The sequence below is a fragment of the Abramis brama genome (genome assembly GCF_963993115.1).
Source record: "Abramis brama genome assembly, chromosome: 15".
Taxonomy (NCBI): domain Eukaryota; kingdom Metazoa; phylum Chordata; class Actinopteri; order Cypriniformes; family Leuciscidae; genus Abramis; species Abramis brama.
Window position 1 is genome coordinate 2,750,462 of NC_139977.1, and position 144,179 is coordinate 2,894,640.

The following is a 144,179-nucleotide window of genomic DNA, read 5'->3' on the forward strand; positions in this document are numbered from 1 at the left end:
TCAACTGCATCATATGATATAAATATAAAAGACACACAGAGCATTTGTTTTTTCCTTCGAGTTTTGGGGGTAATTCTAACTAGGCTTCGTCTCCGTTCACTCTCTTAGTGCCGTACTAAAGGCACTCGTTACTTAAGATTTTAAAACTCCATAGCAATCATCTGTGACTACCAACCACCTAGTAACACCATAGCAACCACCAAAAATACCTTAGCAACCGCCCTGTACACCCTAGCAACTGTCTAGAAACGCTCTAGTAACCACCCAAAATACCCTAGCAACCACCCAGAACACCTAAGTAACTGCTTAGCAACCACCCACAACACCCTAGCAACCACTTAGAACACCCTAGCAACCACCCAGAAAACCCTAGCAACGCCATAGCAACCACCCAGAAAACCCTAGCAACGCCATAGCAACCACCCAGAACACCTTAGCAACTGCCTAGCAACCACCCACAACACCTTAGTATAAATAAGTTACATGTGATTGGTTGCTACTACGTTGGACGATACTGATTGGCTGCCAGGAAATGGCAGGTCCCTCCTAATATGGCAGGGCTTCCGGCTGTCAACGGCAACTACTTCCTTTCTCATATGTATTAACTCGTTATTTCATCTGACTCCATAAATGAAAAAGGTTTTAAGGTTAGGTGTTTGGTTTGTGCAAAGCGAGTGACATACTCAATAATGTCAGCTCACATTGTTAAAAACAACAATTCCTAAATTATCGTAGACGACACATCGCACACCCCTTTTCTTTTGGCATGAGTGGTTCCTCTCATCCATGGAGTAAAGTTACAGGGAATCTACAACTGGCCTCGTAATAATCAGTTCCTCTGGTGGATTCCTCAATGCAAACAGTTGAATCTGGCTGAAGAAGAGTCATATTTCATCCACAGATATAAATTATATTTTGCATAAAGAAAAAGAAGCCATTTTTTAGGAATATTAAGGTTCTTTTTATTTTTATTATTATATTTTTTTTTTGTGTGGCATTTTCAAGCACCCAGAGGTCCTTCAGTGTTGTGGTTTACCCGTGACTAACCCTGCGTTTGCTGAGGGCCGGTTCACTGATGCTCTGAACTTCATTATGAAAGATCTCGTTTGTCCAACAGTAGCTTGTGCTGGCATATCAAAGTCTGAACTCTCTCTCCTGACTTGTTTACTGGTAATACAAATCTTAAATGAATGAAGCACAGGAGAGGTGAAGCACTAGCAGGCTTTAGTCTATTAAGGTTCACTTGTGTCCCGTACATCTATCGCTCGACACGGTTACGATACGATGAAATGAATGTTGCAGGAGTTTATCCTTCTATGTTCTTTGTTTCAAAGAATGTTGTGCCATTTGTTAATAGCAGAGAGAACTATTGAACATATACAAAAAAAAAAGAGCTATTTTAAATTATTTTACTTTTTTTGTTTTTTTGTTTGTTTTTTGCTATATTTATTTTCTTGTATTGGAAATCTTTATAGAAGGAGAAAAAAAAGACAAGTATTTTTCATCAGTGCAAAAACCTATTTTTCCGTTTTGTACATTTTCCATGTTAAGCAGTCTTTAGAGCAATATAATGTTCATGTGACTGTATGTGCATGCTGTGTGTGATGCCTTAATAACAGCCCCGTCCCATCATCGCCAGCGCTCGGCTGTGCTCGACCAGTGCACTCAATAAAGCTGTGCTTTCTGTCTACACGTCTCTGCTCTGTGTGTGTGCACGAGACACAACTACACACCAGCACAACTCAAGCTTTCAGTCAGCTCAGCTCTTTCTTCAGCTTAAATCATTTCACCAGACGGTGGTGATAAGTGACTGTCAGACACATGCACATATTTGCTCAAATCTGTGTAAAATATGTTTTCACTCAGAAATCATGATTCATCAAGTTCACATTCTATGATAAAATTTAGGACCAACTGAAAGCACACACACACTCCAGCATCAATCGGACAGCCAGTTTGCTATTCATTACTTACAGAGGTGGACAGTAACAAAGTACATTTACTTAAGTACACTTTTTGAGGATCTGTACTTGAGTATTATTTTTTCCGGAAACGTTTTACTTTAACTTCACTACATTTGAAAGACAAATATCATACTTTTTACTCCACTACATTTCTGTCACTGTCCTTGAGTAGAAAGTAGTAATGTCAGTCAGTGGGTGATTTTGGTTCAGGGACCTGCAGGGGTTGCACTTTGGCTGGAAATGAAAGTCGGATTGATGCCAGAACTCGACTGATGTTGGTTTCTGACGTCAACCCGATTTTCGTTTTCAACGTTGGGTTTGGTCTTCTACATGCGAATTTTGTCATTGTTGTGGAGCACACTAGCTTATAGATAACAGTAAGGCTAACATATTCATACTAAAAGCCCAAAAACTTTAAATAGGGCAGTATTTGAGTGAACAGCCATTTGGGTGTCCGAAACCGTTGTGGACGTTATTGAGTGACTTATTCAGTCTCACATTCAATCCCACTGGAACTGTGTTCTAGAAATATATGTGATATTAATATGAGGGCAGGCATAGATTCAGAGGCATAAGGTACTGTAAGTATTACACACAACAATGCAACAATAATAAAACAATGCATTGAAATTTACTTTTGATACTTAAGTACTTTTAAAAACAAGTCTGTACTTTTACTTAAGTAAAAATCAGTCTTTACAACTTTTACTTGTAACGGAGTAATATTTGACCAGTAGTATCTACTTTCACTCAAGTAAGGAAGTTGTGTACTCTGTCCACCTCTGATCACTTATTTGATGTAATTAGTGGTGCTTGCCAAAGGCAAGGCATCACTATTGTTATTGATCATTCATATTATTCTTATTTTTCCACACAAAAGTTTGGCGTGCAACTCCTCCTGCACCGTTTGTCATAGACCCATGAGTGAGGCGTCAAATCGACCGGCGATCTAAGCAATCGGATGTATGATGTTGTCTCCCTCAGAGGATTTATATTATCAAGCAGCCAATAAGTAGCCTTGCGATATCGCTGTATATCAGCATGGCTGTGATTTGACCATAGGCACGAGGCCCAGGCCAAGTGCCGTACTAAAGGCACTCGTTACTAAAGATTTTAAGAACTCTATAAAAACTCCATAGTAACCATCTGTGACAACTACCAACCACCTAGTAACACCATAGCAACCACCAAAAATACCTTAGCAACCGCCCTGAACACCCTAGCAACCATCTAGAAATGCTTGAGTAACCACCCAAAATACCCTAGCAACCACCCAGAACACCTAAGCAACTGCCTCGCAACCACCCACAACACCCTAGCAACCACTTAGAACACCCTAGCAACCACCCAGAAAACCCTAGCAACGCCATAGCAACTACCCAGAACACCTTAGCAACTGACTAGCAACCACCCACAACACCCTAATAAATAACTATAAATAACTTTATTTATAGAACACAATTTAACAACCATATTTGATCCAAAGTTATTTACAGTGAGAAATATGAGGAATTTAAAAGAAAAAATGTATAAGTAAAAAACACAATTGAAATAAAAAAAACAAACAATATATATATATATATGTGCGTACATACAAACACACTATTCAAGCATACACAGCAGCACATGAATGCTGGGGAGTAAAAATAAGCCTCTAAAAGCATCAAGTGATCACTTTTTGGTTTAGGGTTAGGGTGGGACAGATCAAAGAAATTGATTACATCTTAATGACCCAGAGGCTGTATATGGCTGAATAAAATCGCAAATATTGTCTGGGGTCATTTTGTGCAGTGCCTTGTACACAAAGAGAAGAATCTTAAAGTCAACTCTAAATTTTATCGGGAGCCAGTGCAATGAGGCAAGGACACGAGAAATATGTATGATCCCTTTTCTTGGGTCCAGTCTGGCTGCTGCATTTTGAAGCATCTGTAACCGAGACGGGGTGGATCGAGGTAGGCAAACACACAAAGAGTTACAGTAATCCAGTCGGTGAGAAATAAGTGCATGAATCATGATTTCAATGTCCTTACTAGAAAGTACTTATTAGGAAGTGTTTTGTTTTTGCTACAGATCAAAGTTGGAAAAAAACTACTCTTTATGGCTGCATTTACATGCTTATTACATTGGAGCAGAGGGAAGATTTTTTTGCATGATTGTGTGGGTTTGATTGTTACTTAAGGAGACTAACTATCTTTTAATGGAGTTGGTATTAATGGCATGACCTAGCAGAAGCACAGTTTTATTTTCATTCAGTTGTAGGAAATTATTTGTTGACTTCATCAACGCATTAAAAGAGATTATGAAATGCAAAATTACCAACACACTGCTAAATCTGCTCCTAATGTAGTTTAAAGAGATGATCAAATGAAAATTAATTCCTGGTTTAATTGGGAGATAAAGTTGGCGATCATCAGTGTAGCAAGGATAATTAATGTTCCCTTGCTGTCAGTCATGTTCAACGTTATGTCGACTGACAAATGGGGTCTCACTTGGGAGCCCCAATCACCTCTGAGTTTTAGAAAAACGGCCAATGAAATTCGCATGCTGTGGAATTTGCATGCTAAGCCACTCCGTGTTTTTAAAGAAGCCTTTCTGTCCGTGTGTTTCTGGATATGGTCGTTTCCTGGTCTCTCACTGTAAAAAGTGATCAGCTGACTTAACCCCCACCTCGCTTTTTTTCTTATTAGTGTAAAAGAGACTCAAATAACTCCGTCGATACATCCAAGTTATACACCATTCAAAACTGTTAAATGTCTTCTTTTATTTGTGTACACATAATAAAAACAAAATGTTGTGTTTTTCATAAAATAAAGAAAATAAACATGATGCACGTTCTGCCGTCTCTCTCAATGTGAAGTTCATTCTGAAACGCGACAGAAAATGAAGTGTAACTCAGTGAATACTTGAGACATATGTCTTTACAAAGCTTGAAGTCTCTATTTTTAAATGATGTAAATCATATATCAAAAACCAATATTCTCTGTTTAAGTAATCCATATGAAAGCAACGAGAGGTACAGTTTCTCAAGTACGTCCTCATTATCTCTAATGTGACCACACCCACGCACGCACGCGCAATTGACATGCAAATCGTGTCACGGTTAAATATAATACAAAAAGTGCGAGGACTCAAGTGCGGAAGAATGATAGTTTATTATTAAAAGAAAAACATATACAAAAACAAAACCCACGAGGGGGAAAACAACTAGTAAATACAAACCAAAAACAGAACATAAACTTACTAGGGAATCACAGGGTACGGGAAACATTAGACAACGAACCGACACAGACTGCAAACAAGAGGGGACTTATAAAGGGAACTAATCAAGAGGGAACAGGTGGAAGAACTCAAACAATAATCAGATAACAAGGGGGAGGGATCAGACAATGACATGAGCACATGGCCCAAAATAACAAAACACCCAAGTGCAGCACAAGACAGGACAGGCATGTGACATTACCCCCTCCCTACGGAGCGGCTACCAGACGCTCCATAAGACCAGGGCGGGACGGGAGGGGCAGACCAGGGCGGGAATGTCAGTCCATCTAACAGCCAGGGTGGAGACTTTCCTTCAGGCGGCCAGGGCGGAGCGGACAGTTCATCGGGCGGCCAGGGCGGAGCGGACTGTTCATCGGGCAGCCACGGCATAGACGACCCCTCGGGCGACCACGGCGGAGACGACCCCTCGGGCGGCCACGACGGAGACGACCCCTCGGGCGGCCATGGCACAGGAACAGGAACCGGCTCAGGAACAGACACCGCCGGCTCGGGAACAGGAACAGACACTGCCGGCTCGGGAACTGGAACAGACACCACCGGCTCGGGAACAGACACCACCGGCTCAGAGGCGGCCATCTTGTCTGAAGACACAGGTTCGGCGGCGATCATCCTCTCCAAAGACACAGGCTCGGCAGCCGTGACGTGAACACGCTCGGCGGCGGCCATCTTGTCCGAAGACCCAGGCTCGGCAGGCGTGACGTGAACAGGCTCGGCGGCGGCCATCTTGTCCGAAGACACAGGCTCGGCAGGCGTGACGTGAACAGGCTCGGCGGCAGGCGTGACGTGAACAGGCTCTGGATCGGCCGACCTGACCTGAACAGTCTCTGGATCGGCAGACGTGCCGAGCAGCTCGGGCGGGGCCGGCAGGGCGAGCAGCTCGGGCAACTCACAAACGAGCGCACATAGTCAGCGCTGAACTGCCTTAATACGTTCATATGTTAAAAAAAATGTCATAGGCTCCTGGGGTACATGGCATCCGCAGCCAGGGTAACACCGCTTGGATTGGTGCATATGAGACCATCACACCGATCTGTCCTCAAACTTTCAGTTCTTGGTCAGACCTTGCCTTTCTACGGGCAGGAGTCCCCTTAGAACAAGTGTCCAGGCATGTTGTTGGCTGGAAGACTCCCCGGAGATGCCCGGTCAGTACTGTGCTTTCCTTTCGGCAAGAAAGGCTGGAGCAGAGGCTGTCCCCCTTCACCTTGAAAGTGTATGTTGCCTTCGCGGCACATCACGTTGCAGTGATCGTGGGTTACTGGGAAAGCACGACCTGATCGTCAGGTTCCTGAGAGGCGCCAGGAGGCTAAATCCTCCCAGGCCATGCATTTCTTGCTGCATTAAAGATGAAATGGTTAACTTCTGTTTTTGCGCAGGCACAGTGAGGGAAAAACACTGAGTTTAGGGCAATCGGTTCGTAGCTCTGCTTCAACAGTGCGATAACCTCACGAGAGGCGACCAAAATTTCGGACATGTTCGAAATCCATCCGACCATCCAATTGCCTGTCGAGAGAGGTTAATCGCCTCTTGTTTCCCCCTGTACACTGCACGACAAACGACACACGATAAAGCTGAAAATCGCCCCAACCCGAAAAAAAACGCACTCTGCAGGAGACAATAATAACAGCAAAAACATTTTCTTTACCCACGACAAAGAAGAAATGAATGTTGAAGGCATTTATGTACTATACAAAATTTTAAAGGGGTGGTTGATTATGATTTGACTTTTCTAACTTTAGTTAGTGTGTAATGTTGCTGTTTGAGCATAAACAACATCTGCAAAGTTACAATGCTCAAAGTTCAAAGCAAAGGAACATATTTTCTTTTACAGAAATCACTTTTTAAGGACTACAACAAACGGCTGGTAGAGACTACACGACATTCCTCCCGGGTTAGTGACATCACCAACCATAAAATTTGCATAAACCCCGCCCCCGGAACACGATTTATAGATTGTCAAGACAGAATTTGCTAATCAATAACAAGAAGGTAACTACACATAAGCTACATAAATTCACCAAATAACCATTCAGAAACATCCTGTTGCTTCTACATGTTGTCACTTCTTCTTGAGTCTCTCCATCATTGTCTGAATCCGGTTTGAACATAAAAGGCTAAAAGTTTTTTAAATTTTCAGTGCATGTCTGTGTGAGTGCAAGCTGTTGTAGCTCCGCCCTCTGTGCCTTGAACAACAGCTCATTTGCATTTAAAGGAACAGACACAAAACGGTGTGTTTTTGCTCACCCACAAAAATTGACAATTTTAACATGCTATATAAAAATATCTGTGGGGTATTTTGAGCTAAACTTCACATACACACTCTGGGGACATCAAAGACTTATTTTACATCTTGTGAAAAGGGCATTATACCACCCCTTTAAGCGAGTTAAATGTACATTTGCTACTGGAGTTATCTTGAGCCAAAATGGCGACTTACATGTAAAACATGAGGTTAGTGTGAAGCCAAATGCTAGATTTATTTCTGTGGCAGTGTGAAAATGGAATTCATGTTTATGATGATGTGAAAACACTGTACCAGGTCAATGTATTGTGATTTGATTCTAATGAACTTCAGACAAAAAAATAACTTCTGAAAAGCCTTTATTGAAATGTAATAGTCTGTAATGGAATGTGTTGTTTTACTTAGAAACAAGTATTTGTTGTTCTGTAAAGTTAAACATGTAATTGTTGTTAATACATTGAAAGGAAAGAAAGAATGTATCAAACATAAAACAAAGGCATGACGAGGCATGGAACTGGAAACTCAGAACAAGAACAAGAAACAATCAATACTGAATTGTATTGAATACAGAAACATGACAATGACAATGACAAGAAACAAAACCCAAAACGTGACAGTGGGACAAAACACCGCTCTTCCGTCCCAATTACAACATCAAACAGGTTCTCCCCTCTCAGTGAAACACCCACTGAGAATCCTGTTGAATGTGCCCTAGTTATTGGCGATTCTATTACATGGAACGTGAAAATAGAGACACCAGCCACCATAGTCACATGTTTGCCAGGAGCCAGAGCGCCTGACATCAAAGAAAATTTAAAAGTGCTGGCTAATGCTAATCGTAAATTCTTTAAGAGTATCAGACGGAGATCACTAAAATTAACTTAAAATTAAAGAGGTGTGTGAATTCACACGTATGATGTCAGACATTGTAATTTGCTCTGGACCCCTTCCTGTTCGCCGGAGTGATGAGATAACATAAGATCTGACATTTATATATCTCTTCTCCATTGCTCATGTCCACAAGCGGCCAATCTTACTCTTCTTCATTCAAAATTGAGATCGAGGTCAATTTCTCTAGAAACTTCTTTTACTTTTGTTCTGTTAATTTCTGTTAAGAGTAGATATACCTCTGTTTCTGTAATATCTATGTATTCTGATTCTCTTTAGAGGGGATTGCTTTCGTTTCTATTAATGTCCCATTCAATGTAAAGGATTGCATTTCTTGCAGATCTGAATCTCAACAGGACAATTTGGAAGATGTCCAAATAATCTGCAATGTCAATTTGTAATTGGCGATTCTATTACACACCATGCCGTGGAGATGTTGTGTTTTTCGTCGCAAAAGCCAAACTACTTTGTTTGGCCTTCCAAAAGAGGACGCAATTAGAAAACAGTGCTTAAAGGAATAGTTCACTTTAAAATGAAAATTCTGTCATCATATACTCACCCTCATGTTGTTTCAAACCTGTATGAATTTCTTTCTTCTGCTGAACACAAAGGAAGATATTTAGAAGAATGTCAGTAACCAGACAGTTTCTGGGTCCCATTGACTTCCATAGTATATTTTTTTCCTACTATGGAAGTCAATGGGACCCAGAAACTGCCAGTACACAGGAATAAAATGCACGCATTCGGATATTTCGAAATCGGTTTCAGGCCTCATTCATATGTGGAAATAAATCAGATATAAATCAGTGCCAATGCGGCTGTAATGTAAACGGGCAGATCAGATTTTCTGAGGCATTAGGTTACGTATCCGCGGTTTAATGACGAGAGAAACCCCGACGCGCATCTGCAAAGGGACGGATGGCCTGAAGAAACGCTGTGTCGTCGTAAGAGAGGAATGTGGACAAACGTTGACACAACATATCAAAGGTTGGCTTGCTCATCCTAAAATTTCGGACCCACTGCTCTTCGTTAAAGCCCGCCACGATCTCATGAAAGTGTGTATCTATAGCACAAATTTTATTTCTCGTGCCATTTACACCAAAAATAGTTTTTGCGTGCATATGATATGCAGTTTTCACGTGCATATGATATGCACTTTATGGTGTGTAATACACACACACACACACTCCATAAATAAAAAACTTTTTTAACTCTTTAATTATGTTTTACCCGCTCAGATTAGGAAGCTATATTGCTGAGAGGTCCTCGCGTCTTCCGTGGGTCTCACAACGCAATCTCGTCAGTTTTGTTCATCAAACAGAGGTAATTGCTATATACCTGAGATCGATCACATTCACGTTTACACAATCAAAGATATTTTGGTATAGCCCCATGGAATTGCATACACTTGAATTTAATTTAAACGTTTTCTTCAGTAGAGGTAAGGCCACTATTACAGATATGAGTTGACCAACTTACTTCTCTCATAATAGCTTTGGATTGGCCAAGCCGTGGTTTCCCACGTACCCTTATCTAAGGTAACATTAAATTAAAACAGAGGTAATTAGACACACCCAGATTTAGGTTGATCAAACAGCATTCGGCCCTAAATGGAAATAACTTGTCTCTGCAAACCAAGTACACTTGAATTTATGTCAAATATTAGTCGTCACTAATCTGACGCAAACTTGCAGGAATATACGAATCCGATAATCTACTTGGGAAAACAATCTTAGAGTCAGTCAGAATAAAATCAAATGTTTACAATTGAACCTTCAACAAGGACCCACACAGGCCACAGGGTGAGCGCCCCCTACTGGCCTCACTAACACCTCTTCCAGCAACAACCTAGTTGTCTCAGGAGTCTCCCATCCAGGTACTAACCAGACTCAACCCTGCTCAGCTTCAGCGGGCAACCAGTCTTGGGCTACAGGGTGATATGGCTGCAAGAAGGAGTCTTCATCTACAAATCATTAAATAATCTTGCTGCTGCCTATTTGGAAAACTTACTCCAGCCCTACACTCCCGCAAGAGGTCTAAGATCGAAGGGTAAATTGCTCCTCCAGATCCCTCGAGCCCACCTAAAGACCAGAGGATTAGAGCTTTTGAAGTGGTTGGCTCCTCTTTTTTCCTTGGCTCTTAATGTGTATTCCTGTCCGGCTCTTATGGTGATTCTAATTGTATGTTTTTAATTTATTGTTTACCCTTATGCTTGAACTTGAACTTGAACAAGTCTCCTGCACAAACCCATATGGCCAGCTTCGTCTCCTCCCCACCATATGCCGGTGAGATGCATCCCAATCCTTAAGCAGAAGGAACCAGATGAATCATTCTGAATGATACCTATCCACAATCTGACTAAACTGAATGAACACTGAAGTGACCTTACCTGACCAATGACACCCTTTTCTTTTTAGAGCAGCTTTACAGCAGAATTTAATTCTGTTTGCATCATTGAATATTTGTTTCCTGTTTATGTGGCTTATATGGCTTGGCTTGACTTGACTATCAAAACCATAGCATTTATCTCTTCTTGAGTTATCTCTTCAGTGTCTGTCTCCCAGAGAGCACGAATCTACACAAAGATTTTTGTTTGCTTGTTATTTTTTCTCAAGGCACTTTCTTTCTTTTTTTCTTACAACATGAAAGGAAAAGAAGATTGCCTTGAGGATTGATTTTGATTTTGACTTTGATTGCAGCTATTCCAGAACATGTCTTCAGCTGCTTAGTGTTATCAAATCTTCCAGACATCAAATACCTTTGTTTGAATTGCTTTTGTGGAGGCTTCGACATCTGTGTCAGTTTGTGCCATTTCTAACAGAAATTACATTTTGTCTCCTTTTGTGTCTGTGTTTTTTATTTATTTATTTATTTTTTGGCACAGGCATGATAAAAGATCAAGATTCAAGCACTTTATTGTCATTGTGTAGCACAACAAAATGACTCTTGTGACAACCCCAAATGTGCATTTCAAATCCAGAGAGAAAAATGTTAAAATATAAATACAATTTAAGGCAAAGTACAAGTAGTTGACAATACATATACTAACATGCAATAGTTAAAGATAAAATAGTTAATATATACAAATAATTATCATAACAATACAATAAATAAATGCAATATAAAAGCTAAGGAAACAGAAATCATCATACAAAATGTTCAAAGTTGTTCAGAATATTGGCAAAATGTCAAATACAGTGTTAAATGCACGAGTGTGCAATAATAACACAATTATTATTGCACAAATGTACAGCAGCATTAATTATTATTGCACGTATTATTGAACAACGTGTCATACAATGCCAACATAGCTTATTACACCTGCAGTGTTGTCACCCCAGGAGAGATCCTCTGTGAACTCCAGGAACGTATAGCTCCATGACCTCTCCTTTAATCATTACTGGACTTTGGGTGATCTTTTTAGTGGTCCTAAATTTCACAATCATTTCTTTGGTCTTTTTAATGTTTAAAACCAGGTTGTTGATGTCACACCACGCTGTCAGGTTCTGAACCTCCTTCCTATATGCAGCTTCATTGTTGTTTAATATGAGCCCAATGACAGTCGTACCACTTGTTAAGTGGGCGGTCAATTTGAAGAGAACTGGAGATTGGTTATTGTCTTTATCAAACTGGCAAAGAAGCTGTTAAGTTCTTCTGCAAGATTAGCATTATTGTTGGTTAGCCATTCTTCTTTTTATAATCCGTTATTGATCGGATGTCTTGCCACATCGCCATGGATCGGAGTTATTGCCAAAATCCTCTTCAATTCGCTGTTTGTACTTTAGTTTCGCAGAACTAAAGCCTCTCTTGAGATTAGCTCTGCCAGTTCTGTAAGCAGAGATCTCCTGATTTAAAGGCTGTGTCCCTTCCCCTGAGCTGCTGTTATACTTCATTGTCAGCTGCAGTTGGTGTATATTTTTCACCCAAAATGACAAAGCACATCTGCAGAGAGATTGCTTTAGCTTGCTCAAGACTGCCACTACTTTGCAAAAGTGTAAAGCAGAACACAGCAAAGTTGTGCAATCCTTTGTCCTTTGCTGACTGCACAGATATGCACCACTGTGAACCTCATTAGGTCCTTCTGAAGTCTGTATTTTTCAGATTTTGTGTGCCCTTTGTAAGGGTCAACATTTTCTTTGTTGAATGATAGCAGAAAACTCTAGCCCAAGGCCCAATTAAAATCTGTCTCGATGTGATGTAATCTGAGGTCAACTTGCAGACATTGTGCTAATTGACAACAGCTCAGAAACTGGAAGCGGAGGTTAGTTTAAACAATCTCCTGGGAGAACAAGTAGTAGTACAGTACTCTCTTATTTTGATTGGGTATCTTGCTCACTATTCCTCCAGTTGCATCAAGATAGAGGGATGTGTTGTGGTTTTCCTGGAGGTGTGACACAAGGATTCCCATTCCCTGTCCGATGTACATTTAAACTGCAAAAGGATCAACTTGCAAATTCTGCATGTTGAAAAATCCCGTGTCACACTCTCTGAGTATTTGTTTGAGTAATCATCAGTTCCATAACAACATTGTCATGAAACCGGAGACTCCTTTTGAATAGTTTTGAGAACATTCCTTGTGAGGTATTTAGAAATGTTTCCAGCTATGAGCTCTGGAGTTTTCTGTAGTAGGAATTTGAAATTCCATCTTTTATTGCCTTTGCAATTTTGCCTTACGAGTGTAACTTGCCCTCTGAAATTTTAGTTCTGCTTTTGCATGTCTAACACGGCCAAATTGGGTGACGCCGGTTTTCTGTTGTGTTGTACTGGCTCATTACAGGTAAACACATATTTGGCCTGGCAATCAGAGAATGTGCACACTGCCTTTATCTTCATATATGGTCCGTGTTTTCGACTTTGAGGACATCTAACTCTAACTCTAGTTTTAGTTCTCCTTCTTTAGGCGCTATTTTCCTCCAGTCTAGACTATTTATGTGAATTTTGAATTTCTTTTTACCAGGTGTTGCTGATGTCCACTGGCTTTTTTTCCCTTTTGTCCTGTTTTCTCTGGTCCACCATTGCTGTCATCCTCAGGCTCTACAACCTCGTCAGGTGAATGAATTCCTTCAAAGCAGTAATTCAGTTCATTGCTTTCCTCAGCCATGTCATTGCATAGATAAACATGGTCTGATAATTAATCTGTATTGTCTTCCTCATTCTTATCCAGGTGGTCAGTAAGCTTAATTGTTTTTCGGAAATGTATGAAAACTATTGACTGCACATTTTTTACTTGAATGCAATTGTTAATGATGGTTTTTGCAACAAGTCCTCCAACCCATACGACCATTTAGGTCGTTTGTCAATACCTTCAAATACGACACATAAGAGCGTTCCCTACTGGCGCCCCTAGCGGCAGCTGCAGATATGGAGAACTGCAACATAAACTTTCGCCTCAATGCATTATGTTATTTATTTTATTTACCTGCTACTGTAGTTTACGTCAAACTCTCCCAGCTATTCGAAGTGGTTTATTGCTATAAAAAGATATGGATTTTTGATGACTTCATCACACGTACAGGTAGGGTTGCCATCCGTCTCGTATAGTCCCGTGTTTATGAATGAAATTATGTCATGTATGTTTCAAATCGGCATGTATTTCAAGCTGTGTGACGTTCAAATCATTCAAACGGACGCCAGCATTATAAAGTTAGTTTTCATTGTGATATTAAATTTGAAATTCGCCTGTAGTGGGAAAGGAATCATGCAAAAAGTCCACACATTTACTATGTTTTACCATAGTAACTGTCGATCCACCATGTCATAGTAAAAGCATAGTAACCGCATCCCATACCATGCTTCTTCCACTGTAACTGTAACCACAACACTTACCATGCTTTTACCACAGTAACTGTGTTTTTATTGTGTACTATTGTAGTTAAAGCACAGTAACACAACACTTACCATGCTTTTACATCAGTTACTGTAGTTGTAATGTGGTATTTGTAGTTAAAACACAGTAACAACATTTACCATGCTTTTATTTTTTTATTTTTTTAAAGATTTGTTTTTATTAACAAAAGCTCTTACAAGATGCTAATGGTGTGTAGGAAGGATCCACAGTTTGATACATTGAAAGTCGTATTTTACAAAAGGAATACACACAAATGTATAACCTTACAGACACACCTTACAAGGATGATGATTTCCAATTTTGAACATCAGAAGAGGAAAAAAAAGAAAGAAACATTTACCATGCTTTTACCACAGAAACTGTTTTATTGTGTTGTGTACTATTGTAGTTAAAACACAGTAGCAACATTTACCATGCTTTTGCCACAGTAACTGTGTTTTTGTCACATGTCTGTCCTGTCTTGTTCTGCACTTGGGTGTCTGTTATGTTGAGCCATGTGCTTGTGTTATTGTTAGCCCCGCCCTACTTGTTATCTGATTATTGTTTGAGTTCTCCCACCTGTTCCCCCTGATTAGTTTCCCTTTATTAGTTCCCTCTTGTTTGCAGTCTGTGTGGATCGTTGTCTCTGTTTCCCCCTGTGTTATGTTTTGAGTGTTTGCCTGCCTTGTTTTTCCCCCACGAGGGAGTTTTGGTTTTTAGTCTGTTTTGTTTGTTATTCATTAAAATTCCTTTTCTGCACTTGAATCCTCGCTTCACCTTTTGAATTCCCGTGACAGAACGATCCACCAGAATGAGGATTCAGCAGAAGGATTCCTGCCCTCACCTGGAGCGAATCATGAGACTCAGCAACTTGGTTTCTCTCCGACAGCAGGGGACCAGGGTGAAGGATTTCGCCCTGAGATTCAGCGCGGCAGCAGAGGGACTCGGGCTTGGGGATATAGTCCTTAAGGACTTATTTAATGTTTGTTTGGACGATCCCTTGCCTCGATGGGAGATGAAGGGGCTGGAGATTTTAGACTTTCCGAGGTTCACTAAGTTTCTCCACTATCGTGCTCGGTGGGATACATCGGACCCGCCTGCAGCCCCGCTGCCCAGCCCAGAGAATGCATCGCCGCTGCCCAGCCCAGAGAATGCATCGCCGCTGCCCAGCCCAGAGAATGCATCGCCGCTGCCCAGCCCAGAGAATGCATCGCTGCTGCCCAGCCCAGAGAATGCATCGCCGCTGCCCAGCCCAGAGAATGCATCGCCGCTGCCCAGCCCAGAGAATGCATCGCCGCTGCCCAGCCCAGAGAATGCATCGCCTCTGCCCAGTCCAGAGATCCATCCACCATTAATTCCGTCCAGACCAGAACCTGCACCTCACCATCGAAGACGGCGGAGGAGGAGGAAGACCTCCGGCCTCCCCAATGTCCCGGAGGATTCCGTTGCGGAGGAGCCAGAGACTGTTCACGTCACGTCTGCCCAGCCAGAGACTGTTCACGTCACGTCTGCCCAGCCAGAGACTGTTCACGTCACGTCTGCCCAGCCAGAGACTGTTCACGTCACGTCTGCCCAGCCAGAGACTGTTCACGTCACGTCTGCCCAGCCAGAGACTGTTCACGTCACGTCTGCCCAGCCAGAGACTGTTCACGTCACGTCTGCCCAGCCAGAGACTGTTCACGTCACGTCTGCCCAGCCAGAGACTGTTCACGTCACGTCTGCCCAGCCAGAGACTGTTCACGTCACGTCTGCCCAGCCAGAGACTGTTCACGTCACGTCTGCCCAGCCAGAGACTGTTCACGTCACGTCTGCCCAGCCAGAGACTGTTCACGTCACGTCTGCCCAGTCAGAGACTGTTCATGTCAAGTCTGCCGAGCCTGTGTCTTCGGACAGGATGGCCGCCGCCGAGGGTGTTCCCATCACATCTGCTGAGCCTGTGTCTTCGGACAAGATGGCCACCGCTGAACCTGTTCACGTTACGCCTGTCGAGCCTGTGTCTTCGGACAAGATGGCCGCCGCCGAGAATGTTCCCGTCACGTCTGCCAAGCCTGTGTCTTCGGACAAGATGGCCACCACTGAACCTGTTCACGTTACGCCTGTTGAGCCTGTGTCTTCGGACAAGATGGTCGCCGCCGAGAGTGTTCCCGTCACGTCTGCTGAGCCTGTGTCTTCGGACAAGATGGCCACCACTGAACCTGTTCACGTTACGCCTGTCAAGCCTGTGTCTTCGGACAAGAAGGTCACTACCAAGACTGGGTCTTCGGACAAGATGGCCGCCGTCGAGCCTGTGTCTGGGCCGGTGGTGTCTGTTCCTGAGCCTGAGCCCTCAGTGACCGCGACACTGGCCATTATAGCCACAGCCATGTGGTGTGTGTGGGCTACACACACGCTTGAGCCGGTGGCGTCTGTTCCTGAGCCGGTGGTGTCTGTTCCTGAGCCGGTGGTGTCTGTTCCTGAGCCGGTGATGTCTGTTCCTATTCCTGAGCCAGAGCCAGTGTATGTCCCTGAGCCGGAGCCCGTGTCTGTCCCTGAGTCGGAGCCTGTGTCTGTTCCTGAGTCTGAGCCCTCAGTGACCGCGACACTGGCCATTATGGCCACAGCCATGTGGTGTGTGTGGGCTACACACACACTTGAGCCGGTGGTGTCTGTTCCTGAGCCGGTGGTGTCTGTTCCTGAGCCGGTGATGTCTGTTCCTGTTCCTGAGCCGGAGCCAGTGTCTGTTCCTGAGCCGGAGCCCGTGTCTGTCCCTGAGCCGGAGCCCGTGTCTGTCCCTGAGCCGGAGCCCGTGTCTGTCCCTGAGCCGGAGCCCGTGTCTGTTCCTGAGCCGGAGCCCGTGTCTGTTCCTGAGCCGGAGCCCGTGTCTGTTCCTGAGCCGGAGCCCGTGTCTGTTCCTGAGCCGGAGCCCGTGTCTGTTCCTGAGCCGGAGCCAGTGTCTGTTCCTGAGCCGGAGCCAGTGTCTGTTCCTGAGCCGGAGCCAGTGTCTGTTCCTGAGCCGGAGCCAGTGTCTGTTCCTGAGCCGGAGCCAGTGTCTGTTCCAGTGTCTGTTCCGGTGTCTGTTCCGGTGTCTGTTCCGGTGTCTGTTCCGGTGTCTGTTCCGGTGTCTGTTCCAGTGTCTGTTCCAGTGTCTGTTCCAGTGCCTGTGCCTGTTCCTGTGCCTGTGTCTGTTCCTGTGCCTGTTCTTGTGTCTGTTCCTGTGCCTATGTCTGTTCCTGGGCCGGTGGTGTCTGAGTCTGAGCCGGTGGGACTAGTTCCAGTGCCTGAGCCGGTGGTGCCAGTTCCAGTGCCTGAGCCGGTGGTGCCAGTTCCAGGGCCTGAGCCGGTGGTGCCAGTCCCAGTGCCTGAGCCGGTGGTGTTTGTTCCAGTTCCTGCGCCGTGGCCGCCCGAGGGGTCTTCTCCGCCCTGGCCGCCCGAGGGGTCTTCTCCGCCCTGGCCGCCCGAGGGGTCTTCACCGCCCTGGCCGCCCGAGGGGTCTTCACCGCCGTGGCCGCCCGAGGGGTCTTCTCCGCCCTGGCCGCCCGAGGGGTCTTCACCACCGTGGCCGCCCGAGGGGTCTTCTCCGCCCTGGCCGCCCGAGGGAAAGTCTCCGCCCTGGCCGCCCGAGGGAAAGTCTCCGCCCTGGCCGCCCGAGGGAAGGTCTCCGCCCTGGCCGCCCGAGGGAAGGTCTCCGCCCTGGCCGCCCGAGGGAAGGTCTCCGCCCTGGCCGCCCGAGGGAAGGTCTCCGCCCTGGCCGCCCGAGGGAAGGTCTCCGCCCTGGCCGCCCGAGGGAAGGTCTCCGCCCTGGCCGCCCGAGGGAAGGTCTCCGCCCTGGCCGCCCGAGGGAAGGTCTCCGCCCTGGCCGCCCGAGGGAAGGTCTCCGCACTGGCCGCCCGATGGACAATCTGCTCCACCCTGGCCGCCCGACAGTTTGTTTCTCCCGTCCCGCCCTGGTTTGTCTCTTCCGTCCCGCCCTGTTCTGTTCCTCTCGTCCCGCCCTGGTCTGTTCCTCCAGTCCCGCCCTGGTCTGTTCCTCCAGTCCCGCCCTGGCCTGTCCCTCCCGTCCCGCCCTGGTCTGTCCCCCCCGTTCTAGTGGAGTGTCTGGAAGCCACTCCTTAAGGAGGGGGTTATGTCACATGTCTGTCCTGTCTTGTTCTGCACTTGGGTGTCTGTTATGTTGAGCCATGTGCTTGTGTTATTGTTAGCCCCGCCCTACTTGTTATCTGATTATTGTTTGAGTTCTCCCACCTGTTCCCCCTGATTAGTTTCCCTTTATTAGTTCCCTCTTGTTTGCAGTCTGTGTGGATCGTTGTCTCTGTTTCCCCCTGTGTTATGTTTTGAGTGTTTGCCTGCCTTGTTTTTCCCCCACGAGGGAGTTTTGGTTTTTAGTCTGTTTTGTTTGTTATTCATTAAAATTCCTTTTCTGCACTTGAATCCTCGCTTCACCTTTTGAATTCCCGTGACAGTTTTATTGTGTACTATTGTAGTTTTGTAGACTTTAATCTCGAAATATTTCAACTTTATTCTCAAAATATTTCGACTTTATTCTCGAAATATTTCGACTTTATTCTCGAAATATTTCGACTTTAATCTCGAAATATTTCGACTTTAATCTCGAAATGCTAGATCTTTTTTTTTTTCTTTTTTTTTTGCGGTTCAGGGCTTCCGTAGAAATATGCTTGCCAGAGGTGACATCAATCTCATGGGTGCACTCACATATTGCCCTACGTGCGGGCAAGGGCAACTGACATACTGCAATGCAAAGAGGTTGTTACATTTTTCCTCAATCGAGAAGGTATATGTATACTTGTCATACTAGTGATTCAAAACCAACATCTACAAAACAGACCACTCTACCATATGTCATTATCAGTGTTTTCTTACTAATAGCACGTTTCATAGTCAAAAGACAAACAAAAACAATTTCTTCAGTCAAAGAGTGATTCAAATTAAGAGTTTAAACTTTTTCCATTGACAAAGTCTATCAACAAAGAATATTTGTGGAATTACTCTTTACTAGTCAACAGAAATTGTTGAATGAACATACCCTGCTCACATTTTCTGGGCATTTTCACCAATCACCACAGCCTTTGTGGGGGGAATAGGCTCCAGGTAGCCATGGAATAGTGCCTCCCTGTCATGGAAGGGCATTAGAAAAGTTGTTGATATGGAGGAATAGGAAATGTAGTCATAGGGATAATACAGACATACTCACCAAGACTTGCAGTCAGCTCTTCTTCTATCTGAGGGACTTCCTCAGACACTGTGTTCAATCGAACTTCGGAAGCTGTAGAGGCCAATACATTTGGTTATCTATTCTATCAGGGTCTTAAAGCATCATATATTTTAGTCTAGAAAATTCCATCATACATCTGGCAAAGTGAGCTCAAACCATCTTTACACCCACCAACATTTAGAGAATTATTGTTATTAAACTATGACATAAATAACAAACCTAATGCATGGCGTTCTGCTTTTTGATGTTTCTCACGTCTGTGACTTGTGGCCACTGCGCTTGCGACTGCTTTCTTTCTCTTAGTCCTCTTTCTTTTTTGAGGGAACTTGGCTTTCCATTGCCATTGCAGCCTATACGAAAATAAAAATACTAATGTTTTCTGATAGAATATCAGACTAACTTATGGTTATGTTTACTTGATGGACGCTTTTTTCCAAAGTAACAAACAATAAAAAACACAAATCAAAAACTACAAAATATAAAATACTACACTACCATTGTGCAATAAAACATCATACCTCAACAGCAACTACAACAAACAAGCAAATAATATGTAGTACCAATAGTGATTTTCATAGACATGGGTGTAAGTTGATCAAAATTTGTCTCACCCTGGCCTCACGGAGAAGAGCCTTGCTTATTTCAGCAGCCATATGACCCCTGACCTCACTGGGATCTTCAAAGACACTTGAGCGGTTTTCCAACATGGTGCACAGATATAACAATACAATACAAAAATGCAGACTTTGCTGTGATAATGGGTATTGTAGTCTACGGAGCGATACGGGGATGGAAAGGGAGAGCAGGCAGTTCCCATACGAGAACGGTCACTTCGTATTGCGTAGCTATATGCAATGGGGAAACTCCTTTTCCTCGATTTACTGAAGCCTAAAATGTAAAACGCATTTGCAGCTGCACAGCTAGCACAGCGAGTGTCTGGCTCACTCATTGGCTGTGCTGCGACAACTGCATATCCAATAGCGCACTCTAACCATGTGATGCTTGATTCGACGGCGAAGGCTTGCAGAGGATTCAGAGATGTGAAGTTGTCGCTGAAGGAGTAAAATCTGCTAAAATGGCGTTTTCGGGGACTAATATAGGCTAAGGCCACGCCCCCTTGGCTGGAAAGAGCCCACTTCCTTCCAAGGGGGTAATCTTTCAGAAAAAACTGAAGCTTCCCCGGGGGCCGCCATTGATTAGCAGATCATCACCTGCTGTTAGCATTCCATTGACTCCCATTCATTTTGGCGTCACTTTGACAGCGAATAACTTTACATCTGAGGCGTTTAAAGACTCCATTTGTCCATTATTTATTTCTAAAGAAACACGAAAATGTATAAAAGTCTCCATTACCTTGTATCTTACATTATGAGAAAGATAAGAAGCAGTTTTTGTAAAAATAGGCTAACGATTGCGTCATAACCACGCGACTCTCTGTCGCACAGTAGAGAGATTACCGTATGGACAGGAGGAGAAGCTCGCGGGCAATCGGGGGACGTGGAGGCAAAATGACAAAATAATTAATCAGAATACTTAGCAAAAGTGGTCCTGATCCTAGCTCATGGACAGCTCCTACTCACACTCTCCGTCTCTGCAAGTTTCGGAAGGGAATGATTCAGATTTCTCTTGGCACAGCTACTAGAAGACAGACGGGTTGCTCACGTCCTACGTCATCAAGCTCAGTCTGAGTCTGCGCAGTACGCTCAGCCTTCAGGAAGTGAGAGCTTCTAATTGACTTCACTTTTCTCCGTTGAATCCAATGGGGTCACTGTGTCCATTTCTTTTACTGTCTATGCTTCCTTCCCTCATTGAGCAGCAACGGAAGAAGCGCGCGGTCAGATGTGCATGCGGCTATCTCTCTTTACGACATGAGAGCTACCGCTCCCTTACGTTCTGTTAATCACGCAGAACCTTCTCCGTGATTCAGACACAACAGCGCGGTTTTCATGCCTGGAATCAACCACGCTGAAACTGTTCTCTCTCACTGTGAGAACAAGCCGCCATTCTAAGTATTCTAAGAGCTCTTATCTGTCAACCCCCTCTGTGGCTCAGTGGTGGATTCTAAGACTTTCGCGCCAGAGACCCGAGTTTAAATCTCGGCTGCTCTGAATCTTTTCACCAAAGCGAACAAGCTCACGCCGGCCCCGCCACCGCATGACTCACCCTCTTTGGCAACGTCCGAAAAAGGGGTTGGTCGGGCTCAATGTTTGACCCCGCCCCCATCTAAACCCAGCATGAGTGCAATTGGACGAAGCATGGCCAGCTAGTCATGTTAAATAACGATTCTAACAGATCTATAGCTGCAGTCAAGGGGCCCGCTGTAAACCGCGCACCGCTGCAAACTATCGCTGTTCTCACAGCAGCTCAAACAGAGTGAGAAATAAATGTTCCCCCACAGCCCCCACTCACAGGTGGCTGGGAACGTTCTCAAATCAGTCATTAGGCCTGTTACAAGCGCACGCCACAACCGCACACTATCACTGCAGTCAGTGCGCAGTAAAGCACAAAAAGAGTATGTTTCACAAACACAACACACAGGTTCACGGTCCCCCTTCACTAGGTGGCCCCCTCCCAGTTGTTACACTGACTTTCCCCCAGGCAAAAGCCTGTACAGTCAGTCCAACACTCAGTATGTGCACAAATCACAATGTAAGGGTATCAGGTCCCCCTGTGTTAGGCGGCCCATCCCAAAATATGTGTAAAACCCTAGCCACATGGGCGTTGGCCTGGCAAGCCATCTCCGGTGTGTCGAGTTGGGTTATAAACACAATAAAGCGAGGCTACTCGCTCCAATTCGCTCGCAGACCCCCAAAGTTTCAGGCGGTTATCGAGACTTCGGTGAGAAGCAGCGTGGGTCACGTGCTTCGCTCCGAAATACAGAATCTGTTAGCAAAAGGGGCGATAGAATTAGTCCCCTCTGCGCTAAAACACTCAGGGTTTTACAGACGCTATTTTCTAGTCCCGAAAAAAGACGGCGGTCTCAGACCCATACTAGATTTGAGACATTTGAACAAGGCTCTCGTGTGACGGCCTTTCAAAATGTTGACTACCAAACATATCCTTCTGCAAGTTCGCCCGGGGGATTGTTTTTTTACGGTGGATCTGAAAGATGCATACTTTCACATTCAGATAACCCCTCGTCACAGGCCATTCTTGAGATTCGCCTTAGAGGGGCAGGCTTATCAGTACACCGTTCTGCCGTTCGGTCTGTCCCAAGCACCCCGTACATTTACAAAGTGCATGGATGCAGCGCTCTCTCCTCTGAGGCATCAGGGAGTGCGCGTGCTAAATTATCTCGACGACAGAAACCTGGCTAAAATAAAACGATTACATTACTTTAAATGAGTCCACCCCGCAAGATTACTGTTATAAACATGCACATCGTCTGAAACGCAAAGGGGGAGGTGTTGCTGTAATTTATAGTAATATTTTCAAAATCACTAAGAAATCTAGTTTTAAATATAATTCTTTTGAAGTGTTGGTGCTTAATGTAAAAATATATAGTGTAAATGACAAATCACGTTTGAGATTTGCGCTGGCTACTGTATACAGGCCACCAGGGCACCATACAGACTTTAATTCAATCAAGATGGCGCCGCGGATGGCTGCCTCGGTGTGGAGCTCTCCAGTTATTGTGTTGTTTTTGTTGGTTTGTTCTGCGTTTAGTCATTCTTTTCCTATCAGTTTCACCAAAGACGAACTACTGGACATTAGGAAACACACACCAGACAACTTTTTTATAGATTTTGATTACTCAGACGTTTTACTGGACATTCTCGTTGGAGGGGCAGCGGTGTTGTTCAAACGCGCGGTCAGACGCAAACGCGGGAAGCGCGGCGGCGCGCTGGTTAAACTCCGCGAGCGCGGCCTCCGCACTGCACTCCCCAGTATTCATCTTGCGAATCTCCGATCTCTTCCTAACAAAATGGACGAACTTCTTCTCCTCACCCGCACTAACAAGGATTTTTTAAACTCCGCTGCTCTGTGCTTCACTGAAACCTGACTGAGTGAAGCCATACCGGACAACGCACTACATCTGCCGGGCTTCCAGCTGTTCCGAGCGGATCGCATCGCGGAACTAACGGGGAAAACGAGAGGTGGTGGATTGTGTTTCTACATTAACGAAAGTTGGTGTTCAGATGTAACAACACTGAAGAAGATGTGCTCTCTGAATTTAGAGGCGCATTTCATAAACTGTAAACCTTTCTACTCGCCGCGGGAGTTTTCCTCATTCATTCTCGTGAATGTTTACATTCCTCCAGACGCGTGTGTGAGCGCGGCGCTACAACAGCTGGCTGAACATATAGCTGAAATACAAGACAACATGTTACATGTCCTACAGTAATATATTGGACCACTGTTACACCACGATAAAGAATGCGTATCACTCTGTCCCACGGGCAGCTTTGGGGCTCTCTGATCACTGTTTGGTTCATCTTATACCGACCTACCGACAGAAACTGAAATCAGCTAAACCTGTAATAAGGACTGTAAAAAGATGGACCAACGAAGCAGAGCAGGATCTACAGGCCTGCTTCGATTGCACTGATTGGACTGTTTTTGAAGCTGCAGCCACCGATCTGGATGAGCTCACAGATACTGTAACATCATATATCAGTTTCTGTGAGGATACATGCATTCCTACCAGGACATTCTTATCATTCACTAATGATAAACCATGGTTTACTGGGAAACTCAAAAAGCTTCGTCATGCCAAAGAGGATGCTTACAGAAGTGGGGATAAAATCTTGTATAACAAGGCCAGAAACAGACTGACAAAGGAGATCAGAGTTGCTAAAAGAAGCTACTCTGAAAAGCTGAAAAACCAGTTTTCAGCCAACGACCTGGCATCAGTCTGGAGAGGCCTGAGGAACATCACCAACTACAAATCACCATCCCCCCCATCTGTGGAGAATCAACAACTGGCTGACACTCTCAATGCATTCTATTGCAGGTTTGAGAAGCCCAGACTCACACCTCACACCCGCTCTGATGTGCACTTCACACATCCACCATCACCTCCTGCTACCCCTCTCCTCCCCCCTTCTGCCATCCAACCTGAGCTTAAGGTCTGTGTGGAGGACGTGAGCCGAGTCTTCAAAAAACAGAAGACTAGAAATGCTTCAGGCCCAGACGGCATCTCATCTGCTCGTCTAAAAGCCTGCGCTGACCAACTGGCCCCAGTCTTCACACAGATCTTCAACAGATCATTGGAGCAGTGTGAAGTTCCCTGCTGCTTCAAACGCTCTACTATCATTCCGGTTCCCAAAAAAACTAAAATCACTGGACTTAATGACTACAGACCTGTCGCTCTCACGTCTGTGGTCATGAAGTCGTTTGAAAGACTGGTGTTGGCCTATCTGAAGGACATCACTGGACCCCTGCTGGATCCCTTTCAGTTTGCTTACAGAGCAAACAGGTCTGTGGATGATGCTGTCAACATAGGACTGCACTAATTCCTGCAACATCTTGACAGACCTGGGACTTATGCACAGATCTTATTTGTGGACTTCAGTTCGGCCTTCAATACCATCATCCCTGATCTTCTCACAGCCAAACTGACTCAGCTCTCCATGCCATCCTCCATCTGTCAGTGGATCTCCAGCTTCCTGACGGACCGGCAGCAGCTAGTGAGACTGGGGAAACTCACATCCAGGACCCTCACCATCAGCACTGGCGCCCCCCAAGGGTGCGTTCTCTCCCCACTGCTCTTCTCCCTGTACACTAATGACTGCACTTCTAAAGTCCCCTCTGTCAAGCTCCTGAAATTTGCAGACGACACCACTGTCATCGGTCTCATCCAAAATGGTGACGAGTCTGCTTACAGACTGGGAGTTGAACAGCTGGCTGTCTGGTGCAGCTATAACAACCTTGAGCTGAACACGCTCAAAACAGTGGAGATGATCGTGGACTTCAGGAGAAAATCCCCAGCACTCCCCCCTCTCACCATCATGAACAGCACTGTGGCAGCAGTGGAGTCATTCAGGTTCCTGGGCTCTACCATCTCTCAGGACCTGAAGTGGGCAAATCACATTGACTCCATTGTGAAAAAGGCCCAGCAGAGACTGTACTTCCTTCACCAGCTGAAGAAGTTCAACCTGCCACAGGAGCTGCTGATCCAGTTCTACTCAGCCGTCATTGAGTCTGTTTTAAGCACTTCCATCACTGTCTGGTTTGGTTCAGCTACCAAATCGGACATCAGGAGACTACAACAGACAGTCCGGACTGCAGAGAGGATTATTGGTGCCCCCCTGCCAGCCCTCCAGGACCTGTACTCTTCCAGAGTGAGGAAGAGAGCAGGTAAAATCATCACAGACTCCACTCACCCTGGACACCCCCTGTTTGAACTGTTACCGTCAGGACGGCGACACAGATCACTGGCCACAAGAACATCCAGGCACAAGAACAGTTTCTTTCCACAGGCCATTTCCCTTCTGAACGCCTGTTCTGTTGTGCTGCCATCGAATTTAGCTTTGCTTAGAGCCCGCATAAACGGGGCATGAGCAGTAGCTGAATACGCCTGTTCTGTTGTGCTGCCATTCAGTTAGGTGGTCTGTGAGTGTGTTGTTAAAAAAAAATCATATGTATCAGTTCTTTAATATGTGGCCATTTTATGTGTGTATGTAATATAAATGTGTGTATATATTCTAAGTGTAATATAAATGTCATTTGATAAAATAAATAAATTAATAAAAAGGTGGGGTGGGGGGGCAGCTACATTCACTGTGGAATGGAGAGGAGGCCCCTGAGATGGAATGACCAGGGTGGATGAGGGGCTTTTCTTGTGGAAGGGGGAGTGGTGGGCAAATAAAAAAAAAAAAATCTAATTGGTGAATGAGGTTTATTTTTTATTTTTTTTAAATAGGGAATGGGGCAAACAAAAAGGGTAGAGGAAGAACAGTAATTATGTTAAACAGTGTTATGGTCAGCAATGCTATATGAATTTAAACTAGATAAAAGGTACACCACACCACATATAGTATTCAAAAGCCTGGCCATTTCAGCTGTAAAAGGCATGTCTAAAAGATTAATCCAGAACCACCCCTACTGGATTAAGTCTTCCAGACATTCAGCGATGCTATTTAAAAAATATTCATTGCCCCTAGTAGACAGATGAACCTGGTCTCTAAGAAACAACGCAGGGTTGTCAAACACTATGTGTGGATGGCGTACGATTCCCCCCTTGAGACCCAACACAAAGCTGGCCATCACACTGTTTACCCATACCCGGGACCGGTTGATCTTCTTTGGGTCTGTGGATCCCCATCGACGGTGATTGCAGATATGATGATGGTCATCTGTGGGTGCCGCCGATGGAGATCACACAGGTCCTGCTTCATCTCTGCGGCGAGATCCACACTCTTCATCTTCCCCAGATCGTTCCCGCCGCAGTGGATGAGCAGGACCTCCGGGACTGTTCTTCCTCACAGGGACTGGGCAAAAAAGGGGAGGACGCCACGCCACCTCAGTCCACCCCAGCCAAACCACTTCACCTGGGCATCTAGTCCCAGGTTAGAGCCCAGGGACCTCCTTGCCGCCTCCTCTCCACGGCGAACATAGCTGTCCCCCATGATCCACACAGTGGGAACTGCCAAAATAGAAAGGTAAACATTTCATTACAGTCATACCTGTGTAACCTACAATGTAATTCAATACAACACAATAGTGCCAACTAACAACACTTGTAATCACCAGTAGTCGCAATTGTGATTTTAACAGTAAAAGTACATATTGTGCAAACCATTACTCTAAAATGTTATTTAGTTTTACTCATTGCATAATCCATAACAAAACATCACTTGTATATATATATAATATACGTACCTCTTATGTTAACGGCGTCCATAACGAAAACTGCAGAATAACAAAATGAATATTAACATTAAACAATTGGAAATGGTGACCAAGTATATCAAGATACTGCCTGCCTCTGACCACTCGAGCAAAATAGCTAGCCATTGACAACAATCTGTTTAATGTGATGTGCGTAAGCTTCGTGTGAAGTTAAGATATGAACGAACGTTTTACCTTAAATGTGACAACCACAGACTGTATAAATTGACAACGAATTAAGTATTGCCACAGAGCTAACGTTATTCACAAAAAAAAAAAAGTTTATTGACGATAACTATGCTTCGTTGCCCTTAACGTTATACAGTGCTACGTTAACAGGACGCTAACTTATCTGAGGCGATTTAATGCTAACTGTTGCAGTGCACTAGGCTACGTGAAATAGCACATTTAAAAATACTACTGTTATTGTGTCACGAAATGTAGTTTTAAGAGTTTTTCAGTTGAGAATGTAGTTGTTTTAATCTCAAATATGTTTTTTTTTTATACAGATAGCGCCTATTTAAAATTTTGATCTGACGTTTGCGGAGTTGTGAGATCCAAGGGATCACCGGGCGCTCAGCGCTATGTATCCGCCTGGAACAGCCTTACCTCGGCTAGCGCATCTGACGTTTGCCGCTGGTTCATGTCTCTAGTCTAGTGGAGTGGTTAAACATGGGATATAATTCGTCTTGTGTAGGCTATATCTAACGGACGATCTTTAACGTTAACCATAACATTAACGTTAACAGTTAGCTGCTAACGTTAGATTATTTTACCTAGAAGTTGCAAACACAACTCCATTCATTCGTTGTAGTACTAACTTGTTAACTGTTCACATGAGTTTACCCGGATAGTACCTTGCAGGATACATAACTATAAGGTGTCTGAACATGTCTTTAAGAGACATACATGAACTTCACATTACAACTTACCAGCAAATTCAGATGGGTTGTCTATGGTTGTACTCAAAAAATAGGTTGTACTCTTCAGCTTCTGCCAGTCGATCTTTACAGATAGCTGAGGCTGCTTGGCTGAAGAGGCGGGTCCAACGGCCGGCTCAGCCGCACACAAAGCCCGCCCTTTTACCCATATATGGATTGGCCAGAAGGTGGGCGGGGTTAGGATTTCCTAAGAATTTCCAAGATGGCGCCGCCCATACCCCCCATAAACGGCTTCAAAACAGTTCTTCAGAAAGTCTATGGGTGACGTCACAGACGCTTTGTCGATGTTTTTTACAGTCTATGGTTTGATAAGAGTCCTGTCCTGAACACATGACCATGCTCATATTTGGTTATAGCAATAGCGCCACCTGCTGGTAGCAGGAAGTGTGGCAAATACAAAACGTGCTCGAAAAATCATGAAACTTTGCACATGCTTCAGAAGTGGTGAAAATTTCCGTGTGATGTGGTTTTCAAAATTGGGTGGGGCAAAATGGCTTAATTATTGCCCCTACATTTTGCCCCGGCTCTACGTTTCACGTACAGGCATGAAATTTGGTACATACATGTAATGACCCAATACCTAATAAAAAAATCTCTTGGAGCACAGCCCTAAACACAACAGGAAGTCAGCTATTTTGAACTTCCTCTCAGATTTTGTGCAGTTTTTGCCATTTCCTGATGTTGTACTTGAACGAACTCCTCCTACAGTTTTGATCTGATCCTCTTCAAATTGACCCTTCACTAAGCCCCGCCCTCCTTAGTTACTGTTGCTACGCCTGTCAAGCTTTTGCGCCTGGCACGTCTATTACAGTATGTATGCACGGGTTTCAGACATTCCTAAGGAGATAATTAGTCATTTTTGGCAAACAGGTGAAAATATGAGAGTGCAATACTGCAGTATGCATTCAAGGGCTATATCCACGACATAATATGCAAACGATTAGAGAATAATTTCATCAAAATTGAAGTTAAAGCATAACGTTAGGTCCCAGCGCAAGCAGCAACCGCCTCATATGCTGACCATTCAAATGGGAAACACACAAATTTGAGAACGAATTTACGAATTAACGTTTAATGAACGAAGGTCTTACGCGGTTGGAACAACATGAGGGTGAGTAATTACTGACAGAATTTTCATTTTTGGGTGAACTAACCCTTTAAGGCCTTTGCAACGTTAAATTGCGAAGATCTTGAGTTTTCGTCGAAGGGTGTGCCCTCGGCGGCCTGACAAATGTTCACCCAATTTCGGCCTTCTGGTGATATATGCATGATCAGATAAGTTCAATATTAAGCACACAGAATAATGTAAGTGAACTTTTTTTTGTAATTGCGCCTTTAAACGATTACATAATTGTGGCATCCGTAATTGTAAACATATATCGGCCGATACCAATACGGTGGCTGATATGTTAACATAAATGTTCCTCATCAGTGATTAAAGAGAATGAAGGAAAACACAGACCTGTTTGTTCCTCTGTTTCTTCATCTCTCGTTCTGCAGGGTTCCTCCTCAAACTCCATCTTTACAATAGTGTGTCAGTCGTTTCTCCTGCTTGCTGCTTCTTCTTCTGTGGGAAGATGGGAATATTCCCAGCATTTAAACTCTCGTGAACGGCTTCACTGACTGAACGAGTGAATTGTGGTCGTTGTTGCTCGTTTAGCAGATGATCATCACATTTACAATCACTCTCAATTATCCAGGTACAAATGTTTGCTCAAATAGTCATTCAGAAACTATTGCATAATTCTAATTCTAAGTCTTCTATCTGATTTATGTGTTGCCTTTACATGATGGTCTAACATTGATTCATTAAATTAAATGTTGTGAGATTTATGTTCGAACACTTTCTTCCAACAGAACGAACATCATCCAGACGGTAAATAATGACAAACATCAAATGAGTTTTGTGTTTGCCTACTATATTATATTACCGGTAGCCTACTTATTTCTTCATGGTATTTTAGTCTAAATCAGCGGTTCTCATCCAAGGGGATTACAAAAGTGGTGTTGTTATCAGGAATAAGCTCTATATTTACACACTGTTAAACTGTAAATTCTTCAGTTCAGAGAGAAGCTGCTAGAATATTGATGAGGGTTGATTGCTGTAATCAGACATCGATTAAACGTGTGAATGTGTGCAAAGTAAAGACGAGAAATAAGGCTCTTATGTCGCGAAACGATCTGTCATTTTCTAAAAAAAACAATATATACTTTTTAGCCACAAATGCCCGTCTTGTACCATCTCTGAGATGTGCCACGTATTGCGTCATCATGTTGGAAATTAAAACAAAGATGTCGGATGATTTTGAAGTTGGAGGACAAAATTAGATGAGATTTTTCACCCTTCCCTTCCTTTTTGAACTGGAGTACACAGACTCATAACTTAGATTGATGACGTGACGCGTGACCTTTCCAACGTGATGACGCAATGCGTGGCGCATCTCAGAGATGGTACACAACGAGCATATATATATATATATATATATATATAGAAAATGACCGATCGTTTGCTAGATAAGACTCTTATTTCTCGACTGGGATCGTGTCGAGACTTTGAAGCTGCATTGAGACGGACATTTGAACCTTCTTTGAACATTGGTATAGTTGGTTGCCACTGAAGTCCATTCTGTGTAGAAAAATCCTGGAATGTTTTCCTCAAAAACCCTTAATTTCTTTCTTTATATCTTGGTCAAGAGGAATATTGAAAAAAAAGAAAAATTGGAGGAAAAGAAAAATTGGGAGGGTTTAGTGGAGAAGGTCTGTGCGAGGTTGTCTAGTTGGAAATGGTTGCTACCCCAGTTATCATATATGATATATATATATGATATATATGATAACTGAGGGAGATGGGGGAGATAAACAGCTATTCACCATGGCCCTACAGAGAAGGGTGTACTTAACCATTTTTACCTCAATATTTTGGATTTATGGCACTTGTTTTCTGTTTCAAGAGAGTGGTCAAAACCAGGTCCGTGGCTGTTTATCGAATCTCTTTTTCTCAATCCTCTTTTTGCTGTTGAGATTCTGAACTCTGAGACAATACGGTCAAATTTGTTTTTTTACTGGAATATCCATGTTTCAGGATCTAAGAAAAGGAGATGGGTGGATTGGGAAGCTGAAGAACTTGCTCAAAAAGTAGGCTTCAGGTCTGTGCGTCTCGCCAATCGAGTGCTAGAAGACCTAGAAGCTGCACTTGCTTTTTCAGCTAGAGAATTTCTCAAAGAGACTTGTACAGGAGATGATACAGAGCCATATTCTTTTCCGGAATTTTTGATGAAAAAGGATTATCAGGAGGAAGATCCTGCAAAATTGCTGTCTTTGAATACTCCAGAAATGGGGTTGTTCAGTGATTTATCAAAAAGAACTTTATATACAGCATGTGTTAAAACTATGAATTATCAAGACCTTAAAGATCAAACAGAAAGCAAATGGACTTTTTATTTATTTATTTATTTATTATTATTTATTTTTATTACAGTGACTGTGCATATTAATAAACATTTCTGTCAATATGCCAGAATTAGCCAAAAGGCTATTTTTCATCTGCAGTCCCTAGACAAATGATAAAAAGTCACCCTAAAAGGGAGTAAAATTACATATTTACATAACAATATAAAGTGTTAAATAATATTTAACAGGCTCTTCCCCGAAAGGTAGCTGGCGGACTCTGTACAAAAAAACCCACTGAAAAGAGATTGTATAATCAAAATACATGACAATAGACTTTTATTACAAAGTTACACTATCATTGGGATACCAAATGTATGGTACATTAACAGAAATTCAGCATTATAGAAATAAGTATATCATGTAGTCCGACATAAACTGTGCCAAAATAAGAATATCTATGATAATGTCTATAATAGTAAATGTATGTATGAGAAAATAAGGGAAAATAGATAGCTCCAGACGTATGAGAAATGCACATACAATCATCATCATCATCTTCATCTTCATCATCCACTGAAACAGCTCGACTCAGGAACCAGAGAGCTCAGATCGTCCCTGAGAAACTTATTACACAAATAATACAGGAGAGATGCTGGAAATGCTCTTCATGAACGTTGTTGTTTATTTGTTGGCTGACTGTAGATCTTTGAACATTGTCAGATTGTTCAGCCAGAATTAAAGCACATCAACCTCATTTATACAGTACACTCAGATCTGCAGTAACTGCTCAATCTTTTCATATGTTTTTATCACGTCTTTATGTTTTGGGCCAAATTATGGAGAGTATCAGGGATTAAATCATTATTAAACTATACCAGTGAATCATGATGAGACTTACTTTTTCAAAAAGAAATTGAATCATTGATTACCCTCTTCATTCACTGATTATATTGTTTAATTTATGAATTGATGTGTTCAGTTTTCTGTACTCATGACTTGGAAATACTGTACATGGTTAAAGAATCTGTAATGTTCAAAATGTATTGGCTGTGTAACACTGAATAAATGCTGATTAATAAACGAATGCGGTGTGTTTTTGGACATTAAACAATACAATTCCCTATAACGCTAGCATTAGAGTGTTTGGTTTTTTTACAGCAGAGAATAAAAGCCTAAATTCAATCTGTTCATCATATAAAGCGATTGAGTCTCTTCAGGAGATTTGGACTAAACTGCTCGATTTAAATAGAGAGCCTAAGTCCCTCCCCTTCCGGTGGAACACCATGGGACCTTATTTCGGAAAAATATTGTATGGTAGTCAATGGCGAGAGACAACAAATATTTTGATCTCGTTTGAATTGTGCCCTGAATTACACATATGTGAAGTCAAGAAAGTCGCAGTTTGATGTAAAACTGTTGAGGTATAAGACTGTGAAAATACGTAATTACAAAGACTACAAACCCAAAAGGCGCACGTGTGACGTCATACCTTTTCTCTCAATGAATGAAGCTAACTTTACTGAAGCTAACGCCTGTCATTTTTTCTATATTCTTACGTTATAATCGTAACGTTACGCCGTCATGCCTGAGTGTTTTGTACCAGACTGCACACATACGAGCAACGGATCTTATGACATACATAGTGCGAGACGACAGATGTAGTTCATTGAGCGATTTTCACATAAAACTAAATGTTACTCTTCTGTTTTATGACAAACTGTGACTTTCTTGACTTTCATAATTATCTTTTAAATTGACAAACATCATATGTGTAATTCAGGGCACAGTTCAGATGGAATAAAAAGATAAGTTGTCTCTCGCCATTGACTACCATACATATTTTTTTTTTGAAATAAGGTCCCATGAGCCGGAAGCAGAGGGGAGGGACTTAGGCTCTCTATAGATTATAGTTTAACAATCTTTTTAACTCTGTTGCATGGAAATCTGTCAGATTTCATTAAAAATATCTTCATTTGTGTTCCGAAGACGATCGAAAGTCTCACGCGTTTGGACTGACATGAGTGATTAAATGATGACTTTTTTGTTTTTGGGTGAATGTCCCTTTAAATGTGTTCGCGGCGATCAATCTTTTTTTATTTTTTTTATTTTTTATTATGCTTGCAAACAATACAGAGATGACAAACATGGTATATAATTTTGTAACAGAATTACAAAAATGTCAATACAAAATATAATGTACAATGTCATCTGAACATACAAAATAGCAGTGCATAACTAAGACAAATAAAATTAAAGAGAAATGAAGGAAAAATAAAGGAATCATGAGGGCAAGACATTTTATACATCATTTAGTGATTAAATTAAAATTTAATTAAAGTCATTACAATTTGCTATATGTACAAATTGTTTTAATTGCTTTCTTATTTACTGAGGATAAAATAGTGTTAAGGTACATTTTAAATTCTTTTTAAAAAAAACAATAAAAATTGGTTTGTTATTGGTGAATTTACATTTATGGATATAAAATTTGCCAATAAAATAAAATAAATTAATAACAAAGCAGCCTTTTTTTATTGGGGTCAGAATCAAAGTATCCAAAAATAATGTCTTCAATATTTCAATATTTTTCCATAGTTGTTCAGTATAGAAACATGACCAAAATAACAGTTTCTGTGTGTCGCAGCGATCGATCGGCCGCGCCCAGAGCAGCCGCTGTGACGTCACAGGCAGCGCGAGCTCCATATGACGTCACAGGCCGAGTTGTTCAGGTCAGTGCAGCGATTACCAGAGTCAGAGTTATTAGTCAAACAGTGTAGAAACTCAGAGTTATTAGTCAAACCGTGTAGAAACTCAGACTCAGAGTTAGTCAAACAGTGATAAAGTACAGGATCTGCAGAGAGCACGATGTCTGAACACTTCCCCATGGATGAGGAGATCTGCAGTGCAGTGTTGGAGGAGCCGCTGAGTGGCGCTGCTGAGGAGAGAAACACAACAGAGGAGTGTGAAGCTCCTGCTCCCCCTAGAGTCGCGTGGGAGAACAACACCTCTATCACCTCAGGTGCTTTCACACACACACACACACACACCAGGGCTGGCAACTGACACGCAATTGACACTTTTCACACGCTCTCACGCCACACATCCAGACAAGACAGAGCTGGTTACTTTTGATATGAAACAAATATGAACCGCTCAAATTCTGTCAGTTTTATTGCGAAATTCAAACAATAAATACCGTTTTGGCTCTTGTAAATGTGAGGTGACAGATCGCTGGCGCACGTGAACCGATCATCTCTTACTCTTACTACTAGTTAATAGTATATAAACACGAATTGGTACGATTGAAAGATACAGTAGGCTACAACTTACCGAAATGTTTATGCCTCATACAGAATGTCGATTATTCAGTGTTTTTCACCCGTGGAAATGGTCAATAAAACAGCTGGAGAACATATGTCACATAGTGTTACGTTTACCCCAGGAAAGCCATTTAATGACCATAGCACGTTAAAACTGCTATAGAGAGGAGTATTTTCTGTGACTATATACATTTCTGAAATGCATAACTTAGACCATTTCCTCTGATAACAGATTAACTGTTACTCTCAATTGTAATATGGACTGCAAATATGCAAATTAGATACAGTGTATTGATACATTTTACTGAATGGAAATGACATTTATGGCTATTTTACCCTCATATTGCATTAAGTAAAATGGCATATCAATTCATTCCATTATATCTTCCATAACACAGTTGAGAATCATCTTTATACAAAGTTTGGTAAAAAATAAAAATAAATACTGAAACCTAAAAATTGATTGGTGAATGAAAAATAAATGAATCCTAAAAAAAAAATTCATTTTATTTTTAAACAACTGTTTATTTTAAAGTCCCGGGGTCCACTACAGAGGACATAGCATAACATATAAAACATCCTTTTTCACAAATGTTTTCCCCCATTTGTTTTGAACTAGCAACATAAAGCAGCTGTACATGAGGACAATCACTCAGCTGTAATCTGTGCTAATAAAACACATGTTTCTAATCAATATTGTTGTTTGCAGAAAAGCAATCAAGATGGATGAGTTTCCGTGCTGGCGTCTTGAGAGAGTGGAATGCTGGGAAACGTCTCTTCCAAACCAGCGAAACCCAAGTGTGTGCTTTTGACCCGCTCAGACCCGCTCGACAGACCGCTCAGACCCGCTCGACAGCCCGAAAGACCCGCTCGAGTCCAGGCCGACGGACCCGCCCCACTCGAGTCCAGGCCGACAGACCCACTCGAGTCCAGGCCGACAGACCCGCTCGACAGACCGCTCAGACCCGCTCGAGTCCAGGCCGACGGACCCGCCCCGCTCGAGTCCAGGCCGACAGACCCACTCGAGTCCAGGCCGACAGACCCACTCGAGTCCAGGCCGACAGACCCACTCGAGTCCAGGCCGACAGACCCGCCCCGCTCGACTTCATACGGACAGACAGTGCGTGTTTATTATTATCACTCTGATTCATCTCCATTTCAGCCTGATGCTTCTGGCTTTAGTTTAATCTCTACTCCTGTCGGATCCTCACCTGATCTCAGGTGTGTTTGCTGCTGGAGTTCAGTCTCATGCTGTATATTAACATTCTAACGTCTGTTTTTCAGTATATTTTAAAGCCATTTATGAAGTGGGACGGAAACTGAAATCCAGAGGCGATCGCAGTGATTATTTGGGATTTCGAATCTCGGATGACAAACGAGTATGTTGCTCAAACTTTTCCCCTCTTGTTTCCTTCTATCTTTAGTCTTTCAGTCCTGACATAAACATCAGTGTTTACAGTTTTGATCAGAAATGTAAAGATTGTAGATTACCATGCGCACAAACAAAAATGGATCAGATTACTTACGTTTGCAACAATTTTCTTCATTTTTTAGGTGATCATCCGTTGTATTAAGAAGAGCCGGCCTGAGAAACTGGTGAAATTGGTAAGTTGACAACTTTATTCTTCATGAAATTCTCCAAGAATCGTTTTATTAAAGTATAAGATATAGTTGAAAGCCTACACCTTCTGTCTATCTCTTTTCTTTAGCCTGAGTGTCCCTTTCCTATGAGTCGAGAGGCAGCTGCAATGTTGATGCTACAAAAGTCTCCAACTAACACACATATCAACCAGTTATATGACATGCATATCCTGAAAGATCAAGACGTCCTGGTTCTGGAAGATCCACCTTACAGAATGACCTTGTTGGAGTTCTACCAACAAAGCCGAGGTTCCCTGACAGAACACGCAGTGAAATACATCGTTCAGCAGCTCGTTGTGGCGCTGCAGCACTGCCTGGATCATGGTGTTTATCACAAAACACACATGATGAACGTTCTCATCAACCCATACACCCTGCAAGTCAAGCTGACGAACTTCAGAGGCACACTGTTCTTAGAAGAAAGACGTGAGTCGGCTTCTCGCACACCGTTCACTGTTGATGTGTTTGATGATGTTTTACTAAACACTGGAAATGTATTCTTACAGGTGATGATGAACCCATATTATACACAGCGATCAGAGAGTACGCTAAGTGGGTCCCGATTGATGACACACGCATACTTCTGAACCACCTGGTCACAAGAATAGGCCGTTGGTTTTGGCAAAGGCCACGTCTGTCCAAAGGTGAGACCAACAACAAGAACAAAATGGAAATAACATTGCTTAAAAAACATATAGAGCTCAGTAAAATTATTAGTGTCAATGATGAGCAAAGTGTAAAACACAGCGGATTGACAATGAATGTTTAGCAATGAATAAATGTTCATGGGCATCCAGAGAATATCATAGTAACAGCAAGAAATGCTGTGTATTTCATGTTAACATGACCTTACATGAACTACATTTCTCAAAATCTGTTTATGAGTGTCTATAAGGACAAACGTGACTAATCAACTGTCTTCTGAAAACTTTGACAGAATGCCTGGATCTTCATGAGAAACTTAATGAAAAAAAGTCACGGATCACCTTAGAGAACATTTTACATCATGACTGGTTTAAAAACCCTTCAAAGAGAACATAGATGTTGTCCTTCCACGTTTTCCAGCATCCCTGATGGATTGTTGCAATGGATTGTCTGTGGAGAATGTATGTCCGCCCAATGTTACTATTTCCGCATAAGTCGGTGCGCAGTGTTGGGTAACTATTGCGTTACTTTAAAAAAAAAAAAAAAAAGTTTAAATATAAGAAATTTATTGGATACCCCCAATATGAAATGTTAAATGAATTAAATGGACACTAAATAGAACATGTTATTATAAAACATTGTACACTAATCTACACTATTGTAATGTTGCTGTGGGACAATGTGAGAGACACCTATTAACTTAAATATTAAAATATTATCATTACTATATTGGAACAAAACACAATAGATGGTTTAGAACTTTTAATATTTATTGCACAGACCTAAACTGGGCAACAAATCTATCTATAAATTAAAGCTGCAAGCAGCGATGAAAAGGGCCCTCGCACCCCTGCCACCGCCACCCGGCGCCTTTAGTAAAGGCCTTAAGATTACACTCACCAAATTTGAAGAGGATCAGATCAAAACTGTAGGAGGAGTTTGTTAAAGTACAACATCAGGAAATGGCAAAAACTGCACAAAATCTGAGAGGAAGTTCAAAATAGCTGACTTCCTGTTGTGTTTAGGGCTGTGCTCCAAGAGACATTTTTGTAGGTATTGGGTCATTACATGTATTTACCAAATTTCATGCCTGTACGTGAAACTGTCTGATGAAACGAAATACCTATCCAGGTGAAATCTCTCCGCTTCCTCATTCAGTGAGCATCCCGGGTAAATTTAGCCCTTCGTAAACACCTGGACCAGTACGTAACTGCTTCTGACATATAGAGTAATGGGGGGAAAATAAGCAATGGGCTTTAAATACAAAGCTCTGGAGCATTAGACATGCATACGAGTGGGTGTTCAGCTGAGTTTATGTCAGAGCAAGGGAAGTGCATGGAGGTCAGTGTAACTGTTCACATGCCAGATTTAAATCCAGGACTCCAACAGCATCAAATCCTTTCATTATGGCATTATAGATGTTTTACCATTGCTGAAAATTTGTTCCAAACCTGAAGGACTATCTATTTTCTGTGGAACACAAAAGAAGACATTCTGAAAAAAAAGTTTGTCCATGCAATGAAGTTCAATGGTAAATAATTAAGCCATTTTGCCCCACCCAATTTTGAAAACCACATCACACGTAAATTTTCACCACTTCTGAAGCGTGTGCAAAGTTTCATGATTTTTCGAGCACGTTTTGTATTTGCCACACTTCATGCTACCAGCAGGTGGCGCTATTGCTATAACCAAATAAGAACATGGTCATGTGTTCAGGACAGGACTCTTATCAAACATGTGAAGTTTGGGGCAGATTGGAAATTGTATGCCTAAGTTACTGCAGGCTGTCTGTGGTTGCCTAGCAACATCGGAACTGCAAGCAACATTAAACATGAGTGGAATACCAACACCTAGTCAAAGAGTATAGAAGTACCAAGAGGCGAAACTCAATAGAACGTTCCATTGCAACAAACTCACCCATGCGCAGAGCTGCAGCTCCGCCATCTTGGACTGAACGCAACACAGCTGTCATAGAATTGAACGATACCGGTTCAAATTCAAAAGCGGTTAAATGAACTAAAAAGTAGTTTCTAGTTTTTAATATCTCTAGAGCAGACATCCCATGTCTCCCGGAAGATCCGGGAGTCTCCCGCATATTGATAGCGGCTCCCTGATGCCCACAAATTAGCTAAAATCACCCAGAATCTAGAGCGAGCGAGCAAGAGCGCGCAGCTCCAAACCGTGTAGAGCACACGGCAGAAAGGGTGAGGAAGCGAAATATCAACATATCAACCTAAAATGTGGAACACAACTTGTTCAGATTTTTTGCTTTCATTTTCTTGCAGTTCTAGAGTAAAATATATTTTATAATATATATACTTTATATAAAATATAAATAATTATACTTTAAATTTGTACATTTTAATAAACTCAAACTTATATAACTTTTTCTGTTTCACTTTAATAATTTATTGCACTTCAACAATAATCTGACAAATTAAAACAAGACCAACCATAGGTCTAAATTCCAAAGCATTCTTGAATTACAACCATTTAAGTTTGGATAGTGATTTTCATGTTTATGCGAAAAAAAGGTGACACTAGTTAAAGGGTTAATTTAGTGATAACAATGAATTAATAAAGCGGTCATTTGCCAGGTTAGGTTCATATATCTCTGAAAGTATGCGATTTAAAAAGCCCATTTCGAGTCTTGACAATTTCGACCAAATACATAACATTAGCAAACTGTTAGCAGCTACTGCGGTTATGGGATAGCTTACATTAACGTTACAGCACCTGTTATCGTTGACGTTAGCTCACTTTAAAGTTAATAAAAACCTTTTCTACTTTACCTCTCTGGATCTTTGGGGAATCTATGAAATGCTAGTTGATTGGTTGTACACTGGTAGCCTAGTTGTTGCAGCTGATGGCAGAACACTGTTTTCTTTGTTTCCAATTATTTCCAGACATAATGTTAATGCTGTACAGTAGTTGTGCCAACAGTAAAGCCGTTGGTTCAGTCCAAAATGGCGGCCGCGCTACCGAAGCGCCACCTAGTGGCTGTTGTCAAAACTGCAACGGAGTTTCGCCTCTTGTTACTTCTATACTCTTTGACCTAGTCTCAGCCTCAGACGTCGACGCCCACGGAACGTTGGCTGAACGTCTGATGCATATGGCACACTTTTCTGGAAACACTTCAGGAGTTTCGAAGTCGCGAACTGATTGGTTGAATTCTACAGGATGTCCGGGAGACGTGTGTGTCGCATTCTTTATCGGCCCGCCTAGAAACAAATTCTGTGATGCCAAAACCCCTCGTGGAAGAAGAAAGCCGTTGTGTTTACAACTGTGACAATGAGCGCTTGCCAGGATCAATTTAACGCTGGATTTTCAAAAAGTATATGAAGTTCGCGGCTCCATTGTTGCAGTAAACTTGCACAACGTTCTTGAATGAATAATTTATTAGGTGCACACCGGTCTGTTATTGTAGGGACGTCGACATTATATTGCCACGCCCCTAAACATGACGCGGAACAAAGCGAACTGTGATTGGTTGCGTTACATGTCAGTCAAACGTCCTCTTGGGCGGTCCTTGGCCAAGAAAAGCTGCGATAGAGTCCAGACCTTCAGCCGTCAGTCTGAAGGTCTGGCTACGCGAGACTAACCAACACCAAACCCAACCGACAGGAAACCAAAAGCTGAGGCAAATGGGTGGAGATCAAGAGGGGGAGAAGAACACGAACATATTCTCCTTAATGCATGTTTAACCAATAGTCTCTAGATTGTACATTAGGATACTTTAATATCTCTATTCACCACCATTCATTTCAGTTTGTAAGCTGTCAGATGAGACCAAACATGGCGTTATAATGGCATAATATATACATATTAGAACACACTAGTAAATAAACAGTGTGAAGTTAAAAATGTATGTCCTGTGAAGCAAATTGTACAGACTAGGGCTGCACAATTATGACAAAAATCATAATTGTCGATTATTCCCTTGAAATTGAAATTGCGATTATTAACTACAATTATCATAATTTACATTGAAGCGGATCCGCTTACATCAACGTTTCTACAGTGGCCCTAAACGGACAAACGCGTTTCGTCACTATGTTGTTCTTCATGCAAAGAAGCTTCAGCTAAAGTCAGCGAATAAAACACTGACACAATGAAGAACAAGTAACAATAATATTCGCAATAACATAGTTTTACTGAATAATTAAGTAAACCTAATTTCTTAATTTATCTTTGTTAAGAAACCTCATGGCTACTCTCTGCTGTCTCAGACAACGACATCACTTCCTGTCGGCCACCGTAACTTCTGTTGGTTGCAATTCGCAAACTCACCACTAGATGCCGCTAAAAATTACACACGGCACCTTTAAAATAAGCTATAGAAAGAAAAACAAAAACACATCTTAACCCTCTGGGGTCTAAGGTGTTTTTGGGGTCCTTGAGATGTTCTGACATGCCCTGACATTTGTGCTTTTTTCAGTTGCTTATAAACATATTAATGGCAAAAAAAAAATACACACTATTTAGCACAAACATGGCTACCATAATATGTGAGCAACAAGAATGTACATGTTTGCATTTTTGAGAGAATAATGTTTATGCATGGTTATTGAAAAAACTAAAAACTAAAGTTTCTGAAATAAGGCCACAAAACACATACTAAATATGTGTCAATAAGACTTTTGACTAATGGATGTTGTCGCCTAGGGCTTTTTCTTCAAAATGATGTGAAAATCACCCTGCCTAATCATTCACATAACACAATACATTGATTTAAATTTTGCAAAGCACTTTCTGTTTGGAAAGGCAATATTCGAGTGGGCGTCAACGAGCCAATGACACCATCATGCATATTTAGTGGTTCGCACCTGAGGAGACAATGGGGCCCGCATACTTAATGAGCCATTCATTCAGGTGTGTCACTGAGCCACAAGAAAGAATGCAAGAGCAACAGTTGGAAGCATCTCAATTTTATTTATTTTTTCACAAATTGTGCTTGCAAATTGGCCTATAATATCCAAGGAAAACATGTATAGTAATCGTGCAGTTAATTTTCATACTGTATTTTCAGTTTTGGAATATTTATCCTCTCCCCAAATTTGTCACTAATAAAACACAATAAAAATTATTTAAAGAAAAGGCTTATATTTACCTTTTAATAGTTTGTTTACATCTACCTTGTAAATATATATTTTTTTATTAAAAAGGTTACAATTACAACAACAAATCAAGTGTAATCTTTATTTGTAAAAACTAAAGTATACATTTTATCATACATATTTCAAAGTTAAGGATTTGATTGGTTATTTGATTACTTTATTTTTGACAAAACATACTATATTTAACATATGAGCAAAAATTGGCAAACAAAAGCTTATTTATTTTACAGTAAAAATGTATAATCTATCCAAAACTAATCAACGAAATGTTGTCTTTCATATGTCTGTAACATAGGTCTTTCGTTTTTATTATAAGAAATATAAATGTTAATTTGCAGTTTAATACGTTGCTTATACAAATGCATTTTATTTCAACATATTTCAGTCGATTTTTACTCCGTATAGCAATACAGTTTGCTAAAAGCGAAACATTCATTCACACACAGAAACGCCTGACTTTAAGTTGTTTTTATGAAATATTAGGGCATATAAATGTTAATTTCCAGAATAGCCTACATTTTATTTCAACATATTTCAGTCGATTTTTACTCATCTCAGTATAGCAATACAGTTTGCTAAAACATCATCATTCATTCACACACAAACGCGATTTTAATTTAAACTGTCTTTTTGCGAGCTGTGGTAAACAGCGCGCATCTCTGCCGTTCATTCATTCACAGAAACGCAATTCACTTGAGAAGGAAAAAAAACTTACTTCAGTATTCCTCAGCTCAGTCGGATCCTTGCTCCTCGAAATACCCGCACTTCTGAGGTACATTTTCCATTATTATTATTCCTCACAGCGCTGCGAGACGGTGTAAACAAGTAATGATCTGAATAAACTTGTGTTTTCTCGAGCTGATATGGGGGCGTTCACAGGTTTGCGTGGATTGCCTCAGTCATTTGCGTTTGAATAGCGCGCGCTCTCCGGGGCGTGGTCACATTACATTTGAATGAGCTCTAATGAGCTCGACTGGAATCGCTCTCTTTTAATACAGATTTCACAAGATGAGAATATTTGTTTTTTATATAAATTACTTCATTTAAAAGAAGAGAATTCAAGCTTCATGCCTGTGTGCCTGTACGCCTGTTTGACTGAGTATTCGCTGAGTTATTGTTCATTTTCGGACGCGTTTCAGAATGGACTACACTGGCAGAGAGAAGGCAGAACTAGCTTTGTGTTTATTTTTCTTTATTTGGCAAAAAGCACAACACTTTGTTTTTATTGTGAGTATACACAAAAATAATACACATTTAACAGAATCGATTGATGTATGAAACTTGTTTGTAATATCAAAGTCAACAGAGCAAAATTAATCTCTTTTGTACTGATAAAAAAAAGCGAGCTGGTATCACCGGCGATACCGCCGACCCCAGGGGGTTAACAATGCTTTGCTCAGGGTATAAGAAGGAAAGCTAACTGTTGATCTAGGAGAAAGGTTTTAACCCCGCCACTCCCGCACACCGATGCGTAACCTGAGAAAGGCTTTTAGGGCCTCATTTGCACAAAAGGGCATTATTTGTTACAACTAAGTTTTCTATACAGTCTGCTGTTCCATTCTACTGTATGTATATTTAAACATGTAACTTAATAAATAACTTTGACTGCTTTAAAGGCTTTGAGATAGAGGTCTACACAGAGCACCCGAGGACCCGGGATCCGACCCATACGGGTCTATATTTTAAATGGTCAGCTGGGTCCGGGTCGGGTCCTAATCTATTACTTCGGGTCCCAGGTCTGTTTAACATTGTGTGTAATATACCCGAGTCGATTGGACTCGGAGAACACTCTGCCGTGATCAGAGTCAGTCAGGAGGAAGAAACGGCGGGGCCAGAGGATGCCTGAGCGAATTGAAACGAGCGAGCCCACGCCGGCCACGTCCCCGCGTGCCTTGCTCTCTCCAGCGGAGACCCCTTCACATGTTTTGTCCGGGTCCAGGTGAGCGGCCCATTTTGTCCGCTCAGACAGACCAGCGCACCTCTCTGCAAGTGGCAGGCCTCGTCTCTTTCGAGGGATCAGAGGAGGAGGAAGATGGCACGCCCCCTACTCAGCCTGCACTAAGAACATCCACCTCCGCAACTCTCTCTACCGTTGATGGCGCTGAAGAGAAGGGATATGACAAGCTGCCCCCCTAGAGGAAGCAGTGGCCGCGCACCTCTGCCCACCCACTGCTATTGGATGGAGATCCTAAGCAGTTCACACATCTAAACCCTGCAGAGCCATTTCAGCTCTCGCTGGCTGAGCTTACACCGCCGCTGGCCAAGCTGCATCGGCCCTGCACACCATGGCGGTCCTCCAGGTGTTCCAAGCTAAACTCCTCCGCTCCATGGACGAGTCTGGACCTAATCCCGAGGCTTTTAGGGACCTGTGCAGCGCCACTGATCTAGCCCTGCGTGCCACTAAGATCACCGCCCAGGCTATTGGAAGGAGTATGGCTAGTTTGATTGTGCTAGAGCGCCACCTCTGGCTAAACCTGACGGAGATGAAGAACGCAGACAAGACTGCTTTTCTGGACACTCCAGTCTCTAGAGCACAAAAAGAGCATTGACATGGCGACCCGCCCCCAGACTTCATTCAACCCCTAGCCCAGTGGTTCTTAATTCCAGTCCTCGGGACCCCTTGCTCTGCACATTTTGTATCTCTCTCTTATCTGACACACTCAGTTCAGTTCATGGAGTCTCTCCTAATGAGCTGATGATCTGGTGTGTTAAATAAGGGAGACATACAAAATGTGCAGAGCAGCGGGTCCCGAGGACTGGAATTGAGAACCACTGCCCTAGCCAATCGGGCCGAGGTCTGGCCAGCCATCCCCGATGTGTCAGAATGGGTAATGAACACAATAAAACGAGGTTACTCGCTCCAATTCTAGACCTCAGACACCTGAACAAGGCCCTCATGAGACGGCCCTTCAGGATGTTGACAACCAAACAAATCCTCGCGCAAATTCGCCCAGGGGATTTTTCAGTGGTTTTTGTCAGTGGATCTGAAAGACGCTCACTTTCATATCCAGATAGCCCCCCATCAGAGGCCATTCTTGAGATTCGCCTTCGAGGGGCAGGCTTATCAATACACAGTCCTGCCATTCGGCCTGTCTCTGGCACCTTGTACATCTACGAAGTGCATGGACGCAGCTCTTTCCCCCCTGAGACAGCAGGGAAAGCGTGTTCTGAATTAACCTGACGATTCAGATCCTGGCTTCTCAGCCATTTGCAATGCCTTGGGGCCAAACTGTAACCTTCCTGGGAGCAGATATCGACTCGGTTCAGATGAGAGCATGGCTCACGCCAGACCGCTCTCTCGCCATTCGACAGCTAGCAGCTTCGTTCAGGGCGGGCTCTCACATGCCCCTCAGAACATTTAAGAGGATTCTGGGCCTTATGGCCTCAGCATCGTCAGTGCTCCAACTGGGCCTACTGCACATGCGTCCCCTGCAGCGCTGGCTAAAGCCCCGAGTACCGGCACATGCATGGCGTTCAGGCCTGGTCAAAGTGAACCACGGCTGTATCAGAGCCCTGGCTCCTTGGAAAGTAGCCGACTGGTACCAATCGGGCGTGAACATGGGAGTGGTCTCGAGGAGGAAGGTGATTTCAACAGACGCCTCCAACCTAGGTTGGGGAGCCCTGTTCGAGGGCAGGCCCATTTCCGGCCTCTGGTCGAGCCTGGAAAGGCGCTTACAATCAATTGCCACGTCTTGGTCCGGACAGACAATATGTCAGTGGTATCCTATATAAATCACCAGGGCGGTCTCAGGTCGAAGAACCTGCACACACACAATCTGGAGTGTTTTCGGCGAGGCAGAGGTCGACCTCTTCGCCTCAGAAGGCAACTCTCAATGCCCAATCTTCTTTTCCAAAGACAGGGACGCGCTGGCCCACAACTGGCCCAGCCGCCCTCTTTATGCATTCCCTCCGGTCTCAATGCTCCCTCAGGTCATTGAACGGATCAGGAAAAGCAAGAGTGCTGTCCTCCTAATAGCCCCTCTCTGGAAGACCCAGGTCTGGTTCCCCGAGTTGGCGCAGCTGCTAGAAACAGCTCCTTGGCCTATACCGCTGAGGAAGGACCACCTCATGCAGGCGAACGGGACGATCTGGCATTCCCGTCCCCACTTATGGGCCCTCCACATATGGCCCCTCAACGGGTACCCGGGAGCCTCCTGGAAAAGGTCTTAAACACCATCAGTGAGGCTAGAGCACCGTCAGCTAGATGTCTCTATGCCCTGAAATGGTCAGTGTTCACAGACTGGTGCGCAGCCCGGTACCTTGACCCTTATTCAAGTGAAGTACCACTGGTACTTTCTTTTCTTCAAGAGCTGCTGGATGCGGGTCGAACTCCCTCCACGCTCAAAGTATATGTGGCGGCCATAGCAGCCTTCCACGCTCCTGTGGCCGGCCAGTCACTCGGAAGGAACGACCTTGTCGTGCGTTTCCTCAAAGAGGCCAGGAGGCTGAACCCGCCTCTGTCACGGTTCATGAATTCACTGTCTCTTCCTTGTCTCGTGTGTGGATGTGTGTGGGTGTGTCCTGCCGTTACCGCTGTTCATCAACGCCCACTGATTATCAGCGCCAGCTGATCCCTATCTACGCCTCTTTATATGCTCAGTGAACGCTGTCTTGTGTTGTCAGATCGTTGTGGAGTTTCCCAGTGTTGTTTCCCGTTCCCGTTTCGGTCTGGCGTCTTCGTGGTCGGTGTTTCCTGTCTGGATGTTCTCCCCGTGTTCTTCGTTCCCATCTGGATTGTTTATTGTGTTCATCATTCACCATTTGGATTACGTCACTCACCCAGCACTTAAAGGACACCTCTCCAGCCTCACATCCATCACCACCGTGCTGTCCATTGAAGTCCCTGCGCCACTCTGCTGCCACTGTGTTGTGTGTTTGTTTAAATCTGACTTTTCTGTAACTTCCAATAAATCCATTTTACTTGCATTATTGCATCCTCATTTCTGAGCGTCACAGCCTCGACACCCTTTTATACCGGCCTGGGACCTTTCCACGGTCCTCAGGGCCATGAAGGGACCCCCTTTGGAGCCACTTCAGTCGGCTGATCTAAAGCCTCTTTCACTGAAGACCGCACTTCTGCTAGCCTTAGCATCAGTCAAGCGAGTGGGTGATTTACAAGCACTCTCTGTGAGCGCTGCCTGCCTTGAGCTCGGGCCCAACGACTCCAAAGTTGTCCTCAGGCCCCGGCATGGCTGTTCCCAAAGTGCTCTTGACTCTGTTCTGAGCTTAGGTCATGTCTCTATCAGCACTTCCCCGTTCGGAAGAAGATAGAGATGTGTCTCTACTCTGCCCTGTTAGGGCCCTTCGCGTCTATTTAGAGCGTTATGCCCCGTTCAGGCAGTCAGAACAGCTCATATTAGGGCTGCAAAATTAATCAAATTTCTAATCGCAATTACGATTATGGATGCCATGATTACCTAATCGTTCAAAGCCGCGATTACAAAAGAAAATCCACTCTGCGTGCATGTGTTTAGAGCGAGGCGAATCACGACTACTTCAGAGAACCCAGCACAATAGGAACGACCAGGCAGTGATGTAAGTGTATGCTGAAATAAAAAGTCTTTCACCTGAGAAAAACGGACTTTCCTGTCCTGTCAGCTGTTAAACTGCTATAGCGCACACTCTTCAATTGCACACACAAATGCGGTGGCAGCGCGCCGTTAAGTCACTAAATAAAATTAAAATACCAATAAATCACGTTACTGGTATGTCGTGTGTTAGCTGAGAAGGATTTGCATGCAGGGATGATTTTCATTCTATTCACCAGGAGCAGTTTCCATGTTTCATTAACAGTTCTTGTTAGTATTGTGTATTCACCGTGGTAACTGTCGTTTCCATAACCCCAAAATGCCACTTTATTTTCACTTGTTTTTGTTTTTTTTGTGATCAAATGTTTATTGAAGGAAAAAGAACAAGATATTAAGCATTTTAAAATCACAAGCAGCAGTCAACAGAAAATATGTATATATATCTATATATACACACATGCACAAAAACAAAATATACACATACATTGCAATATACATACAGTAAATATATAAAAAAAAAAAAAAACAACAACAAGGAGAATAACTCAATTTCAGGAACTTGAATTAATGAGTACACAGAGTAAACCAACTTGAATTAAATCAGATAAAGAAAAGAGATCATCTCACCCAGGCTTTTAGTGATTCAGAAACAGTATTCCAGTTACAGAGAGCCTTTTCATTCGCACCATTAACTCGAGCAGTAGACAATTCTAGAAGAGTCACGTCTAAAAATGTAAGAATCCAACATTTAACAGAAAGTGAATGAGGAGGCTTCCATCTCAATGCAATCATCTTTTTAGCAGCTGTGAGGCCAGCTAGTACAGTGCGTTTATGCTGATTATTAAGGTTCAACATTGTTAGGTTATTCAGTAACAGGACAGGCACCGTTACAGGTATTGTTGCTGAAACCAGATCAGATAATCCCAGACACTCCCACATCATATGTAAGAAAGTGCCTGGAACCTTCAGAACGCATTGGGTACAGGTTGGATCAGTTAATCTCTTCAATAAATGGAGTTTACGAGGTGTTAAATACGTTCTATGCACAAAGTTGAAATGTATCTGCTGGTGGTCAGGATTACGAGAGGCCTCCTTTATATTTACCCAAACATCCTCCCAATTAAATTCTGGATCCAAACTTGGGCAGTCACGTCTCCACAGCCTATCTAAAGGCAATTTGGCATAAGAGGCCTCCAATATAAAGTTATATAATATGGACACCAAGCCCCTATTATTCCCTTGAGCAATAATCAACTTATACAATGGGTGTACAAGCAAAGGTTGCTGCCAAGGAACACCATACGCTTTGAGGGCCGATCTAAGCTGTAGATAAAAGAAAAATGAGGATGCTGGCAAATTGAATGAGTTTGCAATGTCTTGAAAAGAGCACAAACCAGAATCATTATGAATGTCTTTCAAATGACGAATACCACTCCTACTCCAATGTGAAGGAGGAATGGGTCTGCCTCCAATTGTCAATCCTTTATTATTAAATATGGGAGATTGTGTATGCCACTTGCAGGAGACCTTGCATCTAGATTCAACTAACCTCCAGGTTTGAATAAGATGGGAAACTATGGGACCAAAGTGCAGCCGACATTGCTTATTTGATACATTAGAGAAAAGGATGTCTTCCAGATTCCATGGATGCACAATATGTTCTTCTATCTTGCGCCAAGAGACAGGAATATAAGGGTTAAACCATACAAGCAAAGGCCAGAGTGCAAAAGACCAAAAATAGAGCTTACAATCAGGCACTGCCAAACCCCCATCTACCCTCTTCCTTTGTAAAGTAGTCAGTTTTAAACGTGGTCTTTTTCTATTCCAGATGAATTGGGAGATATTACCATGGATTTTATTCCAGAAGTTGACAGCAGGGGAGAGGGGTATCATAGAACTAAAAAAATTCAATCGAGGCAAAATATTCATTTTTACAATAGAGATTCAGTCCTGCAGAGAGTTGGGCAGATTGATCCATCTGTCCAAATCTCTCTTGATGTCCTTGCCTACTTCTGAAAAATTGTGCGTCACAGTGTGGTTCAAAGAGGGAAAAATTTGTATCCCAAGATACTTAAAATGCTGAACAACAGCAATAATGGATGGGTACTGCAATATTTTAGCAGACTCATTTAAAGGTAAAAGGGCAGATTTAGACCAGTTAACCTTGAAACCAGATAAATGGCCAAACTCTTCGCAAACAGACAGCAGGCTAGAAATAGACTGTACTGGATTTTCCATGAAAACCAGAACATCATCTGCATATAATGCTACATGATGCAAAGTATTTTGAATGGAAATAGGTTTTATCTCAGTGGATTGTCGAATCATCTGGGCAAGAGGCTCAAGGGAGAGAGCAAAAAGAGCTGGACTTAAAGGACACCCTTGTCGTGAAGACCTAGTGATAGTAATTGGTGAGGAAAGTAATTGTCCTGTGAGTACTAATGCTGTGGGATTAGAGTAAAGAACCTTAATCATATGTATAAAACCCTTACCAAAACCCATATTTTCCATAACAGACCACAAGAATGACCACTCCATCCTATCAAAGGCCTTCATTGCATCAAGGGACAACACTGCTGAAGGAACCTTAGCACCCACTGCCGCATCTATTATATGTAAAAGACGCCTGACATTATCCACTGCCAGTCTAGATTTAATAAAACCTGTCTGATCACAATGGACTAGCAAGGGCATGTGATCCTGAATGCGCCGGGCAAGTACCTTTGCATAAATCTTTAAATCGGAATTTAACAGACTTAATGGCCTATAGTTTGCGCATTCTGAAGGATCCTTATCTTTCTTTAAAAGCAGAGATAATAGGGCAGTATTAACATCTCTAGAAAAGCTGCCTTTTTCAATTGAAGTCGTTATCATGTCTAGAAGCAAGGGACCTAATTTATTCCAGAATACAACATAAAACTCAGGCGGTATCCCATCTAAACCAGGTGATTTATTCCTTTGCATAGCAAGGGCAGCCTCGTTAAATTCTTTTAAAGAAATGTGGCTATCAAGTAGAGTGGAAGCATTTGTTGCTAGCCGTGGTAAATGTAACTTTTTAAGAAAATCATTGCATCTATTTTGTTCAGACTGAGACTCGGATTTGTACAAATTGGAATAGAAGACACGAAACGTCTCGTTAATTTGTTTGGGTTCAGTTGTGATAATGCCCGCTGAGGATTTGATGGAGGAAACAAAGATACCATTGCTATCTGTGAAGAGTAATTGCTCTGTAAAGTGGAATCCAGTCTAACAAAGTCTGCTTCAAGAGCTTGCAATTTGGCAGATCTGGCTTAGCGAATATTGGAGCAGAACAGTGTAGCATTGCTTCGTATAAAACCTTTTGCAGCCTCCCATAATATTCTGGGGTCATCAACGGAACCTACATTAAACTTCAAAAAATCCTCTAATTGAGATTGGAATTGTGTCTTATATTCATCATTCACCAATAAGGAAGTATTGAATCGCCACCTAGTGGCTCGCTTGGATAAACAGCCCAAAGTAGCGCAGCACCATATTCCTTTGTGGTCCGAGAGGGCTATAGGCAATAACACAGCATAATCAATTTTCTGGAAAAGTTTAGGAAATGAAAACAGAAAATCTATCCTTGAAAACGTTTTATTTAACTGCTTCAGTAAAAAAAAAAAAAAAAAAAAAAAAAAAAAAAAAAATCAAACTATCTACACCATCGTTTCTGCAATTGTGTAACAGTGGCCCAAGAAGTAAGTTAAACAACAATACAGATCCGGACCAGAATCCAGCTTGAACAATCACTGGTCGCCCGATTCAGCATTTGTGCCTTCAGTTTCCACCGGGACATCGTCTGCATTCGAGGAAAGGGGAAGCACTGCCGGTAATGTGTGGATAAAATCCTCAGCATCTGTCGGAGACTGGAACGACTCTACTCGACCACCAACCTTAATCGTCAAACCAGCAGGGTAGAGAAGGAAGAACTCCACGCCTTTGGCTCTGGCTTTATCCATTGCTTGAGAGAAGGCTAGGCGGCGTTTAAGGGTGTAGCTGCTGTAATCAGGTAAAAATCTCACCCTCCGACCATCAATAGTGAGAGGGTTTTTCCTGGCAGCCCGAAGAATTTCTTGACAGATGGTAAATCGAAGGACATTGATAATCATTGTGCGGTTGTTCGCTCGATTCTTGTTGTCATTATACACGCGATGTGCGCGCATTATTTCACCCCGGAGGCTACCGAGGGAGGGAAACCACTTAGATTGCGTCAGGTATTGCACTGCACTAGACCCTTCCAGACCCTCTGTCAGGCCCGTGATTCGAATGTTACACCGTCGACTCCTGTCCTCCATGTCCGCCAACTTAAGCTGCATCTGTTGTAACGTCGCTTCTTGAGTGGCTAGTAACTTTGAGTTGCCTTTGACATCCGATCGTATTTTCCCCATCTCCGCATTTATGGTTCCAATGCTGTCAGACAAAGTCACCAAGTGGGTCTGAATAGCACACAATTTCCCTTCCGTATCCTTTCCCATTTGTTGAAGTTGGTCAAAACGTGATTCAAGATAGTCGCGCTGTCTCTCCAACACTGATTCTGCAATGGCTTCCATATCAGTCCGATTTCCTTTGTTCTTCGAGGCATTAGACGCAGATTTTTTGTTCGATTCAGCCATCCTGCTCCAAGGGTAATTATTATTAAAAAACGTAATAAAAATAAAATGTTTCAATGGAGAATTACCGACCAAATGAACAATTCTGGGTGAGGAGAATCAAACTATGCCGCCATCTTATCCAGCTGATCACGTGACTCCATTTTCACTTATTTTTTATATTTTTAAATGATTGTGGTGGCTCATACCAACATTGTATTAACAAATACAAATACAAAACATAATACTAATTCTAATACAAACAGTTTGGGACTGCTATTTAATAGCTTTAGCATAGGCCTAATGTTTATTTAGTTTTCCCATAGCGTATAGCTACGCAATATATGTAGTAACAACAACAACTTAAATGGAGTCTGATAAATATTTGAATTTGTATTTCTGTATGTATTCATGTCTACACACACACCCACAGTAACACAAAAAATTACGTACATTTCGCTGCAACTTATTTTACACTTATATTTGTGAATTAGATTAAGAAGATCAGGGCCCGTATTCATAAAGATTCTAAGAATCCTCTCAGAAAACTCTTAATTTAGCTTAAAAACTTTTACGTAGGAGTCTTAGCTTAAAAGCGATTCGGGACTGATCTGAGAGCAACTCTGAGCAAGGAAAAGACAAAAACTTTTATCTTAGTGAGGAGGCGGGGTTGACCCCGTTGCTATGTATGACACTATCTTTTGACGACTGTGATTGGTTTGTTGTCCAAGAAGGAAAAAGTGATTTTAAGTATAGGGTCTATTCTAAGCCTTCACTTTGAAATTACATGTGTAATTTTTCCTATTTGATCGTTCTCTCACACACACACACACACACACATTATATATGTGTATATAAATCCTTTTTATTTTATTTACCATGCTGTGAATTTCCTATAAGGTATTTGATTGGCTTAGAATGATAAAAATTGTTCCACTCTTTCCAGTTACACTGATTGCTGGCGTGTCTATTTAAGTGGTGGTTTGAATGTTGGTTTTAATGTATCAAACATTGAATTTTCCCAGTTGCCAAATATCGTAATGTAGTGATTACTTTCATTTCAGGCGCTATGGCATTTCTGCGCTGTGTCGGAGATGTTAGCGTGTCTCTAATAAGATCAGTCACAAACATGATCCCTGCACGATCTAATATATAGCTTCTTATTAACTCACTGTCATCCATTGTCTGCAACACATTTCTTCTCCTTCTTCGTCTTTCTGTCATTTTCTCCTCTGCTAAAGAAACTCTTAAGCCTCTTAAAAGTCCTCGTCCGTGCTCCTAACAATTTTGAACTTAAGACCTCTTTTAAGGGTTAAGATGCTTTCTGAATTACTTTTTTCTTTACTAGGATTTTTTCTTCAATTTTAAGAGTAAACGCCCACATTTCTAAGAATTTTCTTAGAATTTTGTCACTAGGAGCTACTCTTTGCATTAAGATTCTTTATGATTCTTTAATCCTCTCAGAAAACTCTTAATTTAGCTTAAAAACTTTTACGTAGGAGTCTTAGCTTAAGAGCGATTCGGGACCGATCTGAGAGCAACTCTGAGCAAGGAAAAGACAAAAACTTTTATCTTAGTGAGGAGGCGGGGTTGACCCCGTTGCTATGTATGACACAATCTTTTGACGACTGTGATTGGTTTGTTGTCCAAGAAGGAAAAAAAAAAGTGATTTTAAGTATAGGGTCTATTCTAAGCCTTCACTTTGAACTTACATGTGTAATTTTTCCTATTTGATCGTTCTCTCACACACACACACACACACACACACACACACACACACACACACACACACATTATATATGTGTATATAAATCCTTTTTTTATTTACCATGCTGTTAATTTCCTATAAGGTATTTGATTGCTTAGAATGATAAAAATTGTTCCACTCTTTCCAGTTACACTGATTACTGGCGTGTCTATTTAAGTGGTGGTTTGAATGTTGGTTTGAATGTATCAAACATGGAATTTTCCCAGTGGCCAAATATCGTAATGTAGTGATTACTTTCATTTCTGGCGCTATGGCATTTCTGCGCTGTGTCGGAGATATTAGTGTGTCTCTAAAAAGATCTGTCACAAACATGATCCCTGCACGATCTAATCTATAGCGTCTTATTAACTCACTGTCATCCATCGTCTGCAACACATTTCTTCTCCTTCTTCGTCTTTCTGCCATTTTCTCCTCTGCTAAAGAAACTCTTAAGCCTCTTAAAAGTCCTCATCCGTGCTCCTAACAATGTTTACCTTAAGACCTCTTTTAAGGGTTAAGATGCTTTCTGAATTACTTTTTTCTTTACTAGGACTTTTTCTTTAATTTTAAGAGTAAACGCCCACATTTCTAAGAATTTTCTTAGAATTTTGTCACTAGGAGCTACTCTTTGCATTAAGATTCTTTATGAATACGGGCCCTGGGCCCGTATCCCTAAAGATTCTGAGAATCCTCTCAGAGAGCTCCTAACTTAACCTAAAAATTCCTTGCCAGGAGTTTTAGCTTAGAAGTGATTCCAGAACATTTTCAGTGAACTCTGAGCAAGGAATGGATGGAAAATCCTATCTTAGTGAGGAGGTGTGGTTGACCCCGTTGCTAGGTATGAGTCATCATTTCAAAAGCCGTGATTGGTTGATCCTACAAGTTTGATGAAAATTAACTTCTGGTGATAATGAGCAAAGGATGTACCCTCAGATCAATAAACATAATTATACACTCTAATCTTATGCAGACTGTAATTGTAAATAATATTTCACATTCAAGAAAATATCTGGAAAATGAATAGTAAGCTGTAGGGGTTATAGCCTAACATTAGAATCTAAAATATGTGAAAACTTAAGCTCATTACACCCTGTTCAAATAATGATTTGTGTCTTATTTGCTCATATTAATATCCTAGCTGGCATATTTTGTACTTTCACTCCCATATGGACCCCATTGAAAACAAGATGGCCTATCTCAAGGGGCTGTCCTTAATGAAGTAGAAATTGCAACGTTACAACTCAGTGTCGTCTTAACGAGGGAACATGATTCCTGCACAATCCAATCTGTAGCGTCTCAATAATTCCCTGTCATCCAGTGTTTGCAGGACATCTCTCCTGCCTCCTCTGTTGGCCATTTTGTGCAGCTGCTTAGGGGAACTCCTAAGCCACTAAAAGTCCTCTTCCCTGCTCTTAGCAGATCTCGCCTTAGAAGCCCTTTTAAGCGCTAGGAATCTTGAGGAATAGCTTTTATATTAACTGGGATTTTCGTGTCACTTTTAGGGGAAATTCTAAGAAAACGTCATGACTCTGAGAATTTTCTTAGAATTTGGCCGCTAGGAGCCACTTTTTGCACAAAAATTCTTTAGGGATACGGGCCCAGGGCCCGTATTCATAAAGATTCTAAGAATCCTCTCAAAAAACTCTTAATTTAGCTTAAAAACTTTTACGTAGGAGTCTTAGCTTAAGAGCAATTCGGGACCGATCTGAGAGCAACTCTGAGTAAGGAAAAGACAAAAACTTTTATCTTAGTGAGGAGGCGGGGTTGACCCCGTTGCTATGTATGACACAATCTTTTGACGACTGTGATTGGTTGGTTGACCAAGAAGGAAAAAAAGAGTGATTTTAAGTATAGGGTCTATTCTAAGCCTTCACTTTGAAATTACATGCGTAATTTTTCCTATTTGACCGTTCTCTCACACACACACACACACACACACACACACACACACACATACACACACACACACACACACATTATATATGTGTATATAAATCCTTTTTATTTTATTTACCATGCTGTTAATTTCCTATAAGGTATTTGATTGGCTTAGAATGATAAAAATTGTTCCACTCTTTCCAGTTACACTGATTGCTGGCGTGTCTATTTAAGTGGTGGTTTGAATGTTTGTTTTAATGTATCAAACATGGAATTTTCCCAGTTGCCAAATATCGTAATGTAGTGATTACTTTCATTTCTGGCGCTATGGCATTTCTGCGCTGTGTCGGAGATGTTAGCGTGTCTCTAATAAGATCAGTCACAAACATGATCCCTGCACGATCTAATATATAGCTTCTTATTAACTCACTGTCATCCATTGTCTGCAACACATTTCTTCTCCGTCTTCGTCTTTCTGTCATTTTCTCCTCTGCTAAAGAAACTCTTAAGCCTCTTAAAAGTCCTCGTCCGTGCTCCTAACAATTTTGAACTTAAGACCTCTTTTAAGGGTTAAGATGCTTTCTGAATTACTTTTTTCTTTACTAGGATTTTTTCTTCAATTTTAAGAGTAAACGCCCACATTTCTAAGAATTTTCTTAGAATTTTGTCACTAGGAGCTACTCTTTGCATTAAGATTCTTTATGAATACGGGCCCTGGAGTTTTGATTAAAGGTGCCATAGAATGGATTATTTTATTATTTTATAATGTTTCCTGGGGTGCCCTTATAATGTTAGTATGTTTTTTAGATCAAAATTTGTTATAATTTAGAAATAAAAGGCATATTTCCTAGCCTGATTTCATCCATTGATTTGAACACTCTGTTTGAAGGGGCGTGTCTGCTGTGAGACTTCAGTGTTGTTGCCCACTGCTGTGATTGGCTGACATGCTTGCATATGAAATATCTGGCATTACATGTAGAGCTATCTGGAAAACTTTTACTATTACAGCTTTTATATGTTTTTACTATTACAGCTATCGGGATTAACGAATCATGAGAAGTTTTTTTTTAAGTATTTAGATCTATTCCCATCACATAAAAGGTTTCAGTGATGAGCACTGAGCAGATGACAGCCTGTTGATCGCGTGAATGAAGATCTTATCACTGCAACGCGATATACTGATGCATAAACAGTGTTGAACGACTTTGAAAGAAAGATTATCTGTCTGAATTTGAACAATTACACATCAGAAATTCACATAACCCACTGGTTCTCCAGAGGCTCGGATGAAGGAGCAAAAAAATATTTTTGTGTTCATTTGTACAACCAAACACTGAGCAACTGCCATGCTTCGTTCGCTCGTTTGCAAGCCATGATGTCTCTCGAGGAAAAAACAATATCGCGCTGGATCTAGATAACACAATGTAAATTATCGTTAATAAAATCCCTACTTGCCGCTTGCGGGAATATAACGTTAGTTGAAATTGCCCCCTTCGTCCGTTTGAGACGCCGAGAGAAGCCTGGCTGCTTGATATTGTTGTAACAGTCCGTGGTGAAATGGGCAGAGCAACTAAACAACTTCGAATTAAACTGTAGCGGTATCCGATTATAGATAGATAGATTATAGATAGATCTGCCATTTTCCCTATGATCCTCCTCCTGCTTGTTTCTTCACCTGCAGAACTTCTGATGATTCGGCTTTGCAGTTTCGCCTGGCACTGAGCATGGGCTGGCATATGCAAATTTTTAGAGGCGTACATATTAATGATCCCATCGGTTTCGTCACAGTTGGTGTTATGTGGAGATTCGCCCGTTTTTCAGGGGTGTTTTTCAAAAACGAGATTTAAATAAGAAAGAGAAAACTATGGTGTTTGAGACTCACTGTATGTCATGTCCATGTACTGAACTCTTGTTATTTAACTATGCCAAGATAAATTCAATTTCACATTCTATGGCACCTTTAAAAGTAATTGAGAGATCATGAAATTGTTATTGAGGTGTTTTAGCTTTTTATTTTTTTTGACAGGTTGATGTTGTTCACATTCATTTAAATGTATTCATTTAAAATCTTAATTATGCTGTAACCATCCCCTAACACACAATGTGTGAACTTAAATGCATAATAATCATAATCAATAATCATGATTTTCTGATGTGGATGTGATGTATAATTCATATATCATAATGAAAGACACACTCAGTGACTGTCTGCATACAGAGGTGCTTTATTGTTGAATTGACAGTGGAAATCAATACGCGGTCTTCATGCACAGATGGTACATCAGAGCTGCTCTACTAACGCTCATATTAGAGTTATTATTAGTGTCCTGCACACATAAAACTGATATGATGACTTCGGCTGCTGCAACAGTCGTGTTTGATATTAGGCAACGCTCACATAAAGAAAGACACAAAAAACAAAAAACAAATTTGATTTAGGCAACGGTGGACCCTGCTCATCTAAACATCATGTGCAATATAAAACAACTTCACTGAAGTCATAACACAAAAACATAACGGGGATCATAGCAAACACACGTTTCATGACAATATTGCTGTTAGTTAGCATGGGTTCTCAGACGTGGTCAACAAGGTCACCACACACACATGATCTGTGCTGAACACACACACATATATGATCTGTGCTGAACACACACACATATATGATCTGTGCTGAACACACACACATATATGATCTGTGCTGAACACACACTAGAGCTGCACCGTTTTGTTTAAAATAGATCACGATTTAAAATAGACAACTAAACAAAAAGCAAACATGTAATTTAGTAGAGGTTTTGAAAAAATGTTAATTGGTGCAGTCTATTTAAACATATTGAATTAATTTGAATTATTGAAAAAAAAAAAAAAAAAACTGGTTGAGTGAATGATTCAATGATTCACTCATTAAGACTTCACTTGTTTCATTACCAGATTGATCAGTTTTTCAACAAATCTCACAGGTGTAACGATGCAATTAATAGAAAATGAATTTGAAGCATCAAGCTACTTCCAAAAGTTTCAGTTTCAAGTTTAATTTATTTATAAACCACATTTAAAACAACCTTGGTTGACCAAAGTGCTGTACAAAATTGCCTAGGTCCAACACAAAAATAAACATTCACAAGACGTTAAAAGCACACGAGTACAAATGGGTTTTCAAAAGACTTTTTAAACTCAGACACTGTGGTCGCTGTTCTGATCGCTACCGTAGACATCAGTGTTTATATCTGAACTATAACCTTTAATCCCAGCTCTTTTGTGATGAGTTGTATGTCTGTAACAGAAATAACGATACGGTGTGGTTGAAAAGACTGAAGCTGTTTCATATCTACACATGACAGCGGCTCTCTCTGGATCAGAACTCAGATCTGAATGTTCGCTGTGATTGTACTTGTCAAAGGTTTAATAGACACAGGTGAATCGTTGTCATACGATTGCAACAAGATTTCATGGGTCGTGATTAGGGCTGCACAATATATCGGAATATTGCAAATGTATATATCGTGATATGAATATCGCGACGGCTTGCAATAACTGGGGTCATGAACTAAAGACAGAGAAAATCACCCGCTGCTCTGGGCTGAATAACTTTTGTAGCTTTAATAAGAATAAGTGTATATTTAATTCATACAGTGAAAACTAAGCAGTGTTTTATTTTTACATTTGATTATTCAGTTTCTGCTGTTAAATAACCCTAATGTAGGCTTTCCTGAAACCTGATATTAAAATAACACTTCTTTAATTAACTATTAACTTCTTACGCTACAGTAAAACACGGCTGTTCACTTTCAGAAGCTGAAGGGATGATTTCTTGTCACTAAAATAATGTGAAACACATATATAATTTAAAATATTTTAAAGATAATTTAAGTTTATTTTACACACTTTAAGCATTATCGTATCGCACATCGAATATCGCAGTATTTAACGAGTTATCACATTTTTCTTCAATATCGTGCAGCCCTAGTCGCAATCTTTTACAGATTAATTGTGCACCTCACACACACACACACACACACACACAGCACAGAAGCCAATGTCAACAAACCACTGCAATGGATGCAAATGAATCGTCTGTATTTTGTGCTTGGCCTATATGTGACAGACAGCAGCTTTATAATCAGATATCTACATACCTTCATTTGTTTTTCTTCACGAATGATCCGGCAGACATGTAAAAATGCAGTTCTGCCGAGGAACAGAATCGTTTACACGCATCAGCCACATTCAAAACCTCTGCTTTCATAGACACCAAAAAGAAAACCAACAAGCAGAAAAGACACACAAAATAAACGCACATCTACTAAAGCACAATCTCTCACCCAGGTGAAAAAGACGTACTATTAAATGTATTAAAAATGAACTTGAGTATGTTTTTAGTACAATACAAATATACATTTTTAATACATTTAACAGTACGTCTTCTTCTTCCCCTTGATTAAATAAGACACCATGTGTAGCCGGTTAGCATGTGTTGCTCTGGTCAGAAGATGTAATCACTGGTCATCTTGAGCGAAGGCATGGCCTCGTTGACATTCTGGTCGAGCCGGTGATACTCGACTCCTCGGGAGCAGAAACCGTCCCGCCAGCGTCGACTCTGAGCCAGCAGCATCAGCTACACACACACACACACACACACACACACACACACACAGAGAGACACGGGGGAAAGAGTTCATCATCAGGACAGATCATGCAATGCTCAGTCTATTCATTACCTTCATTTTATACTTGATTTGACTCGCCCACTGACAATTCACCCAATAGTATTTCAACACCCGGGTTGCCAGTTGGCGGGAAACTCCACGTATTGCAACAGAGGAAGCAGCGAACGAACTGGGTCAGAGATCACAGATTCTACACGAACTAATAATACTCGAAATCCAATTAAAAAGCTCTACGATGATGGAATGTTAAAACGCAGATATAGTAGCTGATCAAATTACATTGTGAAGCTTATTGAGCTCATTCCGCGGTGTGTGATCTCAATCTGGCAACCCGTCGAGTCGAAGAGAAACAACTCTCTCCAATATTTTGACTTATTTTGACACGGTCAACCACTACGAATAACACAATTAGATCAAACAACTCATCCATTAATCGATAATCGTGAAATCATTCTGAAGAGAAGCCCATTTTCTTTTTGCGATGTCACATCAAGTTGCGACAGTATATACCTTTCTCTTGTTGTGGTAGGTGATGTACACGATGGCAACGAGAAAGGCGATGACAACCAGATGAAAGAAGAAGTGGGAATCTTCATCCTTGGTTGTATAGATGACTGTGTCCTTGATGTTTACATCTATGTTTTCAGAGGGGACATTGTCGTAAAGGTTTTTCCCCAAACCCTGGATGTCACCATCACTATCACCATCATCATCATCATCATCTTCATCTTTGGTTCCTCCAAAGCCCAGGTCTGGTTCTGGAGACGTGCTGTCAGCCATGTAATCTAAGGTGCTCTCTGGTTTATCTCCTGACGGGGTGGAGGCTGGCTTGTTTGCCGGTGTAACGGTGGGCTCTGGTGTGGTTTTCGGCTGGTCTGGTGTGGTTGTGTGTTGATCTGGTGTGGTTGTGTGTTGATCTGGTCTGGTTGTGTGTTGATCTGGTCTGGTTGTGTGTTGATCTGATGCAGATATGGTGATGGAAACGTCCTCTGCTTTGGTGGTGGTGCTGCTGTTGGAGTCGATAGCAGGATCTGCCATCACAGTGTCGTTCATGTTCTTATGAGATGCTTTTGAGATGTTTTGGTGTGCACTGCCATCAGACCCCGGTGCAATCCCAGCTGTAGAGGGAAACAAGCAAGATTAAGAGCGTTTACATCTGTCTAGGGTTGGGAAATCGAACATCTCTTCCAATTCTGTAATCAAATACTGGAGGTCAGGAATCAGATACTTATGATAAACTTAAAATATATTCCTATGTGAGCATTTCAATATGACTTTAAACCATTGAAGCGTGAGACGACCCGTGCAGCTCTTAAAGTGACAGTAGCCTAATATTCCTGCAGCCCCCGTCTCTATAATAACTCTAATATTCCTGCTCTATAATAACACTAATATTCCTGCTCTATAATAACACTAATATTCCTGCAGCCATCTCTATAATAACTCTAATATTCCCGCTCTATAATAACTCTAATATTCCTCTCTATAATAACTCTAATATTCCCGCTCTATAATAACACTAATATTCCCGCTCTATAATAACTCTAATATTCCCGCTCTATAATAACACTAATATTCCTGCTCTATAATAACACTAATATTCCCGCTCTATAATAACACTAATATTCCTGCTCTATAATAACACTAATATTCCCGCTCTATAATAACACTAATATTCCTGCAGCCGTCTCTATAATAACACTAATCAAACAACAAAAGACAGAGAAAATTCACTCGTTCTTGATTGAATAACTTTTGTAACTATTTGTAATGTACTATATTTTATTTATAAACTGCAGTGTTCATTTACATTTGATTAGTTTCTGTACCCCAATACCTGAAAATCTTAAAACTGTTTATTTCAATCGTATCTTTGTTCAGTTGTATCTATTCGTTGCGATTGCTAATTTTTATTTGTTCTTTTAAAATTACTGAGTGTTTGTCTTTTAAGGTTCTTAACTAAATTTTAAGTTAGTTACAAAGGTAAGTGTGTTGAATATCAATAAAGATAATTGAAAATCGATTCCAATTCACCCTTTGCAGGGAGTTTGATTGACAGGCCATCTGACCAAGGTCTGAGTATTTACCTGTGTTTAATAATGACTGAAATCTATATTAGTTAATTAGCAAGTTGTTTTTCGATGGCATTTTTAAACCACAGGCAAACGTTCCTTGTGTAAGTGTTCTTTTAGCCCGTTGATCTTTGTTCATGATATTCAGCTACAATTAAATGTTTTGCAATAAGACTAAATGTGTATGATATCCATGGATTGGAATGATTGGAATGGAAATTAGGAATTGATAAGAATCGGAATCGATAAGCAGAATCGGAATCGTTAAAATTGAAACGATACCCAACCAACCAAGTTTACCTCACCTGTAATCTAAAGGTGTGGCTTTTGTTTTTCACTTTTGCCCTTTTTTCACATAATATATGTGAAAATAACAGCATTCTGATGATACATGGGTTTTTCCTGTGAGATACGTATTCCAATTATTAAATTATTGAACTTTAACGATTAAACGATAACAATGTTTATGTGCCAATAGCAGACCATTTATCCAGCGCGAGCTTACTAGAGCAGATGTGTTCTCTGATCGGTCTCGGTCACGTGACCACTAAACATCGCTGTGGGATACACACACACACTAATTTAAATACACATTCATCTTTCCAGAGGTGAAGTATCCCTTTAAAGAGGAATATCTGAAGATCAACTTGTTTGAGTGTTTTTTTTTTGTTTTTTTTTTAAATCCTGCGTTGTTTACAAAGGCTTGACAGTTGCGAAACTGACCACGTCACAAAAAGCACGAGACTTCCGGTATCAGTATCAGAAAGAGTCTTGTGTGTGTTTCTATATTGACTCATATAATTATATTTATGTAAACGTGGCATTCATTGGTACCGAGACACAACCATTTGATGAGAAAGACATTCACGGCGCACAGGGGAATTCAGTCACAGGTTAACCTTCACACGAAACTTAGGCTCGATTGTATGAGCTAGCAGCTAGCGTTATAAGGTTAATAATTAAAGGACATCACTGGCCGCAGGAACAACCCGCTGAGGTTTGAAGGGAAATCTCTCCACTAACCTGGTGTGTTTAATGAAGCGCAGCTCACAGAAAGGATCTGCAGTGACACTAAAACTGCGATTATTCCCATCGTTGAGTTCCTGCATCGAGTCCTCCGTAACGTCGCCATCTTCAGTGATGTCGTCATCAGCGCGCATGCGCAGTGTCCGTCGCGGCGTTTGTGACGGGGTTGCAAGATCCTTGATTTTATTGCAAAAAGTGTGTGTGGGTTACATAAATCTGACAAGCTTTGGATTTGTAACTTTGTATGTGTTTCTTGTTGATCGTGAGATCAGTGACAAAAGATGAGTGTTTCTGGTCTTTTGAATGTAAACTTTGCCAAGATAATTAAAGGACGCATGTAATTTTGTACTTCAGGAAAACTATGGGGTTTGTTATAAGTAAAATCTCATGAGGTTACTTTTTTTTTTTTTTGGCATGTCTATCTGGAGATCAATCCAAAATGAAGGGAAATAAGAATAAGTGTTCAATATTACTGAATATATTGCAAAAAGTACATGCATCAAAAACACGATTAATATATTTACTGATGTGTGCATTTACTGGATAACTTCTATGATTTTGTAAATTATTTCATTTTGAAATATATTTATACGGTTATGTCCATATATAAGCCGAGGTTTAAGCCATGTTGATTTACATGAAGGACTGAATCAAAACATTAAAGGAGTTTCTTATAAAGTTGTTATTAAAACGTTTATCAGTAAACACCATTTACAAAAAGTTATGGATTTTGAAAGGTTGCATCATTGATGTTTATATCTGAGGATTTGGTTAAAATGATCATGCCGCTGGGGATAGCCCTAATTATTTTATTCTATTAATTTTCCAGTCACACTTTAGTTTAGGGTCCAGTTCTCACTATTAAATATTAACTACGACCTTTGCTTTAATAAACTTCTAATTACTGCTTAATACTTGGTATTCTTAATTCTTTGACAAACAGCAAAGGAGAATGTGAATTACAGTAGGCTATGTAGTTTTTTTTTTGCGTTCATCAATTTTCTATGAGAGACTTAAAAGGGGAACTTTTTTTCTGAAAGGAAAAATATACAATGCATCTTTTCCTCAAATCTTAAAAACATGTGAGTGTTTACATCTTACATTGAAAGAAATCAGACGATGTCTGGATCAGAATCTAATGCAATTTAATCGAGGCAATGTTTTACCCTAAATGATGCATGTGTGAACTGCAATAATAGGCTATATCTCAAACATATATACCAATAACTTTTATAACATCCCTCACATTGGTTGTAGTATTTAAAAATGTACTTCTTTTTTTATAAAAAGTTAAAACAAACTTGTTTTAAAACATACTTAAAGTCCCCCTGTGGTCAATCATTTTATCCCTTAAAATTCATCTTTGATTACATTACATATTTAAGTGTTTTTTCCTTGAAAAATGTCTCCATGCCTTAAAATATCTTGAATGTAACTCGACACCCTTGCCTCATTTAGTATATGTGGTTCTATGAATATGCAAATGAGCCCCGCCTCCACTCACTCACTCAGCTCAGAGATCCACTGGTTGACGATCACACGTTGATCTGATTGGTTACAAGGTAGTTTGTGACGTCAGAAACACCAGCGATTTCAAAGCGTGTTTTTGAGACTGTCTTTGGTTCACTGCAGTTTTAAGGAGGAAATACTCAGCAATGGTGTTGACTTATGAATTTACACATGGTTTGTCTTAAAGCAAATTAAAAACACCACATAGACACATAAACAACATTAAAGCAACACCAAAGATTCTTTTGTACCTTAAAATGATGTTTCCAAAATCGTTTCAGTGGTTCATCAAGTCGTATCAGGGTGAACGGCACTTCTGCATTCGCTTTGTGACCCTTCATCGGCTATAACCGCACTATTAAAGTTTGCCAGATCGGGTAGCGGATCTGTAGTTCGAATGAGACATAAGAAACTACAAATTTGACGATAGGTGGAGCCTATATAAAAAATAGCCGTTTCTGATGTTGCAAGACATCATACTTTCATAAAATCATGCAACATACTCTACCTTGTCTGTGGACATTGTTATTTCCAAAGCCGGTGCTGGATAAACAAATAGCGCGCGTGCGACTGTAGGCTAAATTATTTACGACAGCAGTAATGGACAATTCCGCTTCCAACCTGTAGGTGGACCGAAGAGGAAAAGTGCTTTGGTGTTGCTTTAAAAGCTGGATTTTCACCACAGGGGGATTTTGAGTAATAATAAAGCTTGCTCTAAAAGTCTTTTGCATATAATAACTACCAATATTCTGTTTTTAGTAAGAAACCAAACTGCACAATCCAGTGTGGTCCAGGTCCAAATGTTTTATTCAACTTAAAGTAACCAAACTGCTAAATCCACAGTATGCTAATCCAACATTTAAAAACGGAAGACTACGTCCACATATTCACATCTTTCATGCTCTTCCCCGGCACATCTAAAGGTTGTTTCCAATCTCCTTTAGTTCAGGGACAGCTGAAAGAGTTTTGCCATGAAAGGTACAGGCAAGTATGCAGTAATAAAACAATAATGGACAAGATACACATGTGGGTTCACTCGCACAGACGAGACAAACACGAAACGCACCCAAAAGTCTGGTGTCTACCACTAAAGACGTGAAGGGGCTCCTACAGCGGCCCTCGAGTGTATTCTTATGTACGGGTCCCTTCTTTCAAGGTTAGTTGGGGTGAAAACCGTGGATCAGGAATGTTGTCAGCTAGCATTAGTGTTTTCTGTTGTAAACATCTCTTTCTAGCCAACGGCCGAAAATATTGGTGAAATATTCTGTCACAATCAACACTGAAATAAATAATGTCAATGATGAATTGAAAATACATTTTAAAGCCATTTATGCTCTTCTTTCAATCTGTGTGACCTATAGCAGTGTCTTTCCTTTAGTAAATACACTCTCTGAAGAAGTGAGCCTCTACTAATGCATCATTTGACCGAGTGTGTGTCCTCGGCCAGGGAATCTAAGAGAAACAAGGTTTGTGAGGGAAGGTATTCAAAAAAAAAAAAAAAAAAATCAGTCAGGATTATTGCAATCCTCGGCTTCCTATGCCTCAAACTCCAGACCCAAACCCAGTTTGTGTCCACCAGCGTTAATGTTCTTCCCATCCAGAAGAGCAGAAAGGGTCAGCTTAATACCTGAGTCAAGAGATGGGAAAGAGTTAGATGAGGAACATTCACATCCATGAGAACTTACTGAAAGTAAAGGATCAGTTTAGTACAGCAGTAAATTCAGGGTTCGTACAGATACTGCAAAATGCAAGTATTCAAGCACTACTTTTTTGGTTTTCAAGTACTTCAATCAGAGATCTCACTTATCAAACAATATCTTTATTATCTTTCGAATTCTAAAAAAGGTAAATAGATAAAAATATAAACCAATAAAACAAAATGGTACAAATAACATGCAACAGATGCAATGACTGCGGTAACTTTAACCATTGAAAGGATACTATGACAAAGACATCGCTTTACTTATTCAAAATGGTTTTTCCCTCATTAATATATATGATTGACCTGAAGAATGAAAACTGTATCATATTCTTGGATATTTATATGAGCAATATCATGCTCACAGTCATGCGAAACAGCTCTATATCTATATCAGATGGGCTGCAGCATTCATTTCATCGATAAAACAATCTTTTCACAAAAAATTAAACACTAATTTCACATGTATTGTCTTTCAATAAATATGGCTGTTTTCAAGGGTTTCTCAGGACTTAAATTTCAAAAAGTCAAATTCAAGTACTTCAAGCACCTTGTACGAACCCTTACTAATGCTGCATTGGTACATAAACACCACAAGCCAAATATCTTTAAATAGTTTAAACCAGGGGTGTCCGATGCCCAGCTGAGTTCAGAGTTCATGCACATTAATTCAACAGCTATCAGCCTGTAGCCCAAGACTGGTTTCCCACTGAAGCGAAGGATGGGAGAGTCCTGGGAAAACTAGGTTGCTGCTGGAAGAGGTGTTATAGAGGCCAGCAGGGGGCGCTGCTCACCCTGTGTGAGTCCTAACATACAGTGGACGTAGTGTCCGTGACTTCACCCGTATGTTTCTGAAGAGCATTTCTGAAGCCCAAAGTGGGCGGAGCCAGCCGTTGCTATCTTGGAGCGTCACTCCCGGATAATGGGCAAAGAGGCGGGACGTGCGTGGAGCTGAGGTGCCTGGTTTTAGGTTTACAGGCCTATTTCCTACACATATTTTTGAGGACATGTCAACAATTTGTGATCCTATAATGCCCTTTTCACAAGGTGTAAAATAAGTCTCTGATGTCCCCAGAGTGTGTATGTGAAGTTTTAGCTCAAAATACCCCACAGATATTTTTTATAGCATGTCAAAATTGTCACTTTTTGAGGGTGAGCAAAAACACACCGTTTTTGTGTCTGTCCCTTTAAATGAAGAAGCTCCGATTACCTCACGCAGTGTTAACAGCTCCGATAGACCTCACACATACACACACTGAAACTTTCAAAAACTTTAGCCTTTTATGTTAGTATTAACTGTTAGTGAACATCCAACACCGCCCACACTGCTGAGAGCAATGTTAGATGAATAAATAAATATGTCCTGCACGCTTTCCTCTCAATAAAATAAACGCACAAAAAAAAATTAAAAACAGCAAGTTTATCCGATAGCACTTTATCCAATAGATTGCTTAAAATCAAGCAGCTTTACCGTATTAAACATGAAATACTGTGTCACAAAGGTGTTTAGCAGCCAGAGCTGAACTTTTACAGAAAAGCTGTTTCAAACTCCCAAAACGAACTCCAAACGAAACAATGTCACATCAGTTCGTTCTTCGATTTCGCTTAAATCGAAAATACATTTTTAAATTGACCAAAATTGTATTAGTCAGTTAGTCGACTTATATATTATCGACTAAATATTTCTTATCATTTGAAACGCATGTAGTAGAAACTTTACAAGTCCGTTCGATCTGACATTAACCTACATAAATGTGTGCTATTATTAGGCGGATATCCAAGTGTTTATGCGCAGTTGAAACTGAACTATAGTGCGCTTTTCCTGATAACTTTACTGCATGACATGGAGGTGCCAGCGTTTGCATTTTTTCCTGATAACAGCAGAAACAACATTCATTTTTGGTCATATAAGATAAGCATGGTTCGAATTACGTGGGAGCCAGTGGGAGCTGAGCTCCCATAGAGAGAGGATGAGCTCCCATGAAAGCAGTAAAATCATACACCTGTGGGGGTCTCTAAAAATCATCAGCACCATTATTTTAAATTATAAATAAAGCACTTTTTCCTTCAGACTACTGTAGCATGACTTAAAAGATAGGACAAGATGCCAAACACATGGATCTCGCGGGATCTCGGATCGTCATCACACTACGGTACATCCTTATGCTTAAATCAAGTGATAAAAGTGCCGCTGCGATCATTGGCGCGGATACTGTGTTTGTTTGTTTGTGTCTTCACTCGGGCGCGCTTCAATCCGTTGTGGAGACTCTCTATTCGTTCCAGTAAAATTACAAAACAAAATGCACACAAACGTGTCTCTGCCTGATATAGAACCACTTATAAACATAATCGAATTTGCTAAAAAAAACTGGACCACTTAATTACATGGTCAAATCTGTCGGATCTATTTCACTCACGTGAAAATTCTCAACAAATTAAACCAAATGTACTATTTAAATTGAATTGTGTTACCAACGCTTTTTTATTAAATTTGTATTATATTTACACATTTTTATATTTTTATATTACATTATTAAGCTACCGCGCCTGCTCATAGGCTACTTTTTCTTTTTTTTTTTTTAGACCCCCACAAAGATGAAATCATAATTCGAACCCTGAAGATAAGAGTAATGCATCATTAGAAACTGTAAAGGAAAACTTTTATTTGTGTATACTCACAATATCAGAAATATTTTTGTGCCTTTCTAAAATAAAGAAAAATCAGGATGCGCTTTCTGCCGTCTCAGTCTCTGTGAACTGGAGCGTGTCACAAAAATGAACCGGAACTCAGCGTCTAGGCCACTTGCCTCCCAGACGTGAGAAACAGATCTATAGAAAGCTTTAATGTCTACTTTTAAACGAACCAATTAAAATCTAAAACAGATGCTCTCTGATTATGTAATCCGCATGAAAGGTTATTTCTTTCTATAGATGCGTTCACTGGAGAGTCAGCATCATCATCATCATCATCATCTCTGTAGTCGACACTGACTCAGAAAACACTAGTTTATTGATAAATAATTAAAATGGCTCCTTGCTATTTTTTCCGAACGTTAACCCGAGTCCTGACTCTCTGAAATCATTGAAAATCCCAGGATCTCCTTTTTTGAAAAAAAGTAGGGGTGTAACCCTGGAATCCTGGCCAAATATGCCAATTTGTCTCAGTCTCAGTTTATAATGTGACCTTGTAAATGGTTTAAGGTAAAACTGAATATTAAATAAAATGCAATAAAATCAGAATATTGAGGTTATTAATGGATTTAAACATAGCATTACTTAGCAGCTCCTTTGAACTATTAAGCAATGTTTCAATTGTTTCTAGCAATCCTCCAGACGTTGATCAGCTGGGTTACTTTAGGACTGGAGGTCCTCTAGGAGCAGGACTGGACACGCCTGGTTTAAACGGTTGCATATGCATTTTGAACAGGTTTATTAAACTTGTTGCACATAATTTACATCTATATTTACTTACCGGGCTTCAAGGTTTGAGTATATCCCAGGCCGACGAGGCTAGAATTATTCACTTTGGCCTGTAAGACAGACAAAAAGTGTGTGAGTGGAAAAACAGTCATTATGTTCTGGGTAAGACACATAAGAAACAGCAAAATCTACTCCTTTCTTCTAACTCAGTCTTTACTCCTTTCTTCTACCTCAGTAAATGCGTTTAAATTCTTAATATTTTTCCATTTCGTAATATTCTGCAGAAGAGAGAAGTGTATCGTATGATTGAATTGGTTTCACATCACAGATTCATATCACAGATTCATATCGCGATACAGTATATCGTGACATCCCTAGAAAATATGCAATTACCATTTCTGTGGGGTGTAACGGAAAAGTAATATAACGAGTGGTGTAACAAATTACTGTAATAATATTACTTTTGAAAGGAGTAACAAGTAATGAATTAAATTTGATTAACGCACCTAACACACCCCTAATTCAACTAAATGTGTATTAACTGCTGCTGACTAAAAGTGTCAATGCTAACTTCACTCAGTTACTCAACACACACCGAGAAGGAAGCGTCGGCGTCGATCTGATACTTGGCCGCGATGCCGAAGCGGGTGTTGCTGTTCCCGGCGGTCCAGGCCAGGTTCACCGCCGTCTCCAGGTTATCATTCACTTTCTGGTAAATGGAGCCGCCGAATTCTGTTCCATCATTCCTGTGATTAGAAAACACATCATTCAGACACATCTTTTTCATCTTTTCAATTCAAAACTAAGCTTTTTAAAACAGTAAATGGCACTAAATTGACAGGTCAAATAGACTGCTCTAGAAGAAAAACACCACACACAAAACTGCCCTTTAAAGTCCATTCCTGTGGTGAAAATCCAGCTTTTAATGTTGTTTATGTGTCTATGTGGTGTTTTTAATATGCTTTAAGACTAACCATGTGTAAATTCATAAGTCGACACCATTGCTGAGTATTTTCTCCTTAAAACTGCAGTGAACCAAAGACAGTCTCAAAAACACGCTTTGAAATCGCTGGTGTTTCTGACGTCACAAACGACCTTGTAACCAATCAGATCAACGTGTGATCGTCAACCAGTGGATCTCTGAGCTGAGCGAGTGAGTGGAGGCGGGGCTCATTTGCATATTCATAGAACCGCGTATACTAAATGAGGCAAGGGTGTCGAGTTACATTCAAGATATTTTAAGGCATGAAGGCATTTTTTACAAGGAAAAAACATTTAAACATGTCATTTTGATGATCAAATGAATTTAAAAGATAAAAAGATTGGATCTTTAAAAGATATCATGTATATGTGTTATCTAGGGTGTTTTTACTGCAAAGCCCTAAACAACTGCACAGAATTAACTCACTCTTTTATTTGAGCCTCATGATATAAAGACGTAGGCAGTGACATTAGTGCGTTCCTTCCTGCAGCAAAGCCCTAGACAAATCCAATCGCCAGGGAATAAACAAATATATAAATAACCCACCTTTCTAACCTTGAGCCTGGAAAAACAACACGCATGGAGAACCCTATCCATCTCACTAATGCAGATCCAGCGTTCAGTACGACATCTCACTAATGCAGATACTGGGTTCAGTACGACATCTCACTAATGCAGAGACTGGGTTCAGTACGACATCTCACTAATGCAGAGACTGGGTTCAGTACGACATCTCACTATGGCTGTCAAAATTGTTCAAAAATGACATTCGAATATTCCCTCTAAAAAACACACGAATATTCGACCTATTCGAACATCTGGTTGCGAATTTTGTCAATGACGCACATTACGTCAATAACAGGACAAATTAATACAAAGAGACATAACTACTTGTATAGGTAGTTTATTTAAGTTTAAACATATTTGACAACGTATTACCTACACAAAAACAAACAAGTAAATCTCCTAATGGCCAAGACCGCAGACCTCACTCTCGCTCGCTCACTCGCAGGCACTCTTTCTCTCTCTCGCCCTCACCCGCTGCGTTCACACACCAAACGCGAATAGAGCGTCTGGCGCGAGTGATTTCAATGTTAAGTCAATGTAAATACGCGTTTACGCGCGTCTGGAGGTCTTGTGGCGCAAATGAGGCGTCACGCTCTCCGCGCATCAAACTTTTGCTTTTGACGCGCGAATTCAAAATGTTCAAGAGTCCAACTAGACGCGGTAGACGCGAATCCGACATTGAGCGCTCCGAGCGAGCTGTGCTGTGGTAAAAATTTAACTTTTCCTTGACATGAAACGGTAAATAATCAAACCAGTGGAAGCCTGCAGTGCATGAAACTGCTGTATCTAACCTACCTTATTCATGCTGCGCAATATCTATTCAGTCAGTACAGTAGCCTACTCTTTAGTAATGTTTCTGTTTACCGTTAACGCTTCTTCCTGTGACCTGTCCCTGAGGCAGCGCGCCTCTGCTACCGCGGGCGTTTTTCCACATTCGAATATTAATTTTCACATTCGAATTTCTGTTTTTTAAAACTATTCGAATATATATTCGAATTTAGAATATTCGTTGACAGCCCTACATCTCACTAATGCAGAGACTGGGTTCAGTACGACATCTCACTAATGCAGAGACTGGGTTCAGTACGACATCTCACTAATGCAGAGACTGGGTTCAGTACGACATCTCACTAATGCAGATATTGGGTTCAGTACGACATCTCACTAATGCAGAGACTGGGTTCAGTACGACATCTCACTAATGCAGATATTGGGTTCAGTACGACATCTCACTAATGCAGATCCAGCGTTCAGTACGACATCTCACTAATGCAGAGACTGGGTTCAGTACGACATCTCACTAATGCAGAGACTGGGTTTAATACGACATCTCACTAATGCAGATCCAGCGTTCAGTACGACATCTCACTAATGCAGATATTGGGTTCAGTACGACATCTCACTAATGCAGATATTGGGTTCAGTACGACATCTCACTAATGCAGATATTGGGTTCAGTACGACATCTCACTAATGCAGAGACTGGGTTTAGTACGACATCTCACTAATGCAGATCCAGCGTTCAGTACGACATCTCACTAATGCAGAGACTGGGTTCAGTACGACATCTCACTAATGCAGATATTGGGTTCAGTACGACATCTCACTAATGCAGATATTGGGTTCAGTACGACATCTCACTAATGCAGAGACTGGGTTCAGTACGACATCTCACTAATGCAGATATTGGGTTCAGTACGACATCTCACTAATGCAGATATTGGGTTCAGTACGACATCTCACTAATGCAGATCCAGCGTTCAGTACGACATCTCACTAATGCAGAGACTGGGTTCAGTACGACATCTCACTAATGCAGATACTGGGTTCAGTACGACATCTCACTAATGCAGATATTGGGTTCAGTACGACATCTCACTAATGCAGAGACTGGGTTCAGTACGACATCTCACTAATGCAGAGACTGGGTTCAGTACGACATCTCACTAATGCAGATATTGGGTTCAGTACGACATCTCACTAATGCAGAGACTGGGTTCAGTACGACATCTCACTAATGCAGAGACTGGGTTCAGTACGACATCTCACTAATGCAGAGACTGGGTTCAGTACGACATCTCACTAATGCAGAGACTGGGTTCAGTACGACATCTCACTAATGCAGAGACTGGGTTCAGTACGACATCTCACTAATGCAGAGACTGGGTTCAGTACGACATCTCACTAATGCAGATACTGGGTTCAGTACGACATCTCACTAATGCAGATACTGGGTTCAGTACGACATCTCACTAATGCAGATACTGGGTTCAGTACGACATCTCACTAATGCAGAGACTGGGTTCAGTACGACATCTCACTAATGCAGAGACTGGGTTCAGTACGACATCTCACTAATGCAGAGACTGGGTTCAGTACGACATCTCACTAATGCAGAGACTGGGTTCAGTACGACATCTCACTAATGCAGATACTGGGTTCAGTACGACATCTCACTAATGCAGAGACTGGGTTCAGTACGACATCTCACTAATGCAGAGACTGGGTTCAGTACGACATCTCACTAATGCAGAGACTGGGTTCAGTACGACATCTCACTAATGCAGATACTGGGTTCAGTACGACATCTCACTAATGCAGAGACTGGGTTCAGTACGACATCTCACTAATGCAGATACTGGGTTCAGTACGACATCTCACTAATGCAGAGACTGGGTTCAGTACGTACACATTTGTGTGCAGCTGAAACTCGTCGGTCTTGTATCCGACAGCGAAGTTGCTCTGAGAGATCCGGTTCCTGCCGGCCTCGAAGGTCATCTGGTACCCGGCCAGCCAGCCCTCGAAGCCCACCACCACGCCTCCATGCACTGCGGTGCCGTTGATATCGTAGTCCACGTCACAGCCCAGGTTCAGGTGATCGTGCTGGAAGCTGCTCTTGATCTTCCCGCTCTTCTTGCTGTGGGAAGTTACGAAAGAAGCCATAAGAAACGTCAGAAATTCAGAAATGTATTGGTGATTCTGTGCTGCATTTGTGAGACTCGTGTGGAAAAACAACAACAACACTTAATATGAGGAAGTCATCAACTAATATGTGACTCTGGACCACAAAACCAGTCACATGTCACACGGGTATATTTGTGGCAATAGCCAACAATACAATGTATGGGTCAAAATTATCGATTTTTCTTTTATGCCAAAAATCATTAGGATATTAAGTAAAGATCATGATCCATGAAGATATTTAGTAAATTTCCTACCGTAAATATATTACATTTTTTTTATTTTTTGTGAGTGAATGCAGCACAATCGCCAACATAAATGAACAACTTTAAAGGAGATTTTCTCAATGTTTCGATTTCTTTGCACCCTCAGATTCCAGATTTACAATAGTTGAATCTCTGCCAAATACTGTCCTATCCCAACAAACCACACATCACTGGAAAGCTTATTTATTCAGATAATTGACCCGTGTGACTGGTTTTGTGGTCCAGGGTCACATATAGAGTTAATATACTATTTGATTTTCACATGTTTATTTAACACTATTGAAGTAGTCCTGATTCAGGGGTTGGACAAGAGCTGCACAATTCACGAAATTGCGATATGGCTTAGTGACATTATTGATGGGCATAATTTTTTGAATGTTACTAATTTAAAACATGATCAAAACAGTAATCTATTTTAATAACAAAAGTTCAAATAAGTGAGCAAATGACAAATATGGGTATCGGCAGTTTATTAAAACTAGTATCGTCCCAAAACAAAATCCTATCCATGCATCCCTAATAAGGCTAATGTTTTATGTATTTGAGGAACGGGGAAGGCTGTCTGTGTCTAGCATTTGTCGTCGAGTCATAGTCAATAGCCTAGTGTCTTAAATAGCCTGTGCAAATCAATTCATCTTTTATAAAAAAAATGATAATATTTTGGTCAAATATCAGAAAAAAGTACCTATACTTTAACATAACTATACTTTATAACTTTTTAACCTTTATACTTTTTTATTTATTTGTGTCAAATTAGTGAGATCGGCGAAATAAGCATAAGCTTCAGCCGACACCTTTTCAGTCAAGCAACTTTTTTTTTTCTTTTAAAAATATTGTTTACACAGTAATTTAATTTTCGTTTCTATGTTTGCTTGTAAATTGTATTTCTTTTTTTTCCTTCTTTTGAAGTTGACCGAAATTTGTAAGTTGATGAAAACGTAATAGCATGCACTTGCTGCCTCAGATGCAGCTGTTCAAATGATGGACAAAACACACATTTTCCAAAATTTGCTGGTCAAAATCCTCGTAACTACATTGAGTTTAATTTTGGTCAAATGCTAATAATATGACATGCAACTGTCTGACTATATGTACTTTGACTTTTTTTTTTTTTTCATTTCCTGAAAAGTAGCGTTTTTGGACATGCAAGTTTTCCACCCGACATCTGCATTGATTATACTGGAGAACAGATGTGGTGAAGAGGCACATACCCAGTGTTTGGAGAAAAGGAGGAATCAAATGTCAACTTCAGCCCTTTGGCCAACTGAGGAAAATAAAGCAGCATTCATGTTAGAAGACTGTAACTCATATCACATCATGTGCACTGGATCAGTTTTCCACGTCTCTCACCTGGTCTTCCAGAGTGATCTCTGTGCCGAGAGTGTTGTCGGTGTTCCACTTCTCGGTGAACGTCAGCCCGTGTTCGGCCCACTTGTACTTGGTCTCCAGCGTTCCTGCTACCTTACTGGTCTCTGTGTTAGCCGAGCCGGAGCTTTTAAATTCCTACAGTAGCAGGAGAACACATGATGAGCACTGATAAGGACAAGTATGAAAAAATGGTGAGTAATCGCTCAATCAGCGTTTCAACTGTGGAAAGACATCAGTAAAACAGCTTGTAAACAATGATTCACAAAATCAGAAAAGCCATTCAATATCCATAAAATTGATAGTTAGGAATAAAAATTAACTCTAGAGAGGAGCATATATGAACTATAATCAGGGCACCAGCATCAACATGAGGGGCTTTCGCACCGGATAGTTCTAGGAACGAGCCACCAGTGTGTTTTCCCGAGAACTAATGGTTCCCATAGGAAGGTTTTCCTGGTTGCGTTCGCAGCGCCAGCAGGAACTCTGAAGTGACGTAAGACACGCTTGTTGTTGAGACTTTTATTTTGACGGCGCTGAGCTCACAGTGCTCGTATTCTCCGTGTTCATTAGTGTACGATCTGTCTAACAGTGCTGTCTCATACGTTATCAGACAGAACTGTTACACACAGAGAGTAGACAGTGATGAAGAGTTATTAGCGTATGCCGTGTGTCTGATGTCCAGTGTTGATGAGCAGAAACACATAATCATGTTTCTCTTGATCTCCTCAAAGTGGCGTTGGATTTTCTCCTCAGCGTAAAGGTTTAGAGGCTCATCTATCACTGTTTTACATGTTCGTAGAGTTAGTTTGTGGAGTAAATATATAGGCTATAATCTGTGTGTTTACAGCTTTAAGAATGGCGGGTGTTTCGCATGCGTTCGGCCAATCAGCGAACACTAAAGACACTGATAGTTCCTACAGCGCTGGTTTAGACCGACTCTAGGGTAGGAGGGTTAGGGTTACATTAGTTATTAGCTAAATTAGTTCCTCCATAAGGTCTTCCTAGAACTGAAATCGTTCCCAGTTCCTGCGGTGCGAACGCGCCAAAATCCGGGAACTTCCGCCAATAGTTCTAGGAAAAGGTTCCTCCGGTGCGAAAGCCCCTAATATTCTTTGTTAAAAACCATAGATAACCAGGAAACTAGGAGAGACATTGTGAAACATTGAGCAAACAAGTTATGGAATGCTTTTCAGTCCACAAATCACCAACATTTACCATTTACCATTTAATGTAGAAATGCTAACTGTAACCATGGTATTGTGACAGAAATAGTCTAATGTTTTTACATTATTAATTTCTGGTTCATTCAACCTTTTGAGAGTGAATTTCAAGCACTTTAAGGACTTTCAAGTACTTCTCACAATTTCAAAACACTTCAAAGCTCTAAATATTATCCGATTTAAATGTTATTTTTAATGTGATAACCAGTAACATTAATGTGATAACATTATTTGTTCATCCTTAAAAGATAGTCCCCATTTGTAAAGCTCAAAGTTTCAAGATCTAGGAAAACTAACCATTAGTGGCAAACAAACGCTTTTATTTAAAAATGAAAAAACATGAAATTACCAGTATAACCAGTAGATGGCGGCAGAGGAGCACTTATTGACTTATTAGCCATTTCCACTCACTAATATATATTTTTTTGCACAAATTTTGCTTTTAAATTTATATTTAGACATAATGAAATCACTATTATAAAATAACGCATAAAGAAGTATTCTGTAAAATGGGTCAAATCGCTTCTAGTTCTGTCTTTTGAATGCGTTTTGTTAAATATAGAGCCAATTTACTCAAGACCTTTATTTTTCTTCTTCTCACTAACATTCAAATATTTAAATTGAATAAAATGGCAACATTGAAAAGAACTAGCTAGCTTAGCTGATTATCTTAAAGGTCCATAGATATCGGCGTTAACACTTTCTCAGCCTCGCTTTTATATAATCACTGAAGCTGTCGGTCAGTTCAGTATGATACTATAGAAGAACAATGGTACATTTAATAAGAGAAGGATATTTAAAAAAATTCCCTATAAAATGAGTTTTTTGCATGTTACTGTTGTTAACAGAAGTTCATTTCATCTGCATCTTAACTCCAGCTCAGTGCTTTACTGTCAAACGTGCATTTCTAAGAAATAAATGCTAACACTTTACAATAAGGTTCATTAGTTAACAGTAGTTAACTACATTAATTAGCATGAACTAATAAGGAACTGCACTTATACAGCATTTATTGATGTTAATTTCAACATTTACTAATACTTTATTAAATCTTGTTAACATTAGTCAATGCACTGTGAACTAACATGAACAAACAATGAATGACTGTATTTTTATTAACTAACATTAACAAAGATGAATAAATACAGTAACTAATGTATTGCTCATGGTTAGTTCATGTTAATTAATACATTAACTAATGTTAACTAATGAACCTTATTGTAAAACTGCACTTACTGATGCAAAACAACAGTAATTTAATAATTAAATACACCTACTCTTCTCAAATGTTATTCTGGAGCCCGGATATTACATATGCACTACATTTTTTTCTTAACCTGTTAGAGTTGTCTTCATTATTTAATTTATGTTTAAAACAAACTGTCATGAAAACAGATCGTTTTAATGTTTATACTTAAATATATAAACTGCATTATGCGCTAATTAAATGTCATGTCGGTTTTATTTGAGAGTTGATGATTATATCCAAATTAAGCACTTAAATATAAACTGTTATAATAATGTGCAAGCTGCCAGGATTCCCTGTATAGTTTACAGCTTCAGTTGAGAGACTCTCTCCCTTGAATGGACACGTACTAAATCAAAATACTAATTAAATCAAGAGCCAAAACTGATTCGTGAAATCAGTGTCAACAACCAGGCCTAAACTCTTCTGTATCTAAAGACAAAATCCTTTGTCATTTCCAAGTCCTTTCATTGTTGATGACAGGTTTAAGTGTGCGGACATTAACATTCCTAGCTCATACTAACACGAGTAAACAGTCAAAAGGTCAAGTGCTCTATACATTTCTTAGCGTCTACATTAACCTCATGGCAGATTCTTGCCAAAAAAGAAAGCATTAAAGATTCTGGCTTTTTAAAACTACACATCAGCAGCATTTCAACTGAGTTTGTCCCTCAGTCTGATTCTGTGAGTCAAATAGACATTTGAACAGAAATCACGTCAAGCGTTGTTGATTTTGTCTATGATCCACTGTCTACTTACCAATCCATTCTCTGACCTCGTTTTCAAGTCCAACTTGATAAGACCAAAACCTGCAAATGACAAAGACAGGCATCACTAACACAAAACAGCATGAAGAGCGATCGGTGTGTGATCTGACTGTCCATAAACCCCAGTGTTAAGCTGTGGATGTAGTGAAGCACTGCTCTGAAAGCACATTACTGAACTGAAAATCCTCGTTTCGCTCCTGAGAATACCTCAATATCTCAGGGAATTACACATGCACTTTAATAAGCTGCTGGAGACTTCTGACCAAAGCAAGCCAGGTTTTCAGAGAAAGTTTCCACCAACTGTGTGAAACGGCTGATCGATAAAATCAAGTAATTTCATTATATTATAACAGATGTTCTGTCTGTTTTTGGAGGACTCGCTGTTCAGTCAGTCTAATAGACTTCTAATAGAGTGCAACAGACAGGTTCCTGGTGTAGAAATTTATTTTCTCCGAAGTTGGAGCCTTCTAGACTGAGAAAAGCCTGAACATCTATGTTTGGCTCATGTGGATGAAAGACAACAACTCCCAGAATGCACTTGCTTTGCTGCCCTACGAGGACACTCCCAAGCCACGCCTACCGGTTATCCAGTATCGGAAGAAATGAGACAACTAGGCTATTAGTCGACTCGAAACTGAAAAGACGCCGTGAGATCCCCCTATGGGCGGGTTGAGGACATGCGGAACGAGCTCCTCCTACTGGCTGTAGTCTCGCCTCTGGACAAAGCCTCCCATGACGCTAAATGACGATTTTAAGTTGTTTCTACCGTTATAATGATAGAAAATCATTTGATATTGTGCCGATTTGTGTCGTGACTCGTGGAAGTCTCGCTATAGTTCAGTGATGAAATATGCGTGTACTGGAAATGGGAAGCCTCAGGTGCCGCTTCTAGAAAAAGCGTAATATTGAACTTTGTGCATCCGCCATTGTCACCGCATGTTAATGAACTCTCACGCAAAAGAAAACGAATCTCTGCACGTTTTATTTTTCATGATACTATTTATTTTGTGCTTTTTGAACAAAAGAGATGCTTTTCAGTTTTGTAGCTGATTGTGACCAAATTTAGTTTTTCATCAGCCCTACAAAATTATGACCTTCGCAAGAGTGCATTCTGTACAGATCACTGAGGGCGGAGCTATGCTAATAGGGCAGAGTTTGTCAGCAGTAGTGGGTGGGACCTGTGCTATAGGGCGGAGTCTGTCAGCAGTAGGGGCGGGGCCTGGTCTAATAGGGTGGAGTCTGTCAGCAGTAGGGGCGGGGCCTGTTCTAATAGGGTGGAGTCTGTCAGCAGTAGGGGCGGGGCCTGTTCTAATAGGACAGAGTCTGTCAGCAGAAGTGGGCGGGGCCTAATCATATGTGACGTCACAAACGCTACAATCTGCAAACGGCTTGTTCTGAGACACTGCTTATGATTTATGGAGATTTAAAAAAAGAGGAGTGTGTGGATTTTTACCATTAAAGGGTGGTTGTGTACACACACTGCCGACACACATTTATGTTCAAACTAGTGCTGTGAAAAGATTAATCGCGATTAATCGCATCCAATATAAAAGTTTGTGTTTGCATAATATATGTGTGTGTACGGTGTATAATTATTTTGTAATATAAATACACACATATGCATGCCATGTATACATTTAAGATTTTTTTATTTATATATAAATTATTTATATTTATATATAATATAAATTATGTATAAATGTATATACAGTATATACATGCAAATATTTCTTAAATAAATGCATGCATGTGTGTGTATTTATATATACAAAATAATTATACACAGTACACACACATATATTATGCAAACACAAACTTTTATTTTGGATGCAATTAATCGCGATTAATCTTTGCCCAGCACTAGTTCAAACACTATTAACACACACAAACAAAAATATCTTTGGTCCTCGCCAATGTTCAAGACATGGTTACAGCCTTAAGGTGCGTTTACACTACCAGCGACAAAGCGACAGGATCCAGTTCATTTCAATGGAGAGTAGGTGATTTCCGGCGACAGTGACCGTTGGCGACTGGATGGGGCATGTCCAGTGATATGTTCAACTTTATTCAAATGAAGAGTGACTTTTGGGAGCGACAACCAATAGGAGTGAAGTCAGTGGAGTCACGTGATCCGTCACCCTTCAGTGCCGAGTCCGACCGAGGCTAGATGAATGAGAAGCTTATTTTAGCAGTCAGAAACTGTCCTATAATTTATGATATGTGTCCGTGTGCATACGGTGGTACTCGCCGTGCTGACTCCGAGACTGAATGCTTTCATGAACCCATAGACCAGTGGTTCTCAATTTCAGTCCTCGTGACCCACTGCTCTGCACATTTTGTATGTCTCCCTTATTTAACACACCTGAACCAGATCATCAGCTCATTAGGAGAGACTCCATGAACTGAACTGAGTGTGTCAGATAAGAGAGACATACAAAATGTGCAGAGCAGTGGGTCACAAGGACTGGAATTGAGAACCACTGCCATAGACCGACATTTGCCCGTTTACTGCAGTTAAATAGCCTCGATGGCAACGAGCACATCTTTATGCATTTTATACTGATTCCATTTATATTTAGACTTTTCCTTCCAAAATGTTTGTTTGTAGCGGCAAGAAAACTGATTTGTTGTCTACAACATTGGAGTAACATCCGTGAATGTCACTCACAAACATTACTAGGCAACCAGTAGTGGGAACGCCCACTAGCGACCTCACCGCCAGCCACTGGCAAAGTCGCTTGTAGTGTGAATGCACCTTTAGCGCTAATATAAAAACAGATGAATTCATACCGTATCCTTTGGTGAAGATGTCCCTGGCAGACTTGCCCAGGTCCACATATGTCGGAGGAACGGCCATTGTCTGCAATGCAGAGAGAGTGTCAGGTGAGCAGGACAGAAGATGGCAGAGGTCACGGCAAGGTCACACAGGGAGCGGCGCATGAACACATGCGACTGTTGCTCACTGCAGACAGAGCTCCCTATCTAGACGTCATGAGTCTGACAGTCACCTCTGTGGCTCTAATGGGCGTTGCTTGACCTCATTAGGGATAAGGTTATGGGTTCAAGCTCCACCCCTGCATCCAGAGAGGAGGGGCTGGACGTCAAGCCCCACCCATTGGCTCTGCAGTGAGCAGCCTCTCCAAAGATGGACCAATTCAGCCCCGGTGAGATATTTTACACAGTAAAACCGGCCTAATGTTGGTTGACACATGAATACATCAATCATACACACATTACAATAAAAGCCTATTCCCTTACACACACTATACGTGATCCATGCGAATATTTCTCTAAGAATAAGCCAGAGAAGTTAAGCACAAAGAGCATATTCTATGCATGAATCAACACGAGCTCTACACATAAAAGCATCAGACTCAGTGGCGCAGGTTTTTAGGCCACTATCAGAGTAGATTGAGGATAAATGAGCACAGAATCACTGCTTGTCAGACACTTTCACACATCAGTAACACTTGCAACACTGTAACACTTCAATATTTCCTTTGGTTTGTCAAAGCGATCTGCTTGCGCAGCGAGACAATGACAAGAGTCATGCGTGCGCGTTTGCATTTAAATAAAACCATTAAAATGCAATAACATAAACAGGATGAATTTATTTAAACAGCACGTGCACATTTGATCAGGATAGCGCGCACTCGATGCTCATGCACAGACACTGCGAGCGCATTATAAGCATGAGTTGTGCCATTCAGGCCCTGCTCGCGACATTGATGCGCTTCACCATCCCAATCATCATCCCAGAGTCACTAAAACACTAGAGATACAGGCAATCACATTCACCCTCAATGACCCTCACGACTTTATAATCTCCCGCAGGATAAAGGTCTCAGATCTGAACATACCTCTGTAAGGTCGTGAGGAGGACAGGACTCAGCCGAGAGGAGGAGAGACGTGCAGAGAGACACGAGTCACGACAGACTTACACAAGAGAGCGTACGCAAACTGCGCCGCGCATGCGCAGTAATCCGGAGCATCATCAGCAGATTCCTTTTTTTTTTCTTTTTTTTTTTTTTTTTTTCATCAGCGGATTCCAGATCATCACACAGCACACACCCGGATGACAGATCTATAATAGAGATAGATAGAGTTTCCTGGTCTGCCAGAAACAGTTGAGCATGTGTTGATTCTTTGCACAGAATATGACAGAGAATGAATCCAGTTTACAGAATCATTAAGCTACGAAATACCAAATAGTATCTCAGTAAATACGAGATCCAGTGGTTTTGTGTGTTTATTTCAAAAATTGTCTTTTATTATGATAATAATTTTTGTTTATTATGTCTTCCAAAATAAAACTTAAGCATCATCATATTTTTAGAAATATTTCTGAATAGTTTCAATAATCTTCTGCAGTATTGATACACCGATACCTGCTGCGCTTTCTATTTAACAAGTATATAGTTTGTTGCGCTGTGTTTCATAGTAAAGCGCAGCACTGTGTTTATTTACACGTAAGCAGCTCGTAATCCGTCAGTGTTTTCTGTCTCAGAGAGTCTCGATTCACAGTAAATGTGAAAAAGACAAGTTTGATGCGAGTAAAAATGAAGAACAGAAAGTCTTTATTGTCATTGTATTGTGCAAAATAAAATGAAATTAGGAAACTTTATCGCTGCACACACACACACCGTCATCTTGCTAATGACATACATGCTTATTACATATACATATACTACATGAAGTAGAGCACTGTGTCAAAAGCTTCGAAGCACCAGTGCAGTTTGTTGTAAAAGCCTCACTGCTTCAGAAGCCACTGGAGTTTTTTTAATCAGATCTTGAGAGATTTAATTTCTTCTTTTATCTTCAGTTGATTTCATCTGAGGGTACGTTTATGCGAGTCGCGACAATGATGTGCTTAAAATGGAGAAGCTTTTCCTTTGAGTTTTCCGCGTACAGACGACACCTTTGTCAAAATGATCCCCATTCACACGGATCCGTGAAAACTATAGACTGAACACATAATACGCATGTGCATGACGTCATCATCATCACAGATTCGCGTTTTTGCTGTTTACACGGAGACCATTATCAAAAACTTGCACTGTGAAACTCGTTTTCAAAACTTTGCTTTTTCAGGCACCTAAAGTGCCGTTGTCATGTGAAAGAACGGCCAAAACGCATAAAAAGTTTTACGTTTTTAGTTAAAAACAGTGTTGTGTAAACAGTCCCTAAGGCTGTGGCTGAAGTCAGTTGTAGTTCTTGTTTTTCTCTATTCTTCCATGATCCTGCTTGTTAACAGCATGTGTTCATCATTAATGCTTAATTATCCCTTAATTAATCACTTAATTATCTCATTAACTTAACACTGCATCAGTGTTACTTTAACACTGTAGATTGGGACAATATGTACTCTACGCAGTGTTGATTTAACACTGGGGATTTTTGACTTTGACGGCGCATGGAGAGTTCATCTGAGAGGAAAACACTGTGATGAGAATAGATCAGACCAACCACATTCTTGGATCCCCCATCACTGCACATTTTGCATGTCTCATGCAACACACCTGGATTCAGGTCATCAGCTCATTAGAGACTCCAATGCCGTTTCTCACACTGTAAAAAAAAAAAAAAAGAATTCTAATTTTACGGAAAATAACTGATTTTTTTTATGGTAGTTTTCTTTTATTTTAAATTGTACTCAAAACTCTGTAAATTTAAAAACAATATCTGTAAATTAACAACTGTTATTTTAAGTATTATGACTAATGACAATTTACAGTAATTCACATTTTTATACACAAATTACTGTATTTTTGTATTTTTTTCCTTTTTCTAAAATTATACAAATGTATGTAAAATTACAATAATAATCTGTAATTGAACAGTAACAAAACAGTCAATTGATAAAACCGTCGAATGACTGGCAGCTGCCAAAAAAAAAAAAAAACCCCTGTAAAATTAAAGTAATGTACCATAATTTAAATAAGCCAAAAAACTGTTATTTTACAGGTTTTTCATAAATTATTACGATCAAACACCTTCATTGTAAAAAAACAAATTGTAAAATTTGTGCAGGAGATTCATTCAGGCCTGTCACTGGTGTATTTCTCAGTGGCAGTAGCACTAGATGTGGGTCTGTGCCAGTTTGGATCGCTTTCTTCAATGCATGTTTAACAGTCTTTATTGCTCTTTCAGCAGGTCCACTGGACTGAGGGTATCCAGGACTGGAGAATGTGAGCTTAAAGTCCCGTGATGCCGCAAAGGACTTCATCTCGTAGCTGGCAAATGGTAGGTTGTCACTCACTAATTCTTTCGGGATACTCTGGCAAAGACTGATTTCATCTTTTGTATACCGAGTGGGCTGATTTGTCGGGTAAATTCAGTACCTATTTTTGGATATTTTGTCAAATAGTCCACTAGCAATAGATAAGACTGACCTCTCAGCTCGAAGATATCTGCTCCAACCTTCATCCACGGGAGTTCTGGAACGTCATGTGTGATGAGTGGCTTTTTTGATGTAATGGCTGGAGTTGTTGGCAGGCGCACATTTCTCCACCATCATCGCTATGTTTAGTGCCATTCCAGGCCAGTAGAGGGATTTTCTTGCTTTGGCTTTTGTTCTCTGGATACCTTGGTGAGCTATGTGTAGCTTTTCTAAGATTACTTTTTTAAAGCTCTGAGGTATGATTATCTCCTCTCCTAACCATCACAATGCCGTTCTGTATGCTGATTTTGTGCCGCATAGGCCAGAAGCTGTGTAGGCTACTGTTCACACCACGTCTTTTCTGTGGCCAGCCAGTCTCTACCTTCTCACACAGATCTTGCAGCACTTGGTCTGCTGCAGTGGCCTCTTTCAATTGTTGGAGCATCTGTGGCCTCCAAACCATGCACAACTTTCTCATCATAGACATCTTCGCCATCATCAGCCTCCCTACTTACAGTTGCACGGGATAGTGTATTGGCAATATGCATGTGCTTGCCCGGTGTATATACAGTACAATGTTCGACTTTTGTAGCTGTAAGAGCATTCGCTGCAATCGTGCTGGGGCCTTGCACAGTTGTTTCTGCATGATGAAACTGTACTGATGAAACTTCCTTGCTGTGAAGACTATGGCGAGTAGCTCTTTCTCTATTTGAGCATATCTTTGCTCAGTGTCAGTGAGTGCTCGTGATGCATAACACACAGGGTGTCCCTCTTGCAGAAGACAGGCTCCCAAGCCATCTTTCGATGAGTCAGCCTGCACTCTAAAAAACAATTCTGTGGCTTAGTAAATATCACAGTAATATTTAACTTTATTAACTTTATAAAATCTCTGAATATCGTTTACTTGATTGTTTGAGTTAAACATACCAAAATAATTGACAAAAAATCCAACAGTTAATTTTATCTAAAATTTACAGTTATATTTATTTTATTTTTCACTAAAAGAATTTAGTATTTGACTAAACAATTATTTATTTATAATACACTTAATATATTTGTGAAATTTCTAGCAAAATATTTGAGAATGAAGAATTAAACTGATCTATTTCAAGAAACAAAAATATTACTTAATTTAAATCAATATTATTAATATATAACACACTCTTAAGAGATTGAGTAAGTTTACTCAATTAAAACAATGCTTGAAGCGTTTCTTTCAGTTTGTAGCGAACAGACAGTGGAACATTTCTGCATCCATGGATCACCGGTGTGAATGTCGGGTCACTGTCGGGTCACTGTCGGGTCACTGTCGGGTCATGTATATGATGGACTCCTGGGAACTCACCTAATCCAGTGAAGACTGATGGATGCATCTTGACCAGCTCTTCTTTGGTTGACACCGACTTTTTTGCCAGCAGCTCAATCCTTTTCACTAGCTGCAGCTCCACACATGCTGCCCAGGATCGGCATGTCTGATTGATCGGACACATAGAACTAATGTGGCTGTAGCTTTGTGGGTCTTGCATTTCAGTGACACAACACCTTTTGGGGTGGAGCGCATTCCCCCGAATGCTATTAACACCGTCGATGTAGGCTGTGGCTTAACTGGACCAGGGATCTTCTGGACAATGCACAGAGGTAGCACATTTGCCTGTGCACCTGTGTCTACTTTGAATCTTATCTCTATGCCACGGATGGTAACTGTCGTGTACCACGCACTGTCCTTTATCCTTCCATCTCGTGCACTTGTGCGAGTCTTAAAATGGACATGGAATCTATTTCATTCATTATGCTGTGCACTGCCTTTGCTCTGCTATCGTTGCGACTAGCTGCGTGGCATACCTTGGCAAAGTGGTTACCTTATAAGATACTGCTCTGAAGGCTGGGCATTGCCGTGGCTCATGACTCTTTCCACATCTGCGACAGTTTCGTGTTGCTGGTTTCTTACAACTTTTGCTCCTTGCACCAGGTTTTCTCTGTTGTGTCACTTTTTCTATAGCATTTACTTGAGAGTCTTGGACAGCCACGGCATTTTGCATTGCCTGTATCTGTGTTTTGCCTAACTCAGTTGCCCTCAATAGCTCTGTGTGTGTAATGACAAGTCATTTTCACGAAGTAATCTTTCTTTGAGAGAAGGGTTTGTTATGCTAAACACCAGCTTGTCTCTAAGCATGTCATTCTCACCTGGGCCAAACTCACAGTCTTTGCTTTTTTGTTTCAGCTCTGTGATGAATCTGTCCACTGTAATGCCGTCTGCCATGGGATGAGACCAGAATTGATGCCTCTCAAACACAACGTTTTTTTTGTGGGCTGCAGTCGTCTCGGAATGCTGTGAGCATGTCTTCCATCGTCTCATTTTCTTCATCAACGAGATGGATGGCCATTTTACTGAACTCTCATACAAGACACAGGCATGAGCAATCAACAGATGATCAGTCCAACACAAAAGTCAACTTAATCAAACACCAAATGTGTCAAACCAAATCCATCACACTCTGCACACAATACAAGCCCTCACACGCTAGGACATGTCTCACAGCACGAGCATGATCATTCTCCACGCTCTCGCACTTGATCTTCTCTCGTCTAATGCTTTTGCTCGCTCGAACACTTTTATTTTTGGCAGTTGAGGGGCGGGACTTGCTGTTTTAATAACCTCAAATGTCATTGGTTACTTCCCCCTTTCTGGAAGTCAGTTGTGATTGGACGCCCGTCCAATGACCCATAATTCACTTGACTTGAGACATCACTTAATTTGTTTTTATTTTATTTATTTATTGTGGTTTATTAATGTGTAATGTGATTTAATGCATTGGTAATATAGAATAGATTCTTACCAGATACTTTATTAACAGGAAGTCTTAGGGGTACTAGTGATTGCATTCTTGTATTGTTAAGAGATATTTACAGACTGTAATGACACATTGTAAATCTACCAAAATGTTTATACATTTTTACATTTTATATTTAAAACACAATAATTTGTGTTATTGCCATTAAAATATTAAAAAGAAATTGGAGCAAAATGGGAATGCAAAGTCATATTTGCTGTAGTTCACCACTACATTACCACTATACTCCCATTCACCACTATTTACGTTTACCCAACGAAAATTATATGTGTTCTGAGAACCTCAGAAATGTGAAAAGTGGCCATTAAATAGTTGTAAATATAACAAGGGCTTTGGATGAAAGATAAATTACTTGTTTATATCAATAAGCAAGTGTTGTTGTGTAAGCTTTTTGTTATCCTCCTGTGTATTACTATTATGTCAATTTTGAGTGGTTCGGTATATTTTCTATTAAATGTAAAAGGGGTTCTGGGTTCTCAAGGTAAGATACTGTACACAGCATGACTTATAACTTACAAAAGCCTTTTTAGAATTTGCTGCAGAATACAGAGGAACTCAAACCTCTTTGAACTTGAACTTGAACCTCTTTGGACTCGCTCTTGACACAGTCTCCACTAGTCCTAGTCTTGGACTTGGCAAAGGTGTTCTTGACTACATCCCTACAATCCAGTTTGACTTTATTTCTTTCATACTAAAGTTCTTATGGGGAATAAACAGAGGTTTAGATGTTGATGTCTTATCAAAAAAAATAAATAAACATATCACCATTATGGTGATCAGTGTTTGATTTAGCTGAGCTCTTCACCCTTGACTTTTCAGCATTAGTTTTTGTTTTGCTGCTTTAACTGTTTATCTACATGTTTGTTATGGCAAAAAAAAATGCAAAAGGAATTAGGGCTGATATTGTCATCATGTAGTGGACTGATTCACTGATATCACTTATATCTAAGTATATTAACATTTAATTCTGAACGGCCAAAACGCATAAAAGGTTTTCTGTTTTCAGTTGAGAACAGTGTCTTGTAAACATACCCATGATGTCTTCTTTTACCCGTGGCTGGAAGTCAGTTATATTTCTCTTTTCTTCAGTGATTCTGCTTGTTATCATCAGGTGTCTTCAATAATGCTCAATCCTCATCACTCAATTAATCACTTAATTATCTCATTAACTCCAATTAGTGTGGACACTGAGTGTTCATTTCATCTGGCCTACATGGAAACTGTGGACAAAACTTGACTTGATAGAAATAATAAAACAGAAAATGAAATAATTAAATTAGTGATCTAATCTGATTTATTTATCTAATAAATTTCAACATCATTGACAATTTTGATTACAATAACCTGTAGATGTAGGCTACATGGAAACTGAGGACAAAACTGATTGGGACCCAGTTACACACAATTTTCAAAGTAGTCAGATCCCAATTCTTTTCACACTGCACAACTATGAAGTGACAATCAGTCGCTGCTGTGTGTGCAAACTGGATGATGGATCAGCGACTCTGGTTTTCACATTGCGTTAATTTTCAAGAGGAAGAATCGCCGACAACTCTGTCTGGTCTGCAAACTACATTTCACAACCAAACACATGCGAGAAGTGACAAGAAAATAATGCTAGATCACTCGTGCATGAGACCGGAGTTCTCGTGTGAGACTGGAATTGTTATTAAAAGTGATAGACCGCAATAAGCTTACGATCCAAATTGTCTGTGTGCTGATTTGTTGCGAAAAGGAGAAAAAAGAAGAAAAAAAACACATTATATTGAGGAGGAAATGATTGGGGAGATGCGGAGAGCGTGAATTGTGTGTTCTGCAAGATTTGGGGGTAAATAAATCAATTTGTAATGTTCTGCTGTTGCGGCTGGTCAGGCAAATGTTTGTGCTTTGTTTTTTGTTTGATTTAATTGTAAATATGTAAATAAAAGTATATACAGTGGGGAGAACAAGTAGGCTATTTGATACACTGCTGATTTTGCAGGTTTTCCTACTTACAAAGCATGTAGAAGTCTGTAATTTTTATCATAGGTACACTCCAACTGTGAGAGACGTAATGAGTACAGGTAATGAGTGGAGAACAGAAGGGCTTCTTAAAGAAAAACTAACAGGTCTGTGAGAGCCGGAATTCTTACTGGTTGGTAGGTGATCAAATACTTATGTCATGCAATAAAATGCAAATTACTTAAAAATCATACAATGTGATTTTCTGGATTTTTGTTTTAGATTCCGTCACTCACAGTTGAAGAGTAGCTATGATACAAATTACAGACTTCTACATGCTTTGTAAGTAGGAAAACCTGCAAAATCGGCAGTGTATCAAATACTTGTTCTCCCCACTGTATCTATTAAAATACTGATATTGGTCTAACTCCTCCCCGAACTACCCACTGCTCGGGCATTAGGGGCTTTCGCACCGGGTAGTTTTATGAATTAGCCTCCAGGTTGATTCCCCGAGATTTAATGGTTCTCCTTATATGAATGTTTTCCTGGTTGTGTTTGCAGCGCCAGCAGGAACTCTGAAGTGACGCAAGACACGCTTGTTGTTGTGACTTTTATTTTGACGTCGCTGAGAATGCCAGCGCTCTCATTCTCTGTGTTCATTAGTGTACGATCTGTCTAACAGTCGTGTCTCATACGTTATCAGACAGAACTGTTACACACAGAGAGTAGACAGTGATGAAGAGTTATTAGCGTATGCCGTGTGTCTGATGTCCAGTGTCGCTGAGCAGAAACACATAATCATGTTTCTCTTGTTCCCTTCAAAGTCGTGTTGGATTTTCTCCTCAGCGTAAAGGTTGAGAGACCCAACTATCACTGTTTTCCATGTTTGAGTAAGTTTCTGGATCAGCGAATCTATATAATGTTCCCACTAACTAATGTTCCTATGAGGATAGTTCCTATGGTGTTGGTTTAGACCGACTCTAGGGTAGGAGGGTTAGGGTTAGATTAGTTATTAGCTAAATTAGTTCCTCCAAAAGGAGTTCCTAGAACTAAAATCGTTCCCAGTACCGCCAAAATCCGGGAATTTCCGCCAATAATTCTAGGAACTATGAAAAGGTTCCTCCGGTGTGAAAGCCCTTGCTCTCTCATTGGCTGTAGGTCAACACATTTCACACAGCAGGATTTTGAATCGCTGACAGGTCCAGATATTTAGCATGCCAAATATCTCACGGCGTCGGTGACTCATCGACGTTGAATCTCTCAGATCACGTTTTTGATAATTTAATAATTAATCTTTAATAATTCTGTCTGATTGTCACTCACGTGAACGAGTACCGATTTGCCTCAGATTTGGGGCATAAGTCGGCGCCTAAAATCGTGCAGTGTGAACTCGGCATTAGATAACCCAGGTGAAACCCCCAGCACTGTACATTTTGCACATTACCTTATCTGAAACCCACTTCAGGTCTTGTAGTCTCTACTAATGAGCTGATGAGTTGAATCAGTTGTGTTAGATGAGGGAGACATACACAATGTGCAGGAGCAAGGTTGAAAAACACTATCCCTTGTAGATGTGTATAAACTGAAATGCCTCTTTATTAATTACAAAAAACACAGGAAAGTAACGTTGAAGCACAATCATTTGCTATAGGCTATGCTCATAACAATTCATAATGAACAAGAAGTCAAGCAATACAATAGCTGGAAATAGTATACCTACATTTATGTTGCAGATATGTTCAGACTTAAACTAAAATAATGAAACAAAAAGTAATAAATGATTCCCCTTTAACATAAAAAGCTTAAAATTAAAAACAAAAAGCACATACAATGTCCCAGTTTAAGAAGCAAAAACAACAGATTAACAATAGCTGAAAGTAATATAGATCTGTGTATAATTACAAGTTGAAAAAAGGTTGCTATTTCTGGGCTAATTGTTCTTTTTTTCCTTTCTGTAGTCTTTGACCTTCTTAGCAAGAGTCACACCCATTCCCACTCCAGCTGCAGCACCACCAGTAATCAAAACTGCAGGTACGACCACGGCGGCCTCTGTTACTCCCAAGACTACACCTCCTGCTATTGCTGCTCCTGTTCCTACAGCTGTTCCAACTCCTAATGCAATATCCACTGCCTTTTTTTTCATCTCTTTTCTTTTAATCATTTTCTGAGCTTCTTCAAACATTTCATTTGTGTAGTTGTTTCCTCCATTTTCCGCAATCATTCTGTCAATCTTCTCCATCAGTTCAGTGACCTGAGTGCGGTTCTCCATGTCTTCATTGTTGAATGCGTGATATCTGCCACCACAGCTGTCAGTAAGAGCCTTTTGATGCTGACATTCTCCTACATAATTTTGCAAAGGTTTACCTTTCAGCTGATCGCTGTGAGTGAACAGAATGATGGTGTAGCGCACAGCATCTTCTCCAAAGTTCTCCTGAATCAGTTTGACCGCGTCCACCTCCTCCGCTGTATATCTCACACCCAGATTGATCACCAGCAGAAACGCATGAGGACCAGGAACTGACAGGTCAACACAACGCTGTATCTGAGTCTTCATGTCTACTGCAGACATTCCTCCACAAAACCCTGGCATGTCAATTACAGAGATTATTCTTCCTCCTCGCTGAGGAAATTGTTTACTGGACTCTGTTGTAACCTCTTTAGGGGAAATTTCTGAATGAAACCTTCTCTGTCCCAGGATGGTGTTTCCTGTCACACTCTTCCCTACTCCAGTCTTACCCACCAGAATGATCCTTACCTCAGATGCTGCAAATCAACAACAATCATATTTCAAATAGGATTTGTTCATACAGGATGTGATGCATGTTGATTTTTTTTTAAAGAAGTAACTGTATTGCAATGATGTCTATTAAATATTGTTTAGTTAAACTAAATACATTAAAAAGAAAGACTTAAGTTTCAGGCATGCACAAAGTATTTGCAGTTTAATTAATATAAATAAATGCACAGTCTATCATTGTCCCAACACTAGGGTGTTTAGATGTCCCATTTTCCCTGGGACAGTTCCGTAATTCAGACCTATGATTAGTGTCCTGACTTATTATGAAAACATTTTTTGTCCCATATTTCTTCTTTCCTAAATGGATGCTTATCACAGACTCTGATGATGTTTTTTAACAGTCATCAGCATCGTAAATCCTGCAAAGATTTTATATTTGCATTAAAAATGTACATTTATAACACTATACTATGTATTATATTACATTTGCATCAAATAATTAAAAAAAGGGTGCTGTAAGGGTGTTTCTAATACAGCGGCTGAGGGAGTGACAATTATAATGGTGAGCATTTGTGGTTAAAAAGTATATAAATGTTTATTTTGTTATAAAATGTCCGCTGATTTGTCTGGATAAGACTCTTATTCCTCGGCTGGGATCGTGTCGAGACTTTGAATCTGCACTAAAACTGACATTTGGACCTTCAGCCCGTTGGACCCCATACTATCGACAGTTTTAGTTTAGTTAGAATTCTTGTCTAAGTGAACTATACTAACTAAGCATTTGTAACACTTTTCATACTTTTCATCAACATACTTTTCCTATTTCACTTAGTTTTTGTTTTTTATGCAATCATCTGAAGATAAAAGTAGACATTAAATCTCTACGGTCTCAGCAGAGGAGGATTAAACAACTCCACAAACAGCATTACCAGCTTCACTTATTACTAGCCAGTTAATAATTATTGAGAATTAACAGAGGTTTAGATGTTGAGGTTTCATTGAAAATGTTTTGTCACTATTATGGTGAATAGTGTTTCCTTTAGTTTGACTCTTGGCTTTTTATGTCAGTTTAAGGTCTTTGTAACAGTGTTTATCAAAACATTGTTGTAAACGAAGCCAGGAACATAGATGATCAGGTGATATAGTTTTCATCATTGTAAAGTAGAATGATTCACTAGTCTTGTCACTGACCAAAAGTGGTTATTTGCCAAGATTATTTAGCTGTATTCTCTTGCCACACGTCAGACATTCTGAATTCAGAATTTTAAATGCATTGTGGGTGGAAAAAACCTTTAGACACACACAGACATAAAGAATCAGCATATTAATCTCAACAATGGTGACAGTTTCATGTCGCAATGCATGCTGGGAGCCATGAGTTTTATATTATGGTGGCTCCAAGCATGCATTGCCGCATGTTACGTACACTGCTATACGTAATTTTGTTTCTTGCGTATGTTGCTGCATATACGTGTGTGTCTGTGTACTTTGTCTGTTTCAATTCTTTGAGGCTTATGTGGGTTCCGTTCTACCTGTTACTGTGTACACTGATCACAATCCGTTAGCGTTCTTATCCAGAATGTACAATCACAATCAACGTCTTATGCGTTGGTCGTTGACTGTGCAAAATTATAACTTAATCATAAAGCATAAAAAGGGTTCAGAAAATATTATTGCTGACACCTTATCTAGAGCTTAAATACTGCTTCAGGTTAAGTTTTAAGGGGGTGAGTGTTACGTACGCCGCGCTACGTAATTTTGTTTCTTGCGTATGTTGCTGCATATGTGTGTGTGTCTGTGTACTTTGTCTGTTTCAGGTGTGAAACTTGATTGGAGATTCTGCCTGTCAATCTGCTGACATTTGGAATCGCGCCACCATTTGCCTTTCGCTGTGCAGTTTATGAATGCCACTAACTTCAATGGCGACAGTCGAGAGACTCTCGGTTGGGAAAGAGTATGCACACTCAGTGAGGACGGTTTTCTCGTTGGAGAGACCAGTCTGAGAGACTGATCGATGTCTGGGGGCTCTATGATCTGGATCTGATCTGGCAGTTGGATCAGCAGTTGGATCAGCTCTCATTTGTTTGTGCCCGTGCTTGTTTGTGCTTGTGCCCTTGATACATGCTGGATGTGAATGCTAAATGTTTGTTATCATGAACTCTTCATCTCAGTCACCATCTGTGCGTCACTGTGTAGACTGGCGGGAGAAGTTGTGAGTCACATTTGCACACGTAGTTTCTCTGAAATGTATAACACACACTAGTGTTAGGAGTGGTGCTAATTATGTATGCTTTTGTCTGTTTAGTTAGTATAGGTTAGTATGGAGGACTCCGTCACCATATAGATCCAGCGGTATGAGTTTTCGTGATTTTTCCTCAATCACGAAAAGAGAGAGGAGACAGCGGAATGGGAATCAAGCTGAAGAGGAGGAGCCATGCATGACGTTAGATGAGTGTTATGCTTTGTGTGCTCGTATCAGGGAGGAGAGTGCTGCGCTCCCGGTTAATTCTGGGGAGGCAACAGCACCCAGTAGCTCGTGGACAAGGAGGAAGAAGAAGACTTCCCGTCTCCCTAATGTCCCGGAGGCCGTCCCCGTGCAGCCCGCTGTCGTCCCGGAGGTAGTCCCCGTGCAGCCCGTGGTTGTTCCGGAGATCGTCCCCATGCAGGCCGCTGTGGTTCTGGAGGTAGTCCCCGTGCAGCCTGCTGTGGTTCCAGAGGTCGTCCCCGTGCAGTCCGCTGTGGTTCCGGAGGTAGTCCCCGTACAGCCCGCTGTTGTCCCGGAGACCGTCCCCAAGCTGCTTGCCCTGACGGTACCTCTCCAGCGCCTCGCCCTGCCGCCGCCGCCCCAGAGTCTCGCCCTGCCGGCACCGCTCCAGCAGCTTGCCCTGCCAGCACCTCTCCAGCGCCTCGCCCTGCCAGCGCCGCTCAGATGTCTCGCCCTGCCGGCACCGCTCCAGCGGCTTGCCTTGCCGGCACCGCCCCAGCGCCTCGCTCTGCCAGAGCCATCCCAGTGTCTCGCCTTACTGGTTCCACCGAGGCAATCTGCCGATCCAGAGACTGTTCAGGTCACGTCTGCCGATCCAGAGACTGTTCAGGTCACGTCTGCCGAGCCAGTGTTTCCAGACAAGATAGCCACCGCCGAGCCTGTATCCCCTGACAAGATGGCCGTCGTCGAGCCTGTGTCTGTTCCTGAGTCTGAGTCTGTGTCTGTTCCTGAGCTGGTGTTTGTTTCTGAGCCGATGTTTATTCCTGAGCCAGTGTCTGTTCCTGAGCAGGTGTCCGTTCCTGTTCCTGAGCCGGTGTCTGTTCCTGAGCCGGTGTCTGTTCCTGAGCCGGTGTCTGTTCCTGAGCCGGTGTCTGTTCCTGTTCCTGAGCAGGTGTCTGTGTCTGTTCCTGAGCCGTTGTCTGTCCCTGTTTCTGAGCCGGTGTCCGTTCCTGTTCCTGACCCTGTCCCTGTTCCTGAGCCGGTGTCTGTCCCTGTTCCTGAGCCGGTGTGTCCGTCTCCGCCGTGGCCGCCCGAGGGGTCGTCTCCGCCATGGCCACCCGAAGGGTCGTCTCCGCCCTGGCCGCCCGATAAACTGTCCGCTCCGCCGACAGAGGGGAGGACTTCGCCGTGGCTGCCCGATGGACTGTCTGCTCCGCCCTGGCTGCCTGATGAACTGTCTGCTCCGCCCTGGCCGCCCGATGGGTCGTCTGCTTCGCCCTGGCCACCCGACAGACTATCTGCTTCGCCCTGGCTGCCGGCTAAACCGTCACCCCCTGTTTCCATTCCCTTCCATGGACCTGGCCCCCCATCCCTCCCCCTGATCCTCCACCTGATCCTCCACTGTTCCACCTCCCTCCTGGACTCTAGTTTTGGTTGTTTTTTGTGGGTCTTGGAGCGTCTGGTAGCCGCTCCGTAGAGGGGGGGTTATGTCACAGTGTCTGGTTTATGTTTCCCCCGGTGTCCACTAGAGGTCTCTTCCCCATACTGTCACCATTCACTCTGGAACTGCATTACCCATAATCCTTTGTCTGTTCTCATCACTTGTGATTGCACTCAGCTGTTCCCTATCATATTGTTAGTGTCTGTGTATAAATACCCTGTCTGTTTTAGTCCTTGTCACGGAGTCATTGTTTTATTGTCACCAAACTTCAGAGGTCTGTGTTTCTGTCTGTTTCTTGTTTTGTTTATTTGGATTTGGATTGCTAACATGGAGTTTGAACCTTGCCTGGATGACGATGAGTTGGATTATACTTTAATAAATCACTACTGCCATACTGCTTTTGGATCTCCCTTTTTCCCGTGTGTCCCCGTGACAGATAGTCTAGTTCTTTAGTTAGAACTTTAGTTAGAGTTTTTTTTTTTTAATATTCAGTCCCCATCGAGAACGGTCACTTCATATTGCGTAGCTAATACGCAACTCCTTTCCTCGAGAAATATTGAAGCCTATATTTAAATCACAGTGCAGCTGCACAGCGAACACAGCAGAGCGTCTAGCAGGGGTGGAGCTAGACTCTCAGTACAGTGGGGGCGGAGCTTCATCATGGGGCCCTCTGCTACCAAGTCATTTTAAAATTAAAACCGTTAAAAAAACCCGTAAAATATCTGATGAATGCATATGTAATAATGTGTCACTTGTTGAGCCAAGTAAGCTTACAGTATATGTTAAATAAAACACAAAGAAAAGCCACATTTTTTGACAAGTTTGTATTGACGAACAAAGAAAACAGTTTGCCAATCAAGTAGAAATGTTTCAGAACCACGGACAGCGGTCAACATATGATTGACAGCGATGGTGCTGAACAGGCGCTCAATCAGTGCCACATTATATAATTGACATGGCACTATTATATATATTGAACACAAAGTTTGTTTACAACTCCATAGGTAGGCTACAGGTGCTACATGATAACTTAACTGGGATGAAAACTTTGAGAAAAACAGCTGATTTATAACATTCTGACGAGTGACTTATAACTAAAATATACATTTTTAAAGACGATTTTTTTTCTTACCATTTTGTTTTCTGCTTAACAATCCTCCAGAACAAATAAATCTAACAAAACTATACATATCATGGTCCCTTATTATTAAATCTTCATCCTCCTCTCCTTCATGGTGGCAAATCTGCCAACCACTTTGTCCTTGTCAATATGTATGTCCCACCCCACACAGCAAGGTGAGATTTGCCAGTCTGGCTTCATCCATGCACGAACGCAAGTATGTCTTAATGAGCCGCAGACGGCTGAAACTTCGTTCGGCACTGGCGCTGCTGATGGGAAGGGTTTTATAAATTCTGTGGAGAATGGTCAGGTGTGGGTAGACTCTATCCATGTCGTTGGCAATGAGGAATGGCAGGACGGCGTCGGTGGTGAGATCCATCTTTAACTCAGAATACAATGCACGAAAAGAGCGAAACTCCTCCACTGCGTCTTCTGGCTTGGGCATGTCTTCTGAGTAGAACCGGGCCAGCTCAAGCATTTTCTCCTCAGCATCAGGGTGCTCAAACCGCTTTGGGCAGAGTACTAACAGTTTGGCCATTTTTTTGAAGCCTAAAAATCGACTTTCAAACTGCCCAACAAAAACATAGAGAATGTAAAAATAAATATCCGTTCTGAAGCGGCGTCTGCTGTCCTCGATCTGGTCATCCTCTGCGTCCTCATCAAAATGCCTTTTTCTTTTGCGAACCCTCTGCTCCGCAAACTCGGTGGCTGCGTCGCTTTCTCTGGCCATATTTCTTGCTGTGTTCTCCATACTGTCAAAGGCCTCCTCTGTGCGTAACTCCCTGATCTGAGCCACAATAAGATCCACAGCAGTGTTGACATCCAGTGATTCTTTTTCGAGGTAATTCGACAGGATGTCCTCTTCAACAAATCGTTCCAAAACACCAACATGAAAATTAATTCAAATGTGCTAAGTTTTGACAGCAGGCCGTCAGCTTCAGAGGCCGCCTTGGGTGTGCTGTTGTGGTGGTGTTGGATATGGTTCAGAGCTTTGAGAATAGCTGGGAGGCTTTGTATCACCGCTTCTGTGGCCTGCTTCCTGGAGGCCCACCTTGTGTCAGAAAGGCTTTTCAGCGCAAGAATGGTTCTTTCCAGTTGCATGTTTTCCTGCTGCTCCTCCAGTATTTTAAATCTTGGAAGGCTTGAAGTTAAAAAGCAGTACAAAGTCTCAAGTGTGCCGAAAAAAACTTTTGCGCTACACAAACAACATGCAGCATCCATAAGAATCAGATTGAGGTTGTGTGTGCAGCAGTGGACATAAAATGCGTTGTCTGAGAAATTTTGCTTGACTCTGGCTTGCAGCCCCGTTAACTGCCCTGACATGGTTCTGGCACCGTCATATGCTTGTCCCCTCAGATCATTTACATTAAGACCAAGGTCCTTTGTCAGCGAATTATGCAGAAGATCATAAAATGATGCTGCACTGCCATCAGGTAACTCCTCAAATTTAATAAAGCGCTCAATGCTGCTGCCTGTTTTGGTGACATATCTGAGTGAAAGAGAAAACTGATCCATTCTCGTTATGTCTATGGTGGAATCTACGAAAACTGAGAAAAACTTTGCTGACTTTATCTCATCGATTATTGTGCTCAGTGTCTCTTTGGAAAGAGCTGCAATGAGTTAGTTTTGGGACTGGTGACTGAGGTATGTCACTCTGCTGACCGGGTTATTCATGTGCTGCTCGAGGATGGAGTCGTAGTGAGCCAGCAACTTTAGGAGCTCTAAGAAATTCCCCTCGTTAGAGTCAGGGGCTCCCAGCCCAGCATGTTCTCTGTGGCCACGAAAAGCAAGCCCCTGTCTGGCTAAAAAGAGCATGGTGTCCACCAGCCTGTGTAGGATCCTTCTGTTCTTCTCTACCTGCTCTCTCTCGGCTTTCAGAAGCTCCGCAATGACAGTGCTGTCCTGACTCAAATGAAACTTTGTCATTAGATAAGCCTTCTCTGCCTCCCGGTGAGCGCCGGACCTTTTATGCGTCTCAACCCACTCTGTCCCTTTTTTAAATGATAAAACCCCATACATGGGTCAGCCCAGGCTTTCCCAGCACTGGAAAGAGTGAATTAAGAATCAAGAATTAAGAATGTGCAGCAATTTGTACAAATAGAGAGTGTGTAGGCCTACTATATTTGTTGTAGCCATTAAATAAGAGCATTTAGTTTTATATTTGTTCAAATATTATAATGTTATTTTATTTCCCCTAGTATCGAAGTAGCTAGGTAGTCTTTTGCTGTCAGGTCAGAACAGGATTAAATCCTCACTAGCTTGTTTAATCTATACCAGTAAATCTAGGTGTGTCCCTACACTCTCGTAAACAATGACAATCATTGACAACTAGACACATTGATCAAATTCATGCTTACCCTCCAGCAGAATCTTTCCTGGATCCTTCGTTGTCCTTGGTCTTGCAAGATATACTATAATGCTCTGTCTATTACTTATAGAACTGTCTTTGTAAGCTGAAGTAAAACTTAACAGTGTTTCTCTTTATAAAATATTTAAACAAAAGATAAAAATACTGGTTACACAATGATTTATATTTGTAGCAAATCATCAAAAGGTTGCAGGTTATAATACTTCATCTTATCCAATCTCAACAGGGCAGTTCTGTATGAGTGGGAAATTACACAGGCTATTTACCTTGTAAAAATAACTTGTTCTCATCTGAGGTTATACAGCAGAGCAATATAAGCAAAAATAATCTCAGTTCAAGAGAGTTGATTTCTCCCCAGGGATGCACAGGACATCAAAATAAAAAATACAACAGCCAACAATCAAAAGGCAGTCATATATATAAGGAACTGGGTTACATTGTTCCTATGCAATTTTTTTTTTTTTCAGATGAACTAAATCATGTGACATCAACCTTCTATTGCCTCAGTCAAGGAGGCTTCTGGTGTCAACATTGTTTCCCATATATGGGCATTCTTCCGTCCTTTCCATCCTCTGCGCTTCGGGCCTCTGTGTAAGTGTGTATGTATCTGGAAGTGTATTTGTAGGTTCAAAATATCTTTCAAAATTCAAATAATTCCCTACAGACCCTCAGGTCCGGTCCCTGTCCCTTTTCTGTTGGGGATTTTTATTAATGGCTTGTCTTCTGTGAGCCTCGGGTTGCTTCCTCTGGCTCCAGTTGGGATGGAGCCAGTTGCTAATAGTGTGGCGTGTTACATTGCGTCCCCACTGTGTATTAGCTACGCAAAACGAAGTGACCGTTCTCGAAAGTGAACGTACTCGGTTACTAATGTAACCTTGGTTCCCTGAGAGTAGGGAACGAGTATTGCGTAGCCTGCCGCACTTGCAATCTGTCAGAGTTTGTCGCTTCAGTCGATTTAACCTGATTTTATGGCAGAATAATGGACTTTTATAGCCATAACCCCGCCCATTCTGGCAGGCTCTGATGTGCTATGGCGCAGAGTCGCCTGATTGGTTCGCGCGTCAGAGGCACTTCGCCATAGGGTGTGCAGTTGCCGCAGCACAGCCAATGGGAGAGCTAGATGCTATGCTGTGTTCGCTGTGCAGCTGCACTGTGTTTTAAATATAGGCTTCAATATTTCTTGAGTAAAGGAGTTTCCCCACTGCGTATTAGCTACGCAATACTCGTTCCCTACTCTCAGGGAACCAAGGTTACGTTAGTAAACAAGCACATTTTTGATTTAAGCACCATTCTCTTGCTCCTTCCTCTCCACCAGATTGTTTATTCATTTTTGCTCATACTTGTTATGTTGTACATGTTGTAAATACTCATTACTTTATTACTTTTTTATTATTATTATTTTATTCATTGCTTCATTACTACTTCACTTTATTGCAGTTGAAGAATTAAATCTTTCTCTTTTCTCTGTCTCCCCCTTTTGGTCACATACGCACACACCCACTCACCACTCTTTACGCACACACTCATTCCACACGCTCATTCATCACTCTCAGCTGTTCCTACTCTATCCCTGCAATTGCACTAATTTTCCCACACCTGTTCTCCCTTTCCTTCTAATTGTGTTTGCTTCTTCTAGTCCTCTTTTCCCCTGTCTTGTCGCCAGATTATTTAATGTTTTCTACATTAAAGATCTCAGCGCTCTTACCTTTCGTTCCTGTTCTGTCCTGTTCTGTCCTGTCCTGTCCTGTCCTGTCCTGTTCTGTCCTGTCCTGTCCTGTCCTGTTCTGTCCTGTCTTGCTGGATGTTAATCAGCTGCAGGTATTTCTCTGTGAATGCTGTTGCTCGCACTCTGATCTCTATCCAGCTAAACCTGTTACAGAGATCCAGACCAGCGCCAGTATCCAGCCGCCCTCTATCCTCTGATCTCCCGTGAGAACCGAAACCAGCAGTTTTCTTCCCGGGACCTCCAGCCGCTTCCTACATTAAGCTGTCCAAGAGGAGGATTTACGTTGTTTCATTACAAGTCCAGTCTGCTGGCAGTTTCTGTTCAACATTTTATATTATCTGAAGATTTCTGTTCTTTACTGATTTACCTGTGGACGGCTTCCTGATTTCATTAAAGACTGTATATTGTCGCATAACGCTTTTGGGTCCTCTCTCTCACATCCACCTGACAGAATAATCTGGCCAAGCATGGACCCAGCGAGTGGCAATCCGTTCCAGTCTGCTGTGAAGCTCCAGGGCACTATGCTGGGCAGGCATGAGAAGGAGTTATCTGCCGCGAGACAAGCTGTTGAATCCCTGGCCGCCCAAGTGTCGGATCTTTCCCTGCAGCTCCATCATCTTTGCCGTGATCCTCCCGTCTCTCCAGATTTCCGTGATTCACCCGAACCACGAATTAACAACCCTCTTTGCTATTTGGGTGAGCCCACTCAATGCTGCTCCTTCATAACCCAATGCGAGGTTGTGTTTTCTCTGCAGCCCTCTACATATGCCAAGGATCGAGCCAAGGTGGCCTATGTTATCTCTCTCCTCGCTGGGCGAGCTCGCGAGTGGGGAGCAGCCAACTGGGAAGCAGAGGTAGACTGCATCTTCAATTTTTGTCTGTTCAAGGAGGAAATGATTTGTGTCTTTGACCGTTCATCCCATGGGGAGGAAGCGCCTCGTTTGCTTTCGACTCTTCGCCAGGCAAGACGTTCCGCCGCGGACTTTGCAATCGAGTTTCGCACCCTGTCCACAACTTGCGGCTGGAACAAACCTGCGCTGGTGGCTCGATTCCTGGAGGGACTCAACCCTGAGCTCAAGGACAAGATCTTCACTCGTGAGGTACCGACTCGTCTCGACCCCTTAATTGACCTGGCTATCCGTGTGGAGAAGCGCTTCGATTTGCATCAACAAGCCCGCAACCTGGAATCCACGCTGCTCTGTGCTCTTTCCGCTGCCTCTTCTCCGCCCTCCACCGGTCCTGAGCCCGAGCCGATGCAGCTCGGTGGATTACGCATCTCTGCCAAGGAACGCGAGTAGAGAATTTCCAACCGTCTCTGCATGTACTGTGCATCGGCTGATCACGTCACGGTTTGTACGGTAAAAGCCAGAGCTCGTCAGTAGGCGGAGGGTTACTGGCGAGCGCAACTTCTTTGATCTCTCCATCAAAGTCCTGTACCACTCTTTCTGTTTTTCTCCACTGGCCCGGCTCTTCAGTCTCCTGCACAGCCTTGATAGATTCGGGGACGGAGGGAAATTTTGTCGATGAAGCATGGACCCTTGAGCAAGGTATTCCCCTCATAGACTTAAAAGACTCCACTCCTCTTTTTGCTCTAGATGGCAGTTCCCTTCCTGGGATACAGAAGGAGACAGCTCCCCTGTCTCTCACTGTTTCAGGGAACCATAGAGAGACTATTTCCTTTTTAATATTTCATTCTCCCTTCTATCCAGTGGTTTTAGGACACCCCTGGTTAGTTCAACATGACCCCCAGATCAATTGGTCTAATGGCACTATTTTGTCTTGGAATCTGTCTTGTCATGTTGAATGTCTTGCCTCTGCTGTCCCTCCTGTATCCTCTGTCCCTGTTTTTCAGGAGGAGCCAGGTGATTTGTCTGGAGTTCCTGAGGAGTATCACGATTTGCGAGAGGTCTTCAGCCGTTCCCGGGCCACTTCTCTCCCCCCTCATCGGCAATACGAATGCAGTATAGACCTTCTTCCGGGCACCATGCCCCCGCGGGGAAGGCTATATTCCTTGTCTGCCCCTGAACGCGAAGCACTCAAGAATTACCTCTCCGATTCCCTTAACGCCGGTACTATTGTCCCCTCTTCGTCTCCCGCCGGTGCGGGATTCTTTTTTGTTAAGAAGAAGGACGGCTCTTTGCGTCCCTGCATAGACTATCGTGGGTTGAATGACATCACTGTTAAGAATCGCTACCCATTGCCACTGATGTCATCAGCCTTCAAAGTCTTGCAGGGAGCAAAGATCTTCACTAAGCTCGATCTCCGCAATGCCTATCATCTCGTTCGTATTAAGGAGGGGGCAAGTGGAAGACCTCTTTCAATACGCCCCTAGGTCACTTTGAATACCGGGTCCTTCCGTTCGTTCTGGTCAACGCCCCCGCCGTCTTTCAAGCCCTCGTTAATGACATACTTCGGGACATGCTCAATATTTTTGTTTTCGTTTATCTAGATGACATTTTGATTTTCTCACCCTCTCTTCAGGTTCATGTCCAGCATATCTGTCGCATTCTGCAGCGGTTACTGGAGAATCGTCTCTATGTTAAGGCAGAGAAGTGTTCCTTTCACACGCCCTCGGTTACATTCCTCAGTTCGGTCATTTCGGCGGAGGGGATAAGTATGGATCCTGCTAAGGTCCAGGCCGTTATCAATTGGCCCGTTCCCGATTCTTGTGTCGCGCTCCAACGGTTCCTCGGCTTTGCCAACTTTTACCGTCACTTTATACGCAATTTTAGTCAAGTTGCCGCTCCTCTTACCGTTTAGCTTTAAATGAATGGCGTCAATGGTTAGAGGGAGCCCCTGTTCCCTTCACTGTTTGAACGGATCATAGAAATTTAGAATATATCAGTTCCGCCAAGAGATTGAACGCACGTCAAGCCTGCTGGGCACTGTTTTTTACGCGCTTCGACTTGCTAAGAATGTTAAACCTGATGCGCTCTCTCGCATTTTCGACTCCTCAGCCACCACCTCAACCCAGGAGGAGATTATTTCCCCTGGACGTGTTGTGGGCGCGACGGTCTGGGGAATCAAGAAGCTGGTTAAGCGTATTCTCTCTCTTGCGTCGCCGTCCCTTGCAACTGCCCTAAGGACCTCCTCTTTGTTCCTGTCTCAGCGCGCTTAGCTGTCCTCCAGTGGGGACAATTTTCTAAATTGGTTGCCCATCCCAGCGTGTGGGACACTTTCGCTTCGATCCGTCAACGTTTCTGGTGGCCCACTCTTGAACGCGACACGCGACGTTTTATTGCCTCTTGCGTCATTTGCGCTCAGACTAATGCTGGCAATTCACCCCCTGCTGGTTTGCTTCGACCCTTGCCCATTCCCACTCGTCCGTGGTCCCATATCACCCTCGATTTTATCACCGGACTTCCCGCTTCGGCTGGTAACACTGTCATCCTTACCGTCGTTGACCGTTTTTCTAAATCCGCACATTTCATTCCGCTCGCTAAACTCCCTTCCGCCAAAGAGACCGCCCAAGTCATAGTCGATCATGTTTTTAAACTTCATGGTCTCCTCTCCGATATCGTCTCGGATAGGGGACCGCAGTTCGCCTCACAGTTTTGGAAGGAATTCTGCCATTTGATCGGGGCTTCTGCTAGCCTTTCCTCTGGTTTTCACCCACAGGCCGAACGGGCCAATCAAATTGTCGGTCGCATCCTCCGCAGTCTCGCCCATCGCAATCCTGCATCCTGGTCCGAGCAACTCTCCTGGGAAGAATATGCGCACAATTCTCTCCCATCTTCTGCCACAGGTCTTTCGCCTTTTCACTGCTGCCTGGGTTACAAACCCCCTTTGTTCTCGTCCCAGGACTCGGAATCAAATGTCCCGTCGGTGCAGGCATTTATCAGCCTTTGCAAGCGTACATGGAGGAGGGTGAGATCTGCTCTCTGTCGGTCTAGAAAAGACTGTCGGGGGGGGGGGTACTGTCATGATCCTGGCATCTTCCTTTCTCTGTCTCCCCCTTTTGGTCACATACGCACACACCCACTCACCACTCTTTACGCACACACTCATTCCACACGCTCATTCATCACTCTCAGCTGTTCCTACTCTATCCCTGCAATTGCGCTAATTTTCCCACACCTGTTCTCCCTTTCCTTCTAATTGTGTTTGCTTCTTCTAGTCCTCTTTTCCCATCTTGTCGCCAGATTATTCAATGTTATCTACATGAAAGATCTCAGCGCTCTTACCTCTCGTTCCTGTCCTGTCCTTTCTTGTCCTGTCTTGCTGGATGTTAATCAGCTGCAGGTATTTCTCTGTGAATGCTGTTGCTCGCACTCTGATCTCTATCCAGCTAAATCTGTTACAGAGATCCAGACCAGCGCCAGTATCCAGCCGCCCTCTATCCTCTGATCTCTCATGAGAACTGAAATCAGCAGTTTTCTTCCCGGGACCTCCAGCCGCTTCCTACATTAAGCTGTCCAAAAGGGGGATTTACGTTGTTTCATTACAAGTCCAGTCTGCTGGCAGTTTCTGTTCAACATTTTATATTATCTGAAGATTTCTGTTCTTTACTGATTTACCTGTGGATGGCTTCCTGATTTCATTAAAGACTGTATATTGCTGCATATCGCTTTTGGGTCCTCTCTCTCACATCCACCTGACAGGTTGTTGTCTGTTCCTTTTCTTTTGCAATTCCCGTTACTGTCTTGACACACACATGCAAAACTTTTATATCTAATAATATTCCTAGACAAATATCATCTAATTAAAGAGGGACGTAATACCGCATGATGCATTGTCACTATTGTTGAGATTCATATGCTGATTCTTGATGTCTGTGTGTGTCTAAAATATATATATATAATTTCCCCACAATGTATTTAAAATCTAAATTTTGAATGTCTGATCTGTAGTAAGTAAAAGTTTTTGGTCAGGAATGAGATTAATTATTCCACTTTATGATGATGAAAAATATATCACCTGATCATATTTGTTTCTGACTTCCTTTGCAACATCATCTGTTTTGGTAAACACCTTTACAAAGACCACAAACTCAGATAAAAAGTACTGATGGGCGATTTCAAAACACGCTCCATGAAGCTTCAAAGCTTTAAAAATCTGTGGCTCGAAGCACGTACCAAACTGCCAAAGTCACATGATTTCCGTGAATTTTGAAATGAGAATTACAATAATATATCACTAATATATTTAAGGGAACACTAACAAAAACACTTTAGGAAAATCAATATATGTACGATAAGTAATCTGTGTGTGTGTCCTAAACTTAAAGTCCTTAAAGAAATACAATACATGGTTTTTGTTACTTTAAAAACTGATAATTCTTTGTTCTTCAATAACATTCTTGCAAAATTGATTGTGGTTCTTTTTTCAGCAAATTACCTCTCATTGTTACATCTATCCCCAGCTAGGGTAACAACTCACCCAAATACTGGGGTTGTAACAATGGGACTCACATAATCTGTGATCATGTTGTATATGTCCAAGTGAGTTATTTTTAGTAGACAAATGTGGCTACAATGTATCAAATTTTGAGAGATATAGAAAAAACAACCACTGAATTAACGATGCTCAAACAAAAGGTGTTACTGTCATCCCTGATCTCCCTTAAATATATGGAAATATATTTTCATTCCCTAAGAGATGTCTTTACATTGTTGAACTGTCAGTGAACTTTTGACTGATAATTAGAAATTAGAATCAAATACAACCTTTTAATGAAATTCATAAATGTTATACAAAGTCTATCTATATCTTATTGTAAAAAATATTATACAATGAAAGCCTGACAACATTGAAACCTCTTATAATCGTTACACTTGTTAGTATCACTTTCAGAAAAAAAAAAATTATGGGAAAATTAAGTCACTTACTCAGTGGGACATTTGAGTTATAGAACATTCTGGAATGGTCTCTTGACAGTAATTCCTCTGTGGAAAAAAAAAATCATGTTGTTTAAATTTGATATTTTTTTAATGTTATTTAAAAAATGTCAATGAATTACTTACCCGTATCACTCATTTCTGAATTTTTCTGGATATTTCTTAGTTGTGAATGTTTTTCTTAAGCTTCACTGTAAATGTTGATCAGTCAGTTGATCTGCCCTGTCTTACTGTTGATGGTCTAGTTTTGTTAAAACAACCGGAAAGAACAGAGGTTGCTTTCTTAATGTCTATAAAAGGAGATATGGTAAGAATCAGCCAATCATGATTGAACTGAAACTGAAAATGTTAATGTGTCAAGGTAAACCCATTGTTAGCGTTTAGCAGAGGTGGGTAGAGTATCCAAAAACTGTACTCAAGTAAAAGTACAAGTACTTATAGAAATATTTACTCAAAGTAAAAGTAAAAGTAATAATCTTAATAGTTACTTGAGTAAGAGTAAAAAAGTATACAATAAAAAAACTACTCAAGTAGCGAGTTAGTTACTTCGGATCATATAGGCCTCCCTCTCTCTCTCTCTCTCTCTCTCTCTCTCTCTCTCTCTCTCTCTCTCTATATATATATATATATATATATGAAGACTTCATGATGCAAAAGCCTCTGAGTGCCATCTGACATTTTCTTCTTAAACAAGCATTTTTATCAAGCTTGTATATTTAAGTTCACTAATTTCACTTTAAAGGTGCAATGTGCAACATTCCATGTTAAAAATACCCGTTTTTCGAACCCATACATGCTTAAACAATTGCCTGATGGGCTGAATGAGCCCTTCTCTGATCACTGCGATTGCCTCTATAATCCTGTACAGTAAAATAAATAAGAGGGATTCGGGACGGAATTTGAGACTGGGCGTGACGTCATGCGCGTTCACGCTCACCTGGTAATGTCTGGCAGGTTTGAAGACAACTCGAGCGACAAAACTTTAGTCAACTTTCGACAAAAGTAAAAGATGGATTCAAAGAAACCGGCTTGTAGTTCATTCCGAACCCCAACTTTTCACTGAGTTTGACCAGCCGATACAGATTTTAACAGATTCCGATTTCATTTTTTCTAACCACTTTACAGCACACACAAATATTTATTTTCTATCTTTTCTTTAAAGGTGCATTGCGCAACATTCCATGTTAAAAATACCCGTTTTTCGAACCCATACATGCTTAAACAATTGCCTGATGGGCTGAATGAGCCCTTCTCTGATCACTGCGATTGCCTCTATAATCCTGTACAGTAAAATAAATAAGAGGGATTCGGGACGGAATTTGAGACTGGGCGTGACGTCATGCGCGTTCACGCTCACCTGGCTATGTCTGGCAGGTTTGTGTATTCGCCGCCATTCTCCTTATCAGCGAAGACAACTCGAGCGACAAAACTTTAGTCAACTTTCGACAAAAGTAGAAGATGGATTCAAAGAGACCGTGTGGTCCATGAGCGTGCACACCTCTGGTTGCAGTTTCGCTTGTCGCCAGAGGGGGGCATAGTTCTGCAAAAACTCAGAGACTTGCGCATTGCACCTTTAATGACAATTAATAGGTAGGCTACGTTTCATTGCCATTTAAGTGAAATAACTGAACATAAACATACAAGCTTGATAAAAATGCATCTGAAGTCGTCATATAAAATAGTATTATTTAGATTTCTTTTTAGTTAAATGACTATTATTATCATAAGTAGATAGGCTATCTTTTCAACAAAAACAGGAGAGACAAGCATTATTTCTGCCATCTGTATAGTCCGAAAATCATTGCCTGTCCTTTGGTTTGTATAATAGTAACAACTACATTTGGATTATTCATACTTTGCAGTCACGTGACTACCATGGATACCTGGCGGGCAACAAACGGGTATTTTCAACGTAGAGTCCAGGGGCCGGTTTCACAAAGCTATTTTAGACCGGTCTATAATGTTAGACAAGTCTAAAATTTGCTCATAGACTAGTCTAATGCAATTTAGACTGTTTCACAAAAATAAAGACTGACTTAATTTAGACCAAAAAAATTAGACACCTTACCCCCAGGCTAACTTAGGTCTAAGACTCTGTGTTACCTTGGCAACCAGCAGTAACAATCAGTTACTTTACAAACTGCCAAAAGACAAGAGAAAATGGCTCATAATTTAAACATTTCTTCTTGTTACTACATTCCCAAGTAAAATGTCCTTGTAACTGTTAGGGCCGTTACATAGTCAACGCGAGCAACGATCGACGCGCTCCCTTTCATACGCAAGCGTCACTGGCGATGCGTGAAATGCAATACACCGTGACTGCTCAAACAGGGGGTAGTAGAGTCATAGTGGAGTCATAGCTCTGAATGCCCGTCTATTTCGCTTCAAACGCTCGCTTTATACGCGCGTCCTATTTGCCTTGGACGCGCGAATGGATTTAAAATGTTCAAGCGTCGAACTAGACGCGAATTTGACGCTCTATTCGCGTTTGGTGTGAATGCTGCATAATAACAGGCTGCGATGTCAAGATTGCAATGCTGGAATGTGTGTGTGTGTGTGTGTCAGAGAGAGAGAGAGGCACGGGTGCGATCCTACTTAAGATAGTCAGAGTCTTAAGTGCTTTGTGCAACGGTCTGATTTAGATGTCTATCTGAAGTCTGACTATCTACTATATCTAAGCCATAATCAAAGTCTATCTTTGTGAAACCGGCCCCTGTAGTTCCAGGTCTTTCTAGTAGCTATCAAGTCTGTTAGCGAGCTAGCTGCATAACTATGGACTAGGATTAACTCCAAGGTAGCTAAATTGTGTAAAGCAGACAAGGTTTTTTAAAGGCGGGCATACACTGTGCGATGTCTGTGCGATTTCAGCAAGGAACCTACTCACACTGAACGAGTAGATCGCATGCGATGTAAAGCCAAAGCTCAGGATTTATGTGCTCACACTGTACGGTCCGAACGTCGAGCTGCGACTTGACTGCTCACACTATGCGTGTGAAATATGCGCGAATCAGCGCGATAAATCCTCGTGCCGGGTTGTGCCTATGGATGATATCATAATTAGCCTATCCAGAGATATTGTCGAAACAAGCATCAGCTATCAATATCAAGAAGATTTAGCATTTCCAATTTATATATTAAATTATTAGCAGGCTAGTATTGTTGTATTATTATTATTATTATTATTATTAGGGAAGGCCTAGGCTATTAAAGTGATAGGCTATAATTAAATTGCCACGCAACAATTTCATAGCGCATCACCGCATAACCAACGCGCTGTGAGGATAATAAAATATTACATAGGCTAGAAGCTTATACTTCTCCTCATTAAAAATGGTCTAAAACATTTAGGTCGATTACAATTAATTATATACATATAATTAATTATTAACAGTCTATAATATGTCCGAACACTGCAATAATTCATCAATGAAAATTAAAAACAGCTTTATTTCAAAAACATTTTTTAACAATAAAAGAGGCAAGTGGCTTGGAAGAAGTGGGTAATGGTTAATCCATTTTGCAACACAAACTGGAGGTAAGCAACAGTAATTTGTAGCTTTGAACTACAGAACTTAAAGATCTCCCTTTTTTCGTTTTTTTCGTTTTTTTTTTTTTTTTTTTTTTTGCTGCAATGAAATGTTTTCGCGCAGGCGCAGTGAGGGAAAAAACACAGAGTTTAGAGCAATCGGTTCTTATCACTGCTTCAACTGTGCGATATAGTCACGAGGAGCGACCAAAATTTCTAACATGCCAGAAATTCATCCGACCATACGATTGCCGGTCGTGAGACGTTAATCGCCTCTCTTTCCCCCCTGTACACTGTACGAACACTGTACGACAAACGACACACGACAAAGCTGAAAATCGGCCCGACCCGAAAAAGAGTCGCACGAGTCAGAATTCGGCTCAAAATCGGACGAAAATCGCACAGTGTATACCCGCCTTAAGATAATCGAGCAGTGAAAATTCCTCCGTAAATAATCTAGCTCTACTGTTGGGTCATCTCTGGTTCTCATTGAAAACCATAGATATCACAAACCTCGAAACAACCTATCACACACTTTTATTGTTGTTAGCAAAAGACGACAGCTGTTACTGTGCGTTCACACTGCCGCCGGCGAGAGCGTCAAAGTGCCTGGAAGTCATTCATTTTCAATGAATTTTGCCACTCTCGCCGGGGGTGGTGTGAACGTACAGTTAGCCTAGCTACTTATAACACAAACAGCTGACTTGCTGAACCAGCTGGTGGTGTTGATTTACGAAACTACAGGGTAACTTAAAGACACGATTAATTACATGATCATACTCCCATTGTATTCAAACAAATGTTGAAATTACCTTTGATGGAGTGATGGAATGATCACTGCACAGACGTGTATACTGTGAATGTTGCTTATCTCATCTGCGGTTAGTGCATCCAATCGCACAACAACTATCTGGCATGTCGTTTACACCTCAAAACACCAACTTTTGTATAGTAAAACTGGCGACGTCCTGGCAAGATCCTTGATTAATTTACTGCACTGTAAAAAATGATTTTATGTCAAAGTAAATAAAACAGGAAAAATCATGTATCTTTTGCTAAGAATAATTTTGTAAAAATGAAAACTTTAGTATATTAAGTAAATCCTAATTATATACTAATTTTTTACTTGTAAATATTAGACATCCAACAGACAAGTGAAATTGACTTCTGACTCTCTGGCATATTTACATGGATTAATTAAGTACTTGAAGCAAATTTAAAAAAATCAAGTAAAATTTAGTCCTTGAAGAAAGGAATCTGCGCATGCGCAGAAAGAAGAAAACACGCGATGATTGAGGGATTTCGAATCTCCACTCCAACGGCTCTCGACAGGTAAGCAACAGTAAAAAACTGCATTATATTACGGATTTATAATGATTTTTTGATTAATTCAACGATTGTCTTGTCATCACTTCATGCTATACATTTGAAAAGTTTAGTGTTCTTAAGTTTAGAGACGTGCTCCAGAAAAAAGTTAAGGGAGAGGCAGAGGCAGAAAGCACCCTGTTTATTTTCTTTATTTTACAAAAGCACAATGTTTTATTTCGATTGAAAGTGGAAAAAGTAGACATTTAACAGTTTATTTTTTCATATTTCTTAAGTCTGTAATCTTTATGACCAAAAATGACGGAGTATAAGTCTAATTTGCTGCTACGCGCGGGCGCTTTTGCCGACTCAAGAGGGTTAATGACGAGTTAACTTTGTAGACGTTAGCCATATTTTTTTCTCAGTTTTAAACTTTACGTTTTACACGATTTATCAGTAATTACGCCTAAAAACCATGAATATGTCACTTAAATCATGATCTTTTTGTTTAATATTTATTTTGTGTGCAATTTTCTTTATAGATGACAAATATTGGCCACGAATTAACAATAGGCCTAAGTGAGAAGGTTCTCGTTCCCTCATCGTGCACAATATAATTCATTTCCTCATTCATTTGCTAAATCGTGCATACTATCTATTAAATGGTCCCTGCTTTTACTAAATCGTAACCACGTTGTAAATGACAATAATTCGTACTCCCAAATTCCTAATTCGTAGCCTTGATATCTGCTGTGTGTCACATGTTAGCATTAATGTGTGTAAATTGACTATGAGAGTAAGGTCATGCAGGATGTTTTTAATGATTTGGTTTAAATGAAATGAATAATGTGAATGCAAATTAATTAACTTTTAATTTAAAAGTATTAGCTGTTTACTGATTATTGTTTTTTTCTCTCTCTCTCTTCTTAATTTCAGGATATTTCTCAAATGCATTCAGCCCTTTGTGCCTCCGTTGCTGTAAACCGGTTGAGAGGGACAAAGAGAGAGACCGAACACACTGAATTGTTATTATTGTCATTATAGGTTTCTGTATATGCTTATTTCTTAATAAATTACTCTTAACTGCACATTGTCACAGTATTATTTTGTCACATTATAAGAGTAACATTTAATTTAATTTAAAATAATTACCAGCACTGCATAAAACAAGTAAAATGTATTTAAAATATCAAGTGGTTTTACTTAATTATATTAATTATATCAGATTTGTAAGTAAAAATTACTCAATATAATTTAACAGGCCAAGTTATATGTACTTATTCACTTTGTGAATTTTACTCGGCTTAGTTAAGTAGATTTACTTAATTTCCATCAATGTGAAATTTACTTGAAAAAAATTTGTGCAAAAACTTGCCTTATAAAAATTGAGTAAATTCTACTTATTGTTTTTCTCAGTGTGGGTTTCGTTGTTGGAGAACGACATTCTTGCCCGCCAGCCAGTACTTGTGACGTCACGTGCAAAGTATGAATTAGACAATGTCGAAATAAAGTGAATCTGCAGAGTGTTGCATTCAAAGGCATGTAATTGACACAGAGAAGAGTTAAAACTCTTCACATGTGCTTGCGCTCATGATTGCTACTGAACATCTGAACACAAAAATAAACAAACAAAAGTACATCGACGGATCTTCTTGTGTCTGTTCTCCAAAATATAATCAAATATTTCTGCAAGCATGTTAAACTGGTTACTGTGTCTAAAGCCCTATTCGCACGGGATTAGTATTACCCCTGGACCTCTGTAATTAGGAAATTACCCCCTGACGTCTGTGTTTTTGGTGGCTCATTCACACGGGCAAATAAATGTTCGTAATTCCCTCGAGTTTACGGACTTTACAGCGTGCACCCACCCATTCACACTTCACTAGCTGAACGTGCTGAAACGAAGGTCGCGCTGCAGTATTGCAATTCAAAAAAAGAACTTATTTAAAACCAATTTATTAGAGAAATATATTACAGAATATCATAGTATTGTATAAATATATAATATATCTTCTTTTATTCTTTGTCCATATTTACAACAAGCCTGCCTGAAGAAGGTATTATGAATACCGAAACGTCGCGATAGGCTTGTTTTTCTATTCATTTTATTTGGTTTATTTCATTTTATATCATTTTTACTCTTTCACACTTTGATTTCTTGAGATAGCCTACTTACGGGATGGACGTCTTTAGAGGCCGTGTGAGACAAAGAAATGCTCCACGATACAGACTACTAAGTTACACTACCACAAAAAGCGTCCAAACTTTCCAAAAGAGCTTCCATGTTGCACCAAAATACTTAATTTGACGTTTCCATGACAACGGTCCGAGTTGAGCTTCCGGATCACGTCTTTACTGTAGTTTGTTTTCTCTTTTGCAGCACTTCATAGTTTTTATTGGAGAAAAACTATAATCGGATTGGAGTAGATCATATCGAGAGATTTTATTGTTAATATAGTTTTAATACAGACGTAAAATGGACTGTTAAACGGCCCATAATGGTTATTACGTTCTTTAGAAAACGATAGGCTCACAGAAAAACAGCCCAAATCACAGACATGGGGATTCGCACGGGACTGGTATTATCAGAGGACCCATGTGTTGGCCGAAATACGGTAGGTAATTTTCGGGGGAATTTTTACAGACATTTTTACAGACATGGCAGATTCGCACGGGATAAAAATCACAGACGACCTCTGCGATTATTACAAATTACCGGAGGTCCCTAGGTAATACTAATCCCGTGCGAATAGGGCTTAAGGCGAGTTCGAGTTCGCACGCCACTGCGCAACAATAGCCTACACAAACTACCGCGGGATGGCGAGTGTTCATAAACTGTGAACAATGGTAGCTTTATTTAATGTATATGTCCAATAAACGGGTAATGTCATACTTTCTAGTAGTGCTATCGTGGCGTAATAATCTGTTTGGTTGTAAAATGTATTACCTGAGTGAAATGAAATTGAATATATCGTCCTGTGGAATCATTCATTCACAGACAGACAGCTTACGAAGATGTTCAACTAATAAAGATCTTCATCGCTGGCAAAAATATGATGCATTTGAAGATTTGCTCTCACTTGACTGGACTGTAGGTCCACGGCCACTTCATCCAACGCTCTTGATGTTCTTAAATCTTCTGTTACGACTCCGAGTCGAGTGTGAATTGAAATCGCTTCAGACGATTCAGTGCGTGCAGGAAACTGAACAGGTCATTCAAACTGATTCGCGAACCGATTTAGACAGATCTGCCTTGATGAAGTCTTTGAACAGAATCGACTCAAAAGAGTGATTCATTTGTGAATTGAGCATCGCTCATGCCCAGAAAAAAAGATACAGCGTGCTTGGAATAAACTACGCATTTAACAACATGTATTGCATTAAAAAGTAACGAGAGGAACGTCGCCCAACGTAACGAAGTAAAAGTACAGTTTTTTCACTAGAAATGTACTCGAGTTAAAGTAAAAGTACCCACATTCAAATCTACTCTTAAAAGTACAATTTTCCAAAAAAGTACTCAAGTAAATGTAACGAAGTAAATGTAGGCTACTTCGTTATACCCACCTCTGGCGTTTAGTTATTTTCACAACAATGGCAAGTCTTGTTTAACTCAAATGTGTATGCAAAGCGGCTGCAGAGTTAAATTCGAGATCAAAGAGATTAGGATGAGACACTTTGTTGTATAAACATATTTTATTAAGAATATAGATAACACTTTATTTTACAGTAAGTGCAATTCCATGGAACATATATAGTAAAAATGTTGTGCATACAGGTAAAATAGTGGTAACACAAGGTACTTACCTGAAGTGTATGTAGGTGGTAACTAATAAGAAACAGTGCTGTACTTACCAATGGTACATACACGTAACTAATATGCCATCATAAATTTACAGCTAAATGTAAGACAGAAAATATTACTGAAATAGCTGTAGAGGAATAACTAAAATAAGCATTATTTACTCTTGTTACAGTCACCATCTGGTTATCATTTGACCTCAAGAGTTTTGTACTTTTGCTTAATCTTTAAGTATACCCCATAAAGGTAACATAACTATAGTATGATTTAATTGTTTTTCCCTAAATACTTTTACTCTACAGTAACTGTAATGGTTATAGTAGCCTACAGCTTCATTTTAAACCTCTCGAGGTTCCCCTAATACTATATCCATATCACTTTTATTTTTGTATATAAACCGTTACAGTTGAGTGCAGGGAAATTCTATAGCAACTCATTCAAAAGGGGTCACTAACTTTCTTTTATTCAGCAAGACATTAATAGTTACAAAAAAAATAAAATAAAATTCAAATTGAAGTAAATGCTCTTTTTAACTTTAATGTATGCTGAGAAAATGTATCCTGGTTTTCACAAAAACATTAAACAGCACAACTGTATCCTACACTGATAATAGTAAGAAATGTTTCTTGAGCACAAAATCAGCATATTAGAGTGATTTTTGAAGGATCATGTGACACTGAAGACTGGAGTAATGATGCTGAAACTTCAGCTGTGCCATCGCTGGAATACATGACATTTTAAAATATATTAGAATAGAAAACAATTCTTTTAAATGATAAAATGTCACAGTATTTTAGTAGTTGTTACGAAGTGGAGGACGCAGTAAGATCCATTTGCAGCTTTATTAGAATAATCAACAGGCAGGGTAAATCAGGGGCAGTCAGAACAATGGAGATAATCTCAAAGCAGAACCAGATAACAGGCAAGGGTCGAGGCAGGCGGCAAGAATCACAGTCCAATGAACAATCCGGGTCGAGACAGGCAGCAGAAGAATCAGAAGTCAGTATAAACAATTCAAGGTCAGTAACAGTTCAGCAAACACAGGGAAAATGCTCAGAGATTGTACGCCGGGGCAATGCAATACTTCGCAGTGAACTGAAGAGTGACAGAGGTTTATATGGGTGTATGTGAATGAGCTGCAGGTGTATGAGATGAGTGTGGATGAGCTGCAGGTGTATGTGCAATCAGTCCCAGGTAAGCGGCATGATGGGAAGTTGAGTTTGTGATGTGATCAGTCTGGTGTGGAGTGCCCTCTGGTGACTCTCAGAGGCACTCCAGCTGGTGATCGTTACATAGCCCCTCCCCAAAGAGCGGCTTCCAGACGCTCCAAAAACAGTCCAGGAGGGAGGTGGAGCGGAGGCGGATCCGGGGGCGGGATGGAGGGCCAGGTCCGTGGGGCAGAAAAGGACCTGTAGATTGCAGCAGAACGGATGTCCAGGGCGGATCAGGCTGTGCAGGCGACCAGGGCGGATCAGGCTGTGCAGGCGACCAGGGCGGAGCAGTTCGTTCAGGAGGCCAGGGAGGAGATGACCCTTCGAATGGCCACGGCGGAGACGACCCCTCGGGCGGCCACGGCACAGGAATAGACACCGGCTCAGGAACTGGAACAGACACCGGCTCAGGAACTGGAACAGACACCGGCTCAGCGGCGGCCATCTTGTCTGAAGACACTGGCTCGGCGGAGACCATCTTGTCCTGAGACACTGGCTCAGCGGTGACCATCTTGTCCTGAGACACTGGCTCGGCGGAGACCATCTTGTCCTGAGACACTGGCTCGGCGGTGGCCATCTTGTCCGAAGACACAGGCGTGGTTTCGGCCATCTTGTCCGAAGACACAGGCGTGGAGTCGGCCATCTTGTCCGAAGACACAGGCGTGGAGTCGGCCATCTTGTCCGAAGACACAGGCGTGGAGTCGGCCATCTTGTCCGAAGACACAGGCGTGGAGTCGGCCATCTTGTCCGAAGACACAGGCGCAGAAGGAGGAAGAGGAACAAATTCAGGCTCAGGAACAGATTCAGTCTCGGCGGGACGAGACTCTTGACGGCCGGACGTGACGTGAAGCTCAGTCTCTGGATCGGCAGAAGTGACGTGAAGCTCAGTCTCTGGATCGGCAGAAATGACGTGAAGCTCAGTCTCTGGATCGGCAGAAGTGACGTGAAGCTCAGTCTCTGGATCGGCAGAAGTGACGTGAAGCTCAGTCTCTGGATCAGGATCAGCACGCTCTGAGCTTGACGGGACCAGCGGCGGCGAGGGCTTTGAGCTGGGTAGGACCAGCGGCGAAGAGGGCTTTGAGCTGGACAGGACCAGCGATGAAGAGGGCTCTGAACTGGACAGAACCAGCGGCGAAGAGGGCTCTGAACTGGGCAGGACCAGCGGCGAAGAGAGCTCTGAGCTGGACAGGACCAGCGGCGAAGAGGGCTCTGGGCTGGACAGGACCAGCGGCGAAGAGAGCTCTGAGCTGGACAGGACCAGCGGCAATGAAGAAGGCTCTGTGCTGGACGGGACCAGCGGTGAAGAGGACTCTGTGCTGGACGAGACCAGCGGTGAAGGCTCTAGCTTGGCGGCCATGTCGCTTGCTGTCTCAGGCGCGGCGGGCATGACGCTCTCAGTCTCAGGGGCGGCGGGCATGACGCATACTGCCTTGGCTTCGGCAGATTTGGCGTGAAGTGCGGACTCGGCTGGACTGGCGTGAAGTGCAGGCTCGGCTGGACTGGCGTGAAGTGCAGGCTCGGCTGGACTGGCGTGAAGTGCAGGCTCGGCTGGACTGGCGTGAAGTGCAGGCTCGGCTGGACTGGCGTGAAGTGCAGGCTCGGCTGGACTGGCGTGAAGTGCAGGCTCAGGGGATGCTGTGAGATTGTGGGACCCCTCATCCACAAAGCCCACAGTAAACGAAGAGCCGCTTATCCGAAGAGCGAGGTCGACATATTGTATAAAAGTCCATTGAGGGGTGTTGTCAGGCATGAGGTACTCTAACATGTCATCAAGCCCATAGCGGAACATGTCCTTTAAGACCGCATCGTTGAGGTCCACTCCATGGCAGAGCTCACAAAACTCCTCCACATAGTTCTCAATCGGGCGGTCACCTTGACTGAGACGGAAGAGACTGATTAGTGGGTCCATGGTGGGTCTCGGTTCTTTCTCGGCTGCTGGATCTGAAGTGGCGAAGTATTCTGTTACGAAGTGGAGGACGCAGTAAGATCCATTTGCAGCTTTATTAGAATAATCAACAGGCAGGGTAAATCAGGGGCAGTCAGAACAATGGAGATAATCTCAAAGCAGAACCAGATAACAGGCAAGGGTCGAGGCAGGCGGCAAGAATCACAGTCCAATGAACAATCCGGGTCGAGACAGGCAGCAGAAGAATCAGAAGTCAGTATAAACAATCCAAGGTCAGTAACAGTTCAGCAAACACAGGGAAAACGCTCAGAGATTGTACACCAGGGCAATGCAATACTTCGCAGTGAACTGAAGAGTGACAGAGGTTTATATGGGTGTATGTGAATGAGCTGCAGGTGTATGAGATGAGTGTGGATGAGCTGCAGGTGTATGTGCAATCAGTCCCAGGTAAGCGGCATGATGGGAAGTTGAGTTTGTGATGTGATCAGTCTGGTGTGGAGTGCCCTCTGGTGACTCTCAGAGGCACTCCAGCTGGTGATCGTTACAGTAGTAGTAGTAATAATAATAATAATAATCAAAAGAATTAACATTTTATAAATACACTTCCATTCAAAAGTTTGGTGTCCTAAATTGTTCATTGAAAACAAAATAAATATAATTTATTCATGCAATGTGGCCTGGCTTTATCGTCTGCTAACATGAACCACAAATTCAAAAGCATTCATCAACTATCCTACAAGTCATCAAGGAATATACAATACACAGCCTCTTGCTTTGTACAACTTTTAACAAACGTTTTTACAAACCAGTTGATTTAGCAATCACTGCACAACACTTGAACACATGTTTGTAAGAGCACAGCAGACTGTGACAACTTTGTCCAAGAAAACCACAGTCTCACCCACACATGGCAGAACCATATTTATGGGAATTTTAGAAGACAATATTTTGTATTTGTTTATTAAAATTAGCCTACACATTTTCCTCATGATTGCGGCAACCCACGCGATCCGGCGTCTTCTCGTCTGCTCCTCCACCCGCTTCCCTTGTTGTTTTTTTCCAGGAAGGAAAGCCAGTAGCAGTTTTAACATTAAGTGACATGGCATCTGACGCACAGAAGCCAATGGCACGTCTCTATACATTGGAACATCCGGTGGCACATCCGGTCTTCACTGGCATGTGCCAGTGGATAGTGGCATGTGTCACTGACATCGCGACACACTGACATTGACACTCACAGCTGACTGACACCGAGTCGCGGAACATGTCACTGTTGCGACACCTCCAGTAGTGACTGACATTAATCGAACACCTATAGCCTACTGACGTAATTGTGGCACAAAATCCTAAATAAATAGCCTAATTTTGTGATATTTAAAATATCAATTAAACAAATTAAAGTGCATTAATATTTTTTCAAACGTGTTATTTGTGTCTCGTCTGTATTTGATTGGCATGTGCCACTGAATGTTTTGTAATACCAGTGCTACTTTATGTTGTTTATCTGCAAAGTCACAAACTGCCCATTCTAGGAAAGACACAAAATAAATCATGGGTCACTACGAATAACGTATTAACAGTAGCGTCTGTTAGGCCAACTGTAAACCTTTATTTTTGCGTGATGCTGCACAGACGCACGCCAGTAGGTGTCAGTATAATGGCGCTTTTCCACTACACAGTACCAGCTCGCCTCGGCTCGACTCGACTCGGCTCTGTTTGGTTTTCCACTGTGTAAAAGTTGTACCTGTACCTGCTTCCAGGTACTTTTTTTCGTACCACCTCCGGCGAGGTTCTAAGCGGGCTGAGACGAGCTGAGGCGATACTAAAATGTGACGTGAAAACACGACAGATTGCTGATTGGTCAGAGAGAATCGTCACTATTCACTGCGTCATCATTGCACGCGCCAGACGGAGTATCCTGAATAAAAAAACAGCAAAAACGAAAATAAAAACATCCAAAAACAGCATACACTCGATTTCCTCCATTGTCCTGTGTGTGTGGGTAGTGGGTGTGTCTCGCGCGTCTCGCGTAAAAGATTAAGTCACGGCAGTTTCCAGCGGCGTCGCTATGACGACCAGGTACTATTGTGGAGGTACTATCTGCAATGGAAAACGGAGCGAAAAGCGAGCCGAGCCGAGCTGAGGCGAGTCGAGTTGAGCTGGTATGGTAATGGAAAAGCGCCATAAGTGAGTGTAACACTGGCCAGCGCAAGATTCTCATCTGTGGCTTTAATATTTCAAAAATAATTGTATTGAATTATGCATGTTGTAGGCTACACATTAACTTAGCGATGTTATATTTTTTGACAGCATAAAGCAAATTGTTATGCAAGTGGCATATGACGCAATCCATTGGCACATCTCACGTTTTAGTGACACGTATCCACTGGTACATGCCAGTTGGCCAGTTGGCCTGTGTCACTAAAACTGACATGTCTCTTTATGTTGTGGCACCTCCAGTAGTGACACCTGCAGCTGTCTGCCAGAGTATAATGTAGATTATGTAACATATGCACATAATTAATTTGTACAACAAAAATATATTTTATTTATTGAATAATTCCATCAAATTATTTTTGAAATATTAAAGGTACTGAGGAAGGTCATGCGCAACCGAACGTTTGTTGAATTTTTAAAATGCACTGAGCACTTTTTTGCACTTTTTATTGCTAGTAGCTCGGTATACTCCTTTTCAGATGCCTACATACCCTTTTTTTAATATTTTGGAAGGACTTGAATATTCTAAAGCAGGGGTCGGCAACCTTTTTGTCATAAAGTGCCATTTTTTAAGTTTCCGAGTTCATCACTGTGCCACAACACACACATAGGCCTAGCCTATATATATATATATATATATATATATATAAACACACACACACACACACACACTCATATGATATAAATACACAAACATCACAAACATTTTACATTTTCATAATGGCTTACACAGAAATAGTACAGAAATTTAAATATTTCTCTTGAAATTTGTTTTAGATTTAGATAGTTTAATAGTATTTATAACTCCTAACTAGAGATGCACCGATTACAATTTTCTAGGCCGATTCCAATTTTTCATTGAGTTTGACCTGCCAATACTGATTTAATTTTTTCTAACCACTCAAACAACAATTTTTTTCAATCAAACTATTTTTCGCCAAACAACAACAACAACAACCTGTTGGAGGGATTTTCAATATACAGGACTCTTATCAAACATGTAAAGTCTGGGGCAGATCGGACATTGTATGCCTAAGTTACAACAAATTCTTGTTTTGTGGCGTCGAAGTTCAAAATGGCTGACTTCCTGTTGTGTTTAGGGCTATGCTCCAAGAGACTTTTTTTTAGGTATTGGGTCATTACATGCATGAGTTTTCGAGCATAAGCGATCTCCGATTGCAACGTAACAGGGAGGAGAGTAAAGATGGAAAGCTCCTAAAGCTTAGTTCCATATATCTATCAACTATATCTATCTATCTATCTATCTATCTATTGTTGTAAAGTTTTCTTTCATCGAAGCAGAGACCAGTGAGACAGTTGGGATCGCGTTCAACAGAAGTTGTTCTTTATTGAGAACTCCACTGTATGCGTCTGTAGAAACTTCCAACATGATCTAATCTAACATAACTTTACATGGTATCTTATAGGCATTTTAGGAGGAGGGACTTTTGGGGGTGGAGACAAATTCAAACAAAGCATGTAAATGAGTATACAGGTTAAGGTAACACCCTAGACTGTGAGGGTCTGGCCAATCCTAATTCAATCAGCATAAGGCCGGTGACACACTGGATGCGTGGCGTGAGCGTCTCAGCTGCGTGGCGTGTCCGTTTTTATTTCGGCTCCCATGTTAACAGGTTAGAGCTTGCACACTGCCGGCTTGAGCCGCGCGGAAAACGCGTGCATTCTAGAAATAGAACCGACGCCTATTTTTCACGCGACACGCAAGCGTCTTGGAAGCGTTTCCAAGCAAAATTGAATAGGAAAAGATGTTTATATGACATTTTGACACGAATACATATTAATAAATGTCATTTTGATGTTTGAAAGTGTCTAGGGTTTGACATAAATGCAAATATAAATGCAATTTAAAAAAATATTATTCATTTTCAAATACTGCACCTGTCAATACAGAACGAATTATTCTGTAGCCTATTTTGCCGTCAACACTGCCGACGTTGTCTTTGCTGCTATATATTTATGTTTAACACGAAGTATAGGCCTTCCACAACTCTCTCCCCATATGTCAAATATATCACCAATGAGTCTTATCATGTCACCTAGCAGCAGCAGCGCCGCGTCAGACACGCTTCTGGTGTGCAAAGACATGGAAAACGCCACGCACACGCCACGCAGCTGACACGCAACAGAAACGCCACGCTCACGCCACGCAGCCAGTGTGTCACCGGCCTAAGGCTCCAAGAGCCATTTGGGTCTGAAAGCCATTTGCAGAACAAAAGGTGAGATTCTCAGTGAATCATTCGTGTGCTAATCCCATCAGTCTGAGTGATACTGGGACTCAAAGAGCCATTAAAGACAATGAGGAGAAAACAGGAAAGGCAACTTTGCTGAGCAGAATCATTATCTTACCCTTAAACACTAAATACAATATTATTTACCGTGATGTTATGTAAGGAAGCATATTTGAAATAGATTCTTAAATTTGAATCCTTCAGTCCCCTCTTTGAGAGTTCTTAAAAACTCTCACAAAAATACAAATTTAGACACATAAAGTTCATTCTTGTAACTGGTGTAAATTACAGGCACATATAACTTGCTCTGTGTTGTTAACTCATTTTCTCGTGAACAAGTTTCTGAACCATGAAGAATTATCTTCAGTCATCTGGTGTGTAATTTTGTTGAAAGATCAAGATTGCTTGTTGGTTAACTTGACATTAACCCGGTGCAGCACTCATGTAATGGTGCAGGCTTGTAGTCTTGATCATGTCGATGGATGACTGAAGGTTTCGTATGTCTCTGCGTTGTGTATTTTTCTTCTGTGTTGGTTGGCTCTGCAGTGGGTCTAGTTGTTTTCTTGAGGTTGGGGCTTCATACGCAGATGAGACGGTCGTTGCATATGGATCTCGAAAAAAAGCCATCAAGTTTTATCTGCACACTGTAAGACAGAAAACAGAAAAACAGAGAGCAGTATTTCTTCAAAACACTACGGTTGTAGCAGTTTAAACACTATGGTTCTATCGTTTTCAGAGTCTACTGTTGTCGTTTCATTCTTTCCCTATTTCTTAATTTATTTGACACCTATGGACCAGTGAGGAAAGGATGGACTAAATCGGGAAAGGCCTATGAGGTAGTGTCTTCACCCTGGGTTCACCCCCGAACGCCTGTTGCGTCAGTTCTTCCCAGGGCTCCTCACTGTCCGTGTCCTATTCTGTCCCTGTGTTGTGTACACACTGTACAGTGTGTGAGAAAATTGGCACATTTCCATTCTCCAGTGAAACATCAGTCCTAATAAACATCATTAACAGAGGATGGTGTCTGATTGTAGTGTTCTGCAGTAACATTTACGGCTGTGAGTATACTGAATGTCCCCCAAACAAAGGCTGTGACAGTCAATAAGTCTTTCATCTTTGTTGTGAGTTACTGGGGAGATTAAGCAATCACAGCCCAAATGGTTAACACCTCAAAAAGCTTACCCACGAGTCCAATGACGAGGGGAGGGGTTGCTTCAAAGTAGCAAACAAATGTAGTACAATCTGCATAACGTTGTTAACTTGTCTTAAGTTATTTTAGTTTTTTCTACATTCTTTTCCAAAATGTCCGTGCTTGCCACAGTAAGAACAACTGGCTTCTCTAGGACTTTTGCGTTTCTGTTTCTCTGAATTGACCTTAAAGGAAGCTGCTGCAATTTTTACTCTTGCCTTGACATCAGAGTCTCTTTCCCAAGTAGCTAACTTGTCCAAGTTGCTTTGCAGGGTTCTACTGGACCATGTTAGTTCTAAGTAAGGCAAGGCCTTTTTATGTTCTGACAGAAGACCCTGAAACCATGCGCGAACTAGGGGACCATTATCACCTAGCACCTGCTCTGAAGTGTCAGCGATTCCGCTGTAAGCGGCAGCGGTCTGGCAAAATCTTTCTGTGTACTCACAAACAGTTTCCCCCTTCTTCTGTACACAATTGGTAATTTTCGACCAATCGATTTTGGGTCCTAAGATATTCTTTAGGATTTTCAAAACACCTTCTCTCAAATCGCCTTTACTGACATGTTGCAGTTCGGAAGTAACAGCAGACTCAAAATTGTTGAATTCAGATTCAGTTAGAATTTGTGACATCAGCTGTGTGACTTCCGGCAACGACATGTCGTAAAGATGCATTTTACTGAACAATGCTCTTCTAAATTCAGAAAAATTTGTGCGTGCTGAGGGTAAACTCTGGGAGAGTCTATCTATATCCTTAGGACCTAAAGATGTTTTGGCAATCGTTTGTATTTGGACAACAGAAGAGTTCGGAGTAACACTTTTAGTTCCCTGAGATCTTCTCCTAGCCCCACAAACCTGCACTGAATCTACAGGCTGATCAGTTACTGATTGGATGGCTACATTTGTTTCAACGAAAGCTTTTAAGTCAGGATAATTGTTATCAGGCTGACTAACTTCTTCCACATCAGTTTTTTCTGCATCTTTGTTGCGGTTTACTTTCTTAGTCAACGAAGATATTCTAGCATGGAGCTCTTTGATCTGTTTCTCTAGCTCAGAGTTGCGCTTAGACTGTTCTGTAGCTAGGGTTAAACCGAATTCTCTGTGACAGAAGATAATGCCTTTGACACTGTTCTTGCGAATACTTTCTCCTAGTACCTTTTTACAATCTTCGATTGACCAAACTTTGCCTGGATCAATGCTAAATTTCTTTGTTAAATTCAATCTGACTTCCTCAGTCATGATTGAGTCCATGTGCTCTGATAACAAAGACTTGAATTCGCTATCTGTCCAAAAAGGTGTAATCTGTCTAGTACTTTTCCTAAACATTTTGTGAATTTCTGTTACCACAAACAAAACACTAAAAAAAAAAACCTTCTCTCTACTGTCTTGCAAACAGAGGGTACAATCTTATTAGCACATGAGGCTAAATCTAATTCTAAAGCTAATTCTCTAGCTTACAGATAGGTCTTCTCTAGCAAGAGCATACACACAATATTAAAGGAGCATTTCACCCATGGGAACATTGATCTTTATTGAAAGTGGGTCATATATGTAGTCGAAATGTAAAATAAATTTTGAATTTGGTGCCTTCTTGACCGAGGAAAGAAAGAAAGTAACTTCAGGACGCATTTGTATGAAAGACAACAACTCCCACAATGCACCACATTGCACAGCTGCGCAAGCCACTCCCACTAAACCAGAACAGCATATGAATCACGCTTCCGTCTATAAGGCTAGCTACCACCGGAGCTTGAAATTCATTTCACACAAAATGTCTAACGTTAGTTAGTTGGCGAACTCATTAGTGAATTACTCCTCATTTGTATTTCTTTAGAAGTGGTGAATTATTGCATGGGATTGTTACCGGGATGTTCAGTCAGATGCGGTGCAAAACTAGGATGGTTCACAACACAAACGTCCGTGTCCTCGTCTGATTCAGAGATTTCGTCCAGGAGAAATTGGCATCGTTTAAATTCTTTGCCGCAGACGGACTGTATCTCTGTGTTCGTAGTTGCATAGTGAGATCACCGGCGCCACCAGTCCGCCCCCAGCTCGAGCCAGTCCGGGCTCCTCGTCCGCGACAGGCAGGTCTTCTGCCTCGGCTGCTCTTCGCTATGCGGCTTGTAAAGGTAGCCACAAACACCTGATTCAAGCATCAGACTTCCGAAATCCTCTTCTTCTACATCATATTGAGTTACGTTACCCTCCGCTATTGTCATATCTTCACATCTGTCTCCACAGCGCCTGTTAGCTTAGCTTCCAAACAAGATGGAGGATATTGCTTTCAGTTTCAGAAAGTGAAGTCCCACCCACTGATCTGTAATAGGCCTGTAGCGTGAGCGGGTCCCGCCCCCTGGAATAATGAGGAGCTAGTGTTTGTAGTCTCTACACTTTTCAATGAAATGTGACTTCCTGCTTATTATGACGCAAAATGATGATTTTTACGTCATAATAAGCAGGAAGTAAAACACTTAAATCCTTATTTCTCCCATCTCAGGGAGATTTATTATAATAAATGACTGGGTTTCTAACAATACAAAGCTTAATGCAAATGGGTGAAGTGTCCCTTTAACCTGTAACTGTTAATCTTCCCTGCCAACAACAGAGGATCAATTTCATCTCTAAAAGAAAACTTTTTAGAGGCTTATCTTTAGTTAACCAAACTCTACAGCTGTTTGTTGACTACTTCTCTGAACGGCGCAGAGGAAAACATTTGTACTGGTCTGCATTGGTTCTTTGAATGGAGTGTAACTCACCGAGTCTTTGGTTGTACAGAAAACATTAGTCTGGAACTCAATCAGCTTTGTTGAGATCTTTGAGCTTGAAGTTTTCAATCTGGAGGAAGCTTGAAGTTTTAAGATTCAGTTCTTTGAGTTTCCTTCTTCTCCATCCGGGTCACAAGGCACCATCTGTTGTAAAGTTTTCTTTGATCGAAGCAGAGACCAGTGAGACAGTCGGGATCGCGTTCAACAGAAGTTGTTCTTTATTGAGAACTCCACTGTACGCGGCTGTAGAAACTTCCAACATGATCTAATCTAACATAACTTTACATGGTATCTTATAGGCATTTTAGGAGGAGGGACTTTTGGGGGTGGAGACAAATTCAAACAAAGCATGTAAATGAGTATACAGGTTAAGGTAACACCCTAGACTGTGAGGGTCTGGCCAATCCTAATTCAATCAGCATAAGGCTCCAAGAGCCATTTGGGTCTGAAAGCCATTTGCAGAACAAAAGGTGAGATTCTCAGTGAATCATTCGTGTGCTAATCCCATCAGTCTGAGTGATACTGGGACTCAAAGAGCCATTAAAGACAATGAGGAGAAAACAGGAAAGGCAACTTTGCTGAGCAGAATCATTATCTTACCCTTAAACACTAAATACAATATTATTTACCGTGATGTTATGTAAGGAAGCATATTTGAAATAGATTCTTAAATTTGAATCCTTCACTATCTATAAACTATATCTATCTATCTATCTATCTATCTATCTATCTATCTATCTTTCTTTCTTTCTAACTAATCTATCTATTTATCCTTCTATCTAATCTATCTTTCTTTCTAACTAATCCATCTTTCGTTCTAACTAATCTATCTTTCTTTTGTAACTAACTAATCCATCTTTCTTTTTAACTAACTAATCCATCTTTCTTTCTTTCTAACTAATATATCTTTCTTTCTTTCATTCTAACTAATCTATCTTTCTATCTAATCTTTCTTTCTAACTAATCCATCTTTCTTTCTTTCTTTCTTTCTAACTAATCTATCTATTTATCCTGCTATCTAATCTATATTTCTTTCTAACTAATCTATCTTTCTTTCTTTCTTTCTTTCTTTCTTTCTAACTAATCCATCTTTCTTTCTTTCTTTCTAACTAATCAATCTTTTTTCTTTCTCTCTTACTATTCTATCTTTCTTTCTTTCATTCTAACTAATCAGTCTTTCTTTCTTTCTTTCTTTCTTTCTTTTTAACTAATCCATCTATCTTTCTTGCTAACTAATCTATCTTTCTTTCTTTTTAACTAATCCATCTTTCTTTCTTTCTTTCTTTCTTTCTTTCTTTCTAACTAATCAATTTTTCTTTCTCTCTTACTAATCTATCTTTCTAACTAATCTTTCTTTCTTTCCAACTAATCCATCTTTCTTTCTTTCTTTCTTTCTTTCTTTCTTTCTTTCTTTCTTTCTTTCTTTCTTTCTAACTAATCCATTTTTCTTTCTTTCTAACTAATCCCTTTCTTTCTAACTAACTAATCCCTTTCTTTCTAACTAACTAATCCACCATTCTTTCTTTCATTCTTTCTACATAACCTTTTCTTTCTTTCTTTCTTTCTTTCTTTCTTTCTTTCTTTCTTTCTTTCTTTCTTTCTTTCTACCTAATCTTTCTTTCTTTCTTTCTTTCTTTCTTTCTAACTAATCTTTCTTTTTTTCTTTCTTTCTTTCTTTCTAACTAATATTTCTTTCTATCTTTCTTTCTTTCTTTCTAACTAATCTGTCTTTCTTTATTTCTAACTAATCTTTCTTTCTAATCTATCTTTCTAACTAATCTTTCTTTTTAACTTATCTTTCTTTCTAACTAATCTATCTTTCTTTTTCTTTCTAACTAATTTTTTCTTTCTTTCTAACTATTTATATTATCTTTCTCAAGCCAACTTAAAGTTTGTCTCAACAAACTTTTTTTTCTAGTTTGTAATTTCTATTGTATCGTTAAGCATGTGATGTGTTCTTCTGATGTATTATAAAAGATACCCTTGTACATGCTATTTGTTGGAAATAAATCCTAAAAAAAAATAAGGTAGAGTAATGGGATGACAGAGCATAAAAAGTGGACATTGTCAGCATTAGCGGCCCACTCTGTCTTCCTTGCTAGAATAGTAGGTAGTAGGAACAGTGGTCAGAGACATTTTTAAAAATGTTTTTGTACTGAAATAAAGGATAGCAAAGTTTTTAGACCTGTGTTTTTGGAGCACATGGGAAAAGGGGGACTGGAAAAACTGGAAGAGAGAGCTACTCTCTGAGAGAACAAAGGAAATTAACATTTGATCTTACTCTTGTGAAGTTAGCATCACCATTTGAGATGCAAAGTCTCACCTCAGAATACATCTGTTCCCCTCTTCCCCCACTCCCCCTCTCTCATGCTGAGATCACATGAAATTCACCCCAAAATCTATATGGTTTAATGTGAAGAATTATCGAGTATTATACATGTTTGGTATCACTTAAAATGTCTCAATGCGACTGGTACAAAGGTCTCATTCCCAAAGAAGTAAAACAAAAGGTAATAAGGTTTTTAAGAGTTTAGACTGGCACACAAAGGAGCGTGGGTCTCCAGGCAAACAGCCTCCTGTTCTCAAAGGTGTAAACCCAATGGGTAACACTTTACTTGAAGGGGTGTGCATAAGACTGACATGACACCGTCATAATCATGACATGACACATGTCATGAATATGAAGGAGGTTTTATGCATGTTTATGACAAATGTCATTAAGTGTCATTCGCTCAATTATGACATTTTTAATGCAAATATGACATTGTGTGAGATGTCTTTGTTATGGCAACTGTACCTCAGATCAGCCTGTGAATACTGAGAGCGGCCCGAGACTCTCAGCATCATGTATTTCCTAATGTTGGGTTCACATCTCTTCTCTTTATTCCAGAGCCTTTGATGTTTTGTATTGATTATCTTTGAACTGATTATGTAATTGGCATGATACATTTACCTGACATAATACATTGTAAACATTATTTGATTTTATTCTAACGGACTCTGACATTATTTGCAGTAAAGAGTTAAAAAAGAATAGTCAAACATTCTCTCACATTTAATGATGCACAGATATCATTAAAAACCTTTTCATTTATGGAGTCAGATGAAATAACGAGAAAATACATGTGAGAATATGTATTTCATTTAATCAAATTACTTTGCCATGAGAAAAGACCTTCACCCGCTGACCGGATGCCCCCATTGGGCCGATTGAGCCGGGCCTTACAACTACAAAGGCCAAATAATCCTGACATCTCAGAAACTGCAGCTTATACTGTACATTCCTTGTAAAATTAAGAACAGTCCTAAGTTTAAAGAGGCACAATAATAGGCACCAAGCTTGAATTCATGCAGATAAAACCATGAAGTTATAATTGACAACAGAAGTGGTAGTCAGAAGTTTTTCTGGTGAAGAAGACTACGGTACATTAGGAGAGGATTCTTTAGTGCTTTGATTTGGATCATAAACTGGTGCAGATTGAGTCGGATAGAAAACAGGCAGCATGGCATTTGGATTTGGGTAAAGCCCTGCAGCAGCTCCTGGATAGGGCAGTGCTGAAGGGTTATTCAGATTGGGGTAAAGTTCTGCATATGGAGGTGGTTGTCCACCAGGATAGGGCACAAAGTTAGGCTGAGGCGGAAGATATGGCTGGAATGCCCCAGGTGGGCCTTGCCAGGGAGGACATTGTTGGTCAGCTGGAAGAATAACCACAGGGAATGTGACTTCTGGATCTAAGGCAAAAGACACATCCAGATAGACCTGAAAGACAACCATGTACAGAATAGTTCAAGCAAACTGTTAAACTATGTGTTGAAGTTACAAAGGAGAGAAAACAAATAATTTATTTTTGCTTTACTCTTTGTAAGAAAGTATTGTACAGCGGGGGAAGTAAGTATTGAACACGTCATCATTTTTCTCAGTAAATATATTTCCAAAGGTGCTATTGACATGAAATTTTCACCAGATGTTGGTAACAACCCAAGTAAGCCATACATACAAAGAAACAAACAAAAATAAGTTCAGAAATTAAGTTATGTGTAATAATGTGAAATGACACAGGGAAAAAGTATTGAACACATGAAGAAAGGGAGGTGCAAAAAGGCATGGAAAGCCAAGACAACTGCTGAAAACTATTAATAATTAAAAAGCAATCCAGCCCTCTGTCAGTGGAAATTGTGGAAAAAAATGATGACGTGTTCAATACTTATTTCCCCCGCTGTATATGCTGTAAAATCAATGTTGTTATAGTCTCTTTTACCACACAAATTAGAAAGCATTTGAGAAATTTGTGACAATTAAAGGAATAGTTACTACTTCCATTTTCTTTTCTTTTAATGGTGAGTAAATTAAAGAAATATTTTTTTTTATTCTTTATTTATTTAGATTTTATTCTAAATTTCTTCTGCAGAATACAAGAGAAGATATTCTGACATTTGAAGAATATTTCAACGGTTTCAAAATATCTTCTTTAGTGTTCCAAAAAAGGAAAGAAAGTTGTACAGGTTTAAAATGACATGAGGGTGAGTACATTTTAATTTGAAGGTGAACTGTCACTTTAAAAATAGCAATACTAAGGAAGATCATATAGCACCTTGAGATCATACTGCACTTTTATAATTCTGCAGTTTTCAATGGTGACAATCAGGTCACGTGGAAGGTGTATGTCCACTACGAATTTTGTCTTTTCTCCAGATGGGATGCGATCTTTAGTTTCTTTGACTATATACTTAAGTCCTCCATTAGTGCTGCTGCCAGCAATAAAGGTCTGTTTCTGATTGAGGCTGTACTTTAGCTTGACGTCACGAGATGAAGAGTTGTCAATAGCAACAGAAACTCTGATTGTTTCACCTGCAGCAATATAAGGAATTATAAGGAATTAGATACATTTATCAACAATGGAAAACAAATACAAAATTACTATGGCAGGGTTTTGCATTCAAGTTGCAAATTTAATTTATGTAAAACCTATTTGCAGATAAAGCAGTGTTTTCATTTAGTGTGTTTAGGAGAACAAAGTAGTCACATTCAGAGAAATTGGAGATAAATATCAATAGAAATATTTACATCCAGAATTTTTATGCAATATCTCAAAATGTGCATAAATATATGTTGATGGAAACCCGGCCATTGGCATTACAGGCTAGTGTCTTTAGTTTATGCAGCTTTGACTGAGTTGCTTAAGAGCTACACAGATTATCACCTTGCATATAGCCAGTTTTGTCAGCTGTTACTGTCATTGACATTTTTCCTGAGCCAAAAAGTTTCATCTTCTTGACTGCTGTGCCAGATTGTGGTTGCTGTATATATACAAAAACAAAAACATTTAAAAAATAAATAAGTAAACTAAAATTACATAACATTTTCTATAAGCTCTAGGCCACAAGCAAATGGTTTAAATCACATTACATGAGTTCTTATAACAGTATAAGCAGTTACATAATCTCTCTATTTATCAAAAGATGAACACCAAAGAGTCAAATATGGTATTATAATTCATACCAGTAAATGACCATTGGTCCCATCATTCCTGGGCAAAAAGGATATTTCCGTACATGTAGATGATAATGGCTTCCAAGACCTCTTCAGCTTTACCATCAACACATACTTAACTGAGCCAATATGTCCTTTAAAAGATGGAGGCATATTTCTGAAATTAAGGTAAAATAAACATCTTTTGGTTTTCAGAAAAGACTGACAAGCATTATTATAGTGCATAATATGGCCATATGTGCACTTTAGTAATTGCAACTGTATGATAAGTTTTAATTTATTCCAAAAAACTGTTAGCATACCTGCATATAATATACTTTACAACTTTTTTTTTTACTTCACATAACATATCCAGAATATTATTAAATGAAATATTCTAGAATAATGAGCCATGAATATGACTGACATCTGCTTTTTCAGAAGACGATGATGGATAGGTCAGTTTTGCCTATAGGGTCATTCGATGTCAACTCAACCAGATGTCCCCGGTTAAAATTTTTGATTTTGATTTAAAAAAAAATTCTGTTGGAAGGAATGCATAAATTATGAAGAAAGCCAAAATAAATAATGTTCACCTTTGAAATGATGACTTTAGAAAAATGGCAGCATCATTATTTTATTTTTTACTTAGAGATTGGCAGATCTATTTGTAAATTCTGTTTACTTAAGCAATCTTTGTGATATTATATGCCAACAGGGACAGTTCAAAAATGGGAAAAGGCACTTCTTGTGTTTTTTCACAAGTTTGCATGCCTGTAACTCAAGTAGTATTACATCTTAAAGGTGCTCTAAGCGAGGTCATGCATTTTTTAGGCCAAAACATTTTTTGTCACATACAGCAAACATCTCCTCACTATCTGCTAGCTGCCTGTCCCCTAAACACACTGTAAAAAAAAAGTGATCTCTGTAGACAGCCCAGGGTCCACAAACGGCAAGAAAAACAAACTGGCCCAACCTGGACCACGAAACATAACAGCCCAGGGTCCATAAATGGCAAGAAAAACAAACTGACCCAACCTGGACCACGAAACATAACAGCCCAGGGTCCACAAACGGCAAGAAAAACAAGCTGGCCCAACCTGGACCACGAAACATAACAGCCCAGGGTCCACAAACGGCAAGAAAAACAAACTGGCCCAACCTGGACAACAAAACATAACAAACAAGTGTTCCAGCCACTGATCTATATAGAATGACTGGATAACTCATGACGTCATAAACAGTGAAGCCACCGCGCCGCCATATTGGTATTCCCTAGTGAGCTCACGCATTCTATTTAATCAATAGGAAATTTTATGATTTGACTGAGAAAACATTACCAGACACCGTTTTTATATCAAAAGTCTCCCTGTACATTTAAATGGGTATTTGTTTAAAGTCGGAAATTTTTCCTGCTTATTAAAAAACGTCTCGGGTTACTATTGTAACCCTCGTTCCCTGAGTAGGGAACGAGACGCTGCATCGATACTCGATACTTTGGGGAATGCCTTCGGCATGAAGCGTCTGAAGTCAACTATGGAACTATTCCGTTCTCGATTGGTGTAGCGTCATTACGTCACTCGTGACGTCGCATGTGACGGTGATCCGGAAGGTATAAAAGGGTCACAGGAACCAGGAAATGTTAGCTTCTGATTGGTCAAAGCAAGTCGTTCTCAGGGGCGCGAAAAGTGTGTCCGAGGGATGCAGCGTCTCGTTCCTTACTCAGGGAACGAAGGTTACAATAGTAACCCGAGACGTTCCCTTTCGTAAAGGGAACTCCCGCTGCACCGATACTCGATACTTTGGGGAACGAATACCCACACCACCACACTGAGAGAAATACACCCTGGTGTAAAGCATTTGGCACACTCACGGATGATAGAAATGAGTAGAGGGCAGATTCAAGCTAGCTTGTCATAAGATTTGGAGTAAGAAGGGGAGGTCTAGAGCTGGAGGCTCGACTGACCTTACTTAAACTTTTATTTGTCCCCGTAGGGCAATTAGTTCTGCAGCAAGACATAGACACAAGACAGACACAAATGCACAAATACAAGACCGAAATACATAAAATACTTAATGTTACAGGCTCTGGTTGTACAACAGAAGAATTGAGAAGATAAATAAATAAATACGCCTAAGTGCTACAGAATAAAGTGCTCCATTCCTGAAATAGATAAATAGATAAATAGGCCTCCAATTCGACAGCTATATGTTAAAAAGAAACATCTGACAATGTTCATCATAAAAATAAAATAGCAACATAGGGGAACAATTCCATAACAATCACCATTCATCAACAACATCATCAACATCAATCAATACTATACATGTTATAACAACCCCATCACTATTTAATTAAGTCTATCTACTCCTCCGGGCTGAGTTTAGAAAAGAGATGGCAGTCAGAATGAATGAGTGCCTGTATTTATTGCTCTTTACTGGAGGTAATCTAAACCGAGACCCAGAAGGTAAGATCTGAAACTCTAAATGAAGGGGGTGGGAACTATCAGAAATAACTGATTTGGCCTTCCTAACTACCTGTCTGTTATACAGGTCCGTGAGGCTACACTGGACACCTAGACCCTGCTGGACACCTAGAAGACCTCATGGATTGGAACCCCAGACAGTAGAAATTATTAGATAAGAGGTGAAGGCAAAAGCGCACCTTGTATTTCAGATATGAGTGGTTTCTGTAGATAACCAACTGTCTTATTGATAAAGGGAAATAGCTCCTAACCCTTGATACATAACTAGATGGATTGACTTCCTTCCAGCCTGAGGCCTAACATAGGAACCTCCAAAGCTATGACCTTGACCATCCGACACATGCGATGGAGGATGGAATACCTGAAGAATCATGATATTGCCTACAGGCACCTCAGTAGCTCCCACACTAGCAAGTAAGAGGGGGCAGCACCACCACTCTTCCAGGGAGTAAGACGAGCAGGAAGCAGACTCAATAGATTCTCATATATACTCATATATATTCATATATCTCATCCACAGAACATGATGGGTGCCAGGGATAACCCATCAGCCAGATGCCAATAGGCTGGATGACAGGATTCATCCTCCAATCTACAGGAACATGGAGTTTTAGTGGGAAAGTCCTTACGTGCACACCCTTAAAGACTTGCGGAGGGCACCGGGGCCGCCACAGAGGTCCTAAGCATGAACGGGAGATCCCGTTAGAGAACAGGATGGAACACCCGTACTGAAGCCAGTGGGCAGTAATTAACTGGGTTCAATGTCGTCCCTAACTTTAAATGTTTAGTTCCTAGTAGAGTGGGGTTCTAGAATGGATGACCTGACCACCTCGGTGGAAAGGGCAACCTATTTATGGGTTGGTCCCCCTCAGGGGCCAGACCCATAGTCTCCATAACTCCAGCCGTGGATGAAATAATGTACCACCGGCCTGAGAAAGAAGATCTCTCCTAATAGGAATTTGCCATGGAGGACTCTCCAGGAGACTAATAAGGTGCGAGAACCAAATTCGGGCCAGCCAGTACGGAGCAACAAGGAGTAATCTCACTCCGTACCTCCTGACCCTTTCTAGAACCCCAGGGAGCAGAGCGATCGGGGGAAAAGAGTACAGATCTGACCTCGGCCACATCTGTACCATGGCATCCAAGCCCAAAGGAGCTGGATGTGAGAGAGAGAACCAGAGTGGGCAATGAGAGTTCTCATGAGAAGCAAACAGGTCAACATCCGCCCGGCCGAACTCTCTCCATATAAGTTCAACCACCCAACCGGGCCTCAGCCCCTGCCTCGACAGGATGTCTGCTCCAAAATTATTAACCCCAGGAATATAAATAGATCTGACAGAGAGAAATTTATCCTGGGACCAAAGAAGAATCTGATGTGCCAGTCTACAAAGAGGGCGTGATCTCAAACCTCCTTGGCGGTTGATATAAGAGACCACCGACATATTGTCTGTCCTAACAAGAACATGATGGCCTCTGAGGTCCACAAGTAAGTGCCTCAGGGCAAAAAATACAGCCAGCATCTCCAAGAGATTAATATGCCATGAGAGATGATGGTCCTTCCAAGTACCTCGGGTGTAACGGCCCTCCATAACCGCACCCCAGCCCGTGAGGGATGCATCCGTAGTCAAAGTCTTTCTCTGACATGGTGCTCCCAAAACCGGGCCTTGAGACAGGAACCATGGTTTCTTCCACATGACGAGAGAACGAAGGCATCTGCGCGTAACTCTGATCATGCGAAAAGGGTTTCCCAGAGGAGAAAACCCCTTGGTCCTGAGCCACCACTGCAAGGCCCTCATATGGAGCAGACCAAAAGGCACTACCGTGGAAGCTGCAGCCATAAGACCCAAAACTCTTTGAAAGTGTTTGACAGTGATAGCCTGGCCTAACCTAATACTCTTTGTTGTGATTAAGATAGTATTAATACGAGCAGGAGACAATTGTGCCCGCATCATGACTGAGCCCCACTCTACTCCCAGGAACGTAGTCCTCTGAAGAGGAGTTAAGGAACTTTTCTTCACATTGAGTCTTAACCCCAAGCACCTCAGATGACGCAAAACAACATCTCGATGTTGAATTGCCAGTTCGTTCGACTGAGCTAAAATGAGCTAGTCATCTATATAATTTAAGATACGGACCCCCTGAAGTCTCAGTGGAGCAAGGGCCGCATCCATACATTTAGTGAAGGTACGAGGGGATAAGGCTAGGCCGAAAGGAAGAACCCTATATTGATAAGCTTTTCCCCCAAAAGCGAATCTAAGAAACTTCCTGTGTTGTGGGATGATGGAAATATGAAAATATGCATCCTTAAGATCTATCGTTACAGACCAATCCTTGGATCTGATTTGTTGAACAATCATAGGTATAGTTAACATTTTGAACTTAAATCTCCTCAAAGATTTGTTCAATACCCTAAAATCTATAATGGGACGCAGCCCACCATCCTTTTTTGGAACTATGAAGTACCGGCTGTAGAACCCGGAATCCCTCTGGTGGGGGGTGTAGACTTGGAATTTAGCCTTTCCCCTTATTATTTGATTCACAGGACCGGACACCAGTTATCTTGCCAAGAAGAATTTTCTTATATGTCAGGAGAGAAACTCTGAGAAGATGTTACATTCATGCCAGATCTATGCGTTCTCTTTTCCTCTCACATCTCTTAGTTTCTCTTTCCTCTCTTAGTTTCTCTGATGTGTACAGTAAGATTGAGCTTATATACATCACTGAGAGGCTTCCTTTTATGGTAACAAACTATATAGTTTGAGCTTTAAAAATGGAGCGTAAATGTCATGCGAACACATGGCACAATTCACTTTCCATATTAAGAACTATCTTCGTTGTTTACATCTGCATCAGTTGGAAACATGTTACAGTACACACCCCTCTGTCTCCCTTTGTCTCTGACATATGATCTTCACATGGATCCATGCTCTCTATAGTCTCTCATGCACTCAAACTCTCATGCACATACAACTCATAGCTCTATAATATAATACAACTGATTATGAATATTAATAAAGAATAATAGTACAGATACATAATATTCAATAATAAAATAAAATAATATTAAAAGATGAAATTTTAGTCTTCAGGGGGGAACATATTCTATGGCCCCCTTAGCTAAGAGGGTCTGGACTTCATCTTCCATTACCTGATCCTGGTCAGGAGATACCAGCGTATGAGTAACACCACTAAATCTAGGTGGTCTATACTGGATTCTATATCAGTTCTCAACTGTATTAAGGACCCACTGAGATATATATTTGAAGACCTTTCCAGGTGTCTAAATAATCTACTAGGGGAATCAGTCTCTCAGGACTGACCTCAGGTGTTTTATTTATTTATTCGGTGACCTGAAGCAATTTTCTGGCAGGAACTAACCAAATAATTTTTTCTACAGGGCTTGTGAGAGGTAGCGAACATTTCAGGGCCATACATTTCATAGGAACACTCTGTGTAATACATTCGCTAGAAGCCGATGCGTCCCGAAGCGCACTTGACGGCGGGAAGCAACATCGATTTCCTGAGGGCTCCGGGGAGCGAAATTTTAAAAAGGCCACGCGGAGGGGGACACCCTCAGAGGCCTGAACCTCCCATCACAGCCTCTTAGCCGAAGCCTTCCTCGCCTGAATAACAGTCCTCAGATCTGTTTTCGGCTGGGAAGGCTTCGACTGAGGGTGTTATAACTCACCTGAGGGAACACTCTCCTTCTGCCTCAGCAGGTGTGAGGAGCTGGCAGCGGCCTCATGGGACTGCCCCCTGGCAGCAGACCCATGAGACCTGGAGCGGCGGCAGGGGATTAGTTCTTTAAATGCGTCTGACTGTCGTTTCACCTCCTGAAACCTATCGACGACATTGTTGACACCGTCGCCGAAAAGGCCAGAAGGCGAAACTGGGGCATCGAGGAGACAAGCCCTGTCCTTGTCCCCGATGCCTGACAGATTCAGCCACAGATGTCTCTCTGTGGCTACCATGGCACTGGTGGCTACCAGTGCCATGGAGCGGCCGATGGCACGGGCCGTCTCCTTGGTAGCCTGGAGAGACAAGTCGACCACTCGACGCATCTCTCGGATGTCGTCGAAGGCAACCTCCCGGCTATAGTCCACCTCTTTGAGGAGGTCGGCCTGGTATGCCTGCAACAGCCCCATCGTATGCAGACAACTTCCAGCCCAACTTTCCAGGCATCATCCCATAGCCCTCCTCCCTGGCACCCATTATATTTGAATATAGATGTACATTGGGGCCAGATATTCTCGAGGAGAAGGGCTCATTCCACGAGCTCGACACCTCGGTGTGGAGATCGGGAAAAAATGGCAGACTCCAGCGTAGAGGCTGCGACCGAGTCTGCAGGAAGCGATCATCAAGTTTACTTTTTTTAGTCGCTTCCTGCATTTCTGGTGGCCAATCGATCTTTAATTTGGCCACTGCTCTGGTCACAACCTCTAGCTTAAAGGCAGGGGAATGGGGTGGCGAATTTTTACATTCCCCTGCCTCGATGACCAAAATATCTAGCTCCTCGGAACCAGATAATTCGAGCATCGGTTCCATTGCAGAGGCGGAAGAAGCCGCAGCGCCCTGAACGAACTCCGGAAGCTAGCTTCAGAATGTTGAGAAAGGGCCGAAGCCATCTCAACATCATCCACTAGCTCCCTTTGTGATCCCCATGAATGCAGACGTGGGACCTGATCCACGGGGATCACGAGCCTGACCATCCTCATTAAACATGGCGGAGCGGGAGCGGAGCATTCTTAGGGGCAGTTGTTCACAGTTAGCACAGACAGCGCCCTCGAGCGCTGCCTGTGCATGCTCCACTCCCAGACAAACTACACAAAGCGAGTGTGTGTCACCCTCGCTTAACGTGGGCAAGGGGACGCACACTGCCTGAATAGCTTCTCTTTATTCGCCATAATACTCTTTCCAAGTGACAAACAATGCTGAAGACCAGAAGCTAACATTTCCTGGTTCCTGTGACCCTTTTATAGCTTCCGGATCACCGTCACATGCGATGTAATGACGCTAAAGACCTATATTTATGTGAATTGGTGAATATTCAGGTGAATATTGTTTCTGTCATGATTCATGTCTGTGTTCCCCTGTCTTGTCCCTTGTTTAGCAGTTCCCTGTTATGTTGATTAGTTTCCTCAGGTGTTTCTGATTAGCCACTCCCCCTTGTTATCTTGTTTAGCTTGTTTGCCTCTGTATTTAAACCCTGTGTCTTGTATCAGTGTTTGTGGGTTCTTGATGTTGTAATGTTGTTTGTACTATTCCTGAGTCCTGTTCCCTAGTCTAAGTCTGTCAAGTTCTGAGTCTGTTTAATTAAAGCTGTTGCACATGGATCCTGCTTCCTCCTTTGATTCAACCCTGAAGCGTTACAGTTTCGTGGCCACAAATTAATAATACCTCAGCACGTTTTACTAATTTGTTCCCTCGTTTTACTATATTGTGGCCACGTTGTAATTCGTTAATTCGAGTCCACTATTTATTAAAACGAGGGAACAAATAAGTCGCCGTAACAACAAATTATTTAGATCAGTGGACAGGGCGCATAAGCGAGCAGGCCGCGCGCACACTCTCACCATCTACACTCTTGAAGCATTACTCTTGCCTCGGAGAAAACAACACGGGCATAGCGGCAATTGTGCATATAAATTACTACTTATAGGGCTTGAATTACAACCTGTGGGAAGTTTTTCTACATCCTTCTGTGAACGTTACACTTGTATGCTGCACAGCGGGTCATCTTGAAAGTGCCATCGGAGCAAAGAGTATAGAGTACCAAGAGGCGAAACTCGGTTGCAGTTTTGATAACAATCGCTAGATGGCGCTGCTGTCGCGCTGTCGCCATTTTGGCCTGAACCAACGGCTTTACTGTTAGCACAACTACCGTATAGCATTAACATTATGTCTGGAAATAATTGGAAACTAAGAAAACAGTGTTCTGCCATTAACTGCAACAACTATCAGTGTACAACCAATCAACTAGCATTTCATAGATTCCCCAAAGATCCAGAGAGGTAAAGTAGAAAAGGTTTTTATTAACGTTAAAGTGAGCTAACGTCAACAATAACAGGTGCTGTAACGTTAATGTAAGCTATCCTATAACCGCAGTAACAGTTTTTTAACGTTATGTATTTGGTCGAAATTGAGTCAAGACTCAAAATGGGCTTTTTAAATCGCATATTTTCAGAGATATATGAACACCTAACCTGGCAAATGACTGCTTTATTAATTCGTTGTTATCACTAAATTAACCCTTTAACTGTCACCCCCCCCCCCCCCCCTTTTTCCCACATAAACATGAAAATCACTATCCAAACTTAAATGGTTGTAATTCAAGAATGCTTTGGAATATAGACCTATGGTTGGTCTTGTTTTAAAGAAGACATTTGCTAGATTATTGTTGAAGTGAAATAAATTATGAAAGTGAAACAGAAAAAAAGTTATATAAGTTTGAGTTTATTAAAATGTACAAATTTAAAAATATAATTCTTTATATTTTATATAAAATATATATATTACAAAATATATTTTACTCTATAACTGCAAGAAAATGAAAGCAAAAAATCTGAACAAGTTGTGTTCCACACTTTAGGTTGATATCTCAAAAAAAGAGAGCTTTCAGTAAGATTTTATTTGGGTGCAGTACCAAACTTTTTCACTAAACTTACCGAAACAGGCCAATCAGGATGCTCTCTGTCTTACATGCGCTTGTTAAGGCACACACGCACACTAGCACACACAAGCAAGGTCTCTCACTCCCTCACCCTTTCTGCCGTGTGCTCTACACAGTTTGGAACTGTGCGCTCTTGCTCGCTTGCTCTAGATTCCGGGAGATTTTATCTAAATTGCGGGCATCAGGGAACCGCTATCAATATGCGGGAGACTCCTGGAAGTTCCGGGAGACTTGGGATGTCTGCTATAGAGATATGAAAAACTAGAAACTACTATTTAGTTCCCTTAACCACTTTTGAATTGGAACTGGTATCGTTCAATTCTATGTCAGCTGTGTTGCGTTCAGTCCAAGATGGCGGAGCTGCAGCCGCCTTTGAGGAGGAGGGAGTATCGAGCTTGCCTCCATTTTGTTTGACAATACTTTAAATGTCAACAAGAAGTGACTTCACCCAACATCGCTTAGAGCACCTTTAATATCCTTCTGGTTCTTGTCAAACTTTTCTGTTGGTATTTTCATTTTAAAGGCCCTATATGGTTCAATCCCAGAGATATGGGGATCTTAATGTGGTTCCATGAGAAAATTAGTCAATTGTACACATTTTTAGTGGTCGAAAACCAAATGTGGATTTGCATACTCTTTGCATTCAGGCAGCTGACACTTTTTCCCTTTAAAGAGGATTATCTGAACAACAAATAATGTTGAAACTAGAAATGCATCTTGTTTCAACAATATTAC

The 144,179-nt window shown here is 41.2% G+C and overlaps 4 protein-coding genes across 7 annotated transcripts in view; all 4 read right to left on the reverse strand.

Moving 5' to 3' along the window:
- Positions 1–58,261: 58,261 nt before the first annotated feature.
- cUnh5orf15 (chromosome Un C5orf15 homolog) lies at positions 58,262–63,980 on the reverse strand. The gene is made up of 3 exons (XM_084136669.1): positions 63,822–63,980; positions 61,237–61,844; positions 58,262–60,674 (listed from the first exon to the last, which is right to left on the reverse strand). The coding sequence occupies exons 1-3, from the start codon at positions 63,946–63,948 to the stop codon at positions 60,543–60,545; spliced, it is 867 nt and encodes a 288-aa protein (XP_083992795.1). The 5' UTR covers positions 63,949–63,980; the 3' UTR covers positions 58,262–60,542.
- A 2,137-nt stretch (positions 63,981–66,117) lies between these two features.
- On the reverse strand, positions 66,118–90,074 carry vdac1 (voltage-dependent anion channel 1). Of its 2 annotated transcripts, none has more exons than XM_084137856.1 (11): positions 88,393–90,074; positions 85,349–85,397; positions 83,690–83,913; positions 82,620–82,689; positions 79,822–79,871; positions 76,579–76,731; positions 76,440–76,492; positions 74,691–74,918; positions 71,048–71,198; positions 70,505–70,562; positions 66,118–66,960 (listed from the first exon to the last, which is right to left on the reverse strand). In XM_084137856.1, the coding sequence occupies exons 4-11, from the start codon at positions 82,684–82,686 to the stop codon at positions 66,869–66,871; spliced, it is 852 nt and encodes a 283-aa protein (XP_083993982.1). In that variant the 5' UTR covers positions 82,687–82,689; positions 83,690–83,913; positions 85,349–85,397; positions 88,393–90,074; the 3' UTR covers positions 66,118–66,868. The 2 variants fall into 2 exon arrangements, with proteins under 2 accessions (XP_083993982.1, XP_083993983.1); XM_084137857.1 differs by having other exon boundaries at positions 85,296–85,397; positions 88,393–89,500.
- A 2,506-nt stretch (positions 90,075–92,580) lies between these two features.
- On the reverse strand, positions 92,581–108,907 carry LOC311097890 (GTPase IMAP family member 9-like). Its single transcript, XM_084137861.1, has 3 exons — positions 108,782–108,907; positions 108,647–108,703; positions 92,581–93,764 (listed from the first exon to the last, which is right to left on the reverse strand). Exons 1-3 carry the CDS (start codon positions 108,792–108,794, stop codon positions 92,932–92,934), a joined length of 903 nt encoding a protein of 300 aa, XP_083993987.1. The 5' UTR covers positions 108,795–108,907; the 3' UTR covers positions 92,581–92,931.
- Positions 108,908–131,942: 23,035 nt separating this feature from the next.
- The window catches only part of LOC311097309 (arrestin domain-containing protein 3-like), an 18,925-nt gene continuing 6,688 nt past the window's right edge, over positions 131,943–144,179 (reverse strand). For all 3 annotated transcript variants that reach the window (XM_084136898.1, XM_084136897.1, XM_084136896.1), the window contains 4 exons: positions 134,319–134,466; positions 134,020–134,116; positions 133,411–133,667; positions 131,943–132,578 (listed from right to left, as the gene is read on the reverse strand). In XM_084136898.1, the coding sequence (XP_083993024.1) occupies positions 132,237–132,578; positions 133,411–133,667; positions 134,020–134,116; positions 134,319–134,466 (844 nt within the window). In that variant the 3' untranslated portion in view covers positions 131,943–132,236. The remainder of the gene's footprint in view (positions 132,579–133,410; positions 133,668–134,019; positions 134,117–134,318; positions 134,467–144,179) is intronic.

Excerpts from the sequence above, each read along its gene's own strand:
- LOC311097890 (XM_084137861.1), bottom strand. Across the intron at positions 93,765-108,646 it reads TAACTCAAATGTCCCACTGA|CATCTGAGGTAAGGATCATT; the intron begins GTAAGTGACTTA and ends GTTGATTTGCAG.
- vdac1 (XM_084137856.1), bottom strand. The coding sequence starts at position 82,686 with ATGGCCGTTCCTCCGACATATGTGGACCTGGGCAAGTCTGCCAGGGAC. Across the intron at positions 76,732-79,821 it reads CGAGGTCAGAGAATGGATTG|GAATTTAAAAGCTCCGGCTC; the intron begins GTAAGTAGACAG and ends CTGCTACTGTAG. Across the intron at positions 74,919-76,439 it reads TCCTTTTCTCCAAACACTGG|CAAGAAGAGCGGGAAGATCA; the intron begins GTATGTGCCTCT and ends AACTTCCCACAG.
- cUnh5orf15 (XM_084136669.1), bottom strand. The coding sequence starts at position 63,948 with ATGACGACATCACTGAAGATGGCGACGTTACGGAGGACTCGATGCAGG. Across the intron at positions 61,845-63,821 it reads CGCTTCATTAAACACACCAG|CTGGGATTGCACCGGGGTCT; the intron begins GTTAGTGGAGAG and ends TTCCCTCTACAG. Across the intron at positions 60,675-61,236 it reads CCTACCACAACAAGAGAAAG|CTGATGCTGCTGGCTCAGAG; the intron begins GTATATACTGTC and ends GTGTGTGTGTAG.